This window comes from Gobio gobio (genome assembly GCF_949357685.1).
Source record: "Gobio gobio genome assembly, chromosome: 8".
Taxonomy (NCBI): Eukaryota; Metazoa; Chordata; class Actinopteri; order Cypriniformes; family Gobionidae; genus Gobio; species Gobio gobio.
Window position 1 is genome coordinate 16,711,650 of NC_137114.1, and position 144,179 is coordinate 16,855,828.

General features: G+C 38.9%; 3 protein-coding genes across 5 annotated transcripts; 1 reads left to right on the forward strand and 2 right to left on the reverse strand.

Moving 5' to 3' along the window:
- Nucleotides 1–5,224: 5,224 nt before the first annotated feature.
- On the reverse strand, nt 5,225–21,909 carry stoml3a (stomatin (EPB72)-like 3a; the record flags this gene model as incomplete). The annotated part of the gene is made up of 7 exons (XM_079823279.1): nt 5,225–5,419; nt 8,279–8,413; nt 8,790–8,993; nt 10,050–10,132; nt 13,757–13,829; nt 13,969–14,072; nt 21,849–21,909. 7 exons carry the CDS (start codon nt 21,907–21,909, stop codon nt 5,225–5,227), a joined length of 855 nt encoding a protein of 284 aa, XP_079679405.1.
- A 3,581-nt stretch (nt 21,910–25,490) lies between these two features.
- On the reverse strand, nt 25,491–42,263 carry slc25a15a (solute carrier family 25 member 15a). 3 transcript variants are annotated; one of them, XM_079823168.1, is made up of 7 exons: nt 42,075–42,263; nt 40,426–40,509; nt 39,939–40,197; nt 33,489–33,629; nt 31,604–31,779; nt 28,049–28,207; nt 25,491–26,603 (listed from the first exon to the last, which is right to left on the reverse strand). In XM_079823168.1, the coding sequence occupies exons 2-7, from the start codon at nt 40,478–40,480 to the stop codon at nt 26,479–26,481; spliced, it is 915 nt and encodes a 304-aa protein (XP_079679294.1). In that variant the 5' UTR covers nt 40,481–40,509; nt 42,075–42,263; the 3' UTR covers nt 25,491–26,478. The 3 variants fall into 3 exon arrangements, with proteins under 3 accessions (XP_079679294.1, XP_079679293.1, XP_079679295.1); XM_079823167.1 differs by having other exon boundaries at nt 41,985–42,138; XM_079823169.1 differs by having other exon boundaries at nt 39,939–40,175; nt 41,985–42,137.
- A 977-nt stretch (nt 42,264–43,240) lies between these two features.
- foxo1a (forkhead box O1 a) lies at nt 43,241–113,721 on the forward strand. The gene is made up of 4 exons (XM_079823653.1): nt 43,241–44,064; nt 107,633–107,824; nt 107,926–109,136; nt 110,317–113,721. The coding sequence occupies exons 1-4, from the start codon at nt 43,513–43,515 to the stop codon at nt 110,318–110,320; spliced, it is 1,959 nt and encodes a 652-aa protein (XP_079679779.1). The 5' UTR covers nt 43,241–43,512; the 3' UTR covers nt 110,321–113,721.
- Nucleotides 113,722–144,179: the final 30,458 nt, after the last annotated feature.

Here is a 144,179-nt window from a genome sequence, read left to right on the forward strand (position 1 = left end):
TTGGCTCTTGGTCTTGTGCTGAGGTGAAAAGTCTTCAACCTTTGCCTATGGTCTCAAGCTTTTCCAAAGATTGATCAGGACATCAAGTATACCCGTTTTACTAGGAATATTGCCTTTTTTCAAAGGAAAGCCACCCACCAGCAACCTTCTGTGCAAGCCGAGGCATTACAACACACACACACATGAGGAAAACACAGGAAAACATCTCTACAGGCACGTTTCGGATGGACATGTCTTTCAAATGAGGTAAATACTTTGTCAAAACCGGATACCAACTAATAGTCTAGGGGGTTAAATGTTGATGCAAACGTGATTTTAACATGTCCTTACACTTTTTAAGGTGGTTCATCCACATGTTGTAACCACTACACAAGGATGCTAATATTAGCGTGGACTGACAATGCAGTAGTGTAAACGACTTGCAAAACATCAACCTGCCGTCTTGACCTTCGTCTTCTCACTCATATTTGTGAGGGAAAACGATACTCATGCCTTCATTTCAACTATCCTTGTTTACAGAAATCTCCAGAATGCTTTACGCCGTAAGAACTGCCTGTAAACTTGACGCCATAGGTATCAGTCATGGCTGTTAATGTCTCTCTGTACAGTATGTATCATAAGTCTTCCGGTTGCTCTGACCCATAATATGCTTAAACTGCATTCATGTGGACACTACTGAGGGCATTTGCCCTACTTTGTAGAGACTTGGCTGCATAATATTAAACTGAAAGGTTTGTGAAAATACTACAAAACATAACGTTAGCATTTTAAGTTAGCAATGCGCTATCATGAGTACCTCACTTCTTGAAAGGAAAGCGCAGGCTTCTACAGAGATTTATTGTTTATTATAATACATTCAGGGTCTACAGCATCAAAGCCATGGTCTTAATACAGGAAGTTCTCTAGTGGTAAATAAGACCCAGTTAGTATTCAAACTGCACCTGTGTTTATCTTCCCTGAATGTCCTACAACAACTGTCCTGTATATAAAGCCCTATTCAGGTGGGATTAGTTTAACATGGAGAGGTGGGGTAAAGTAATTGTTACCAGAGCTTCTCAGTGATTTTAGTCCCGTCCGAAAGTGCCATCTCAGTAATTATTACAGATACGGCGACTTTTACCTTCTGTAAAAAGGTCCCGAAAAAATACCTCAGGTAATACTAATCCCGTGAGAATAGACCCGCTGTAAATATGTACGTAAATATTCCGTCATTTCCTGTTTAAACCTAGTTTTCCATGGTTTTTCAAATATTCGAATCGGTGGGACAAAACTTTTCTGCTTAAACCATTCAGATAAAAAAAAGGTTGAAAGCACTTGTCAGAGGCACGAAACTTCTTTTAGCTTTGTAAGTGCCTATTACCAACAGAATCCAATCATTTCGACCAGACCCAACTGTTATATATAGATTATATGTGTTTGCACGTGATATCAGGAAGCAACTTAATACGCACACGACGACAGGGAGGTGAAGGTGTGTAAATCGAGTTACCCCTCCCGTTTCTGCTACTGAGATTTCTTATTCCGTGAGAATTGGCCATTAATATTAAACGTCCTGTGGTAAAATGACATTACTCCAGCTATCCTTGTAAAACTAATCTCGTCCGAATAGGGCTTTAGTAGGATAATTTCTAAGTATGACGCACTTGCATTCTGGCTGACGTTGAGGTAAAAGTCTGGATTCAATCTTTTGGAACAGTTGAAAAAAGTTAGGAAGTCATATTGTTCTTGAATGTTCCATTACTTAATGTCTTTAGAGGAAAATATACACGCTTTATTATGTCCAAGTGTACTTAGTAGTGCAGCTATTGGTGATTTTACATTTTTATGAGTTGCTCAGATTACCATGGTTGATTTTTATAAGGACATAAAATCATAAGTTTACGTTATTTATCCAGCCTTAACATTTGTGCAAACAGAGAGTAAAAATGGCTGATGTTATACCATTGTACTGGTGAATTTATTTCCTGTATCATTACCTCCCGTCTCGGTCAGAGATCTAGCTCAGGTTAGGAAGGTGCGTTACAAATGTCATTTCACAGTACATAATAATGTAAACTAAATGATACATTTAAAGGTTGGTGTGTCAATGTAATATAAAGACTTGTAAATGTATTTCACTCATAAAGCAATTAAACCGAACGCTCTGAATGAAATATTGAAATATCAAACCAACTACCTGTCTGCCGAGGAAAATGCTACTCTGTTACGGTTCCTTGGGCGTCCGCTTGGATTATTTTCATCTCTGCTTTTGGAATATAAATGAAAGGAACTCTTCAATCAACCAGGTTGTGAAATGCACTGATTTTTTTTGGTTCTGTTTTTTTCTTTTCTTTTCTGTGTGTGTCCCATGGACATGATTATGGAATTCCTTAATGTTTCTTCGTATTCTTAAAGGAATAGTTCTGCCGAAAATGAACATTTAGTCACTCTCATTTAGTTCCAAACTCGTGTTTGTCCACAAAAAAGTTACCCTTGTGAAAAAGAAGTGAACTGAATTGTATTGAATGTGTGCTTGTAGGGTACAGCGCGGCTAAAGGCACCCCTTAAGAAACATGTGCTTTTCACTACTCCCATAGTGTATGATTGCAGAAAAAAAAAATGTATTGAACATTGATGGAGCAACAGATTTTGTGTGAATATAAATCATAAATAGTTTTAGTTTGTCAGTACTCTTCAGCTGTATTTCAAAGACAATAGAATTATTCAATTATATGTAGAGATGTACTTAAAGGCACAATATGTAATTTTCTCCACTAGAGGTCGCTTATTCAAAACAAAGGCGTAGCTTTATGACGCCTTGATTTCACGGAATCATGTGAGTTGGCCTTCACCTCTACAGTCGGTGGAAAAGAATCAGACGGGACTCGGGCAGAAATCATATTCATGGATGAGCTCATGTATTAAAGATGTATTAAACGTTACTGTAGTGTGAAGCAGGGTGGAGCAGAACGAGGCCGCTGGAGCGATTGCTAAAGAGAAACGAGACACGGCTCGAGAGCAGTGGAGCTTTTATTATGCCGCAGACGAGCGCTTCTGTTTCTTCAGCTTGTGTGTGTGTGTGTGTGTGTGTGTGTGGGGTAACGCAGCGCTGTTTTATCATATTAGATGCATTTTGAGTGTGTTGAAAGTCATGTTATAATGCTTCTCTGTGCGTTCGCTCTGCGGCTACTATGAGACTTGCACACGCAGTAAGATAGATCGATACTAGGCATGGTAAAACATGCTACTCACAGGAAATCAAGAAAACCAGATTTAAACAATAAGACTAACTGTGTTGAGCTGTATAACAATTATTCGTTTTCTGTCAAAGAATGTATCCAAACCAAGCCTGTTGCACTCCTCTCAGAAACTGAAGCCTCCGCGCCTCGATCGCCCCCTGGTGGCTGGTCCCAGCATAGCTCATAAACCCCACCCCTCCATGTATTAGAATGGACACGAGACACACTAAACAATTACATTACACTTCAAATAATTGATTCCTAAAGATGGACAGTTTTTATTACGATGATTTCATTTCAAGTGTTTGTTTTTAAATCAGTTAGGTTTGAGTTAGTTATTTGATACTATAAAAACGGGGGGTGTGACGTCATGATTGACAGCTGAGATTGACGGCTGCTCTGAGTGAAGTTGTCACTGAGGCACTAACAGACTTTTTTTGGGAGGAGATTGGAGCTTTAGCTTTAATTTCTACATTTCTATAACTGTTTATTTCACACCAGCATAATGAATTGTTCTGCATCTGCGAGAGTGTGGGCGAGCTTTTGATAATCGCGCCTCTACTTCCTGTTCTCTCCTGCGCAACTCCGGTCCCGAGATGTCAGCGCCGTGAGCGGGGCCTACGAAAGCTTCAACTCTGGTCAGCGGAAGTCAATGAAGTTGCGTCGTCCATTTTTTTTTACGGTCTATGATCCAAACAGTTGCTCACCTGTCTAATAAAACACATAATAAAGTGTCTTTGGTGTTTCCATGGTTTCTACAAAATAAAAATAAAAAACGGAAATCGATGGTAACACGGAAAATATATAAAATTGTTCTAGTGGTTTTTGGATATATTTAAATCCAAAAATCTTACATATTGTGCCTTTTAGTCCGACTCAATGTGATTAGCTATAATGTATTTTCATTTAATTGCAAATAACATGCAATGAACTGTCTGAAAACATATTCAGTTCACTTTTAAGTATATTCAAGTACTCTTTTAATGCTAACGTGCTGCTTTTTCACAAGGGAATGTAGCGTTTTTCCATACAACAACAGTTCATAGTGACCATAAGCTGTCACCATAAACATCATAAAAAGTAATATATACGACTAGTGTGCTACGTTCTAAGATTTCTAAATCCACTATGAATGGGATTGTGTGGACGAAAGCGGCTTCTTTTGAGTTCTGCAGGAAAAACAGCACACGAGTCTGATACAAAATAAAGGCCCGTTCACACCAAGAGTAACAATTACAAAGATAGCCATAACTATATCAGCTCTACGCCAGCGGACAATATCGTGCTGTTTATTCCAAGCGTGTGCGGCGGATTTATAACTGCAGAGCTCTTTAAAGCAGGATGGATTCTGATTGGCTGTCAGTGTTTTTATCGTTCATCGGCTGGATAAAATGGTTCTGAAAGCGATTCCAATGAAATAGTTTATGTGCTGTTATGTGAACTGTGCAATTCTTTAATATTGAGACAATTTTTAGAACCATATCTTTATCGTTATCACTATAATTATCGCCCTTGGTGTGAACACGTCTCATGATTTGATGAACTGTTCCTTTAAATGTAATACGAACACAACTGTCAGTTATTAGATTTTTGAGGGAGGATTGTACCATGATTGTTTTTAATTAAATGTCCTCTTGGTTTCTTTCTCTTCTCCTAATTTGTGTTGTACAGCTTGTATGAGCTTTAAAGTGTGATCTCTGTTTCAACACGTTGATGGAAAAGCATGTCTTAACGCTGTGATATTTGTTTGATTCAAACCTTGTTAGTGTAGCTAATCACTGTTGTGATGCATTCAGAAAACTCTTTTGACGATTATGTTGCACTTTATTGCACTTTGGGTTTAAATATTAAAAGATCATGTAAAAGCATCCCGTTTCTACTTTTAAACGTTTGAGGAAAAGTATTTGTCTTTTAAAGAGTCTATTATATTTCACTACCCAGTTAATTTAATGGATAAAGGCTGCATTGTTTCTCACAAGCAGCCTATCTTTAATCTGCAGTTTTCATCAAGCTCTTTTAGATATGAAATGATTAATGATGTCAATGGGCAAGGGGAAGATAATGGTGGAGTTTTTTTCTGCTGCGATGGTGTTTAGAGTCTGAAGGTATCGCAGCTGAAGAGCTGATGGAGACTCCGACATCACCAGAGACGCTTCCTTCAGGGCCCGCGAGGCGTTCATCTCGCCCTCGGCTGCAATCACCTACACACACACACACACACACACATACAAGAATAATACACTTGAGCCACTTGTGTCATATGTTGTGCTGTCTCAGCTTTACAAATTTTATAGGGCTGTAATTTAGATGTTCCTCTAAATCAGGGGTCTCCAAACTCGGTCCTGGAGGGCCACTGTCCTGCAGAGTTTAGCTCCAACCCCAAATAAACACACCTGTCCCAGCTAATCAGTGTCTCACAAGGCCCTAGTAAGACCTTGATTAGCTGGTTCAGGTGTGTTTATTTGGGGTTGGAGCTAAACTCTGCAGGACAGTGCCCTCCAGGACCGAGTTTGGAGACCCCTGCTCTAAATGATCCCAGAAGGCCCTTAGAGCCAGCCTGGTCCTTCCAGACTCTCGTACCCTTAACCTTTAGAAAATGTTGATTGTCAACCTAAATATTATAAAAAATAGATGTTTTATTTTCAGTCACACTTCATATTAGTTGGCCTTAAAGCAACACTATGTAACTTTCTTGTGCTCAAAATGTACTACATTTATTTAATGAGCGAGTACATCATGAATCCATTTTCCAAACCGTGTTTTTGTCTTATCCTGGATCACTGCGCGGCACACATATAATAAGTGTTTATATTCGGACTATTAGTCCGGTTCGGGTCGCACCACTGTGGAGGAGCACAGTACCTGCGTGACTCGACATAGACATAAACAGAGAGAAGTAGCTCCGGCTATACTGTTCTTCCGCAAGACACATGCCATTTTCTTTATTAACCGCCAGAGCGTCAAAAGTTAGCATTACATAACATTACTATGGATTTACTGTGTAACTGCGTTATTTAAAGTCGGCATGAAACTTAAGTTGCGATTGCTTTTTTTCGCCCTATTGTGATGTATATCTGAGAGAAACGGCTTCTGAAATTTGAAAAAAAAAATGTTGATTTCATCCTTAGGTAATTGATTGGACTGTTGGAAGTTGGGCGTTGCTAACAAAAGGGAGGAAACAGACAGCGATAGCCCCGCCCTCACGCCATAGCACATGACAGGAAGAGAAGCGAAGTCGTTTCGAGGGGGGAGGGAAGGTTAACGTTTTTGATTAAAGATTATGAGGACACATGAATTAAAGAAATAATAATGAAGTGCACAGATAAATCATTTATAATCAACATTACAATATTACATAAAAAATAAGAATGGTCAATTTTTGATTTCATGGCGACTTTAACTACAAATTCCCACATTTACTGCTAATGAGCTTGAGGTATGGTTGTGTTTAGGAGTAAGTCTATGGTTAGGCTTATGAGTATAAGGGTTTAGGTTACAATTACGGTTAAGAGTAAATACTTAAAATATGTAATTACAATGTATGCGAGTCAACATCTGCTAAGTGGTAATAATGGAACAAGAGTTTTAAAAAGTGATTTTACACTATCATTTACAACCAAATCTGCATTTTCATGGGTTTAAATAAAATATTTTTGTTATAAGAGATGATAAAAACAACTTTGTGCATCAAAACATCATTTTTTTTCTTGAAAAAAAACCCCTTGTTTTTCAAAAGTCAATGTATTTGTGACCGCTGAATGTAATATTTTTGACACGCCTTGTCAGTCTCTGAGTAACATGTAATCTAAGCCAGTAAGTATAATGAACTAAGTAAAAAAAACATCTCCAGCAAGTTTTATAATTACCCAAAAATCAAACACGCTCACGCATGTCTGTCAAAAAGAGGCTGGCTGTCGGTTGGAATATTAGAACTAGAAACATTCATGGGCGTCACTAACTTCAATGAATAATTGCCGGCTAAGAAACAAATTATTTCCTTACGATCCATTTGTTTTCAAATTCACAACATTTGAATATCACGACATCGATGTCTGTCAAAAAATAACATGCACAATACACGGTAGTATTTACGAGAACCAGAGGTCCAGCGAGTACACACATTTCCTGGAAAACCCACACTAACAAATGTGTTAAATGCGTCGTTGCATGCTGATTTGGAACTTGATGAGTGTTTTTTTTTTATTTTGATCACCATCTTCTCAGTTAATTTTCAAAAAAAAAAAAAAAGATCATGATTTGTTACATTTAATTACCCCATAGCATATTTTGTCTCATGTACCTCATAAGTCAATTCTATCAAGTGGTAAGTGTAGTTAATGGGGGTGGGATTAAAAAAGTTCTTCTTCCCACTCCTTTTTGGGCAAACGGGAAAATAACTTTGCACATTACATGCAAGTTTTTTTGTGTGTTTTTTTGTGGATTAACCGCACAAACTGTCAAAAAAAGATGTTAATTATGTTTCTTTCTGTTAAAATGTTCACTTGCCCAAAATAAATAAATAAATAATAATAATAAAAAAGGCCACCTAATATAATGTGTGACCTTATTTTCTATGCAATTCTCAGTTTTAGCAGCCCCCCTAATCCGTTTTGAGAATTTAACTTAGTATTGAGAATTTTGTTAAACTAACATTCAATAAACATCAAAATTAAAAACATATAAAACCCTATATGCCACAATGGCTAACAGGTTTGCAAATGCAGCTTAAATGAATGCATCACTCAGCAGCAGATGGCTAGTTTGGCACCAATTTTTGGTTTGTAATTACTGAGAAACATGTTTCATAAGAATGTTTTTCTTACATGCATGTCATGAACAATTGCTTGCTTGCACAAATAAGGCCTCAGAACACATTGGTGCTTTTGCCATGCATCGTTGACGAAATATTCACTTTGTGCACAGTACTGTTATATAGCTGATACCTTAGTTTCCCTTATTTGTACCTATAGTCAATGTTGGGCCCTTTATTTGGGCAGTACTGAGCTGACTTTCATAATTAAATACCAGCACTTGAAGCACTGCACTGGTGTTGGTCTCACCTTGGCACGGGCTTCTCGAGTTGCTTCAGCCTCTGCAGCCATGGCTCTCTGGAGCTGGAGCGGCAGTTTAACGTCCTTTATCTCCACCCGCTCCACTTTAATGCCCCACACAACAGTGGCTTCATCCAAGGCAATCTGTCATCAAGACGATACAAAGCTATCAGGATCTGTGAGTATGATATACCCTTCTCAGGGGGCAGATACCTGGGTTTAGCTTTACAGCAGAAGCGTCAGTTTAACAGCAAAGAAATATTCCCGGGCTGTGCCCAAAATTGCCCCCTGTACCCATATACACCGCACTTTGCTAATTTAACATGTAGCGATTTGATATTTTTCAAATTTATTTCAATAGTGTTTCGAACAAGATCATATTTAGGTCGGGACTTGTGGAGTTGTCCATGTGTAATTGACTGGATAGTTGTGATTTGCTACTGATGGATCTCATGTGAGTGACAGGCGACCGCCCTCACGCCAGTAAACACGTCATCATCAGAGCAGAGAGTTGTTGTACCTGCATGCTGCATGAGATGCCCTCTCGGTCAGACAGCAGCTCAGACAGGTTCTTCGTGCCCAGGACATTTCTCAGGGTGGTCTGTGCCAGCAGCCGTGTTGCGTGGTCTCCATTGGACACGTTCACCACGGAACAGATCGGGTCAAAGACGCGAAAGTACACCACACCGTCCACACTCACGGTCACGGAGTCCTTCGTCAGGAACTGTTCTCACATAAACACATATAGATGCTCATCTGAATGTTGATCCAAACCTTTAAATTATATTCAGATTTAGCTTTCCAAATCCTGTTGATTTAACTTTGGTTTGTCATTTGGTCTACATACCTGTAACCAGTGTTGGGGGAAACGTGGGAAAAGTAATGTGAGGTATGTAATCAGATTACTTTTTCAAGTAACTAGTAAAGTAACGCATCACTTTTAAATTTACAATAGCATATCCGAGTTAAAAAATGTAATGTATTGACTGACAGCTCTCCCATCCTCATGTTGAGAGGAATAGTGTGTGCAGAGGTGTTGTGTGCGCTGTGTGTGAACATGATGATTATTGTAGCGCTACACTAAATGTCTACATGCATTTACTCATCTCACTTGCACAAAAACACATTCAGTATTCCTCAAAATGAATACAATCAGCGAGATCATGCAAACTCAGAGTATTATAGAAAGCTGCAATAATTAAATGTTAAATGACACAAATATACTTTATCTCACTTTATTATCTAATGTCTTCGCTGCGCCCTCTAATGTACAGGCGTGATTTGCTTATTCAGTTTTTATTCAAAAAACAAACCAAGCAAAGTCCAGCCCAGGTGAGAAAAAGTAACACACAAAGTAACATTACTTTCCATAAAAAAATGTACACAATTGGCTGCCTTTAAGGGAATAACGCAGTATTGTAATTAAGTTTAAAAGAAACTTTCCCCAACACTGTCTGTAACTATAAGGTTCCCTAAATCAGAATATGTGTGTTGCCATTGTTAACTAAGTATAAAAAAAAATATTCCTTCATCGAAATAAAGCATGATTTCAAATATTAACAGTGCATCTCAGAAATCGCTTATACATCTTTAAAAAAATAAAAATAAAAACCTAACTGAAAATTTGAAATATTGTCTAAAATAACAAAGTTATAAAATTACTAAAATGACTAAATATGTATATTTTTTAAATGATAAAAGTGCATAGCAAAATTACTAAAACTTAAACTAAAATTAAAATGAAAACTACATATATATATATATAGGCCTATATTCCTACCTCTTGAGCAGGAATATCAAATGTCACGGTTCTCAAGTCCACCTTCCTGAATGTATCAGTACATGGCAGCACAAAGAAAATTCCTATGAAAGAAACATATAAACAATAGTCAAATGTTGAAAATTGTATAGGCTATTTAAAAAAATGATGATCAGGGATGCTCGAATGACTTGTTACGTAATATAAATATGTACAGTTGTGTGAAAAAGAAAGTACACCCTCTTTAAATGATATGGTTGTATGTATTAGGACACAATAAAAAAGGTCCTTAGCCGGTCTAAAAATGAGGTAAATACAACCTCAGATGAACAACAACACATGACATATTACACCGTCATTATTTATTTAACACAAATAAAGCCAAAGTGGAGAAGGCATGTGTGATAAACTAAGTACATCCTCTGATTCAATAGCATGTAGAACCACCTTTAGGAATCGTTTTCCTATGATTTTGTCAGTCTCTCACATCGTTGTGGAGGAATATTTGCCCTCTATTCTTTACAACATTGCTTGAGTTCATTGATGTTTGTGGGCATCTGTTTATGCACAGCTCTCTTAAGCTTAAGCCACTGCATTTCAATCGGGTTGAGGTCTGGACTTTTACTGTGCCAGTGCAACACCTTCATCATTTCTTTTTCAGACTTTCTGTTGTAGATTTGCTGGTGTGCTTGGGATTATTATCCTGTTGCGTGATCTAGTTTCGTCCAAGATTTAGCTGTCTGGCAGATGGCCTCACATTTGACTTTAGAATACTTTAGTACAGAGGAGTTCATGGTCGACTCAATGACTGTGAGGTGCTCAGGTCCTGTGGCAGCAAAACAAGCCCAAATCATCATCCCTTCACCACTGTGCTTGTGCCGATATGCTGTGTTTGGTTCTCTCCAAACATGGCGCTGTGCATTATGGTCAAACATCTCCACTGTCCAAATGACATTGTTCCAGAAGGAATCTTGTGGTTTGTTCAGATGCAACTTTGCAAACCAGCTGCCATGTTCTGTTTAGAGAGAACAGGCTTTCTGCTGGCAACCCTTCCAAAACAAGCCATACTTGTCCAGTCTTTTACTAATTGTACTGCCATGAACTTTGACATTTAACATGTTAACTGTTAACAAGTCCTGTAGAGTCTTGAGGTGTAGCTCTTGGTTTTTTTGTTGTTGCAATTTCTCTGACATTGGGGTGAATTTGCTGGGACATCCACTTCTGGTAAGATTGACAACTGTCTTGAATGTTTTGCACTTGTGAATAATCTTCCTCATTAGCCGCGTTTCCACCGCAGGAACTTTCCCCAGGAACTAGGAACTTTGGGCTGGTACTCAGTGTGTTTTTCGACCACAGGAACCAGGGTCTAAATGAAGTTCCGGGTAAATATTTTCCCCTCCAAAAGTCCCTGCTCGCGAGGTAGTACTTTTTCAAAGTTCAGGAATTTTCGGGGGTGGGACTTGAGCGCTGAACATGCTTATTGGTTGACTCCACGCAGCATTTTATTTCAACCGGCATTTTTAAAAGTCTTTTGCGAGGTTCGTTCTGCATTCAGTATATCAGTCTTGCTCTTTCTGTCCGATGGCGCGCGTTCGTCTCCGCAATCTCACGGTCAATGTCTGTAATAGCTGATAATAACATACGTTTTCTTATTTTAAATCTAGCTTTACGAGCTTTCAGAATATGCTTTAGTATCAGTGCTCGTCTCTTTTCCGCAGTTTTGTTAATGACCTCTTTAGTAAACCAATACTTAACCAGCAAAAGCAGCGCTGCTTGAATCTCCTCCATACTTGTTATTGTTGCAGACAGTATCGCACAAAAATTATTACTGTCCGTCGCTGACTGGGAGGAATAGTCGCGCGCAGTCCCACGTCTCTGGACTAATTTGCCTAATCTTCATGGTACTTTAGACCGCAGTGGAAACGCAGACAGTAGCAGGTCTGGGGGGAAAAGGTTCCTGGTACAAATTGTTCCGGGTAATTTCGGTGGAAACGGGGCTATTGTAGAATAATGGACTTTGAAATGTTTGAAATAGCTGTACAACCCTTCCCATATTAATGGGCAGAAACAGTTGCTCCTGGAAGATAATTGTTGACGTCTTTCTTCTTTGGCATTGTTTACACACACCCAAAGGCTCCAAACCAGTCTTTCTTCTTCTTCTTCTTTATGCCGAGTTCACACTGCATGATTTGTAAGATCTCAGTTCTTTTCACACTGCATGACTATCTGGGGTAGCGTTCAGTTGCTGCTGTGTTCACACTGCACGATGTATCGGCGACAGGAGGTTTCACACTGCATGACTTCACAATAGGAAGAATCGCCGACAACTCTGTCACATCCGCAAAGTACGTTTCACAAGCAAACACATGTGAGAAGTGACCAGTAAAACGACGCAAGATCACGTGTGCGTCAGACTGGAGTTCTCTCACGAGACTGGAATTGTTGTTAAAAATGATAGCCCGCAAGAAGCTTGTGATCCAAATTGTCTGTCCGCTGATTCGCTGAGGAAATGGCTGGGGAGATGCGGGGAGCAAGGATTGTGTTCTTGCAAAGAGAGTTGGGGATAAATTAATAATTTTGCAATGTGCTTCTGCTGCGGCTGGTCAAGCAAATGTTTGTGCTTTGTTTCTGTTTGATATAATTGTAAATATATCTATTAAAATACTGATATTCTGGTCTATAACTCCTCCCTGAACCTCCCGCTGCCCTGTATCTCGCTCTCATTGGCTGAAGGTCATCGCCAATGTATTTCTCAGTCAGAACACATTTCACACAGCAGGATTTTGAATCGCAGACAGGTCCAGGTATTTAGCAAGCCAAATATCTCACGGGCTTTCAGATCGCGACTTTGATAATACACACACAGATATGATTTCGGGCATTTGTCTGCGATTTTGCAAAAACTTGTCGGCGTGTCAAAAGCAGGGCTAAAATCAAGCAGTTTGAACTCAGCATTAGCCTGTGGCCCCATCAGGGGCATAGGCAACCAACAAGCATTTTCCAGACGTCTTTTTCTTGAGCCAATCGTTCTAGCTGCCCCCACGTGTGGCTCATCCTCCTCAGATCTGCCTCCAGATCACGGCGTCAGGTGTTTCTTGGTCGTCCTCTCTTCCTCCTCCCTTGGGGGTTTCAGGTGAGGGCTTGCCTTGTGATACTGTCTGCAGGCCTGTGGAGGGTAGGTCCAATCCACCTCCAGTGTCTTTGCAGGATGTCATCTTGCACGTGTTGCTGTTTTGTTTGTTGGTACAGTTCTTCATTGCTGATCTTGTCTAGCCAACGGATCTTGAGGATCCTTCTGAGGCAGGTGTTGATGAAAACCTGGATTTTGATGATTGCTGATGATCAATTAATCAAAAAATGTGATTAACAGCGTCTGAATGTTACTTACCCTCTTCATTCCTATGGAAAAAGTAAGGGTGTAGTTAGTTTGTCACACATTGCTTCTCCAATGGCCAAGTTTTTGTTAAATAAATAATGACAGTGTAAAATGTCATGTGTTGTTGTTCAACTGAGGTTGTATTTACATAATTTTAAGACCAGATTCTTTTTTATTATGTCCTGATACATAAACTATAGAATTCAAAGAGGGTGTACTTTCTTTTTCACACGACTAGTATTTAACAATTTTGATTAAACTTATGTGTTCCTTTGATTAATGGGATCCAGGAGTTAAATGGATTCCAATAAGCTGGTGTTAAATGAGTTGAAAATGAAATCCTTTTTCATACCAGGTCCTTTTGGTTTCTTGTCCACAATACGACCTAATCGAAATATCACTGCCCTTTCATACTCCTTCACAATCTAAGAGATTGAGAGCCAGTGAGTACATTGTATGTACAGTCAGTCATCATTTACACAGATAATAATTATTGTTTTGAACAAGACATTTGATTGTCTATGGAAAATCTACCATAACAGTCTTCTTAAAAACAAACCTTACCTTCATGCACATAAAAATGGTAATGGGAAACAATCCAATGGTGATAAGGATGGCGATAAATATAATGAACCAGCCGAAGCATCCCAGCGAGGGTGTTTTATCATCTGAAAGACATGGAGCCAACATGTTGTGGGACTTTCCATGCATTGTACACCCGTGCACCTCTTTTTTTGTGGGAGATCATTTAGAGATCACCTCAGCTGCAATGATAATGAGCTGAACCATTCTTAAATTGTTCCAATCAACTCTGATACTACTTTTCTCCAATCAATCAATCAATCAATCAATCAATCAATCAATCAATCAATCAATCAATCAATCAATCAATCAATCAATCAATCAATCAATCAATCAATCAATCAATCAATCACATCTTATGTCCAATTGACTAAATAATATCAGGGCTTTATCTCATTGTCTGATTTGCATGTATTACAACCTTTGCAAATAAACTTTCAAAAGGCTTCTTTAATCAAGTTTAAATGTTTCAGTTATACATTTAATTGTATGGCCATTTTAGGACACTTACGTAGGACACAAAAGGAGGTGCTTCGCAGAATCCAGAACACCCCAACCCGAGTTGAGGAGTCTCCATCTGTGGCCCCTCAATGGGAGCCTTCAGGCCTCTCCCAGAGCATCATGAACACTATCTCATACCCCTTTTCCACCAAGGCAGTGCTAGAGCTAATTCAGAGCCAGAGCTAGTCCCAGTTCATAGTTGGTTCGACTGAGGAGCCTTCTAAGAACCGTTTGCTTTTCCACGGGCTGAGAGCCACAACAGAGCCAGGTCTTACGTCACTGTATACGTCTCATCTCTCTCAGCAACGCTAGCGAGGCAGCGGCAATGTTGCCAAGTATGTGGTTTTGCCGCGGGCTGTTTTTTCATGTCCGCGGGATGAAGCGACCCCAATTATGTGATATTTAGCCCCATATTGCGAATTTTAGTAGGCAACCATGCCAAAAAAAACACATATTTACCCCCAAATGTGATTTTTACTGGGGAATCCCCCTCTGGAACACGATTGGGCTTGTTTTGAGTAGCAATTGGGGGGGTTTGTTGTGAAAACCTGGCAACCCTGGGCAGCGGGAAACACACACACACACCAGGCTTGTTCGAGACGCATCGTCACTGCGCAGACCGATCCACGTATGATATAAAAAAAACGCATGAGTGAATCAAAAGCATAAGGAGTCATATGCTCTCGCTGGACTCGTTATCATACGGCGATCGGTCTCTGCACAGCACCGCTGCGAACAAGCCTTCCATCAACAATGCAAACGTTGCGTTACTATTCATTCACATGGCTTTACGATCCTACATCGGCATCAAAACACAACGCAAACACAGCGAATCCAACGCATTCATGTAGTTCGCCGTAATTTGTATAGACGGAGATTACAAACGAACAGCAGCTGTTAGCTCCATTAGCTGCTATTTCAAACATGGCGGATCTCAAGTTTGTGTTCGTCTTGTTGACCCCGCCCCCGGTGCCTGACGTAATTGGTTCTTACTTCTAGCCCTGTTCTAGCCCAGTACTTAAGAACCACTTTTCCTGGCTCGGAGCTAGGGCTTTGTGTGTGGAAACACAAAGAACCGATTTGAAACTAGGCTCTGGCTCCGATCTAGCTCTGGCTCTGCTTTGGTGGAAAAGGGGTATCTGAGGCAAGGGCACCCTCTATAAAAGGTGCCTGTGTACACCCTTAAGTGGTCTTAAGAGAAATTTTCTGACTGGTGCTCGGTCCGGAACATAGAGCCCCCTAGCATCGGTCAAGTAAGTTGATGACCTGCAGACGCTCTCAGTGAACGTGTCTTGTCTTGAGTCAACCCAATGACTGTAAAGTCATAAAATAGTGGGAAAAAAAAAAAAGCGGGGGTAGAGAGAGCATTTTCTTGTGGTGCCCCCCTGAGCACTTGGTGCCCCACGCGCAGCACGTGGTGGGAGCCGCGGCACTGTTCATAATTGTGACCAAACTGTCTGCTTACAACAGCGTCGGGTGTTTCATTAAACATTCAGTGGCTCGACGGCAAGAAAAAACAATCCAAACAATCACGATATTGAAACCTTTTTCATCATTAATCAAAGCTATTATTCGAAATGTAGGCTGTCAAGAAGGAGGCAAGAGGGGCAGTGTCTCTTCAAAAAAACTGAAAGAGACAATATATAATATTACAAAAATAAAACAACGTAAATTATATATATATATAAAAATTACATTAAAGCTACACTATGTAACTTTTCCGTCCACCAGAGGTCGCCTCTTCAAAACAAAGGCGTAGTTTGATGACGCCACGTTTGAGCGCAGAATCTTGGGACATGTGGTCTTTACCTCAAAGCCGGTGGAAAGGAGTCAGGATAGGACTCGGGCAGAAATAATGTTCATGGATGCGATTATTAAAGTTACTGTAGTATGAACCAGAGCAGGACCGAGTGTTGTGGAGCTGAGCAAGGCCGCAGGAGCGATTGAAGACGGGACTGTTATTATGACACGGTCGCCGGCGCCACTTCCTCTTTTCCAGTCATAAGTATGAGGTAACGCAACTCTGTTTATCGTATAAGATATATCTGAGTGTGTTGAAAAGGAAGTTATGACGTTCGCTCGACGGCTGCTATGACACTTGTTCACACTGCAGTGAGAGTAAAGCGTTTCTGCTAAATAAAACCGAGGGTAACGCAGATATGACGCAATCGACAGGCGACTCCATCAAACGCATAGCTCACACGTCCCGGTTCCTTGGTTAAAATAGCAATTTCTCACGCTTTACAAATAGTTGGAAACATTTGGGATATTCTAAGTACTCAACTAAACAAAATATATAACACTGGCCTAGTGGTTTTTGGATATTTTACTGCAAAAATCTAACATAGTTCATCTTTAAAAAGTATAAAAAAAAATTTTTTAATTGTTTTTATAAAGTAACACTGTCCAACAGCGACACCCGCAGGTAAAGTTACAGACCTGCCAAAGTCGTGCAATGATTGGATGTCGGACAGCGTAAGCGTAGCATGGGGACGTAATGACGTACCATTAATCGAGCTAAGTTCTATAACATGTAAAACAGGAACATGAACGGAATATTCTAAAAGCAACAAATTTAAACACCTTAATCAGAATATTGTTTTATTCAGAATAAGGTCAATAATTTGATTACTGCTGTCCATGTAAACATGTGACTAATTTGACTAAGTGATCTTAAATGTGGAACCCTATTGCTAACAACACTGTTATTTTGTGTTTGATTGTTTTGGCCTATTTGAAATTGATGTAAAAAAAATATATATATATTTATTAGGGCTGTGTAAGGTGGAAAATAATCAAAGATATTTGAAATAGAACAAAATCATCTGCTTCGCTGTTAGCAGCCATCGTCGTGATCAAGATTGAAATTGACTCAACCCCCTCCCTCTTAACGCCATCAGGGGGGCCAGTTGGAGTTAGAAGAACAAAAGAATGGCTGGATGGCAAAAAGGTTTTTACAAGTTTTGTCTGATTGGTTATTTTCAAACGTCTTACGGTTTGGTCTGATTGGTCAGTTTTAAAAGAGACCTATTTGAATTTGGTGACATCAGGGAAGAGGATAAAAGAGGATTTCAACTGTAGCTCGCTCTCTTTTAATTCTCTGCTTTCTCTTGAGAGGGCTCTCTTTGGATTCTCTGGTTTTCTCTAGAGAGAGCTGTTCTTTAGCTCTCTCTCTCTTTCTCTCTCTCTCTCTCTCTCTCTCTCTCTCTCTCTCTCTCTCTCTCTCTCTCTCTCTCTCTCTCTCTCACAGGTAACATTCTAGGCAGAGGCTTACTGAGCATAATTAAGGGCTTATGTTTACATCTATTTGAAACTATTTTAAGTGTAACCATAACTAGAATTTGTGTTTCCTTTTAAAAGAGATTTCTGTCTATGATGTAATTGACATTTTACATTTACTTGATTGTTAATAAATTGTTACATTTTGATCCTTTCTGAATTAATCTGTAATTATTAACTATCTCCAATGTGGAACGGTATAATTGCAACAAAGGGTTAAAACGGAACGATTAAATGTATGATTAACTATCAAATATAGAAGACCAAACAATCGGTTGGGATTCTCTTCTAAATGCGACAACTATGATAAATGGAGTCAGATAAAGAATATTATAACCAAATCCATTCTTCTAGCTGAGACACTGAACGCGTGCGGCCTTCACCGCGGTTCGCTACTGATCCTTGGAGCGAATTCATGCGGTCTTACAGTTGGTGACCCCGAATACGTGATGTTGCGAGCAGACGAGCAACGTGTTTTCAGCGAAGTATTGGATTTAAAATCAACAAGAGATTTGAGCTTCTCTTTTTCAGCTGTTCTGTTGATCTTGTGAATGGATTAAAGCTGACCCTCTGACCAGGGAATGGTAAGTAAACCTTCTTTGCCTTTCAGAATTGTTGAGGGAAAGTTTTATTTGCAACTCACACATATAGACACATTTCTAGAACGGGTAGGTATGCCCACTATAGATCGGAACCGTAGAAATCCGATATTGTGTAAGAATTAGACGTGAAACATGACTTTTCAGGGAAATAACAGCAGCAGTGCAGATGAGGAAATTATGGCAATCTTAGGCGTACAATTACAAGATCTCCTCGTTCGATTAAGCGATAAAGGATTGGGCCTGAAATGGAGTAACAATGAAATTATATCTTGGTATACTGCTAAGGGCGCACAACTAAAATCTGAATCAAAATACAAGAAAATCCCTGCTGCAATTGTTTATTTGCTTCGTCGTAACGATCTCAAGACAATGGCCGAGAACGAACGAACGATAGCAAATATCAAAGAGATTGAAAGATTGCGATCTGGCGAATTACAAAAGTTAAGAACAAAAGTCGAAGCGGTCGCATACGAGCAACTAGAGTGGGCTAGGCAGCGTGAAGAAATGGCAACAAAAATTGATCAGTTACAAGGAAAACTTCAAACCAGCAATAATTACATATCTGCTCTCGAAGATTGTTGTGATAATGCAGGATTTCCAGTGGCCGCAGTAAAACAAGCAGCACTGGATGAAATTTCTGAACCAGCAAAGCCAAATGGTAGTGATGACGATGATGTTGCGTTAGGATACAGGCGACAGAGAGAAACTCGTAACCGAGCCCCTGTATTAATGCCTGAACAACCAAAACCACGAAGCCTGATAAAGACTCGCACAAAAGCTAACGACACAGCGAAGAAATCAGTTAAGGTCGCCGTGCTTAAAACTATGACTAATGCGAACGACGAAATCACAACGATCAGCCGTCCGTTAACCTGCGAAGAATGTTCTAGACACAAACAAGTCGTTGGAGTAATGCCAAGAAAAGGGCCGTTTCAACCCTACTGGGAAACATTGATGTTACAGGCCACGGTGTTTAAGCTAGAAGTTAGAGACGTGTGGCAAATAGCACTTCTCACTCTCCCTGAAGAGCTCAGACCGAAACTAACCGAAGGCATGAAATCTGGCAGCATAATAGACCGAATCCGTGACGAAACGGACAAAGCCATATATGAACGACTAAAACAGGCATTATTAGAAATGAGGGGACCGACACACGCAGACTGGAGCAAAATACTAGAAATCAAACAGGAGAGTAATGAAACATTTGAGACATACGCCGAGCGGTTATGGGTAACTTACAGAGAACACTCAGGATTAGAAAATGCAGATCGAGACCATGAAGCGTTATTACAACTTGTAAAAATAATGCTGGCATCCCAATCCAACGGGCTTTGTCAAATGGCGTCGATCCAGTTAAAAACACATTCCAATCCATAGTAGACTGGGGCTCAAGAATAGAAAATAGATGGAAATCTAAGCTAAATGCTGAAAAGTGCATGACTCCCATAATGCTTAACAGCAATGGGATTAAAAAGCATGTTCACTTCGTAGATGAGGTGACTTGCTCTAATGAATCTGATGCATTTAGTTCAGAAAATGCATAAGAAAGTGTGTCTATTTCAGCTCTTAAGGGGATGCAGGATGATTTGCAAGCATCCGAGAGTCATGAATATACTAAAACTCCAGGAGAACATAGCAGACAACCCAATGGCAAAGAGAACAGGTTTTGCAGATCCTGTCAGAAAATCGGTCATGCCGAGGAAAAATGCTGGTCGCTGGGAAAAGGTCGACCTCCGCCTTATTTTGTGAAAAATAAGAAATTACTTTCTAAGGGCAAAGAACAGCGCTCATTTGCAGGTAAAACTCTCAGTGATCTAACTGCAGTGTTCATGCAAGGTCTTCAGCTATTAACTTCATTTGCGAGCGGGCTAGCAGCCTCTTAGCAAGGAGTTTAATAGTAAAACATCCAGATTGCAATGATCCTGTTATTATTTTCAAATTTGTAATTGTATAACACATTTTGCGCATTGATTACACATTATAGTTGTTTGTGCTACAAGATACACATAGACAAGTCAAGTTTATTCTTTAAAACACATGATCGCTTTTAAGTGGTGAAACACTTAGGATAAAGGCTGTAAATGCTGCGCATTCTAGACCATGTATCTTGTGTAAATTGGAATAACTTTAATACTGGAATTGTACAGCAATTTCAAGTTGCATGTGTCGATGTTGAATTTGTTTGTCTCCTATAGTGGAAGCTCTGCTATTTCCCATATAGCTGCAGTAAACCATAAACAGGAACATAGAATCTGGCTATTAGAATAAATTGTTACATTTTGATTCTTTCTGAATTAATCTGTAATTATTAACTATCTCCAATGTGGAACGGTATAATTGCAACAAAGGGTTAAAACGGAGCGATTAAATGTATGATTAACTATCAAATATAAATGATCAAACAAGTTGGCATTCTCTTCTAAATGCGACAACTATGATAAATGGAGTCAGATAAAGAATATTATAACCAAATCCATTCTTCCAGCTGAAACACTGAAGGCGTGCGGCCTTCACCGCGGTTCGCTACCGATCCTTGGAGCGAATTCATGCGGTCTTACAGCTGTCAAAAGATTAATCGCGATTAATCGCATCCAAAATAAAAGTTTGTGTTTACATAATATATGTGTGTTAATTATTAATCTGTTAATTATTATTTATATATAAATACACACACAAGCATGTATATATTTAAGAAAAAAATATTATTTTTATATATAAAACATATTTATATATATTATAGATTATATAAATGTATATACATGCAAATATTTCTTAAATATATACATGAATGTGTGTGTATTTATATATAAATAATAATTAACAAAGTACACACACATATATTATGTAAACACAAACTTTTATTTTGGATGCGATTAATCTTTTGACAGCCCTAATATTTAAATAATAAGAACAAAAAAGTTAATGTAATCTTTCATTTGATCTCCTGAGTTCTGAAGGTGAAGCACCTTCTTTTGTGTCCTACATCAGAGTCCTAAAATGGCCACAAAATTAAATGTATAACTGAAACGCATTTAAACTTGATTAAAGAAGCCTTTTGAAGGTTTATTTGCGAAGGTTGAGATACATGCAAACCAGACAATGAGATAAAGCCCTGATATTGTTTAGTCAATAGGATATTACATTTCTTTTTATCCCAGGATTACATGTCAGGCTGGTAAACGTATCAAATTCCACAGAAACAATCCTGCTGCCTTCCCATGTGACTTACGATCACACATACAATCCCTCACTGAATGCATTAATATCACTGTCTTTAGTCATGTACTTGTCATGTAATTGACGGCGACATTATTGCCATGGTGCATTGTTATTTTACAATAATTCTAAACACTTTTTTACATGTTATTGGCAGTTTTGTGTATTACAATTGCAGTAAAAAAAAAAAAAAACATTTAATTTGAGTAATGTTTAATCATTTTAAGATTTTTTTTTTAGATATAGAAATGTGCACAGGCATACCTTGTATTATATGTCTGCCATTCTCAGTCGCCCGGTCTTGAACCCTGATTACGGTGGTCATCTTGAGGAGCGAAACAACTGTAAGATGTGTTATAGCAGATGGCAGGTAACAGAAGCTGTTAACGTGTGCTCACCTTCTCATGAGGGTGTGTCCTGCCTCCCGCTAGACCACAATACTGGAGGAGGGGAGCATTCTGGCTAATTTGATATCAGATGTGACTGTGCATACCATGAACCTGAATATTGTGTGGTACAAAATAATATTTTATCTGTTCGGGTATATTTATCAGTCTGTCATCCCTGAACATACCATATGCTATGCAATAAATACAAAAGGTAGATAGATTGTGGGTAGGCATAATATATTTTTAATGTAAACTTTCTTTTAGTGCTGTTTTAAACTAGATTATTCACACATTTTTCTGTTTAAAACAAGTTTTTAATATATTTTATAATGTAATAATTTCACAGTAAATCACCAAATTAATGTAGAAAAAACAAAGACAAAGTATATTTTAAATATTTGTTTAATGGCATCTTTTTATGAATGAAGGCCCGTCTCACTGATACTACTACTGATACTGATGTCTCTATGAAATAGACCCTGCCCCATTTTAAACATTAATTATAGCTATTCAACATTACAGTGTAATGGAAGGCTTTTTAACATTTATTAGGCTTCAAACTTCATTAGTAGTTAGTGCTGCTGTGACTTTAAGATCTGCCGCTGCCGAACATGACACGGATCTGGCGTGCTGTCACACGCGTCCCATTTCCTCACAACTCTTTAAGTTCATTAACTCATTTAAAACTGTTCTTCTGAGGATATTTGACAAAACGGACATTTAGGCATAATTCGGTGTGTTATAGTTTGTTCAAGAGCGAAAGAAAACTGGATTCTGGGGCGCTGTCTTTGCTCATGATGCTGGCACGTAACCCACACCACTCAACCTACATGACAATGCGTATCATATGCACGTAAAGCAAAGCAGAGCAAGTTTAAATATCCAGTTTCTAGTCTGTATTTCCATCTTGTAATGCCGCTGTTTTGGGGTATTTTTTTTTTATATAAATTATTTGTAATAGAGCAGACAATGAGTTTCTAATGGGGTATGTTAGAGCCCTGCTTGTTTTTATGAAATATATGTATTGACTGCATGATCATTTCACCGTATTATGTACTGCCATGCGAGCCGCAGATTAAGCTAGTGCCAGCCCCATGAGGCTTGCCAGCCGCGCAATGAGTAACACTGATGTGAAATCACATAACATTGCATCACACATGAAAAATGCTGATATATGACCAGATATGACCTGTGTATTATGTCATGACATGGATTTCTTTATTTGAATATGCTCCTTGAGGTATTATTTGTAAAACGTTGCCTTAGATAACTCCTCAGTCGAAAGATTCTGACGATCTTATCTCGGTTCCCAGAGATAACGGAAATGAGCATTGCATCAGTTTTGCTGAAGCTATGGGGAAACTCAAATGGCATTTCAGCCCAGCAAAATGGGTGTGGACGACTGCCTATACAAGTAGGCGCTGGATGCCATATCGTCAGAATCTTTTGACTGAGGAGTTATCTAAGGGAACTAAGGTTATGCTAGTAACCGAAATGTTCCCTTTCGATGTGTTTCCCTCTCATGGGGAACGCAATCCAATACCACCATGCTACGAGTGCAGAATGGAGGTTGTAAAATCTGGCAAAGGTGGACGGCGAGGACCAGCTGGACGCTGCGCAGATGTCACCATTGGACACTCCACTTGACCTTGCCCAGGAGGAGGCCATTCCCCTGGTGGAGTGGTCCTTCACTCGGATAGGACACTGCAAGCCCAAGGAACTATAGGCCAGTGTTCACTATCCTACAAGATGCAGAGTAGATTTAATGACTACTCATCCTCAGAAGCAGGAAGAGCCGAGAGCGTTATGACCTGAGCTCTGAGCAGCGTGGAGAGTACCTTAGGTACGTAGTCTCGCCTTGGTTTAAGGATGACTTTGGCACATAGGGTCCAAACTAAACAGAGTGCCTGCAGGTCACAGACTGATTGACTGATTCTGGGACTAGCAGCAGGGAACGTCTCAAGTGAAAGGAGTCCGAGTTCAGCCATCAGAAGCGGCTTAAACAGAGGATCTCGAAGCACCCTAAGGACTGCGGTTAGATCCCAGGGTGGAACTGTAAGGGGGGGAGGCGGATTCAGCCTTCTGTGAAGGAACTTGACACTTAGGTTGTTAGGTCGTGAGCATAGATGGGGTTTGTTCGCCATCCAGAAGCTCTGGCAGAAGTGACAGTATTGGTGCAATACCACAAGATGGGGAGGTCTACATTCTTGGCTGAGCACCAATCAGAAAAGACAGGCCACTTAAGGGCGTACAAGTGCCTAGTAGAGGGTGCCCTCGCCTCAGAGATAATGTTTATGATGCTCTAGGAGAGGCATTAAGGCTCACGGGTGGAGGCTCCACAACTTGGGTTGGGGATGCCAGATCATCCCTTCCGCTTGGGAAAGCAGGTCCCTCCTCAGCGGAATTGGCCAGGGGGCTGTTGCCAGCAGCTGCACCATCCCTGGGAACCAACACTGGTTCTGCCAGAGTGGGGCCACTAGTGGGACTGAGCATCTGTCCTATCTGATTTGGCTGATGATCTGAGGGAGCAGAGCTACCGGAGGCAACGCATGCAGGGGTGAATTGGGCCACTCGTGGGCCAACACATCCTGATCCTTCAAGAAGAACTTTGGGCAGTGGGAGGCAAAGAGGTCTACTTCCACTCACCGAAGATACTCCACATCAATTGCACTGTCTGGGGGTAGAGTCTCCATTCCCCTGGAGACAGTCCGTTCCGGGACAGCATGTCCACCCCCTTGTTCAGAGAACCTTGCACATGCCCATAGGAGGAGGCGACTCACCAGCCTGTTCAGTAGGCATGATCCGAGTCCTCCCTGGTGATTTACGAAGGCCACCACTCTCATGTTGTCGAATCAGACCAGGACATGATGTCCCGTCAGACTGGAAGGCTTTGAAGGTCAAAAAGACTCATCTCTAGGCAATTGATGTGCCAGTTCAGCATCGGGCCCATCCAGGAGCCAAACACAGGCCTTCCATCACACAGGGCACCCCGACCCAATTTGGAGGTATCCATCACGACCACCTTCCTTCTGGAAATCGAGCCCAGATTCACACCCGACTGGTACAGACAGGGTGATTTCCAGGTAACCAGGGGCTTGAGGCAACCGTGGGTGCAAGGGGTGGGATGCAGGCTTTTAGCCATTATTGGAGTGGCCATTACAGCATTTATTAATCTTAGTTGATGTTAACATCCACATTTACTAATACAATATTACAATTAAAAGTTGTATTTGTTAACATTTTTTAATTCACTGTGAACTAACATGAACAGTTATATTTTTTTAACAAAGATGAACAAATACTGTAAAAAATGCATTGCTCGTTGTTAGTTGATGTTAGTTAATACATTAACTAATGTTAACAAATTAGACCTTATTGTAAAGTGTTAAATATTTATTAAAAAAAATATTGATATTACGTTGTAAATATCTCCAAATATGTAATAAATAAATACATTTATATTATATTTATAAATATTATATATTATTATATAAATGACAGTGCAGCTTAAGTGTTTGTAAAGTCATTAAATGACGTTTATTTGTGTGGCCAAATTCCCATGAGGCACTGTAACATAAGGAGTGTGATTTATGTCAAAAACATTGCATGCATAACAGTAAAATACAGTATTGTTTGTTCACATTTCTTACACACATGACTAGCCTTCAAAGTTGTTCAGATATGCATAAAGCAAGACCTCATTAAATGGAAACTAGTCAAACAATAAAAGCAGAGCTTTGGGTCTCAGGAGAACTGAGTGTAACATGAAGTCAAGAGCTACTCACCATAGATACAGGCTGTGTGTATGTAAACCACAGATCAACTCAACTGAAACACTGAGCCACCATTACAACATTACGTATATTAATTTGGCCATTATGACATAAGTTGTGTCCTGTACCTTATGGACAATGATATTTTCTGTGCATTCTTAGCTGCCACGTAATTCTGTGTGTACGGTTTATCGGAAGGAATAAAAATTAGACCATTAAGATTTGCCTGAAAGTATTTTTGCACTGTTATTAACTGATATAATAAATATTATATAAACATATTTAAAATAACTATTTAATGCAACATTTTAAAATCAAATCTTTTTATAGCAAACAAACAAGGAAAGTTCTAGCATGAGACGAGCATGGGCACTTGATAGGTCATAAAAATGGCTTTTATTAATATTTTGAATTAGCTTTTTTATATTTTTAGTTATGTTCATTTTAATTTAATTTTATAAATGAAATAAATGTTGGTATGTGCTAGGTCTTGTATTGCTATTTAGGTTTAATTTATTTTTTAATTTCATTTTTAGTTATTTATTTCCAGTTAATAATTTTAGTGCTTCAACTTAAACGGCAAAGCAACATTTCTCATTTCTGTTTAGTTTCATTCGTTTTAAATATTCTTTCTCAAACATAAAATGATCAAGATTTGCATAAATGAACAACAGTTAGGTGGATAAAATGTCCAAGAGACTGAAACATTTGTGAAAAACTCCAGAGACTGCATCAAACCCCATCAAACTGTTGCATCATGAACTTGCGACTGACTTCATAGGCCAAAAAGAGCGCTCCATTGGCAGGAAAAGTTCGGATCATAGTCGGGGTCAAACCAGAATACAGAGGCGCCACTCCTGTAAACAAGACACCAGAATATAACATGCTGTAATCCAAGAATAAATTGTTTTTTCATTCATCATATAAAAATCAGATTCAGTTTGAATCATGACACTCCTGTACTATACATCTCATGACGTACTATAATGATACCGTTAACAAATGTTAACTTTATTTTTTAAAGTTTCATGTTGAACAATAAAGTGAAATCTACCTCCTTTTATTGAATTTTGTCATTAAAAAAGCCATACATGCCTGATGTATCCAATATACAAAAAAAAAACACATATGCAATCTTTTTTTTTATTTTTTAGAAATATGTTCTATTATTTCATTAAGGGTTAAGTGTAAGTTACATTCATTCCTGTTCAAGAAGCCGTTTCACTTGGATATACACTCACTGGCCACTTTATTAGGTACACAGCTAGTGTCGGGGTGGACCCCGTTGTGCCTTCAGAACTGCTTTAATTCTTGGTGGCATAGATTCAACAAGATGCTGGAAACATTCCTCAGACATTCTGGTCCATATTGATGTTACATCACACAACTGCTGCAGATTTGTTGGCTGCACATCCATGATGCAAATCTCCCATTCCAGCACATCCCAAAGGTGCTCTATTGGACTGAGATCTGGTGACTGTAGAGGCCGTTTAAGTTTAGTGAACTCATCACTGTCATGTTCAAGAAACTAGTTTAGATAATTTGAGCTTTGTGACATGCATGTTATCCTGCTGGAAGTAGCCATCAGAAGGTGGTCATAAAGGGAAGGACATGGTCAGAAGCAATACTCAGCTCGACTGTGTTTAAAAGATGTTACTAAGGGGCCAAGAAAATATCCCACACACCATTAAACCACTAACAGATTGAACCATTGATACAAGGCAGGATGGATCCATGCTTTCATGATGTTTACACCCAATTCTGACCCAGAAATTGAGACTCGGACCAGGCAATGTTTTTTCGAAACATCTGTTGTCCAGTACTGGTGAGCCCGTGTGAACTGTAGCCTCAGTTTGCTGTTCTCAGCTGACAGGAGTGTCATCGGAGTGTCTTCTGCTGCTGTAGCTTGTCTGCTTCAAGGTTGGACGTGTTGTGTGTTCAGAGATGCTCTTCTGCAGACCTCGGTTAATACGAGTTACTGTTGCCCATCTCTCAGCACGACCCAGTCTGGGTCAACTCTAACCTCTAGCATCAACAAGCCATTTTTGCCGCTCACTGGATATTTTCTCTCTTTCAGCCATTCTCTGTAAACCCTAGAGATGGTTGTGTGTGAAAATCCTAGTAGACCAGCAGTTTCAGAAATAATCAGACCAGCCCGTCTGACACCAACAACCATGCCAAGTCACTTAAATCGCCTTTCTTCCCCATTCTGAGATCGTCTTGACCATGTCTACATGCCTAATGCATTGAGTTGCTGCCATGTGATCGGCTGATTAGATATTTATAAATACAGAAATCTCACCTTCATTTCGTAATATCCCCATAAGAGTCTTGAGGAAGCCTTCCTGTTTCCCTGCTAACGACAGAACCTGGATGCGAGACTTCACACAGTCTATGGGGTACACAACCAACCACAGACAGGCTCCACCGAAACCGCCGCTGAACATCAATGGCACAACACCTGTCAGAAACACACGGATCATGAGGAGCATTTCCTGTCAAATACAGCCATTGCCAAAAGTTTTGAGAATGACATGAATATTAATTTTCACAAAGTCTACTGCTTCAGTGTTTTTAGATCTTTTTGTCAGATGTTACTGACTGTTACCGAAGTATAATCACAAGCATTTCATAAGTGTCAATGGCTTTTATTGACAATGACATGAAGTTTATGCAAAGAGTCAATATTTGCAGTGTTGACCCTTCTTTTTCAAGGCCTCTGCAATTCGCCCTGCCATGCTGTCAATCAACTTCTGGGCCACATCCTGACTGATGGCAGCCCATTCTTGGGGAATTCTCTTGAGGATTGACCACAAATTCTCAATGGGATTAAGGTCTGGGGAGTTTCCTGGCCATGGACCATGGCCATGTTTTGTTCCCCGAGCCACTTCGTTATCGCTTTTTGCCTTGTGGCAAGGTGCCCCATCATGCTGGAAAAGGCATTGTTCGTCACCAAACTGTTCTTGGATGGTTGGGAGAAGTTGCTCTCGTAGGATGTTTTTGTACCATTCTTTACTCATGGCTGTGTTTTTAGGCAAAATTGTGAGTGAGCCCTCTCCCTCGGCTGAGAAGCAACCCCACACATGAGTGGTCTCAGGATGCTTTACTGTTGGCATGACACAGGACCGATGGTAGTGCTCGCCTTTTTTTCTCCGGACCAGCCTTTTTCCAGATGCCCCAATCAGATTCATCAGAGAAAATGACATTACCCCAGTCCTCAGAAGTCCAATCCCTGTACCTTTTGCAGAATATAAATCTGTCCCTGATGTTTTTTTCCTGGAGAGAAATGGCTTCTATGCTGCCCTTCTTGACACCAGGCCATCCTCCAAAAGTCTTCGCATTCACACCTGCCTGCTGCCATTCCTGAGCAAGCTCTGCACTGGTGGTGCCCTGATCCCGCCGCTGAATCAACTTTAGGAGACGGTCCTGGCGCTTGCTGGACTTTCAGGGGCGCCTTGAAGTCTTCTTCACAACAGTTGAACCTCTCTCTTCTTGAAGGTCTTGATGATCCGATAAATGATTAAGGTGCAATATTACTAGCAGCAATCTCCTTCCCAGTGAATCACTTTTTGTGCAAAGCAATGATGACTGCACGTGTTTCCTTGCAGGTAACCCTAGTTAACAGAGGAAGAACAATAATTTCAAGCAGCACCCTCGTTTAAAAGCTTCCAGACTGTTATTCTAACTCAATCAGCATGACAGAGTGATCTCCTGCCTTGTCCTCACCAACACAAGAGACAAGAGAATCACTGACAGGATGTCAGCTGGTCCTTTTGTAGAAGGGCTGAAAAGCAGTGGACATGTTTTTTTGGGATTAAGTAAATGGACAAATCATGGCAAAGAGGGACTTTGAAATTAATTGCAATTCATCTGATCATTCTTCATAACATTCTGGAGTATATGCACATTGTCATCATAAAAACTGAGGCAGCAGGCTTTGTAAAAATGTATATTTGTGTCATTCCCAAAACTTTTGGCCACAGCTGCACACTGAAAAAAAAAAAGTGAAAAGGCTGTGTCATTTATTTAAAGTGCGTTTTTATATTGTCTAATCGACAACCATGGTTTCTGGTTTAAACCCGTTTCGTTCAGTTTGCCTGAAAGTAAATAACCTCCCCATAACTGCTGGTCCAGGATCAGGTTTTCTCCAAAATAATATAGCATATTGGCTCTTGAGAGCGACAAAAGTTATAGGTTTCTAATTATTTACAGTATTTTTCTGCAGCGTTGAGCAATGTAGCCAATCACAAACATATCAGTTGATTTCTTGAATGCAACGGTCAAGTTTAAAGTCTGTGTAAATGCAATTCAGAGATTTTCTTCTAAAGGTAATGTATTGCAGAAAACACGTTACAAAGACTGTAAACTATGTAGTACTGAATTGTGGAGTTAGCCCGTTAAACAGGTTTTCACCATTTTTGTGTTCAGGGTTCTTGGGCGGACCTGAAATCATGGCTCGATGACGCACTGGAGCCACTGAGCCTGGCCCCTCCGCTAACACCATCATAACTAACACCCTCCCCTAATCTCCTTACCGTAGCCTGATTCACAACTTGTAAGCTTGTAATAATGTGACTGTGTTATAATTTGAGTGGTATTGGTAGATTTACGCGGGAAATTCGAGCATGTCTTTGCGTCTTTACGTCAAGTCTGTACACATAAAGCAGGAGTCCGGCTAGTAGTAGTATCACATGAGAGGATGCTGCAGGTGGCGGATCATTTATAGCCTTTCCTCACAGCAGCTGGAATATGTAAACGTATCATTTTGACAGTGGATTGTAATGCGCATGACGTCACTGTTTTCACAAATTCACATTTTTGTCGTTTACATGAAAGGCCAAAACGGCCCTTAAATTTGAATTCTTTGCTTTCAATTAATGTAATTAATGTGCTAAGTAAAATCTATTAAGGGTCCATTTACATGACAATGATGTATTAAAAAAAATAAAAACGTATTAATTGTCGTACAGTTGACAACATTGTCAAAATGATCCCCATTCACACGGATCTGTGAAAACAACTAAAAGCGCTGTGTTCTGCTGCAGGCCAGTAGGTGGCGATGCCACTTGGTAAAGAAAGAAACATTAGCATTTTATATCTGACGGCTTTATTTAGGCTTCAAAATTTATACATTTTGGATTAATTTGTGAAGATTATCTTGATAGACAAAACGTGTATTTTATCTTATTTTTTGCGATTTTCCAAAAGTCTATGGGGAAAATGCATGGCTTTTCGATCGAGGGAACCATGCGCCGCTAACTTCCGGGTTGGCCTACAAAGTGACGTCATAACTTCGCCACTCTATACACGCCTGTAGAAAAAACACAATACACAACATCACCATTTTCACAAATTTGCAGGGTCTCTTTTTGAGACCCTTTTTGTAGTTTACACGGAGATGGTATTGTTTTCAACAACGTACCCATTTTCAAAAGTTCGCGTTTTCAGGCTATCTAAAAGCTGTTGCAATGAACGGTCAAATATATAAATTGATTAAATTAAATCCTGCCAAGAGGCCTGAAAAGTGTCTTAAATATTTAAAGATGATTTAATTTAGTTACTTCAAAACTCTTTTTCAATGTATCCTTTTACTTTGTATGAATGTTTTTGTCCTTAAATCAAAAGTTAAGGAGAAAAACGAATCAATGAGGTTTTAACAATTAGAGTATTTTTTTAGTTAGTCTAAAGTCTTTTTTTTCTCAGTGTAGAAATGTGTTATTTTCCATACAATAAATGAAACTTGGACATTCTTCAAATATCGCCTTTTGTCTTCTCCCATCTCCCACACATGCAAGAACGTAATAAGAGTTTGGAACGACATGAAGGTGAGTATATGGTGTTCTTCCTGTGGGCTGACCTATGTGCTCTTTGTCTCTGCCCATGTGGTGGGCAAACATGGAGCGGCTGAGTTCATATCCTCCGAAGAAACAGAAGTATCCAGGTATCTCACGGACTATAGTGGTGGTGAGACCCTGATAGAAACCCAGAGGACCGTTTGTCCGCAGCACATTTCTCACAATGGACCACACCGTGCTGAAAGACAGAGAGGAACTTCAACAGGATATGACAACTCTACTGCTGGACAACTGTGATTTTTGAGGTAATTTTGTTCTTAATTTAAATGTTCAAAAACATAAAAAGTACTCCAAACTCAGGAAGAGTAGTTGCCTTCAACTAAATTCAGCCACCTAACTCTCATCTTTCCCTCAGGTAATTTTGACCCGAAACTCATTTTTAATCATTATTATTATTATTTTTTAATTGAGTGTTCATTGTAGTGGTCCAACACCCTAGGTCATGTTGTGATTTTTGTCACATTTGAACCATGAATACATAAAGAAATTGACTGGATTCAAGGAGTTCTCTTTGAAATTTTAAAAAGTAACAAATCCTTCCCTCACGGGTCAATTTGACCCCCATAGGAATTAATTAAATGCAAGGAATGCTTCAGTACACATGGAAAAAAAATAAAAATGCTAAAACTTAACCGAAAAAAGATCTTATAATGTCTACATGTGTATCTGAAAGCATACTTAAGGAAAACTGACTTTTGGACCCAACAGAATAGCTAATTTGCTCCAAATAGAGCTATAAGGCCATCTAGTGGCAGGGGTCATGAGATATATATATAAATAATTTTTTTTTTCACAAGAAGTCAGCAAAGACACCCAATGTAAGATATTTTGAGCTGAATTGGGTTATTCTTGAAATTGAGTTATTTTGAGTTTAAGTTAAAAGAATGTGTTTTTATTATTATTTATTTATTATTTATTAATACAATCTAGTCATTTTAAAAGTAAATAAATAAAAAAATGCATTTAAAATAGAAAAAATATTATCAAAATTAAATGAAATAAGCTTTCTGGACAGAAAAAAATGAAGTATTTGTAACAAAGTGTGAGGGAAGTTGAGGGTTAAATTTTAGTTCATCCAAAAAAGAAGATTCTGGGTAACACTTTACAATAAGGTTTTATTAGTTACAGTTTTGGACAGAATTATTGGCACCCCTGGTAAATATGATCAAAGAAAGCTGTAAAAATAAATCTGCATAAACAATGCAGTTTTACCTTTAATCATATTTACCAGGGGTGCCTGACCACAACTGTAACTACTTTAGTTAACATGAACTAAGAATGAACAATATTTATTAATAAACACCATTTATCTTAATTGATGTTAATTTCAACATTTACTAATACATTACTAAAAACAAAAGTATTCTTGTTGCTGTAATGCAGAAAAAGGTTATGTTGTTTACATACAGTGCAACCGGATCTAATAACATAAATTTTTTTCCCATAAGGAAACTGATTTTTAACAATAACTTAAAAACCTTTAAAGTCTGCCCTACTGTGAGCTACGAGGTATTTGCTTCTGATGAAGTCGATAGTCCGCACTATTTCAGATTTTTTTTTTTTTATAATTGTGTTTAACAGCAGAATTCCTGGTGAAAAACTACATTACCCATGATGCTGTACAGACAATTCCCCCAATCAGAGAGTCGAAAAACAAACACCCTCCAAAAGAGCTCTTTAGCTCCGCCCACTTCCATAAAGCACTGCGAATGATGTAATCCAGTCGATCTCTCTACACTCAAAATACTGTTTGTATATATACAGTAGCATTACTGTACATTACAATATTTGATTTCTTATTTCAACTGAATGATAAAGAAATCATAAAGTTACCACAGGCCTCATTTCTCCCATTCAATTACCAAAACATCCTCTGTCCAAACAGACCTTTTCTGTCCACTGGCGATTTTGCCAGACGCCTCCATTTCATGCATGGCCTGCAGTCGACATTTAACCAGTTCAGTGGGGCATAAAGCCAGAGAGGAGAAGACAGAGGCGACAGAGCCTGAGCAGGCCTTCTGAATATCACTGAAAACACAAATCACACACACTTATCACGGTTCATCAATTCATGTCAAATCAAGTGTAATATGAACGACTGCATATGAATCAAGAACTACCATTTCTGAACAGTGACACCAAACGAAACTAATTTTCTGAAGAAAACTAAATTGTACATCTTTAAATGAAACAATAATACAGTCTCACTAAAGTAATACTGACATACTATATATCATTCGAATGCTTATAGACTCTAGTTTTCATATTGGGTGACGGATTTTCGATAGAATTAATTATACTCGTATTCATCAGGGTAATAAGGCATGATGCACATTAAAAATCAATACAGGGGTGCGTTTCCCGAAAGCATCCTTACTACATCGTACTATGGTAGTTAAGCAGTGGGTTACGTCGTTGTACGTACAGATGTACCCAGATTGGTAGAACGAAACCTTTTAGTTAGTTAGTTTTCATGCCAAGAGTTCAAAAGATAATCTCCATTCTATTTTGTTTTTTTGAAAAAAGGTCTAAAATAATTTTAAATATAGGCCTAATGTACAAACGATAGATTCTCCATTTGTAATGTTGCGCTGGATGTCTGGGTTTTTACCACATATATTTTAGGCAGTGGCTTTTTGCACCAAGTGCAAATAGCAACTATATTTTACTGACACCATGTAAAAGTAGCAGTTCTTTGCAATATGTGCAAATAGTAATTAGATGCTATTTATACTTTATTTTGACAGATGTATACTATTTGCACCTCAGTATTGTTGTACATTAACAGGATGTAATAATAACATAGTGTAAATTATTATATTTATTAAATGGATGCCGCCTTAATGCGACAATAACCTACCCCCCAAAAAAGATTAGCGGTTAAAATCGTTTTGGATGAATGAATCAATGACTCACTTGTTTCATTACTGGATGAATCGACATTTTTAAACAAATCTGTTGAATGAATGAATCAATGACAAATACATTTTATGTACGGAGCGACACATAACGTTAGTTATCAAATGTCAACAGAACTCAACTGCACTGTGTTGCCATGTCCGCGGGTTAAAGCGACCCCAATTATGTGATATACAGACCCAGGAATGCGATTTTTAGATGCCAGCCCTGCCAAAATAACACATATTTTACCCCCCAAATGCCCCTGGAAAGCTATTGGGCTTGTTTTTGGCCAGTTTTGAGGAACGTTAGCAATTGGGCGGGTTTTGTTGTAAAAACTTGGCAACCCAGTCTGCACGCACGCTGGAATAAGTAGCCTAACGTTAGAAGAAGAAGATGAGTGTAAACGATCTTTGCCCGTGTTGTAAAAAAAGAATGTAAGGATACACAGAGTACTTACCAACACCATCATCATTTCTGAGAGAAATAGTGAAGGTGAATTGCATATACGAACAAGTTCTCCGTTTAGGATTAAAACAAACTCAACTCAAGCGCTCTTTTGTGACGTGGATGATTACGTTAATGTTGATCATCTGTCCATCATCGTCTAAAGCCCGCCCTGACAATTTCATTGGTCCGAACAGTTTCTGTTCGGGCATAATTACTTCTCTATGGATCAAGTCCAGACCGAACTGCCCGAGTAAAAATGTTGTGGGCAGGGCTAAGTTCGGCTGGCATCCAGGCTAGCATTCAAGTCCTCCCGCAAAGTTCGTATTTACAAGTTGGGAAGTTGGGAATTTTGTCGAAGCAAGACGCTGGTACCTTCTCTTAATTAACTACACAAAAATACAGCAAGGTTTTTAAACTCTACTTCTAGAAAACAAAGAAAGTGCATGCTTAATTCATGAAGCCACTGTAATATGTATTGTTACATATTATATTGTTATATTACAATGTGATTATTTTGTGCAGGCAATTCGCTTATTTTGTTTGTAAATAAAAGTCTAAGTATTGTGGTATTTCGACACTGACATGCCCCCAGATCGGAGATGAAAGAAATCCAGAGCTTCCCACTCATATTTACGACTTTGTGGCATTCATGTGCAATCAACTCGGAAATACAATTTTTCCAACATGACGTGAATGCACCGAGACACAGCAGAATCGTCGTCGTTTAGGAATAAGATCACGTGGATGTTTGAATCGAAATTGCGATCTTTTAACGATCAATCGTGCAGCTCTACTGTCCATAATACTTCTGATGTCTACTTCATAAATGGTATGTGGAAATAAAAAATAAATAAAATTGTGTAAATATATGGTTCAGATCACTCAAACCCTATAAGGAAATGGATGATACCTCACCTTCATGTCTGGCCTTGATTTTCTTGCAGATTTAGAGTCAGACATGTTTTTTTAAATATATATTTTATGAAAATGTCACTTTTTAATTTAATTAACTTTTTATTTATTTTTTATTTTACTTTTATAACTTCTTACAAATTTGTTTTACTTCTACAATAATCTGCCAAGTGCCTCCTTTTAACTTAAGTTTGTGCTCCAAAGTTTTCAAGATTAATAACAAATGTTTATATTTAAATGTTTATACTCTAGTATTAAAACTTGGAAAACAAGTTTTTAAGTCTATGGTATTTTTTGAAGTACCCATCACAGTATAGTGAATATTGTGATTAAAAATATGGCAATAGACTATATAAAATCGCCATAGTATGACCCATCTGATCACATTACTGTACCTTTACTGTGTTTTCTAAGAGGTGACATGGGGGAAAAAACCTGTATCGACTCTAAACATGTAATGTTATGGAGTCAAGAAAGGCGTTCTGAACCCACAGGCCGTGGGTCACATGACACAGTGCCTGTCCTTGAAGATTGAATTGCATCATGCATATTGAGTGGACTAGTGAAACATAAGCACATAAGAATTAGTGTATGTAGCAAAAGGGACACATACGTACCATATAAATAACTTTTAACACCCCACAAGTTTAATATAGAGCTTCATGATTTCATGCATCATGACAGTTACAGTATTTCAGCGTATGGCAAGCACTAATATGGCTGTTTCTTCAACTATGACAGTTTTGGCCCTGAGTACTTTCTTGAAAATTCCCACCACAGTTTCATTTCCCCCATGTGACTGTGGTGGAAATTACTATGTTGTTGTGCTACGGCTAATTTCACAGCTAGCATGTTATGTTATCCTAAATACATAAAAAATTAAAGGTACACTATGTAACTTTTTTGTTTCTATATTAACAAAATATAAGTAATGAACCAATATACCGCCTGTTATCCGTATTTATATTTTAGACCTGTCGGGATGGGGTTATTTTGGGAAATTGCGTACATAAGTCACTCGCCCGTAAGTGTCTCGTCATATCCGTAAATAGAGAAGTTTCTACGGCTACTTTGATGCGTGTCTTGTGTGTGAGTGGCAGAGGTTAGTCACAATGAGCGAGAAAGTTTGACAAGGAGCAGCTAAAATCTCAAACCTCGAGGGGAATCGCCTGTTTTAAACAAACGCCGAACAGAGAGTCTGCCAGCAAAAAGAGAACAAGAGAGAGAGAGCTCGTAATAAAACAAGCTTCAACATCAGCTTGGCTTTTCTGAGATGGTGAAAACTGAGGGATTTGAAATGTTGTAAAAGCGATGCGGAGATGATGGTGTTTTTATTACTCAACAGGTGAATGAGGTATTTTATTGATCAGATAAATTGTTATATGTAGCTCTCTAACAGAGTTGATTGTAAAGCATTGTTTCTTGTGAAGGCTCATTTTATTCAGAGGTGGTAAGTAACGAACTACATTTACTCGCGTTACTGTAATTGAGTAGTTTTTCTGCGTACTTCTACTTTTTTAAGTAGTTTTAAAAATCTGTAATTTTACTTTTACTTAAGTATGTTTTGTTTGAAGTATTGTACTTCACTACATTTTAAACCACATTCACATCCATTACTGAGTAAAAATAAATAATACAAAGGGGGGGAAATCGCCATCCGGAAACGACTGCATTGAACTGAAGAGCGGGAGAACGAACGCAAAAAAATCACAAAAAGATGGAGACGGACGGACAAGACAGACGTCAGACCCAGCTGAAAGCGAAACGCCGTCATGAACGCCTGGATATTATGGAAAAACTTTGGATATAGACAAAAAATTGCCGGATAGATATAGATATCAAATTAGCAAAAAAATGTTGATGCAAAGGAGGAAACACATAGAACATGTTCGGGAACTCCATCCCTCTGCGCGGATAAAAGTACGTTTATAACTTAAGGCCGAATGTTTTCTGTGATATCAGAGGGAATCCCGGAATTACCTACCTACAGTGTAACGCAGATGTCACGTAAAACACGCAAACTGATGGATGAATGAATACACCGACAGTAGAGCTCTACAATAAATCAAATCGCGACATGGTCTGTGAATATTAAAGCTCAAAACACTGCTATATGAATATATGATCTGCTTGTTCTGTTTCTGTGTGAATGAGCAGTGCCGTTTCGTCTACTAGCCTACAAACTTAAGTAGCCTACGCGATGCTCGTGGTGTTTAACGTCTCAAAAAACATATTTGGGCATGAACATACAGTATGAACATTTCCAGAGCTGATCTGAGACCCCCTAATGAACATTTTCATCATTTTATTTGATTAAAAGCCATTATCAAATACACTCTGAAACAGATCTTCCCTGAAATAGGTCCTCACTAAAACCCGTCAAAATAAACGATTTAACTAGATTAAATTTTAACAGAAATATATTACTATTGTAGGCCTATAGAATACTTGTCAAATAATAATAATAACAACAATAATAATATTACATAATTTAAACATAATTTAACAATATATTTTTAAATCAATGGTTTAATTTAGTAAAACAGCAGCGCTTTGCCCAAAAAAATTAAAGAATAAGTATTTTATTACCACCGTTTTGGTAATGTATTTGTAATAAATATTGTATTAAAGAAAATGTCTTAGGACTCTATTATTCATAAAGTTGTTAATCTAATTCATAATAATTTATTTAGTTCATTAGACATGTTTTATTGAAAAAAAAAAAAATGGTTTCAAGTTTGTTATAATAAAGCATTTGCTCAACCAAAAAAAAAAAAAATCAGTTTTCATTAATTTAATGCCATTTTAACTGGCGATAATAATAACCATAATTGAATAATACAGTTTATTTATTAAATAATTAATATCGTGATGCTGTGAAAATCTCATTCTATTACAACCCTACACGGGAGAGTCCCCCACCCCGCTGTTAAAAAAAGTAACTCAGTAACTTTTACTCTGAGTACATTTTAAATTAACTACTTTTTACTTTTACTTGAGGACATTTTTAGACAAGTACTTTTACTTGTACTTAAGTAAAATTTCATTGAAGTAGTAGTACTTTTACTTTTTACTTTTACTTGAGTAGAATATTTTGTTACTCTTTCCACCTCTGATTTTATTAAGGTTGTTTTGCTGGAATTTATTTTCAAGGAAGTATCGTGTCTATTCATGGGTAAAGCTACACTAGCGTCTTCAGCTAGTCAGCTTGAGATCCTTTCTTTCTATCAAAACTGGTTATATCTCTTTTGAGGAGGGGTAGGATAATCTCTCTCTTTAGTTTAGTTATGAGAAAGAACCATATTCATCTGCACAGTCACGCAGAGCCGAAGCACAACCAAAACAATGTTCTTCTGAAAAATACATGCAGTTTCGTTTTTGAACAGCTAGAAGGTCAAAAGTTACACACTTTCACACCTTTCTCATTATTTGACAAATTATTCTGTTGAAAATTGATATTTACCATGGTTTTTATTTGTTTTCTTCACACAAGCCTTACACCAGAGGTATATAAAACTTTATTAATATGCTAAAAATATAAATTCAAGTTTTTTCGGCCTCTAAATTGTTATTTTTAACAACACACACACGCACACACACACACACACACACACATACATATATATATATATTCCTTTCAATTTTTACTTTAAGTTTTAGTAATTTAGTCTTCATGTATTTTCTAATTATGTTTTATAATATTTGTGTATATATATATATATATATATATATATACATACATATATATACATTCAAATAATAGTTATAGTTCTGGTAATGTAATATATAATATTTATTAATAATAGTTCATAATTAATAGTTAATAGTTCACTCTGGTAATGTTATATAAAACAGGGTGTGTTTGAATATTTTGTAGGACAATGGGGCCCATGGAGTCAAAGAGGTTGAGATTCACTTCACTGATACTGGTTAAACAAGTACACAAACTTTAAAAACTTAGGGGCACAACTTTTAAGGTTATGTTTAATTCACTATTTGCTTAGATTTTCATAGTTGTTAACATCTAATAATTATCATAGTTTAAGTGCTCAAAGTTTAATGTTAAAAACACCTCACCTGAGTTCTGTGCCTCGGTCCAGTCCTAAAACAAAGCGCACGACATTCTGGCAGAAGCCGTAGCTCATGAAGAGCACGGCGTTTTCAGCAATGTTGGCAATGAGGGCAGGCGTGGTGCCCTGATAGAGGCCTCGCAGTCCAACCTGTTTGTAGACGGAGGCGAAGCAGTGGACAAAGCCTCTGTACATGCCGGGGAAAGTCTGCATCTTCACCTTGGCCGTATCGAAGGGCTGCCCGCTAAACACACATGCAATCCCACCTCACAAAAAACAGAGAGGAAACAGAACATGCGGTGCAGAACATGCTTCGATGGTTTTAAATAACCGATTCTATCTAATTCCCATCATCGTGCAACATTTGTGCAAAGCAGACAATACACTACTATGGCAGCTTTTCAAAATGACTTTTTTTTTTATCTAATCAGTTCTGGATCTGACATGCATGTAACACCCCGTAGACACAGGAAATGATAAATAAAGGCTGTTACCACATGCTCCAGCTGACAGATCGATGATGGCTTGAGTGACAGGATGTGGAGCCATGGTTAACGTCTGCTATATTGCATCACTTTCTGCGTAGAAAAAGTTTTACTCAGATTTGCCCTGATTAACACATGATTATACACATCAATATAGGAAAAACTTAGCCTACGCTAACATATTACACACAATTTATAGCATAAATTAATATACATACAGTGTGTGTGTGTGCAGAAATATATATTCCCCAACTATTTTTCAGAAATCATGTAGAATTGATGCAGCAATTCAGTTGGAATCAGAATCAACATTTTAATTTTGGGGTGAACTATCCCTTTATAACTATCCCTTCGCATGACGTTATCATAAGTAATGGGAACGTTAGCAAAACGTTCTTAGAATATATTTTTGTTGTTCATATTCCATGTTAATTTTATGAATGAACCTGTAAAAGCCAGGTAAAGACAATTTTAGTAGTGGAAATACCATGATATATTGCAATGGTAACACATCCAAAAAAAGAGTATAGCAGTGAAATAGGAGTGATTAAACATACACATGTAAAGAGAAACAGGGGGAAACATTTGGACCATTACACGTAGGCAAAGTTGGGGGTAACGCATTACAAGTAACTTTTACGTAATCAGATTACTTTTTAAAGTAACTAGTAAAAGTAACGCATTACTTTTAAATTTACAACTAAATATCGGAGTTACTTTTTCAAATAAGTAACGCAAGTTACTTTGTTTTCCCACGTATTGACTGACAGCTCTTCATGTCCCCAAGACAAATTGTAAGTGCAGTGGCGTTGTGTGCGAACATGATTATTGTAGCTCTAGACTAAATGTGAGCATACATTTACTCATCTCACTAGCACACAAAAAAAGATTCAGTATATAAAAAATGTCAAATGCAAAATAAGAATACTATGCAATATATCATGTTAAATAAAACAAATGTGTATGCATTTAATTTCACTTTATTGACCAATGTTCTTGCTGCCAACCTTCAATGATTCAGTTGAACCATAAGACACAATTACTTTAGAATATTTGTTTTAATTGGTGAAGTAAGTGTTAAACTTTTTCTCCAGCGTCCTATTCTTCTTCAACCCAGAATGGCCGCACAGCTGAAATGTTTGTTAGAGTTTCGCCCTCTACACAAGTGAATTTGCATTTCCTTCGGCCTGAGGCATATTATTTCAATTTTGGTTTGAAAAGGTCTTTACATTTACCCAAAATGTTTACTTTTTTTGTTATAAAAAACAAGCCCAACCCAGTAACGCAACACATTACTTTTCTTCAAAAGTAACGCAATTAGTTACTTTTTAAGGGAGTAACACAATATTGCGATACATTACATTTCAAAGTAAACACTGCACGTAGGTACACCACAGAACATTGCATAAGCATAAGTAAGGATATTTATATCTGACCCGTGAGCTCTCTATTAATAGCCTAGTCTTAATCTTTAATCCCATTTTAGAGGGAATCCCCACATAGCGATCAAGAGTCCCTTTGAACCCAGCACTAACCATCTCCTGTGCCTAAGGTATTCTCACACTCACCCGCCCTTCCTCGAGCAGCCAGACACTTCTACAGACTATTTTGGTGCAAAAGCCTCGGAACGAAGCGTCCTGTGAAAGTAGTATGCTTACTATGTCGCAAAACTGAAACCTGCAAACATCCACCCTTCCTCGAACACCGCCACAGGTGTGTACTGGGCTGGGCGTGGGTGTGTGTTGTGTTCGTCGGGCATGCGGGGGCTTCCTGGAACCACGCGCCCGGGAAATGAGACAAGACGGTCTATCGTGTTGCTGTCATATCCTGCAGAAGTTCTTGACTCAACTTCAAGATTGTGACACAAGGTCACTTCATCAAACGCGATATTCGAGCGAGCAGAACAAATGCCAGCGACACTGATGTGTTTTAACCACGAGATGGCAGGATAGCCTTGAGCATATGCCATGTAGGCTATATAAGCATCTGCACAAACTTGGTACAGATTGAAATGCTGTCCTGAATTCTCACAAACAAACGGATTACAAATTTTGGTAGGCTATTAATGCGAGAATAAAATCCCTCTGGCACACATTATTTTTATTTTATTTTATAAATAGCCTACTTGAAAAAGCAATCACATCAATAGAATAAATTATTCAAACATGTATTATATAAATTATTCCAAATGTCAGTTTTTCATTAATAATCAATAAATCAAATAACGCAACTTAAAACATAACATCTTTTATTCAAACATGTATTTCACAACACAAAGTAGCATTGGTTAAGTATATTTATGAAATAATAGGCTATACTGCAAATACGTGCATTATTCATAATATGACATAATAAATCCACCAAAATAAATGAGATAAACAAAAATATGCCTAATACTCCTTATATTCAAAATCGTCCTAAAAGAGATGAAAACTGCATCATAACGGTTCCTAAAATCCAATCACATCTTAACAATAAGCTTCCTTTATTTATCAAGAGCATTAATATTTTCATAACAACCGAAAACATTGTTTACACATTGTTTATCTTTATTCGCCTCACTAACAATCCGCTTTTGTTACAAAATAATCAAACGAACTGCGTTTCTCTTATGTCCGAGCAATAGCAAGAAGCCATGCGGCCAAACACGAGTGAGTCTTTTCATAATATCCAAACTCCGTGAAAGTTTGTTTACTAGTTTTCAGAGGACGAAAACACGGCTTGTTTCGCTTTCAAAAGCGCGCCTGTGATTGGCTGCCGGCACTTGTCAATCATACACGGGGGCGGTGTCAGGTGACATATGATAGTGAGTTCCAGTAAGCGCACTTAGAGTTTTAGTACACAGACATTCAACAAGCGACAGCCAGAGGACTATCACTTACTACTGGACTGGACTGGATTACAAAACTTCACAACAACACCAATCTGATGCCGCTCTACCCACACGGTGACCTTTAAGTCGTTTCCAAATGTAACTAAGTCAGCGTAAAGTAGGGACTGCATTTCCTTTCTGTTTATTGTTTCGCGTTTCAGGTCATTTTTTTCTTTTGACTATCATATGTGACATTTTAAGAGGCAAACAGTATTGCTGGTACCATGGCTGACGCAGCCCAACACCAGATGGTCGAGATCGACCCGGACTTCGAGCCACTCTCCCGACCCCGCTCCTGCACTTGGCCGCTCCCGCGACCGGAGTTCCCTAACCCCGCCGCCGCAGACTCCAACACATCGTCCCCGGCTCCATCCGTCAAGCAGGAGCCCTCCAGCAACACGGACTTCATCAACAACCTCAGTCTGCTGGAAGAGAATGAGGACTTCCCCGACCAGAAGCCGCTCATGCTGTGCGGCGATTTCCAGTGCCAGGAGAACTGCATCCATCAGCAGCAGATCCCGAGTCACCAGCAACAGGTGCCCGTGCTCTCCTCTCCGGTGGCCGCCGCCGCAGCCGCAGCCGCCGCCGCGCAGCGCAAGAGCAGCTCGTCCCGTCGCAACGCCTGGGGGAATATGTCTTACGCGGACCTGATCACCAAAGCCATCGAGAGCTCCCCCGAGAAACGGCTCACCTTGTCTCAGATCTACGACTGGATGGTGAAAAGCGTCCCTTATTTTAAGGACAAGGGGGATAGTAACAGCTCGGCTGGTTGGAAGGTATTTATGTTTTCATTTTTTGGTCTGTACACTCATGCGTCATTTTGGGGTTTTTACGCGGGCGTCTATTTAAAACAACTTTTACGCGTCTTGGTTACCATGGCTCCCATTCAGGTGCGCTCCCCTCCAGCTGTTTTGAAAACAAAACGCGTCTTGTGTGAACGCCCCCCCACCCACCCCTTCATTCGAACTGCTGGGTATTGATTTGGGCTGTCTCGTGTGGCCTTGTTACTGGGTTTCAGGGCTGATTTTTGTGCATCCTTCACTTATTGTTTTAGGATTGTCATGGGATTGTCAATAGTCTCCTTTCATTGTCGTGGAGGACAGATGATTGCCTCTCATTACAGGCAGCACATGGTGAGGTGGTTCAGTGCAGTCAATAGTTCAAGTGCTGACCCGTGTCACATGACAGGTCCCGAGTAACAAGTGTTATAGATGCCTGGGGACAGCGAGAACTTGTAGGACCTTTCAAGATTTCCAGGTAGAGGTCGTTGGAGTTAGGACAAGTTCAAGACTTGGACCCAGACCAGTCAGACCCCCCTAAGTGCCGGTGTTGTGGGAAATTTTGACCCCCTGGCAAATTATTACCCCCCTCGTTGAAGTCAATACCTGATTGCCTAATCCAAACCCCACCCCCACACCTACTTCTAAACCTACCAATACTAGTGGGGTAATAATCTGGCACGGGGTTGGGGCAACACTTCCCTAAAGTTGAAAATTTCACAGGCAAAAATGCGTATTGTATAAGTACGTTATGCAGCACAATTCACACAAAGAAGTCACTTTCAAACCAGGCGGCTTTCTGTTGGTTCGCATGAACCTGTTGCGGAATCTGCATGTGGAAATCTTTCGTCGTTTCAATTCCTATTAAAATGACTGGATTGTGAACTATTTGACGCACATTTTTAGTGAACTGGTGGCCAATTTTTCGGACGAATTCATACAAAATCGCCACACCGTAACTAAAATAGCCATAGTTGTTTTCTCATGAGATTTGTTTGAATGTATCGCAATAGAGAATTGAGTTTTCACCGTATTTTCAAAAGCTGAAAGTTTAAATTCATACGGAATTCACACACAAAATCGACACTTCTTTTCTAAAATAGTTGTTTTCTCGTGAGATCTGGTTGAATTTCTTTAATCAAGGGAACTGAAAATACAGTGAAAACCTGATTCTCTTCATTAAAGAATGTTGCGATAAATTCAACCAGATCTAGTTATATTAGTTAAAGGTGCAGTGTGTTGTATATACAAGGATCTATTGACAGAAATGCAATATAATATACATAACTATGTTTTCAGTGGTGTATAAAGACCTTACATAATGTACCGAGTCATTTCTATCTCCATACACCGCGGGTCCCCTTACAGTGAAGTCGCCATTTTGCGCCGCCATGTTTCTACAGGAGCCCTAAACGGACAAACTCTGCTCTCTCCGACGACTAGGGTTGGGTATCGCTTTTTTTCTTTTCGATACCGGTGCCAAACCGATACTTTTAAAATGGTACAGGTGCCTAAACGGTGCCTGAACCGATACGAAAAATAAAAAAAGAGCCACAAAACAAAGTGGGTGACATTAAAGAATGGCTTTTTATAAAAAAAATTACAATTATTTAAATTGAACAATTTATTAAAAGTTTAAAGTATACTTAAATATATAAATATAAATAAATACAAAACAAATTCACAGTAAAACCTAAGCCACCTAACCCAACTACAACAGGCCTAATTTAACACTAAATAACAGTTACAGTAATAACAACAGTAGTCTGTATTCTTGATATGCTACAAACCAGCTTCAACGTTCAGCTTTATTTTGCAGAAATATGACCATATTCTCTGGCTAAATATTTTAGAATGCATCGCCTTATTGTTTCCATGGTGACGCGTTATGCTTCTCACATGACACACAGCAGCCGCAATAGTGCTGTATGACAGCTCACCTGTATCGGGTTTATTTCTTTTTGTCTTTTTTATTGAAAATATTCACAAACTTGCTAACTATGTCACAAACTATCTGATATTCTGATTTTCAAATATGTGTAAGTGAATGTGTGTTAGTTGATCTATAATGCGTGATGGGCGGCGCCATGTTAGTTTGCGCCTCAGAGAATCAGATCTGTCGGATTTACAACACGTAACTTATCCACGTCTCACGAAATACATGAAATTAAGTGACCGGAGAACTGGGAGAAGAATAGAGTAAACTATATATAGTTACTACATAATGTGTATCTGATATGAATAAAACACGTAGTCAAATTATAACCGTCTGAAAGGATTGTTTTTGCTGTTTCCATAGACATCAGTGTGTATTTTTTGCTAGTACTTATGAGCATTTAAATGTCTGAAACCTAAAATAAACATGATGTGGTTGAAAACACTGAATTGTTGTGATATGTGACGAGCGCTGAGTGTGTGTGTCTCTGGCTCGGCGCCAGCCAAAGCGCGAAAGCACGTTTGAATTCAAGTGGCACCAAAATCTGCGTTCTGATTCGGTCCGGTTACATACCGGTTATATAGGTACTGGTGCCATATTGGCACCGGGTTTCGGTACACAACCCTACCGACGACAACATTTTTGTCCTGCATTGGCCACCGTAGCTTCCCTACGTGCTCCGAAAGGGAGGGGGGGGGGGTGCAATTCACAACCTCACCGGTAGAGGCCGCTAACAATCACACACTTTACCGTTAAGAATTGTCGATTTTGTATGAATTTAAACTTTCAATTTGTCTTAAAAATAAATTCAACCAGATCTCATAAGAAAACATATTTTCTAGTTATATTAGTTAAGAAGTGTCGATTTCATATGAATTTAGAATTAATTGAAAAATTTAAAATACGGTGAATTTTTTTGCAATAAATTAAACCAGATCTCACAAGGAAAATAACTATTTTAGTTAAGAAGTGAGGATTTCGTAGGAATTCAAACTTTCAAACTGTCAATTTTTCATTTTGGGAAATTGAAAATACAGTGAAAATCTGATTTCCCAAAAAGATAGTTCGAATTCATAAGAAATTCACACGAAATTGCCACTTCTTAACTAAAACATTAACTTAACGTTGTTTTCTCGTGAGATCTAGTTGAATTTATCGCAACATATTTTTTTTTTTTCGTATGAATTCGAATTGTCAATTTATCTTTTTCGGAAATTGAAAATACAGTGAAAACCTGATTTCCCAAAAAGATAGTTCGAATTCATACGAAATTCACACGAAATTGCCACTTCTTAACTAAAACATTAACTTAACGTTGTTTTCTCGTGAGATCTGGTTGAATTTATCGCAACATATATATATTTTTTTCCGTATGAATTCGAATTGTCAATTTATCTTTTTGGGAAATTGAAAATACAGTGAAAACCTGATTTCCCAAAAAGATAGATTGACAGTTCGAATTCATATGAAATTGCCACTTCTTAACTAAAACAGTTATTTTCTCCTGAGATCTGGTTGAATTTATCGCAACATATTTTTTAAATTCCCCAATCTGTACAAATTGTACTCTGAACTATCCTACTGTCATTATCAATAAAAATAACTGCCTTAATAGGATTTTTAGGGTCATGAAAACACAATTTTTTAGTCCCTTTTCATACACTGGACGTCCTGGAACTAGAGTTGGACATAAACAGTGGCACATATATCTATGCAGTTCATGTGTCATCACGATCAAGACTCCAATTCTAGCTTAAGATCCGTGTCACGGTGGATCCCAATAAATACGATCAGATGACATGCTTGTACCACGGGAATGCCTGAACCACCCTGGCAACCGGAGAAACAGGAACACAGCGGTTTTCATATCCATGGAAACCTTGTTGTTAAGTGGGTCCAAAGTTGTGTTGTTAGGTGTAGCGCGCCATCACACCACACGCTATTAATATCCGCCGGATTAACTGTCAATACCCCTCTGATGTGTGCCAGGTATGTCTGCGCGTGCACGGATGCGCCCCACCCTCTGATTTATTATGTGTGTGTGTGCCAGCATTCCACAATTGTCATGCTTTTGTGCGTCGACGTCTGAATGCGTTTACTTCTCTTACCTCTGCTGACGCATGAGTCTTAGTAGCAGCGCTCGTTGACTCATTGGCATTGTTATCGGAAGCACATCTGATACCCAATGTCAAATCTGTGTGTGTCTGTGTTGTGGTTGTAAAACTGATATGATCTGTTGAATCTGTGCCATGATTGGATGCTCGGTACATGTGACTCATAATGGGGCAATGTTTTTTGAGAACCACAGGAAATTTCCCGCAGGAACTGTTCAATTTTATTCTGATCTCATAAACAATGTGGCGCTGGTAATGATCAGTTTAAGGCTCTCGGGGGCTGTTTACACACACACACACACACACACACACACACACACACACACACACACACACACACACACACACACACACACACACACACACACACACACACACACACACACATACACAGCTTTGACCATTACACTGTCACTCCAAAGGAACGAGAGGCTGAGAGCAGATGAGGATCATTGGCTGTTGAGGTGTTTTACGTTATCTGTAAGAGCTAGAGATAGACGTCATTTCTCCTGAGGCCCTTTTTGTTGATGAATGACTGATATCATGACTGTTAATGTGTTTAAGGTTATGCTTAGTTAAGGTTAGTTGTATTGTTTTTGTTGACTGGGCTTAAAGTAACACACTGGCATTATATAGGGACTTTTCCAGGTCATGACCACTGGATAATGCAGCTTTTTCATTGACCCATACCGAACATGCGTGTGTGTGTGTGTGTGTGTGTGTGTGTGTGTGTGTGTGTGTGTGTGTGTGTGTGTGTGTGTGTGTGTGTGTGTGTGTGTGCCAAACAGTAACAGTAGTGTCCTAAATTGTGACATTCTTCACTTCAATTATTTTAAATAATTTGTATAATTTTTTTCTATTTTTCAATACATATGTTTTTCAAAGCATCTTTTACAGAAGTAGCATGTTTCAAATATTACAATCAAGAAACCAGAAGACAAAAATCAGTAATGAGGTATTCATTTGAGATTTTATTACATAATGAAACATGTAATTGAATAATACAAATAAAATAATTTTCAACGTTTAAAAATAAACAATAGAAAATATTAAATACAATTGAACTTCAATCAAAAAATCTATCTTTATTTTTGATAATAATAATGGTAATTAATTTTAGATTTAATTAAACATTTTATTATTGTCATACATTAAAAGAATAACAAGGCTTTAATTGTTTTATGGAATTAGTTGTACTTTTCAAATTAATTTATGACCTTTAAAATGAACTATTGGAACCAAAACATCGATTAAGATTTATGAAAACGTTTCTCTTTTAAAGTTTATAATTGAATATTATTAATTAATTTAATTTATAATTTATATTATATAATTTTAGATTTAATTACAATTTTATTAGAACAATTGTTCCACTGTTCAAATGTTTTTAAAATAATAATAATAAGACTTTGATTAAAATACATGTTTATTTTTTTTTTTTATGAACTAAATGTATACTTGTATAATACATTTGTCAAATTGCATGACTTTTAAGTGAATTAAGTAGAGAAATCAAAACTCTTTTAGGTTCTTAAAAATGGTATTCCTCTAAACGGTAAAGTGTAAAGCAGGCAGTGGCTTCTCTTGGGGAAGACGCAGGCACTTTATCTGCCAGCTTTGTTCTCTCCAGAGAGCTGTATTCACACTGGGAGAAAAGGCAAGGGTGAGAGAGGGGGAGACATTCATCAGCGCTGCTGCTCGCACGCTCTGATCGTGACGAGGGAACTGAATCTTTGACAGCCCCCTAACAACCCTCCCTCCCTCCCTCCCTCCCTCCCTCCCTCCCTCCCTCCCTCCCTCCGGCTGAATCATCTGGATAAACTGTCGCTTCGTGAAGCAGAGAAGAGCTCTACTGCTGCAGTCTGGGCTTCGGTCCAGAGGATAAAGTCACTTTCGTTGGTTAATGTCACACCTCCAAAGGGTACATTCTTGAAGCCAGGTTACCGCACTCTTGTGACCCTTTATCCCGTTCCCACCATCCACTGAAAACCAGTGCCAACTAGTCTTAAACATTGATGTATTTTTGTAACAAGATGTTGGCGAACTTTGGCATGTGAAATTGACAGGGTAACCGAATAAAGACTAACTGAACATGGGTTAAATGGGAAAACAGTTCAAAGTGAATACCAGACGCTAAATACACATTCCTCTGAGATCAATCTGACTCTTAAGCTTCAGTTAAATCAATGGTTTGTCACTGTTGTTCAGTTTGGATGCCTGTTTTAATATTTAATAAATAAAATAAATTAATAAATAAAAGGGAAGCATTATATTATTAAATATATATGAAATTATTTATAAATTAATTATTAAATAAATATTATTTATTAATACAATTTAAATAAAAAAATATTTATTTTATATATTAAATAAAATATAAAAGTATTAAATAAATGATATATAATAATATAAATATAATTTATGTATGTTTATATTAAATTAAAAATTGTATAATATATATTTATGCAAACAGCTATTGTACAACACAAAGGTAGCATGAGATTATTAAATGTATATGAAATTATATATCAATTAGTTAATTAAATACATATTATTTATTAATAAAATTAATAAATATTAATAAATATAATATAAATTATTTACATTAAATAAAATATAAAAGTTTTAAATAACTTATATATAATAATATATATTATATATACATATTATTTATATTAAATAAAAAATGATATAATATATATTTATGCAAACAATTATTTTACAACACAAAGGTAGCATGAGATTATTAAATACATATTTAATTATATATAAATTAATTAATTAATTAATTAAATATTATTTATTAATTAAATTATCAAATATAAATACATATAATATAAAATATTTATATTAAATAAAATATAAAGTATGAAATAAATTATATATAATAATATAAATTTAAATTATACAATATATACATATTATTTATATTAAATTAAAATTTATATATATATATATATATATATATATATATATATATATATATATATATATATATATATATATGCAAACAATTATTTCAGGATACAAAGGTATCATGAGATTAAATTAATTATATATATACAAAATATATAAATGATAATTCATAAATTAATCATAATTAATAATTTAATACAGTATTAATTATTAATAAATGTATTAAAATATTTTTAAAATATTTATATATATATATATATAAAATGCAATGATATGTCTAATACATTTTCATTTAATATAAATAATAATCTGAATAAATAAAATCTACAAAATATAATAATATAAGTAATATTATATAATAATATATATTTTTTAATTTATTGAATTTTTTAATTGTATTAATATTATTTAAATGTGATATAATATACATTTACGTATGAAATAATTAAATTTTCATTGTATATTCCTTTTAAAATTCTGCCTGTGATAACTGTTGTGTTATACCGGACACATTTAGACGTATTGTTTTCCACATGTTTTTAATTCAGCATTTAGTCAATGACAAATGTCCTCTATTAATAGTAGTGAGTCAGTCATCTCTGAGCAGCTCGACATGATCGCTCATCTCTTCTCCGCTGAGAACCTCCACAGCACATCGAGACACATTCGTCTAACATGTTTCAGATTTCTGTGTTTTATTTGCCTGTTTCAGCGTTTTGGCTCTTCTGTTATGAATGAGCTCGTGCACTAGACAGCAGTCCACAAGTTCAGTCTAGTTTGAGTTTCGCTCAGATCTCAACCCATGTTTGGTCGGGCACCAGCTTTGACACTGCACACGTGTGTGAGGGTGAAGCTCATCATGTGTGTGTGTGTGTGTGTGTGTGTGTGGAGTGGTCAGCTCTAGCGCTCCTGCATGTGTTGGGTTTGAAAGGTTACACGTGATATGAGGTCTGAGTGTTTCTAAACAAACATGCCTAGACGGTTGGGGTTGATCTGTGCTGTGTTGTTCCTCCGTCTGCTCTTGCTATATCTGTGAAACATACGTCACTCTGGCAGTGTAAATATTTGATGCAGGCCGCTGTCGCCAATCACTTGAGCGCTCTTTGATGTCCACAATCGATTTTGCTGTCCTGTGGTACGTCACACTATCACTCCTGTGATAAACCCTCCTCCAATCAAATGACAAACCTCTTTCAAAACAAACACCTCAGTTCAGGTGCAATCACCCCGGCGTCTTACAAACACTTTGGCTTAGTGAAATATTTGACAACTTTTTTTTGCGGATGTCAGATTTTGAACTGGCACTTGTAACTATATCAAGTTGTGACTGATATGGGTTTTTCAGGGCTCAGTGGCGATATTATAACAAGAGAGTGGAATGACCGATAGTTTATGAGATTTATAAATACGCTGGAATTAAAGTAACAATTTAAATAATAATAATAATAATAATATTATTATAACTAGAGAGTGGAATGACCGATAGTTTATGAGATTTATAAATACGCTGGAATTAAATGAATCATTTAATTATTATTATTATTATTATTATTATTATTATTATTATTATTATTATTATTATTATTATTATTATAACTAGAGTGGAATGACCGATAGTATATGAGATTTATAAATACGCTGGAATTAAATGAATCATTTAATTATTATTATTATTATTATTATTATTATTATTATTATTATTATTATAACTAGAGTGGAATGGCAGATAGTATATGAGATTTATAAATGCACTTCAATTATATTATTATTATTATTTATTAATATGGCTAAAATGTGTTTACTAAAATATTAAAAAAATAATGTTAAATTATATTATTATTATTAATATTTATTAATATGGCCAAAATGTGTTTACTAAAAATATTTAAAAAATAACGTTAAATTATATTATTTTTTATTATTATTATTATTTATTAATGTGACTAAAATGTGTTTACTAAAATATTTTTAAAATAACGTTAAATTATATTATTATTATTTTTATTATTATTATTTATTAATATGGCTAAAATGTGTTTACTAAAAAAATAACGTCAAATAATATAATAATAATAATAATTATAAAAATAATGATAATGATGATTATTATAATATTATTCATAATAATAATAATAATCATCATTATCATCATCATCATTATTATTATTATTATTATTATTATTATTATTATTATTATTATTATTATTATTTAATATGGCTAAAATGTGTTTACTACAATGTAAAAAAAATAACGTTAAATGATATTATTATTATTATTATTATTATTATTATTTATTAATATGGCTAAAATGTGTTTACTAAAAATATTTAAAAAATAACGTTGAATGATATTATTATTATTATTATCATTATTATCATCATCATCATCATCATCATAATCATCATCATTATTATTATTAATTAATATGGCTAAAATGTGTTTACTAAAAATATAAAAAAAAAAATATATATATATATATATATATTATAATAATGATAAATAAATAAAATATTTGAAAGCAAAAAATTGTGCATTGGTCATTTAATATTTTTTAAATATTAATATTTCAAAGTCAGTGTGTAGTATTCTGTCCATAATAAAGAACACAGTTAGTGGTTTTCTCTTTTTCATGTCGATAGTGTTGTTTAAATAATATTTATGACATAATAAACTAAGTCAGGTATATTAAATACACCTTTTAATTGTTTATTGATTTGAATGAATCTTTAACCGAAAATTAAAGTGTCCATTTAGCTGGAAACCGAAACCAAAAATAAAGTTGACTTAATAATCGATTAATTAATCACATTTATTCAATAATCAACTCTCAAACAACAAAACATTGAGTTGTATATGATATAATATTTATTTATAATTAAATGTATTATTATAAGGCATTTTTTCAGAGACCCCTTTAATCGAGGACATAAGTTGGGTTCCAGCAATCTGCCCATAACCGCTTCCCTGTGATGTTTTCACATCTCGTCCTGTGAGAAAGAGCAGTTCATTCCTTGAAGAGCTGAGAACATTAGCTGTAACATCATTCCAAGAATCACATATTTTGGCCGAAGGAAATCTGTGTCTTGCTTATGAAGCTCCTGCTGGGACAGTGCAGTGCTTCAGTACATAGGATACTGACATCCGTCCAAAATCCCTCCCCTCCGTTCTCACCTCCTTCCTCGCCTGTCTTCCGGTTGTCGTTTGTGCTTACGCATGGGCCGCTACACTTAATCGAATATGACTCTGCAGAAAGTGGGTCGTCGGCTGTTATTCTTTAACAGGGAAAGCTGCGAAGAGCCAAAACGACGGATGGAGCGCTCCTCAGTCATCTCCTCAGGCTCTGGCTGGCTGACACGCGCTTTTGCTGGAGTTCAGATAAGGCGACACTCATTAAAGGTTGCATAATGAAACGTTTACTGGAATCCGAGAGCTTCGGGCCAAAGTCTGGTGCCACTTGTTAGTCAGTGGAACTCCTTCAGCGGAGCGTGAGCGAGTCTCTGCCTCTCTTGTGCACTAATGTAACCTGCCTTTCCCAACGCAGACCCAACAAACTGACGGATAAGGGCCGGTGCACATGTAATTTCCTAGCACATGCTATTTCAGGCTTTAGTCTTTCAATAAACCTCTTTTAACCTTTCCCTTCCTCCTGACAGCTTGAGGTATCGCTGTCCTTTCAGTCTACACCCTGTTATGGTGAATGTTTGAAATGCTGAATCACTGTTCCTGGCATGCGAGTAGTAGTGTGTATGCAAGTGCATACGTGTGTGAAGGTGCTGCGCATGAAGGAGTGTTTAAGGAGCGAAAGCAGGGGAATCCAGTCCTGCTCCTGGATGGCCAGTGTCCTGCAGAGTTTAGCTCCGACACACTTGCCTGGAAGCTTTCTAATGATCCGGAAAACCTTGTTTAGCTGCAGGATAGAGGCCCTGCTTTAAAGAGATAGTTCTACCAAATTTTTTTTATTTCTGATGATTATTTAATCGCCCTCATGTCGTTCCAAACCTGTATGACTTCCTTTCTTTTGTGGAACAAAATAATTCGTTATTTTGAAGAATATCCTGGGGACATGTCAAGTCAAGTCGCCTTTATTTATATAGAGCTTTTTACAATATTGATTGTTTCAACACAGTGATAACAGGAAAATATTAATGCAATTGTTTCGGCTGTACAGCAGATCTGGAAGAAAATAGTGTCATAGTCCAGCTTAAGTAAGTTCAGTGATGGTTGGAGCCATAGACCGTCAAAAAATTTTTTTCCACACTGCCTTCCACTGAAGAAAAGTGAAGCCGCCAACTTCCGAATATGGCGCAGACATCTTTTGGATCTTGCGCAGATTTGGGACCGGAGTTGCGCAGGAGAGCGCAGGAAGTAGAGCCGCGATTATCAAAAGCTCGCCCACACTCTCGCAGATGCAGAACAATTCATTATGTTGATGTGAAATAAACAGTTATGGAAATGTAGAAATTAAAGCTAAAGCTCCAATCTACTCCTGAAAAAGTCTGTTAGTGCCTCAGTGACAATTTCGCTCAGAGAAGCCGTCAATCTCAGCTGTCAATCGTGACGTCACACCCCCCGTTTTTATAGTATCAAATAACTAACTCAAACCAAACTTATTTATTTAAATATTATTATTAAAAATTATTTTAAAAAAAACGAACACTTGAAATGAAATCAGTGTGATAAAAATGACAGAAACTAACTTTGGGAAAAATGTTTTTGAAGTGTAATTTGATTGTTTAGTTTGTCTCGCGTCCATTATGGTGCGTTCACACCAGACGCGAATTAAGCGAATAAATCGCGCTATTAGCGTGTAGTTTGACGCTTGAACATTTTGAGTTTACTCGCTTCATTCACTTCACAACAGACACAAATTCGCGTCATGGGAGGGGCTTCTGCCAGCCGGCTCGTCTCGTTGTGAAATGGCTGACATGGATTGTTTTAAAATACGGCGAATAAGCTCAATTTGCCGGCTTTAACTAGCTTGTAGTCTCAATAGGGTGAATTCAGGGTGATTGAATTCACTTTATCCAAGTCATCTCAATGGCAAAAAGTGTCCCAATCACCCTGAAATCACCCTATGTATATCTCAAATTGAGAAAAGAGCGTTTTTTTACAACTTACCAAATTGTCCGACCTCCTCAGTCATTTTCTTCCAAGCAAGATCCTTTTTATTCCTGTTTCTATAAAGTACGTACAGCTCCGGGAATCCACTTGTGATTTTATCCTCATTGTTGTCACTGCTAGAGCAAGCTCCTGATTGGTTAATGCGGAGCGAATATCCGCCAAAGTTCCGATTTTTCAACTTGCGCGAATCACGCGTCAAATGCTCAATTTGCGCCGCCTCATTCGCGCGAATCGCGCCGCAAAATGTCTATTCGCGTCTTTGTATTGACTTAACATGTAAATCACTTCCGCGAAACGCTTCATTCGCGTCTGATGTGATGAGCTATACTGGGGCCAACCACCAGGGGGGCGATCGAGACGCATCAGCTTCAGTTTTCAACACGAGTGCGGCAGGCTTGGTTGGAGCTTATAAAGCGTTATTTACCGTTATTTCACAAAAGAAAGAGGACGCCTCTGTTTATTTGTAGTCTCAGGACATAGCCTAACCCTACATCGGGTCCTAACTACACACAACACCACAAAACATGACAATGATAATCTCAGGTAGTGTTTATGTGCTTTATTTAATGTTAAAAGCGTGTTATGTGACTTTGAATATCATTTAGTGCTCCCTGCTCTGTAACATAGGTGTACTAAAAACAACAATGGATAATTCACCTCAGATCTTGAAATTAAACAAATGGAAACAAGAATGTTCAAGCTGTGAACAAATCAGTATATTCTTTGACAAAGGTTGTTTTAGTAACTCAATATGTATTTTAGTAATGTTTAAATGGCGTAATATTTGTGAATTTGATTATGTTCTTATCCATTTCCTTGCGAGTGTCGTCAGGATTAATCTCTTTTGCCGTGCACTTGCCGCGAGAGCCCGCCCACACACTGTTCTGATTGGCTGTGGTTTTTTGATCGATTTGTCGCATTTCGTTGTCGCATCGCGCCTGGTGTGGACGGACAAGTTGCTTGTCGCTGGAATCTTATCGTGTCGCGTGTAGTTAGGACACGGTGTTACAAAGCATTTAGAAAGAATGATAATTTTGCCACTGTTGCCTCTGGCTTGGCGTGCTCAGTTGGGGACACAAATTTTTCTAAATTTTTCAACTAAATATCAAAATAAATCTAATTATTAAACTAAATTAATCATATAAACTAAATTACTGATCTAAAGCCCACACTGTCTCTGTATGATAATTGAAATGAACTGATGTCATCACTGTTTTCTCTGTAAAAAATATTTTCCTGTTTAATACTGTAAAGCTGCTTTGAAACAATCTGCATTGTTAAAAGCGCTATATTAATAAAGTAAAAAAATAATAATAATAATAATAAAAAAAACATTTCTACACATTTTCCACCAAAAATATGACCTGAGGAGCTTTAGCTCTCTCTCCAGTGACCGTCCCAATACAGTTATATTTTCAGTCAGAGAAACCGAGGACGCTCCTGATTGCTTTATTTTATGACACATGTGGAGCTAAATATGGATATCAGACAGTCCGGTATAAAGAGACAAGACGTACTGACAGATAAAATAAATACATGATTTTGATAGCATATGATTTGTCTGATTTCTTTAGGCGTCATATTTACCATGTTTACTATGGTAATGGTTATCATACTGCCTTATATGGTGATCAGAATCCACATCGGATCCCAAACAAAGTTATTTCAAACACTCGCTGCTGTCTATGAGTGACTTTTGAGCTAAAATGTTTTTAAAGTCTTTAATGCTGATGTTAGCTGGTATATGAAATCATCCGTGGCGCTGCCGTCTCCAGACTCTGCCTTTGTTCATAAGCACTCCTCAAGCTGAGCTGGCCCGCTTAGGACCAAGGTATTCGGCGGGCCAAAAAACACTGGCCCCAAGGAAGCCCCAACAAGGCCCGGATGTGGCAGAGGAAACACGACGGACTAGCACGCCCACTTTTGGCAATCCTGAAGCAATCCTGAAAACCTTGATTTGCAGGTTCAGGTCTGTTTAATTCAGATTTGAACTAAACTCTGCTGGATATTGGCCCTCCAGGAGCAGGATTGGACACGAAAACAAAACAAAAAAAATGACTTGGCGTGACATATTATTTTCATGGAAGTTGAGATTACCAACCTGACCCTGACCCAATACTCTTGTTTACCTTTTTGACCTCAGAGAGCGCAAGAAGAACCAGAGACAAGAAGCGGAGATTTATGTCGCGCCCTGCTCCAGACTAAACACACCACTGACAGAGAAAAAGGAATTAAAGTAGAGCAATGTTTGATACTCTTCAAGTACCGTGGGATCCAAGGGACATATTAGCAGGCAGTGAATTTTTTTTTGTTGCAGATTTCTGCTCTCCCGCGAGCGCTTTGGTGGTCCAAAGAAATCAGACTCAAGCAATTCATCGTCATTATCGAGTTTGTTCTCAATAGCTGCACGATTTCCAAACGGGAAGAAATTGTCAGCCTGAATTCACCTCAAAGCCTTGTTCTTATTTCGTTTATCAACAATGAGCTTAGGCAATGCAGTATATTTTGAGCTGCGTTACATAGCGATCCGAGTTCCCTCACCTATGATGTAAGAGTGCACTGTGGTAAACCCTTCCAAGTAGGACAGTTACGGCAAGTCCACAACAGACCTTTAAAACCATCTGCTGAATTTAAACTGGTTGACAAGGTGGAGGGGGAAGTATTTTGGGGCTCGACAGAGCCAACGGGGGTTAGCATGCCTCTCCCCACACCCTCCTGTGCCCATCTGCCTGTCCGGGCAGGGTGACAGGGTGGCGTAACTGCCCTCGCTGTGGTCAGAACACGCTGATATCACGGCAGACCGCTGGCCCCAGCCCAGGGACAGAACATCGCATCCTCATGATTCAGTTTAGCAGGGCTGGGGATTGCATGAGGTAACAGGCCGCAGAGCTGCATGTTGGCAGGATTGCTGTTTGGGTTGCAACATGCTCCCCCCCAACCCCATAACATATAAATAAAAGGAGAACGATGGCAAATATTTGGACATGTATGAAGTCGGACAGTTTCACCACTGATTATATGTTCCAGCAGCGATGTAGACATTTGGAGCCTTGGGCTTATTATAAGGTGACCAGATTTCTGAAATGAAACCCTAGTCCAGCAGTCAATATATTGTTCACATTTCTAATGTACTATTAACTAATTAACTATGAATTATAACAAGTGTTGTATGAATGTAGTGTTGTGATGAAGTATGGCATATCACACTCTGCCATGCTACTTTCAATAACATTAATGCATACTCATAAAATGCAAAGACTTTTCAGAGAGGCCCATATCCAAATCTGTCAAGTTTCCTAGTATGTGAAAAGCAATAAGTCAAACGAATTCACAGTATTCATGAAGCCATGACCGGAAAGTACACAGATGACCTACTGCTTCTGCTGAGATTCTGAAGTATGCATCCAAATGAATCTTTACTGTCCCATGAAGCCATGGGAGAGTTGTCATTTATTCGTTAATAGTGAGGAATGACTATTAGTTAATAGTGACATATTATGTCTATGGCCAAAAACCATTTACACACTTTTTGCTAACTGGCAAGCAGCATTAGCAGCTCATCTTCTTCTTTGTCTACTTACTACTTCTTCGTCGTATCAATGTGTGCTCGGCAAGACCGTTCTGTGCTTGAGCGCCACCAAGTTCCTGGCACGTGAACAAAAGCGCCTATCTCATTGGTCGGCCGGTTTTTAACGCGCCGCGTCAAAATAAAAAAAAGAACCCGAGGCGTTTGTTTAAAAATGACGCTTTTACGCCCTGGCGTTTTGCGTGGCGGTGTGCACACTCACAGTGGCGCCCTTTGTTTAGTCACGAGGCGTTAAGCGTCGGCGATAAACGCGAGCGAAAATCGTCCCGGTGTGAACAGGCCTTAATGCTGCGTTCACACCAAACGCGAATAGAGCGTCAAAGTCATGTCTACCGTGTCTAGTTTGATGCTTGAACATTTTGAATCCATTCGCGCGTCCACAGCGAATTGGACACGCGTAAAAATCGAGCGTTTGAAGCGAAATAGATTCGCGTTCAAGGCGCTCCAGGAGAAATATGTCATAAAACACCACTCTGCCTCTTTTCATTTTCATTAAAAATATATATTAAAACATTAATAGCCACACAAATGTGGTCCAGGCAACTTCTACATTATCTTCACTGCATGTATATTTAAATATCCTTAAGAAATAAAGTTATGAAACTTCTCTTTGCCCTCAGTCGAAATGATTTGGCAGACAACAAATTATAGATTCATGAGACCAAAGATCGCCCGTTAGATCCACACAAGACGAACCACTACAGGACATCAGAGCCAGCGGCAAACGGCAGAAGGACTGGCCGAGGAAAGGCTGCTCTCGCCGGGGTTAATGAGCGCTGAGCGCCCGCTGATCGACTGGATCTCACAACTCCAAAAACACAAAACTGTTTTATTTAAATAGGCGCACTCTTTATAAATAGATTTGAGCTTTAAACAACTACATTCTCACCTGAAAAAGTCTTAAAACTACATTTTGTGACAATAGTAGTATTTTTAAATTATGCAGGGTTTCTCATCACGTCACTTTACCACGTGACCGCAGCGAGCAGGCTCCTGATTGGTTAACGCGGTGCGAATTGACTGCAAAGTTCAAATTTTTCAACTCGGGCGTCAGACGCGAATTCGCTTCAAACGCGTGAATGCACAAAAAGCACCACTCGCGTGCAACGTGCGTATCGTGCAAGACGCTCAATTCACGTCCACCGCGCCGCGCGAAACGTGTCTATCACGCCACAGGACCTCCAGACGTGCGTCAACGCGGCTTTCCATTGACTTAACATGGAAATCACTCGCTCCTGACGCTCTATTCGCGTTTGGTGTGAACGCAGCATAAGACTGCTCTTTTGAGAATACTCGGCAAAACGGGCATTTTGGCATAATTCTGTGCTATTGTTCATTCAAGCGCTAAAGAGAACTTTATTCTGGTGCTCTGTCTGTGCGTCTGATACTGGTCTGCGTCTTTTTGTGCGTGTCAGGACATTCACTGACAGTAGGTTCTCTTTTGTTTTGTCGCGCTTGAATGGTTTAAAAGCATTAGCATGAATAAGAGCGTGATTATATAATGTATGGTTAGCCCAAGGATGACAGAAAAAATTGATTCTATGTTAATTGCGTTAAATATTTTACCGCAATAAACTGAAAAAAATTATTTATTCGCATTTTACGCGCTAATTTTGACAGCACCAATTATTATATAAAACGTCTGGTCACCCTTGGCTATTTCCACATAAATAAATGTAGGGTTCTCTGTCAATATTGAGGAAGAAAATGGCCTACAGCTCTTTCATGGTTGCGTGACTTCAATCACGCAATATTCACCTACAGCTCAAAAAACTCCAACTGAAGGAATTTGCACCAACTGGTTTGTTTTTCCTTCTCTTTGCTAGATTTAAGAGCCCATCAGATGGTGAGGGTAGACATGCTGGACCATTTAAAACCAAATAGTCTTGGAGAGTGAGTCAGAGTGAGTCACGCAGTTGTTTGCTATGGCAGTAGGTGAGCACGGCACCAGCATAAGAAACTCATCTACTCCTTCTTTACTGTAAATCAACACTCTGGTGTCACGGGAAACAAGATTTTCCTTGATCTTTTCAAATTAAAGAGTTAGAAGCTACACGTATCATTTTCTAATGTTCCCAGTGCTACGATTCCTCCTCGGTTCACCTGGACCATTTATTGAAAATAATAAATGGTCCAGGTGAATAATAATAATACATGTTTCTTGAGAATCAAACCATCATATTAGACAGATTTCTGAAGGATCATGTGACACTAATGATGCTGAAAATTCAGCTATTAAAAACAGTTATTTTACATTGATATTTCACAATATGACTGTACTAACAAAAGACATTTCTTTCAAAAACAAAAAAATCTTACCAACTCCAAACTTTCAAGTGCACTTCGAATACAAAAACGCATTCTTAAAATGCAGTCCAAGAGGACGTCTTGACATGTAGCTTTTTAAAACAGAAAAAAAATGTAGGACGGTAGCCTGACGTCGTCATACTCAACTCTAGTCAGAATATGAGTCTGATTCTGCTCCGTTGGGCTGTGATTATGGGGCGTGTTTCAACCGAACCAGGAAAGACCTCAATTGGATAGACCTACAACCAATCAGAGCAACGGAGCGACGCATAACGTTAGTTGTCAAATGTCAACAGAACTCAACTGCACTGTGTTGCCATGTCCGTGGGTTGAAGCGACCCCAATTATGTGATATACAGACCCAGGAATGTGATTTTTAGCTGCCAGCCCTGCCAAAATAACACATATTTTACCCCCCAAATGCCTTTTTTCCAGGAGAACCCCCCCTGGAAAGCTATTGGGCTTGTTTTTGGCTAGTTTTGAGGAACGTTAGCAATTGGGCGGGTTTTGTTGTAAAAACTTGGCAACCCTGTCTGCACGCACGCTGGAATAAGTAGCCTAACGTTAGAAGAACAAGATTAGTGTAAACGATCTTTGCCGGTGTTGTAAAAAAATAATTTAAGGAAACACAGAGTACTTACCAACACCATCATCATTTCTGAGAGAAATAGTAAAGGTGAATGCATATATGAACAAGTTCTCCATTAGGATTAGAACAAATTCAACCCAAGCGGCTTTTGATGATGTGGACGATTACGTTACTGTTTATCATCTGTCCATCATCGTCTAAAGCCCGCCCTGACAATTTCATTGGTCCGAACAGTTTCTGTTCGGGCATAATTACTTCTCTATGGATCAAGTCCAGACCGAACTGCCCGAGTAAAAATGTTGTGGGCGGGGCTAAGTTCGGCTGGCATCCAGGCTAGTAGGACGGCACAATATTATGGAAATATAATTGCTGCATAGGTGTGGAAAGCTGAGCCGCGATGAAAAGAAAATCACTTTGTGTACTTTGCCGGCAGAAATGATGTTTGTCATTAAGCAGCGCTCCTTCAGAAGAAGACCGAGCCGTCACGTCACATTTCCTGTTCCAAAGAAGAGGTTCATCTGCCGCTGACTGACAAATGAGGGGGTGAGACCGATAGCAGCGGCGGACAGGGCCACCCAGACGGATCACAGGGGCCACCACTCAGCATGCTACATTTTTCGGGTCATTTTTGTGCATGGAAGTGAAAGAGAGAGAGAAATATGTGACTGAATGCCAGTATTTGTGTGCAAGTATATTGTAGCCGTCACTTTTATGAGCCCGCCGGCTGCCGAGGCCCCAAACCGCAGGCATTACCCTCTCCACTGTTGTGCAACTCTTGCCCTAAAGTGATTATGCGTGGTGCCTGTCAGACTGGCCCCACTATTATGACACATAGACACACAGCGAGCGGCTTCAGCTCTCACATACACACACATATACCTTTCCACACACAATATTCAAACGCCGACCCACTTCCGTGTCGGAACGCGTATCGAGTGTTTCATCTTGATCCTGCGTCGAGATTGCTAGAGAATATGGATGCCTTAGCTTTTTATTTTCATCAGGCTCACACTGTGGGATTTCATCTGACATCATTTACATATCTAATATGATAACTCATTCAGTCACCAATATGAGCATCTTGGTTCTGTTTGACACATTTTACTATATTAAAATCCAGAAATGCAAAAATATGTTACATGGATAGTGACAATCTGTATTGTGTATAGTTCACCCAAAATAAAACGTTTACAGAGTTTTAGTGTCAGTACTTTTACATTAAACTACTTTATATAATGCTGAATATAATGTATAATAATGCAATGGGGGAATATTTGATGTTTAAAAAGTGGCCTACACTATTTTAAATATATCTAGTTATTGACAGAGTGCAGGCATATCTGTCTATAATAATTCAGTTTTTTCAGCTTCAGAATCATGAATATTTTTATTCTGGTGTCACCGTTGTCCTGGGTTACCAGCCTATTAATTTCCACCCCCAATGTAATACAGAATTTAGCATTTTAATCAACAGTACAATTTTGTTAACCTTTTACCATATGTCTTGGAGTATAGCAATAATATCGTATTGTGAGTTCAGTATTGAATTGTGAGTAAATTATCAGGAAATTTGAATTCTGAAGTGAATCCTTTAAAGGATTAGCTCACCTCAAAATGAACATTTCCTGATAATTTACTCACCCCAATGCCATCCAAGATGTCCATGTCTTTCTTTCTTCAGTGGAAAAGAAATAAACATTTTTGAGGAAAACATTTCAGGATTTTTCTCCACACAATGGACTTCAATGGCAACCAAATGTTTTCAAAAAAAAATTCAAATGCATATACTTTTTAACCACAATTGATCGTCTTGTGCTGGTCTGCAACGAGCCAGGCGTTACGTAACGTACGCTGAAAAGGTCACGCCGAACGTGGGCGGAATGGTGCGTTCACACCGGACATGATTCGCGCAAGTGATTTACATGTTAAGTCAATGCAGAGACGCGAAATGGCATTCGGCGGCGCGAAGGACGCGAATTGAGCGTTTTGAACGCGCGATTCGCAGGAATCGCGCAAATCTCTCAAGTTGAAAAATCTGAACTTTGGCGGATATTTCGCGCCGCGTTAACCAATCAGGAGCTTGCTCTAGTAGTGACAACAATGAGGAGAAAATCTGTATATTAATATCTGGTTCAGACAATATGATTATCACTGTGATAACATTAAATGACATGAAACAACCCAGTCTCTTTTTGTTAAATGCAAGTTTATGTATGAACAATAATACAAAAGTATAAGTAATGTATAACAAGCTATACATGAAATAAAGCAAACAATTCAGTCAAATATTCAAAGTCAGTGCTAGTAGGCTAACGTTACAACTGCAACGTATAGTTATAGCCTAAAAATATAAAGTAATGAAACTTCTCTTTGCCTTCAGTCTAAACGATTTGCCAGGGAACAAATTATGGATCCATGAGACCAAAGATCGGCCGTTACAAGACGAATTATAGCTCGAGACACACCACAGAGACATCAGAGCCAGCGGGAGACGGCCGAAGGACTGGCCGAGGAAAGGTTGCCCTCGCCGGCTTTGACGAACACTGAGCGCCGCTGATCCACTGGAGCTCACAACTCCGAAAACGCCAGATAAAATGTGCAAATAGACACTCTCTATATAAACAAACCACAGATTTGAGCTTTAAACAACTACATTATCGACTGAAAAAGTCTTAAAACTACATTTTGTCACACATTAACAGTAGATTTTAACAAAAAAAGGCGTGTAAACACAGCCCATGTCAGCCATTTCTCAACGAGACGAACCGCTGGCAGAAGCTCCTCCTATGAGGCGAATTCGCGTCTGTTGTGCAGCGAATTTCACGCGCGATTGAAGCGAGTAAACTCAAAATGTTCAAGCGTCCACCTTCGCTCGATCAGCGCGAATTATTCCGGTGTGAACGCCACATAATACAGACGCTTTTTTTAACAAAACAGATAAAACAATGATAAATTAAAAAATTAATATGTCATTCAACATACAATAAAATGTGAACGATCCTCCTCCTCCACACTTTTAAACAATGGGGCGGTACTTTCGCCAATGTTCGGCGTGACCTTTTCAACGTACGTTACGTAATGCAGACCAGTACAAGACAATCAATTGTGGTTAAAAAGTATATACATTTGAATTTTTTTTAGAAAATTACGTTTCACTAGATAAGACCCTATTCCTCAGCTGGGATCGCGCAGTGCCATTTGAAGCACTTCTAAACCCTTTGAAACTGCATTGATGTTGAACATTTTGGTTGTCATGGAAGTCCATGGTGTGGAGAAAAATCCTGAAATGTTTTCCTCAAAAAACATCTTTTCCACTGAAGAAAGAAATAAATGGACATCTTGGATGGCATTGGGGTGAGTAAATTATCAGGACATTTTAATTTTGAGGTGAACTAATCCTTTAAAACCGTTCTGAAGGCAAAAGGCGTTCTAGCAATGTGTACCTAATAAAGCATATGTATGTGTATATATATATATATATATATATATATATATATATATATATATATATATATATATATATATATATATATATATATAATTAGACTTTTATTTAGTAAGAATGCAATAAATTGATCAAAAGTGATAGTAAATACAAAAAAGTCTATTTCGAATAAATGCTGTTCTCTCTATTTATCAAAGAATCCTGAACAAATGGTTTTACTCTTTTGAACATTAATAATAATACATGCTTCTTGATCAGCAAATCAATATATTACAAAGATATCTGAAGGATCATGTGACACTGAAGACCGAAGGCGGTAGAGAAGTGGGTCAAAACTTGAATATGTGGAAATGTATCAAGTATTTCACCTTGATTTTGTTTCAAGATTGCTTGATATAATGGACGTGTTAGACTGTGTGATTTGACACCATTTACATATCTGCATCTGCATTTAACATCGACCTGTGGCTGTTACCTGTTTTCTCTGGCTGTTTTGAGCTCTGCGTGTGTGGCGGCTGTTTTTGTGATTGTGAATTCCTGGGTTGAGGCTGAGCCAGTTGGGCAGATTAAACGTGTGCCCACATGTGTGCTCCGTTTTGTTTCAATGAATCATTCATTTCATGTTGGCCTGCCGACTCACTGAGGTCGAACACGAGCTAGTGGAGTGAAAGCAAGTGGCGGGAGTTTTAAGCCTCTTCGCTCTGTTTTGTTTCTGCGTGTTGTTGATGTTTTGGTGAGCAAGGTTTCCATGCGTCAGTCTCTTCCTGTCACAGACGCCGGGGTTTCCGTGACTCATACAAAACTTGGGAGTGAAAAGCTGGATCGACCTCTCAGTGGAATTTGTGTCTGGAGATGTTCATAATGTGGTGACTGTGATTTGCTGAATCCATATATATATATATATATATATATATATATATATATATATATATATATATATATATATATATATATATATATATATATATATATATATATATACATAATTATATGTACATATAATATGTACATAATTTTGGATAACATTTGAATATTTATGGTATATTTAACCGTAACTATTAAATGTATTTTTGCATTACTAATATATTTTCATGTTACATATTCCAAAGATTTACTATAAAATAAATGGATATTAAATACTTAAATAACATTACATTATAATTAGACATTACTAAAATCACATTTTATGTTATATATTTATAATAAAGATATGATCATTTATTATTAAACTATTAATTAATTATTTATTAAAATAATAGAAAATACTTTATTAATAACTCCTAATATATATTAGATTACGTAATGAATTATTATATTAATTATTCTAGATATTTGCTGAATCCATATATATATATATGTATATATATATATATATATATATATATATATATATATATATATATATATATATATATATATATATATATATATATATATATATATATATATATATATATATATATATTCAAATGCAAGTTATTTATGTAAATAATTTTGGATAACATTTGAATATTTATGGTATATTTAACCGTAACTATTAAATGTAATTTTGCATTACTAATATATTTTCATGTTACATATTACAATGATTTACTATAAAATAAATGGATATTAAATACTTAAAAAACATTACTAAAATCACATTTTATGGTATATTTTTATAATTATGATATGATAATTTATTATTAAACTATTAATGAATTCATTATTTATTAAAATAACAGAAAATACTTGATTAATAACTACTAATATATAGATTATGTAATGAATTATGTTAATTATTCTAGATATTATTATTCATTAAAATACTATAATGTCTTTAATAATTACTAAAGGTATATTAAGTAGAATTTCTATCAATAGAGGACACTTATACATCCTGCGTTCGCTTTAGTCACAATATGCCCATCATTTTAAGAAGTTCCCCTTGACTTTGACAGGAAGTCATCATCAGCTGGTGATCACTGAAGGAGGGATGCTGCTGACTTCCTGTTTCCCTGTTTCCTCTAAAATCACCTCCCAAGCCTTCCTTTCATCCTTCCCTTTCTTTCCTCTTCCACATTCCCGTCTCCCACACGGAATCGTCGGATACAGCAGTCGCAGTGGAATCTGCATGATAGGGATTTTGGCTGACGTCTCGTGAAAAAAAGCCAAGAAGGATCGAATTCAACGTGCAATTAGATCTGGCCTCTGATCCGCACACGTCTTAACTTGATCCGAACCAGAACCGCTTACGCTGCTTATGTTACTACAAATCATTGTATTTAGACACTAAAGCCCTTTATTCTGCACTCACAATTACTGAGAGATCAGTCACATCAGAGACAGCTCGTAAACTTTTATTGGATGAACCTCACGAAGACATGACCTGCTTACAATTCACAAGAATTCTTCTTTTTTTTCTGACAGAGAAAAGAAAGCATGTTTTTGCACCTTTTATTTTTCACAAGAATTAAGCACATGTTCCCTGAACTTCCCTCCTTTGTTTTTTTATGCCCATTATTCTCAAAGGAGATTCTCACTACTGTAGCCTAATTTAATTTATTCACTACTGTAACTTATTTATTTTTCTCAATACTGTACAGTTATTTCCTCATTAAAACATTAATGCAATTTAGTGTTTTTTTTTCATTTAAATCAGTGCTATGTTAGTATCATCTACTGTATATACTATTGTAGCATTTAAACTAGAGCAAAATCAAATTGATTAATCGCAATGAATCGCCTACCCTTTGCAGCTATAACAGCTTCACCTGTTCTGGGAAGGCTTTCCACAAGGTTTAGGAGTGTGTTTATGGGGATTTTTGACCATTTTTCTAGAAGCTCATTTGTGAGGTCAGGCACTGATGTTGGACGAGAAGGCCTGGCTCTCAGTCTCCGCTCTAATTCATCCCAAAGGTGATCTATCGGGTTGAGGTCAGGACTCTGTGCAGGCCAGTCGAGTTCCTCCACACCAAACTCGCTCGTCCATGTCTTTATGAACAAGTCATGTTGGAACTGGAAGGGGCCGTCCCCAAACTGTTCCCACAAAGTTGGGAGCATGAAATTGTCCAAAATGTCTTGGTATGCTGAAGCATTAAGAGTTCCTTTCACTGGAACTAAGAGGCCAAGCCCAACCCCTGAAAAACAACCCCGCACCATAATCCCCCCTCCACCAAACTTTATACTTGGCACATAGTGTATATGTATATATTATATAAACACAAACTTTTATGTTAGATGCGATTAATCGTGATTAATCGATTTGACAGCACTAGTTTATACAAATTTTAAATGAGTTGTTTTAAAGCAAATTAGCTGTTCGTTTTTTTACGTTGACTTTTCATTTTAAGTTTATTTTTAGTCATTTTGTTATGTACTTTTGTCATTGTTTCTATTTAGCTTTATTTTTATTATTTCAGTTTTAGTTTTTATTTTAGTTGTGTGTCATTGTAGTACTTAAACTTAAAATATACTTTATGTCAGTCAGTCGACAAGGCAACATTTCTAATTCTCATCTAGGTTTTATAGGTTTTTCAAAACAAAACAAAAATTGTAATAGTAACAATCCTGCATACATTAAAAAGCTTCTATAATGTATAAACACTTCTAATAAAATAATATATCATAATTGATTTTCCCCCACACATCATTTTAGTGGAAATGTACTTAATTGGTGTGGAAAATATCTTTAAGCAAAATGTAATGTCCGAATTCATTCCTTTGATTTTGGGCTGAAATATGACACAGTCAGTTCTTAAAAGTCTGTGTCATTTACTCTATACGTCAGTACACGTAGTGTTTCCCATAAAAATACAAATAATGATGTACAAGGAATTTTACTTCCTAAAAAATCACTAAATTAAATAATGGCTGTAGTCCGATTAACCCGCATCCTCGATTTGACCACTTCCTGCTGCTGAAAATAAGTGTTCTCCTCTCCTCACTCACTGCGCTCAATGCCCTCAGTTCCCCTTTGGTACATATTTCGCATTCTTATACCATGAAGCACATACCATGAACATACATACGTCTGCCTTTGAATTTAAACGCCTCCCGTGAGCTCTGACAGATCCGCTCATACAGAAGGCATCTGGTATGATTTCACAAAGCAAACGGACCTATTCAACACAAACCAAGCGTTGAGTAAACTCTTTTCTCCCCTCTTACACATATAGTGGCATGACAGACTTAAGCAACGGATTGTTAGTCATTTATTTGCGCAACAACGCATTCATTCAATCCTCAGCCGCCTATGTATAGCGCTGACTTGCTTTATATCTCGCCTCTGAAGAGGACTGCATTGTTGGCATTTTTAATTGATTGTACCGAAATAATAAATAATGATGCATTTGTTAAACAGCAGCCTCATATTTGATGGGTGAGTTGAATATCAATTCAGACAAAAACATTCAGAAATGTGCTTTATATGAACCCTGCAGGCAGGCCAACCACTCACAGGTCAAACTTGCGTGACCTCAAGTGAAGTTTAAAGTGAACGTGTGTCAGAGATCAGATCACCACTCGTGATAACATTAGCATTCTTCTCAGCCTTGCTCAGTATTCAAGTCCAGCGAGGATAGGCACTGCTGCCCACAAAAAAAAACAAATTTCATATTTGACAAATTAGTTGAACAGTTAACAAATTACACTCTAAACTGTATTTTTTACTAAAACCTTTCAGTCCAGAAAAAAAGTGAATAAATGAATTAAATAACCAATTATATTGCATACTAGCATGCTGTGCTTGTGCTATTTATACCCATAAGATTTTCGTTCATCTTCAAAACACATATTAAGGTATTTTAATGAAACTTGAGAGAGTTCTGTTCCTCCTCTAAAAGGCCCTTTACCCAAAAACGTATTTTTTTTTAATGTTTTACGTTATTAATCTAATGATGATTAGAAAGATTAATCGTCAATTATTTCACAGATTAATCAGTAGGCTTTGGTCAATTATTAAGCTTTTGCAATTAGTTAAAATATACCAAAAACGTCATATATAGAAAGACGGTGCACTCGTGTTATTATGAATGGGAGAAAGTGCAACGCGCAATATGGCGGAACAAGTCCCGCCTTCTAAATAAGAGCCAATCAGCGATTGGTAAATTAATTGTGTCACTGCAGATGAAGCTCCGGTTGCTATAGAAACAGGCAGTGTTGTGACACATGCACATATTTTATGGTCTACATTCACACTTGAGTATAGTAATGCTCCAATGTCAGTCTTAAATGTTAAGGTACATGTATAAATGTCAGTTTGAGAGATATTTTGTGTTGATAAAATGAATAAATATATAGTTACAAGCAAAATATAATATAATATAATTCACAATTATATACATTTATGGATTGTGACAAAAAACTGCAGGATATTTTGTGGAGAACTTTTAACATAAAGTCCAAAAGGGTGTTGTCTATGCAAAAATGCATTAAAAAAAAGTAGTGCCCAGGTGTGGGAACAAAAATCACTTTCTAGACACTTTTTCCTAGTTCACCTTATGGCCTATTAGGACTGCGCATTAGCTTTGTCCAGGCTGAAAAAAGCAGTTTTTTGTCAATATTCAAGCGTTTAGAAACAACATTTATCAGACAGTTGTTGTCAGATTTCATTGGTGATTTAAAATATGAAATTTAATCATAAACTTGGTGAACAGTTTTGGAGAATTTTATGTTTTCCCATTCAAAGAGATGGGAGCTGCACTTGCATGCCCGAGAGAGGTGTTTCAAAGATGGCCGCCGACTGAAATTACTTGTCTTAAAGGGACTTTGGTCATACCTAATCTAACTAATAAATAAAACAAGGAAATCACTTCAGCTTTTTGAAATGTCTTTCAAAAGTGAACTTCGAGCCAACTGAATGGACCAATCTCCTTCAGGCTTTCTGTCCTCCTCAGAAGTCGTCAATAGTTCAACTGCTTCAATGACTGGTGTGTTCCCTTTCGAGGGAACGAGCACTGCATCGGGACGACGCTTTGGGGATGCTCCCTTAGCATCAGCGAATCTGAAACCAGAATGCCAACTAGGCCAATCCGATTGGCGTGCGTGATGACGTCATTGTGACGGCATACCCGGAAGTATAAAAGGGGAGCTGGAACGTAATGGCGGTAGTTATTGCTCTTCAGCAAGCGCTATCTGTCAAACTGTCTGTCTATTTACTGTTGTATGTCAGTGAAAGTGTGTGATTGAAATGAAGTGTGAAAAAGTGAGAGAGTTCAAGCAGTGTGTGCATCCTTGCCCTCGCTACATGTCGGGCTCGGATACACACCTGCTGTGTGTGCACTGCCTGGGCGTTCAGCATGCTCGAGCGGCTCTCGAGGGAGCCGCTTGTGAGCATTATGAAAGCTGACGCTCAGAGTGCTCCGCTCTCGGCGTGAGCCCCGTGGATCGGTCCCGCATCCGCCGAGGCGGTGCGGCGAGGCTGGTCATGGGGCTCACGGATGGACTGTCAGCGGGACTGGGACTGCTGAGGCATTTTCCCAGTCTTTATCTGACAGTTCAGATGTTCTCCTTCCCCGTGTGGAAGCCCGCGCTGCGGCTTCTTCCCCCGGGGCGGAGGACGCGATGTGTGAGAGGTCTGATTCTGAGGAATTAGACGTACTCAGCATCGAGGCAGTCAAAGTCATAAGCACTTCTTAAATATGCAAGATTCCATCCACGCGATTGCTGGAAAAAAAAGGCAGCGCGCAGGTTATGGGTCTGCAATTAATGTGAACACACGCGATCGGTGTGCATGAGATACTGGTTGGCTTAACGGACGAGTCCGTATAGTAAAATAAATCAGTATTTGTCTGATATGGCTGCATTTAAGTCTGAGGATTTAAATGAGATATTATCTGACTCTGAGGAGTTAGATATTCAGTCATTTCAGACCATGTTTCACTGTATTGTGTGACACTGTTTGGCTTTTTTCTCGAGGGATGAAAGCCAATTGTATTATGACGGCTTGAACCACGTTGCTGAGGCAACGCGGGGTCTATGAGTCCGTATAAATACAAATAAAACAGTGTCGTCTGATTAATTACGGCTACATTTAATTCTAAGGAATTAAAATTAAATATAATCTAACTTTGAGGAGTTAGATATTCAGCCTATCATTCAGACTATGTTTCACCTTATTGTGGCTGCATTTAATTCTGAGGAATTAAATTAAAATATTATCTGACTTTGAGGAGTTAGATATATTTTTTATTCAGCCTATTATTCAGATCAGGTTGCACGGGTTTGGTGATTATGATGGCATTTAATTCCGAGGAATTGAGTGTCATGTTATCCGACTTTGATAAGTTGGATACTTTAATTCTGTCACCCAAGCGTGTTTAACTTGTGAACTGGATATTCATCTAAGATGGAGCCCTCCTGAAGTTGATGTCGTTCTCGCCGCCTTGTGGCCTGCGGGACACATCAGTTTCAGGCAATTGCTAATCGCAGTGTCCGCTCTAGGGTTGTGGCCCTGTTGAGCTGCTCCCTTAGATGAGGCCCCCTGCTGGCCAGCCCCCTCTCCCGGGTAGGAGCGATCGAGGTCGCCTCCCCTGTGGAGTTTTCGGGAATCGATGCTGTGTTCCCGCCGTCTAGTACGCTTCGGGCCACATCGTTTCCCCGTGCACGCGTGCTGCACCAGCCGCCTCTAGCAAGACTTGCGGTGGTCCAGCAAACGCGTACGCACACCGAAAATCTTCCTCGATTTCGCCCTGCCGGTAAGCCGCTTCAGGGGGTCGGGGAGGAGGCTCGGTTGACACCCGAGACCGGCCTCGAGAGGCTGGTTCCCTTAGCAGATTATCTCGGCGCATGGTTATGCCTCCGAATATATCAGCTTGGGGCCTGCGACTGTAGGAAGGGGCATACAGACTGCAGTCCGGTTACCTTCCCCTGAAGTTCAGTGGGGTGGTCTGGACGGCAGTGGTCCCTGGGCAGGTTCGGGTAATGGAACAGGAAGTTCACTCCCTGTTGGTAAGGAGGCCACAGAATGTGCTCCTCCGCCAGACAGGGAGTCCGGGTTCTACAGCCAGTACTTCATAGTTCCTAAGAGGGATGGCGAGTTGCATCCAACTTTAGACCGGAGGTACTTGAATCGTTCTCTGAGGAGATTCAGATTCAAGATGCTTAGCATTTCCTCCATTGTGATTCAGATCCAGTCTGAGGACTGGTCTGTCACGATGGGTCTGAAGAGGACGCATACTTCCCTGTATCCATCCTTCTGTGTCACAGGAAGTTCCTGAGGTTCGCTTTTTGGGGCAAAGCGTACCAATATCGGGTTCTTCCAGGCGGCCTGGTCTCTAAAATGAAGCTAGGCCACAGCATCACTGTGAAGCAGTTTAAGGCTGCTGGGGCTCATTGCGGCTGCGTCCAACAGAATATCTCTTGGCCTGCTGCATGAGACCCTTACAGTGGTAGCTGGGAATCAAGGGGTTTTCCTCGGGGGGGAAAACCATTCTGTATGATCAGGGTAACGCGCAGATGCCTTCGTTCCCTAGTCATATGGAAGAAACCTTGGTTTCTGTCCCAGGGGCCAGTGTTGGGAGCGTTCTGTTGCCGGTAATCCGTTTCAACAGGCGCCTCCCTCACTGGCTGGGACGTGGTTATGGGAAGTAAACCAGGTGGCTTTCCTTGAGGGGAAATCCATTCTGTATGATCAGGGTAACGCGCAGATGCCTTCGTTCCCTAGTCATATGGAAGAAACCTTGGTTTCTGTCCCAAGGGCCAGTGTTGGGAGCGTTCTGTTGCCGGGAATCCGTTTCAACAGATGCCTCCCTCACTGGCTGTGACGTGGCCATGGCGGCCGCTTTGCGAGAGGTCTGTGGGAGACCAGGCATTTCTCCTGGCACATCTACTGCCTGGAAATGCTGGCGGTCTACAAAGCTCTGAGGAGCTTTTTCCCGGACCTCCGCGGCCACCATGTACTGATACGGAGGTAAACCAGGTGGCTTTCCTTGAGGGGAAATCCATTCTGTATGATCAGGGTAACGCGCAGTGGCCTTCGTTCCCTAGTCATATGGAAGAAACCTTGGTTTCTGTCCCAAGGGCCAGTGTTGGGAGCGTCCTGTTGCCGGAAATCCGTTTCAACAGATGCCTCCCTCACTGGTTGGGGCACGGCAGGGGGGTTTGAGGTTGCGCCCTCTTTGCAGACTGGCGCATCACATCCTCCTGTGGTCCCAAGGGAAACTGTTGTCCATCAGGGCAATGTATGTCCCGGGGGTCCAAAATCAGGGAGCAGACATCCTGTCGAGGCAGGGGCTGAGGCCCGGGGAGTGGCGACTCCACCCAGAGGTGGTGGAGGCCATATGCAAGAGGTTCGGCCCAGTGGAAGTGGATCTGTTTGCGTCTCGAGAGACGTCCCACTGTCCACTGTGGTTTTCCCTCACGCATCCAGCTCCGCTGGGGCTGGATGCCATGGTGCAGACGTGGCCGAGGCTGCGTCTGTACGCATTTCCCCCGATTGCTCTGCTCCCGGGAGTCCTGGAAAGGGTCCGTCGACAGGGGGTCAGTCTACTTCTGGTAGCACCCCGTTGGCCGACTCGAGTTTGGTTCTCGGATATCATAGCTCTGCTAGCAGGTCAGCCGTGGGAGATTCCTCTGAGGAGGGATCTCCTATCTCAGGCGGCGGGTACGATATTTTACCCCCGCCCGGAGATTTGGAACCTATGGGTCTGGCCCCTGAGGGGACCAGGTACATAGAGGCTGGCCTATCGGCGGAGGTGATAGAGACCTTACTCAGCTCCAGGGCTCCGTCTACGAGGAGACTGTACAGCCTCAAGTGGAATGTATTTTCCACTTGGTGCAGAGAACGTGAGGTGGACCCAGTTAACTGCCCAGTGGCTTCAGTGCTGGAGTTCCTCCAAGATCGTTTTTCTGCAGGGCTTACCCCGTCCACATTCAAGGTGTACGTGCCTGCCATTTCGGCTTTCCACACTCCTCTGGGTGATGGGCCTCTGGGTAGGCACCAGCTGGTTGTACAATTCCTCCGTGGGGCTCGGAGGATGAGGCCTGCGGCTCGGACCAGAGTTCCAACCTGGGACCTGGCAGTGGTTCTCGAAGGATGGCTGAGGCCCCCTTCGAACCATTGGAGTCGGCTGGACCAAAGGATCGGACTCTTAAGGTGGCTTTTCTCCTTGCCATTACCTCTCTCAGGAGAGTGGGAGATCTCCAGGCCTTGGCGGTAACGCCGACCTGCCTGGAGTTTGCCCCGGGAGGAGTAAAGGCCATCTTACACCCTAGGCCGGGCTACGTGCCTAAGGTGCCATCAAGGGTGGTCAGGTCATTGGTCCTGCAGGCATTTCATCCTCCGCCTCATGTGACGGCGGAAGAGGGGAGACTTCACCTACTCTGCCCGGTTAGGGCGCTCAGAGTTTATTTGGCGAAGTCTGCACAGTGGAGGAGATCACAACAACTGTTGGTGTGTTTTGGCTCACCTAAGAAGGGATTGCCTGCGTCTACTCAGACAATCAGTAATTGGATTGTCCAGGCGATTACCATGGCCTATCAGGTGCGCAGTTTGCCTTCACCTGTGGCTGTGAGGGCTCATTCCACCAGAGGCATGGCCTCTTCGGTGGCCCTTCTTTCTGGGGTCCCCTTGCAGGATATCTGCGAGGCGGCCGGGTGGGCTACCCCACACACTTTTATCAGGTTTTATAGCCTGGATCTCCCTACGACGCCTGGTGCTAGGGTGCTCCAGTCCTAGCTGTGCCCGGTTTCCGGCTTCACACTAGGGCAGGCGCTACCCTTCGGTGTGGCCTAGTGGGTACTCGTTCCCCAAAGCGTCGTCCCGATGCAGTGCGAGTTCCCTCGAAAGGGAACTGCTCGGGTTATGTATATAACCCTTGTTCCCTGAGAAGGGGAACGAGCACTGCATCCCGACGCCACACCTCGGCGCGCCTGGAGCGCATGCTTCAGAGCAATTACTACCGCCATTACGTTCCAGCTCCCCTTTTATACTTCCGGGTATGCCGTCACAATGACGTCATCACGCACGCCAATCGGATTGGCCTAGTTGGCATTCTGGTTTCAGATTCGCTGATGCTAAGGGAGCATCCCCAAAGCGTCGTCCCGATGCAGTGCTCGTTCCCCTTCTCAGGGAACAAGGGTTATATACATAACCCGAGCAGTTTTTCTTGGGGCTGGGCAGTGGCACAAATTTCACAACTCGATTTCTGTTCATAAGCTTGCGATTTAATTCTGATATAGATTAAATTCGATTCAATATTGATTAATTTGGATATAGATATATATATATATATATATATATATATATATATATATATATATATATATATATATATATATATATATATATATATATATATATATACAGTATATACAGTGTATACAGTATATAGCTACAAATACAGTACATGTTAATTTTTCTCAAGGAAAAAAATATCTCAACTAATGCTATAAACTATACAGGGAACCCAGTCAGTTGGTACTTTGCTATAATATCGAAGGTTAAAATTAACAGATTTTTACACAGTTGTATATAATGCAGTTTTATAATAATAGCATTATATTAACTTTTTAATAGGAGTAAACATATGAATATGTAATACAGTGCATATATTTAGCAAAATTCTCTTCTCTAGAGTTCATTTTGCTTGCTAACTATTGAGCTTATGGACACTGAATGGCTTTCCTGAGGTAAATGTTACTTTACATGACATTGTTTATAAGCAGTTTTATTGACGTCTTTCCGTGGTTGAAACACTGATTGAGCGATTACATGAGACATAATACATTTCAGGAATTACTGTATCTTTCAACACACCTTCTGATATTCACTCATGTTGATTTCATGCTATAACTTGTAGTAAAGAGGAAGAGATGTGCCGCTTGAACTGAGGCACTATCCCCTTTAAAGAGCCACAAAACACGTTTATTTTTTGATTTTCGTAGTAAAATTTACAGAATTTAAAAGCTGAGACTTTGTTTCATATCAAAAGTAACCTGCTCTGTCTTGTCTGCCTTTTCATGGATATTACTGCAGCGCCCCCCTGGTCAAAATCGCATTATTGCAAGCTCTTAAAATAAGTCATATGAGATCAAAATACCATTCGACCACAAAAAATAAAAAAGTATTGTCATCAATGACGACTAATCGTGCATGAAGTGTCCAACATTCCACACTTTGTGTTTTCAATAAGCTACATCAACATTACAACATCATACTGATGATACTATAATATTTCATGTACATGTGCTCACCTGTCTAATAAAGCACATGCAAGAACGGTATCTCTGTCAAGTTGAAGTTTGTTGCAAAGCTCTTGCCATCTTGAAAACGGCACGTCGATACTGGTCCTCTTTTGATTTCTCATTTTGTTCCAAAGTCTGCTTGCCATGGTCCATAATGTTTGAACGAAACTACAACAGCGCTAGACGTTACGCAGCTGTCCACGTCTTTTGCCATGGTTTCTATGGCAGTAAAAGTGGAAACCGAGGGTAACGCGGATATGACGCCATTGACAGGCGACTCCCTCACACGTCCCGGTTCCTTGGTTAAAATCACAAATGATTTACAAATAGTTGGAAACATTTGGGATATTGTCAGTACTCATCTGAACAAACAAACACTGGCCTAGTGGTTTTTGGATATTAACAGCAAGAATCCTACATATTGCACCTTTATTCAAATGCTTCATCTGGGTATTTGAAGTGCACTTTTTCTCTTTGTAATTTTCAGTGTGAACACACTATTTATACTACAAAACAACATAGAATAGTGCACAAGTATGCAAACTGGCACTCACCTTATTTCTTACTAAAACCTTTCAGTAAAGCCACCCACAGTTCAAGGTTGCGTGACAGTTAGCGTCTACGGTGCTCAAATAAGGTCTCTTGCGGCCTGGCTGCAATAACAGCCAAGAGGCAGACATCTGTCTGGCTACACTCGTCCACTGTACAGTAGCCTAGCTGTAGCTAACACTCGGACCCACCTATGAAACCCCACCTCACCACAAAGACATGGAATAGTGTGTCGTAACCACACAGAGTCTTTATCCAAGCACAGAAAAAGACACTTTCTCCTGAGCACGCTCTAAAATATCTCCTTCCCTGATGGCCACAGACGTGGCTCTGTCCGTGCACAGTGCCATTCTGTACAACCGTTGGCTATACAGATACTAATACGATACATGCAGCCCAGAGGATGCAATTAAACATCATCTTAAGTCACTTAAGTAGTTTTAATGTTTGTTAATTGTGTCATTTGGGTGTAGAAGCAGTGTGCATGGCAGTTTACAAGTAGTGGAGATATGTAAGATGTGTGCTGTGAACCAAAAGGTTCAAACCATGCAGGAACTAAATAGGATAAACTATCATCATGTTCATATGGAATGTTATTATACTGCAGTATAGACTGTACACTGCCTATTGTTCTTGGGTCAATGACAAAAAAAATACATTAAAGGGTTAGTTCACCCAAAAATGAAAATTCTGTCATTAATTACTTACCCTCATGTCGTTCGACACCCGTAAGACCTCCGTTCATCTTCAGAACACAAATGAAGATATTTTAGTTGAAATCTGATGGCTCTGAAAGGCATCAATGGCTCTCCATTGGCACTATGGCACTTTACACTCTCAAGACCCTTAAAAGGTACTAAAGACGTCGTTACAAAGTCCATCTCACTACAGTGGTTCTACAATAACTTTATGGAGTGACGAGAATAGTTTTTGTGCGAAAAAAACCCTAAATAACGACTTATATAGTGATGACGATTTCAAAACACGGCATCATGAAGCTTCGAAGCGTTATGAATCAGCGAGTCGAATCAGCAGTTTGGATCGCCAAATTTCAGCAGTTTGGCGGTTTGACACGCGATCCGAATCATGATTCGACTCACTGATTCATAACTCTTCGAAGCTTCATGAGGCCGTGTTTTGAAATCGTCATCACTGAAAAGTTAATAACATGCAAAGGAGGCTGCACTAGCAATTTGACAAAACATTTGCTACAGCACAGAGTGCCACAGGGCTTATACCAGATTTATAGTGAAAGGCCTTTATATATATATATATATATATATATATATATATATATATATATATATATATATTTGTCAACCGTTGAGTCACCATGGTTTAGGTAAGCATTTAGGCAAAATTACCTTTGTAATGCTGAATTGCAATTTATTATTTACAAGTTCACTGAATAACTGAATTACTATTAAATTAATATACAACTAATTAATAAATATAACTAATAAATATAATTTATAACTTGGTTTTATTCAGAGACAGAGAGATCAAATGTATTAAGACAATTTCAGAGGTGTTCATTTGAAAAAAAATGTGTTGCAAGAATGGCTTAATTAATACTGTAATATATGTACAGTACAGGACTTTTTTGACATTGCCAACCTGTAAATTAATTTTAGAGCAAGTAATAAACACAAAATGGATTGTTTGAGTTGCGTATTGTGCCTTTTTCCTTTACCACTATTTGTTTAATAATTTTAATGGAACCGGAATCGGAACCGGAATCGTTAGGCGGAACCGGACCCGGAACCGGAAAATTTCTCACGATTCCCAACCCTAGTTGTGATTGGTCTACTCTACTCTGATTGGTCGGATTGCCCAGTCTGTTGTGATTTGTCTACTCTGCTCTGATTGGTCGGATTGCCCAGTCTGTTGTGATTTGTCTACTCTGCTCTGATTGGTCGGGTTGCCCAGTCTGTTGTGATTTGTCTACTGTGCTCTGATTGGTCGGATGGCCCAGTCTGTTGTGATTGGTCGACCGCTTACAGAACGTGTAGGAAGTGAAACGGCCAGCTTCCCACCACTTAAGACACAGTAATAAGACAGTAACAGTAACAATAGCGTCAGCTTTACTGTATCAATTAGAACGCGAGTACTCATCGTTTTGAAAGTAGATTTGCTTTTGCAGTGCAGAAAAGAGTCCTCTCGACATGTTGACAATGCAAACCAAATTCTTCCAGTCATAGCCACAACCAAAAGTGCTGTCATAATTTACTCACTCACTGTCATGTCATTGAATCCAAACACTTAATACTTTTGTTGAACACAAATGGAGATATTTTTAATGATACCTGCGAGATTTCTATATCTTCATTGAAAGTCCTTCCCACCCAAACTTTGAGGCTTCAAAAACAATCAAGCAGTTTAATACAATTCTTCTGAAGAGACACAATCACTTTATATGATGAACAGATTCAATAGGCTTTTAATATAAACACTGATCAACACACATACTATACACACACAGTGCACATCAGATATGCTAAACAGTAGCTCAACCACACTTCCTTGGCACGTAAGAACAAACCTCATTGGTTCTTGCAGAAGCTCAAATGTGGTTGCCTTATGCGAGAACAAACTTCAACGGTGACAGAATTTTTATATTTGTCTGAACTAACCCTTTAAAATAGTACAGTATGTTAGTATAATAGTAAGAGTGGTGTGCTATTCCAAATTCAGCCAAGAAATAAGTCGCACTGCAGAAATAAGCAGTATGGTAGAATAATACATAGATCAAGAAACATAATGAGTGGCTTTTGGATGAAGCATCAGATAAATCACAATGTAGTCGTGAAGCACAGTGACTTTGTAGTTTTAAGGTCATTCCCCCTTTAAATTTTTATTTGCTTAGTCTTTCCATTCAAAAATTAGCAACACAACTTATCTCAATAGAAGTTGGCGGAGGGCCTTCACTGCAGAGTCACCACAGCAAACCACCACTATAAGGTCACGTTGATGCACTTCCTGCCAATGAGTGAGGATCAGCAACCTGCAAAATGTGTGAGAAAAGAAGTGTGAGAGGTGCTATATCTGTTTCCTTCTGAGGCCGCCCACCATGGCCCTGGCAGCTCTCTCGGTTTGATTCATCACCTGCTCTTGATGACGCCAACCTGATTCGCCGGGTAGCCAACCTCACTTGACACCCCATGGCCAAACCACACTTTTCCACCAGCAAACTGCAAACACAAGTAAATATATAGAATTTCATAAAGAGGCCGTGTTGTTTGCGCTGCGAAGAAAGGTCACTTGGATTAGCGATGGAATCTTCTCCATTGACGTCGAGGAGAGTCCTTTGAGACCAAAACCGGGTCCGTATTTATAACGTTAGCGTGTTTCTGTCGGAACAGCTGTACAAATGCTCAAAGGAAATGACTTTTAGATTGAGGCTCTTAAAAGATGGTGTGCACTACAATCATGGAAGTTCATTGTTAGCAATGCTGTTTTTACCTCAGTGTATGCCTTCAGAAATCATTGTCGTTTGTTAGACTTACTCTGTCCTTTTTTCCCTCCCTCTCTCCCACCTTTTCTGATATCGGACGCCTGTGTTTTGATAAGGAAGCGTTAGCTCTCAATCCCGTCCTTTTTGGGGCAGCGTGTGCTACTTGCCCTTGTGAGGTGGACTATGGCTCCAGTGTTTTTGCGCCAAACGGTGATATTAGCTGGATCCGTATCAGCGCTAGCCAGTACTTCCTGCTCTAATACAATGGAAAGGAAGTCAACTAATAGTGCTGCACTCGACTGCTATACTCTTTGAAACCCTATGTTAACCTTTCCGCCATCAATTTGTATGCCACAACAGGGCCATTGGGGGCATAACATACACACGTTGACACTCACGTGTATACAGTATGCAGATATGCTACAGGCCAGGATGGTCAACTACCTGACATTATTACAAAGTGTACTTAAGTGTGTTAAAGGGATAGTTCACCCAAAAATGAAAATTAGTCCATGATTTACTCACCCTCAAGTCATCCTAGGTGTATATGACTTTCTGTTTTCAGACGAATACAATCAGAGTTATATTAAAAAATGTCCTGGCTCTTCCAAGCATTATAATGGCAGTGACTGGGGGGGTTGAGATTTTGGGGTTACTCTTTTGGTGTAAGTTGACTTGCGTAGGACGGAACCTAGTTATTTAGTCTATAAAGATTTAAATATGGATATTTTTCTCACAACAACCTATCGCTTTGCTTCAGAAGGCCTTTATTAACTCCCTGGAGTCATATGGATTACTTTTATGATGGGTGGATGCCCTTTTTTTGGACTTCAAAATCAGGACTCGAAGAGCAATGATATTTTTTGATATGAAGATGACTTGAGGGTGATAAATCATGGGGTAATTTTCATTTTTAGGTGAACTATCCCTTAAAGAAACCATTTAAGTACACTTAAGTTGCCAAGTTTCAGTAATATTATCTCCAAGTACAGATTGTAAACATATTATTTTAATGCTTTGAAGTAGCTACAAGTGCACATTTAATACAATCTCAGAAAGAGTGTTAGCATCTGTAGCTAATTGTCTGTGGTTAGCAAAGTTTACTAGTTGTCCATCAACTTGTCTATTGTGAAAATATGTGGTTTTACACATCATTAGAATCAATCTTTTCCTTGTTCCAACCTGATAAATAGTTCAGATATCTGTAAGACTCGGCCTAGAGTAGCTATTATGTCTTTGCAGGCTAATATCAATCAGGCTAATAGAGGATAAAACTGTAAAACCTGGAACATGAACATGATTTATGCAAAAACGAATTAGCTGCTAGTTTGCATAACACTAAAGGACTGCCTTAGGAAAGCACTGTGGTGTATCCTAGTGGGATTTTGCTCTCAAACACTGAAGAAGTGCCCTTTGGCAAGTGATAAAGTGCTTGGCTAATGCTCAGCTATGCTAGCTGACGGATATTGTCTGGGTTGTGTGTACTTTTTGCAGATGTTATGAAAGAAAATTGCCAGCAACCCTTTCAGCCATGGCAGTCTTTTCGCACAACGTATCAAAGCTCTCTGCCTCCAACAACATCACTTGCGCAAGAGCACATCAAGCAGTGAATAGCCTAATGTAAATGTGCTGTTTTTTATTTCACACACACACACACACACACACACACACACACACACACACACACACACACACACACACACACACACACACACACACACACACACACACACACACACACACACACACACACACACACACACACACACACACACACACACACACACACACACACACACACACACACACACACATACAGGGTTTTTCCTGGGTCAAAAAAGGTCTTCGGTAGTGGCTGACAGACATGGTCAGCCACACACACACACACACACACAGTAAAAAGGAGCCTACCCACGTGATCTGCAAGTGCAATACTGACAATAAATTAAAAATAAAATACCTTGATACCTAAAATTTAATACCTTGATGTTTGTTTTTGTTCCTCATTTTTTACACTATTTACAGATAATTGTTTTGGTATATAATCATATCAGTAAAAAGTAGTATTAAAAAAATTAACAAATAGCCTAATTTTCTGCCATATACAATTTCATAAAATTATCAGCTAGCTAATAACTTTGTTCTGGGTTCACCTCTCTCCAGTCTAAATGATTTTAGGCTATTTATTGTACTGCACATAGTCAACATAAATAAGCTGAAAGACTGTGGATAATTAAATCTAACTCTTACACCCACTCTTGCTAAATCGGGCACACTTGTGTTCTCATTTCAGAGATGTTCTGAGTAAATGATTAAACTGATTTGTGAGTTCAGTGTTGGACAGATCAGTTCTTCAGTCGTTAAATGATTCAGTTCAAAGGAGTCATTAGGTGGCGAATCGGACATTAGCAGATGCGTTGTGTGCGAATCCCGTCTGTTAGAACATCGCGAAAGATGTCAACACACAGAAAACACTTCATAACCGGACAGGATTTGTTTCCCGTTTATTGCAAGTATGCTTTATGTCAGCTGGTCAGAGAAGAGTCAACGTTTTTTGAGTGCAGTTTCAAAGAAAAAAGTGTTTGAATGCGCCACGTGCAACAAGGATTCGGTCTTCCGACTTTTTGATTTTGTTTAACGTAATATGTGAAATATTAGAAAGCTAAGACCGTGCTTATTTTGAAGAGAGTGCGCGCGGGGGAGGAGTTAACATGTTAACATGCGCCCTATCACAAGCGCAGCAATCATCTACATCACTCATAAATCACAATAACTCATCAAATAAGGCTTTGGCGAGATAAAAATGTTTTTTGGCGGCCGCCAAAAAAATTTAATGTAGGAAAACCCTGTGTTTGTATGTTAAAACATGCATTCTATACAGTATGAATGTGTGTAGTATGAATGAAATCCAGACTACATTGTTGGCTATACAGCGCCAGTTGCGTCACTTCACTATTTAATAACTACTACGGTTTAAGACACTTTGCCTACTATAATAGGAAGTTAGTAGGCATATTTTGATGCATGGATTGTGTCATTCGCAACATTACATATGATCCGGTCTCCATCTCCATTTTTACTATATTAATTTTGGAGTCCTGATTGGGAAAATAGTTATGTTGCCATATAAAGTGCATCCGAAATCGCATACTGACTAGGTACTGCATTAGATGTTGTATGTGTGTAGCATGAATGCAATCCATGTACTACATCCTCCATGTTGGCATTGTCATGTTATCTACGACATCAGTGGCGTTGTCTCTACCAACTCCTCTCCCGTGGCCTTATGGGATGGAAGTGTGTCCATCGGATGCACACCCAACAATCGCAATAAAAGTAGTAAATCATCCGCCTCATACTGTGTCATTTGATATCTTTTGATATTAGTATGAATTCAGAAGTACATGGTTTCGGACGCAGGGATAGAATTGTGATTAAAACTATTGGTGTCCTCCATTAAACTTCTGATGGTGAATTTTTATCACTGAGGTAAAAGTTGAGACGACTTTGATTTGAATCGCTCGCATAATTCACATCAGGTCAGATTGTCATACATTTTGTTACAACTTATTATATTGAATTATATTGAAATTCCCAATAAAGTTGGCACCCATTTACTAATTTGGCATCAGAATGTTGGTAATTTAAATGGAAATAGTGGTATTTCAAGGATACCAGCAAAAGTTAGGTTTCTTCCAGGAAAAGTGGAGCAGAGCATTGAGAAAATTGGATTGAGGAGTTGCACACTGGGAGCTCTGTCTAGCAGGTTTCTCCTCGCCCAAAACTCAATTAGTAGGAGCTGACGTCATCGCGTGACACAGGTTTTCTTTTCATGAGCCGATGGTGTGTCAGAGTGGCGTGTTTGAGGGGTGAAAGGACGAAGGAGATCATTCAGAAAAGACAATCCACTTATGCATAGATGGTTACCGTCAAATTAAAAGCAGACTAAAATCATTGCATTGTTGTCAGCCAAATCATTGCAAATAAATAGTGAATATTTAATATATCACCCAAAATTTGCATTTATTTTCAGTTTAACAAAATTCAGGACTGTGGCTTTTGGTGCAGCTCTTGATCCGGTGTCTCAGAGCGGCTCGATACACAGTAAATGCTGCTTCACACGAGCTTAATCTTAAATATAAAATACTAAAAATTAGGGCTGTCAAAAGATTAATCGCGATTAATCGCATCCAAAATAAAAGTTTGTGTTTACATAATATATGTGTGTGTACTCTGTTAATTATTATTTATATATAAATACACACACATTCATGTATATATTTAAGAAATATTTGCATGTATACTGTATATACATTTATATAATCTATAATATATATAAATATAAATGTTTTATATATAAAAATAATATTTTCTTATCTTTTCTTAAATATATACATGCTTGTGTGTGTATTTATATATAAATAATAATTAACAGAGTACACACACATATATTATGTAAACACAAACTTTTATTTTGGATGCGATTAATCGCGATTAATCTTTTGACAGCCCTACTAAAAACATTATAATAAAATGTAATCAGAAGATGTTTCATTACATATATTATTTTTATTTAATTTTAATTATTTGTATAATATATTGTTATTATTAAATTCTTGTTTTTATTTTACAGTACAGTAGTATTATTTAAATACCGGTAGTAATATATTTATTTAGGGACTTAATAGTTGAGAAAAAAATGATTTTTTTCTCTTTTTTGTCCTTACCTTATCACATGCCCGAAATTTGTTTGTGCAATATTCTTTCAGTATATTTTACCAGTCAATACTGCCCAAACCACGAAACCATGCTGGTTGATTTTTACGCCACTTTCTTCAAAGGTCCACCTTCTGTTCAGGGATTTCCTCTTGAACTATCACATTTCCTCAGTTACCTTTCCTTGGCAACACATTGCGGTTGCCAGGTACGTGAGGATTGTAATGACGATTGTCATTTCCGCCTCGGCGGATGGTTTTTAATGAAAGCAGATATGTAAATACAACAGGACGCCAGGCGCGTCACATTTCCCCATCCGCCTCTCCCTCGCAAGCCGTTTAAGAGCTCCTTTATTGACTTTCAAAAGTAGGCCAGCGCGTATTACCGTGATTGTGCCCTGTTGGCTAAGATAGCTTATCAAAGTGCAAACACAGGAAATCAACACAAGCTCGAGGAGACACAACTGTCTCCTGTGCACATTAACACTGGAAGAGGTATTTCTTCTGTCGCAGCTCGGGATTGGCTAAATCACCAAGTGTGGCGGCAAGGAGTGTGGTGAATATATTTCATTTCACCATGCCTTGAAGGCAGGCCGATTCAAGGATAGTTTGTAAAGCGCACTAAATAAGATTAGGCCAACCTGGAGGAAATGGGACGCTAAATCGGTTCTCTTACACCAGCATGATCCAGCGTTATAGAGCGTGATCTTTATTTGGAAGGAAAACGAGCCCACACTGAAGTCTCGTGTTCAGCTATTGACTGGATGTATTGAGTTCAGCTGGAGTCCAATATTTCATTTCCCCGGAGTGGAATCCGAAACAGAGAGACAGACTAGAGGCCTGGCGAGACCTCAGCTGGAGCTGGTTCTGATTTGGGAAACATTCTGATCCCGTGAGTCAGGCGGCCCCACAGACACACATTCAGGCCAGAGTCAGTCACGAAGGACTTGGCAACTATCGCTCCAAGCTGGTTTAGTGTCCTATTCGAAAAAGGCTTTAAACATTTCACCCCTTTCAGAAAAACACCAGCTATCTTTAGAGGAATACTCCAGGTTATTTACAGCTTAACCAACGAGGACGATTTAGTTATTTACTATGCCAGTAAACCTTTTTACTGCAGAATTAATACAAGTGCATTTTTGCTTTTGAACTTTCAAACCCATTTGTCTGCTGAACTTACTTTGAAAGTGCTTAGACTAGGGCTGCGTCTCAATCAGCTCCCTAGTTCAGTTTCAATCCTTCTTGTGCACTGAAACGTTCGCCCCCTAAAATGTCCCACAATGTGTCCCTTAACGGGAGTTCTGAAGCGCGAAAACATAAACTGCGTGAGCCAACTCACCACACATAATGACACAACAAAAACAACAAAAACAGGGCTGGATATTGATACAAATTTCACAATTTGATTCGATTTCCATTCACAAGTTTGCGATGCGTTTAGATTCCGATTCGATTCGATTTTATATACATTTTTTGGGATATATATCAGATACAGTACATGGGAAATTTTCTCAAGGAAAAAATGCTGTATGTGTAAACTATACATGATTTGAATACAAGCATAAATTACACTTGAGGATGATAAGGATAAAAACGTTATAATGCTAACTTTACAATTACATAATTATGTTTCTACTCCAATTCATTTTTCGAAATATAAACATTTAAATAGTGCCTGTCATAAAAACTTGACGGATTTATTGAAACATGCATTAAATATTGAAGAACATTAAAAATGATCATGAATAGGCCATGTAATGTGGTGTATATATCAAAATGCTCCTCTCTAGAGTTCATTTTTCTAGCTGACTAATACGTTTATGGACACTGAATATGTTTTTTTCTGAGGTAAATGTGACGTTACGTGACATATTGTTTACAAGCTACAATTCATCAATTGAAAACAGAATAGACTAATCCAGGGGTTTTCAAACTCTATGATGCCAAGGACCCCCAAATATGATGAATCTTTATGAGGGACCCCCTTCCTAAAATCCATCTAATTTTATGTACGAAAAAACAGTTAAACTGTTAGATAAATCGTAAGTGTGACATTATAAATACAACATTGTTTCCCAACTTAAATTGGCTATTAATGTTGGATGTATAAACCTGAAGAAGAACCTTTTCAAGTAAAAATTATTTGTATAAGCAACTTTCACAATAAATGTATGCAAGCAGTTTACGTACTGTTAAGAATACTGCCTTACAACCCCATTGAGCGAGATAAAGCGGACTATAGAGAGAAAAACAAACTTTAGATACAAAGCAAACATATACAATTCTGTAATCTATACGGCAAGAAAGGAGAGAAACATTTAGAAATGAAACCGCTAGAATATTAGGTCGATCCATTTTTGCTTTGTCTTTTTATTTTCAGAAATTTTCTGGAGATCCCTTAACCTTCTGGAGGACCCTTGGGGGTCCCCGGACCCCAGTTTAAAAACCCCTGGACTAATCGATTCTTGGGATTTAGAATGTCGGAAAAATATCAGTTCTGCTGTTGCTTCAGACCATGCGCTCAGATCGGTAAAATATGGCCCTAGGTGTTTGAATGCAATATTATATCGATATCTGTATTTATTCATTCCTTCTCAACAATTATTTTGTGGGTTGGGGTTGATGCCAAGGACCCCCAAATATGATAATTCTATAAATAGATAATAATATATAAAGACGGCTATGAAAGTATGAGAAAAATGGTAAATATGATGATATAAAGACAAATTTTTTTAAAAATTGTATAATTAACATTTACATTGTTATTGTACTAAAGCCAAAGGAAATTATTAAAATAACTGTAAATATCAGTAAAATATTAGTATTTTTTTCCTTTTTTTCAATAATTGATTGATTGAGTGTTTTATTTGAACATGTAAAAAAAAAAAAAAAAGAATAACAGGAAGAGAATATGTATGTACCTAAATCAGACATTCCTACATACTTACAATATCATTAAAAATACCAAATAAAACAGAATATACACTTCTCTATATAAACTTCCAAAATTATTATAAAGAATTATACTTCAAATAGAAAAAAACAAAACAATTTCCCATGTTCAAAAAGGAGTAGGAAGTTCATAGTTCAAAAAACTTTTCTATTCCTACCCCCCCCCCCCATCTCTATTTTCCCCTTCATTAACACAAATAGAATTTTACATATTTACATAAACATACACTAATATCTACTTCCAGTGCTTATATTCACATATTACACAGATGCATACATTCATAACTACAGTACATATACACATTTCCATCATCTTCTTTTCCTTTTATCTATATTACACCCAATAAAACCCAACCAGACTTTTTATATAATCCCAAAAACATACGGTCAGTATACGATACTAACATCTCAATTCCTTTTCATATCCCTTCAATATTTTCATTTTAAATATTCTCTTAAAATTACTCATTGTTGTACATGTTTTCATCTCTTCACTACAGTTAGTCCATAAATGAACTCCTTTGGTTGTAATGCAGTGATTCTTAACATTTGTTCTTATCATTTTCCTTTGTAATACCAAATGTCCTCTCAGATAGTACTTGCTCTCTCTCTCTCATTGGAAACAACCCTTGGATACTTTTTGATAATTGTTGATTATATATTTTATACATAATTTGTGCAGTTTTAAGTTCTACCAAAAATTAATTCAAGTATTATTCTGTAATGCTTTACCCAAAAAAATATTGATCCAAAGCAACAAAAAAGAAAAGAAAGAAAGACATTTTTTAATGGATCCCTTATATTTCTGGTGTAGCATGTCAGTGTCAACTGTCAATAATAGAAAAAGGACATAAATACTGCGTTTTCATCCTTCTGATTTACACAGAAACCTTTGCCATATAGTATGTATGATATGTATGACCATTGTTTCAAAGAAAATCTAGTGATCCAGAATAATTCCATCGACAAATCACCTTCTCACTTTTGTTTTCATTGTCCAGCCGTACCATATAATAAGGAAGTTGCTATGCAGCCCAATTTCTGATGACTTGATTAAGAAAAGTGGATTGAATTAATAATTTTTTACTCTTTAGCTTCAGCAATCCACTGACAGAATTTACAGGAAGTGCGCGACAGGAAGTGGCGAGGACAGTATGCCTGCATAGTGCAAATCTAAGAGAAGATTGTTTCCTTGTTAGCGCTGAACTTCTGACACTTCTACTGACCTGACTTGGCACGTTAGGAAACATTTGCCCCTGTGTGTGTGTGTGTGTGTGTGTGTGTGTGTGTGTTGAGGATAGAGATAGAAAGAGTTGGATTGGTATTATGTATTTCTGCTCATCTGAATCTCTGTATGTGTATGTATGACAGGAAGAGAGAGTCTGTGTGTTCACTTTAATGTGGTAATAAATCAATGTCTCCTTCTTTGCTGAGTACAGAGATCTACACGTGTGGGCGTCTTATCTGTCCCCGTCTCTTTATAATCTCCCAGTGCGACTGCATACTGGCGCTGTTCAAAGGCAAAACCTGCGCCCCATTTGAACCAGTAATAGGAACCATTGGCATTGAGCGCTTTGCAGGTTTGTCTGAGGAGAGCCGAATAAAAAGCCAAACAGCTGAACGATCATTTTAAAATGGACTGAACTTGGCACGGATATTGTTTTCGAGTTTCCAGACTTGTTGCCAGCTCAGGGAATTCCCTGATGTGCTGCCTGACAGAATGCGCTTGCATAAGAAGCAGAACTGTCAATCGATTAAACATGTTAATCAAATTAATTACATGATATGGGGATTCATTCATCAACTGAATGGCTATTAATATATTAATATTTGCTGAGAAGAACCCCAAATATACACTACCGTTCACAAGTTTGGGCCGGGGTCTGTAAAACTTGGTAATTGTTTTTAAAAGAAATATCTTTTACTCACAAAGCCTGCATTTATTTGATCAAAAATACTGTAAAAACAGCAATATTGTGAAATATTATTATGATTTAAAATATATGTATTGTATTTTAATATATTGTAAAATATAATTTATTCCTGTGATGGCAAAGCATCATTACTCCGGTCTTCAGTGTCACATGATGCTTCAGAAATCACTCTAATATGATGATTTGATGCTCAAGAAAAATGTATTATTATTATTAATTTTAAAATAAGCAAATTTTTAGCTGCTTAATATTTCTGTGGAAACCTTTTCAGGATTCTTTGATGAATAGAAAGTTTAAAAGAACAGCATTTATTTAAAAATGACATTAATATAATATAATAAATAGTTTTAAAAAAGGGATATAAGTGCAATTTTATTTGTGTCTCTCAAAGTAAATCTACCTCAACTAATTATGTCCAAAAAAAAGATGGATGTTTAATGTTTTTTACTAGACTTTATTACAAATGAGCAGTGTTATGTGTACTCAAGAAGCAAGCATTTACAACATGACGAAAACAGTCATCAAATAGTGTCATGTCTGGTTGGGGGAGAAGAATAACAACAGCTGAATATGAAAGTTTGTATGACATCAAGTGCAACACCACCACAGAGCATAACACATCATGTTAGCATATTAGCGGTCATGGGAGACATGACGCCTCCTGAAAGGCACGGGACAATTTTATGTGATGACTCTGTAATTTTTTAAGTCCAATGAAATTACCTTCTATTTGTAAAGTGCTTAATTGGTTATTATCCAAAAGTATGCATTGCCGAATAGGTATTTAATATACAAGCCTTTTTTTTTTCTTCATAAAATTCCCCACTAAAGTGCCTCCATATATTGATGTAACACATGCTGATAATGTCATTTATAGAAGACTCATTTTGCTTTGATATTCTTTCAGCTTTCTTTGGTGTGTAATGTCGCTGTTTGAGCATGAAAAAGATCTGCAAAGTTGCAAAGCGAGTTCGTCTCTATAGCAGTAATCACTGTTTCTGAACTCACTGAAACGCCTCCATTGTAGTCTTGAGTTTTCTTCCGGAACAAACACGTCACAATGTTCCTCATTTATGTCAATATTTTTTATTTTTTCGATTGCGAGATATAAAGTCAGTCTTTCTTCCCCTCAGAATTGGACTCTTACAACTTACAATTCTGACTTTATAACTTGCAATTGCGAGTTTATATCTCGAGATGTAAACTCACAATGTGTTATTCTGTGGCGGAAACAAGCTTCCAAAGAAATGCCCCCCCCCCCCCCCCCACCCCACACTCCAATTTGGTAACAAATTAATACATAAAACATTAATTTTATTTATCTTTTAATTTAATTACAAATTAAACAAAATGTTGTTTGTTTTTGTCAAACAACATGCTGCACAAAATTAAAACATGGAAGAAAAATTGTGATTATTACTTCAAAAATCTTTTTTTTTATAATTTATTATTACATTAGTGTTAGTATTATCGTATCTAAATTCTACTGTACAACAGTAATATACACTCACCTAAAGGATTATTAGGAACACCTGTTCAATTTCTCATTAATGCGATTATCTAATCAACCAATCACATGGCAGTTGCTTCAATGCATTTAGGGGTGTGGTCCTGGTCAAGACAATCTCCTGAACTCCAAACTGAATGTCAGAATGGGAAAGAAAGGGGATTTAAGCAATTTTGAGCGTGGCATGGTTGTTGGTGCCAGACGGGCCGGTCTGAGTATTTCACAATCTGCTCAGTTACTGGGATTTTCACGCACAACCATTTCTAGGGTTTTTCACTTAACAGTGAAATCACTCACTCCTGACGCTCTATTCGCGTTTGTTGTGAACGCAGCATTTAAGCTACTGTGTGTTTATGACATTACGATAGTTGAAATGGTAAAATGCTTGTGAAGTGACTCTCAGGACGGCTCTGGAGATGACATTCATGCATTCTTGTCCTTCCATGAGACGGCAGAGATGGAAATACAGGATTTGTATTTAAATGGTCTTTTTGCGGTTTAATATTCACAGACACTAGTCTATATCACCAGATGTGTTCTCAGGTACCGAAATTTGGCACAGATTTAATGTGAATCGGTACTCTGTAGTATCGACGTAATTCGGTCGGTGCCCTTAAAAGTACCGGGTTCGGTACCCAACCACTTGTGACGTAGGCGGAAGTACCGCCCCAGTGTTAACACAGTGAACGTGTAAAGATTAATCAAACGCCCTTTACAAAAAAAAAACGGACGGAAAATGAGATGGAGTTACCCTACCTTTTTGAACCAGAGTACACAGAAAGACGTCACGTCACACATGACCTTTTCAAGTCGTGGACGCTAGTGCTAAGACGAGCATTTGTGGTTAAAAAGTATAGCATTTATTATTTATTTTTTTTAGAAAATGACTGATTGCAACCACATGCTTTTGGGAAATACACCACAGAGCGTTACTGACAGACTGGGAAGAGAGTTGCTGCAATATCCAACCATGAAGACCTATTCTAGTAGAGCCCAAAAAACGAAATCAAGACTTTGTAAAGGGGCTTAATGGGTCCTCTTTAAGATTTTGGTCATAGACGTCCAGCCTCTTCCCAAAGCTAACCTTTGAAACGTTTGGATTAGTTTCCACCTGACTGCTTCAGTTCAGGCGCTTGGGTTATACTTAGTACGTGTGAGACCTGCTGAGCTAGTGATGAGCTAATGACAGGTCTGGGCGCTCTCTCTGTCTCCTGCTAACCACACTCACACATTCTTGACGTCTGTCAGCAGAAAGCAGCGCTGTCTACACCAGACATGACCCAACACGAGGCCAAGGCTCAAAACGAATGCATAATTAGACCCTCGTATTGTGCTGGACTTTGTGTTTTGAAGACGTGAACGGTGTGAGGTGCATAACTGTTGTGGTCGCTTTGCGGCCTCTGCTTTTCTTCGGCGCAGGCGTCACAACATTCGCTCCCCTGCAGCTGCAAGAAACTGCTTTGAAGTCCTGCAGTGATTAAGTTGAAGATGCTGACTCGTCATCTCCGCAGAATATGCACGCTTCATAACATAATCATAGAATATTTGGTTGTTTAAAAATGGACATTTCAAGATATCGATAGATGCATTTCTCATGTCTGTGAGGAAAGTTCACGCTGAGTCTCGAGATCAAAACATCATAATGAATAAGTAACAGGCTATTTTCTGCCTTGGTTTTGAGGCTCTCTGAAAAACGCTCGCATTGAAGACTTGGAAACACAAGCTCATGCAAAGAAGTTCCAAATTTCAAGTTTGCTGAACTCAAATTTGTTGCACATGAAGATGTGTGACCAATAGAAGATTGCTATATCATGGCATAACTTAAAATAATTAGTGCTGGGCATCGATTAAAAAAATAACTAATTAATCGCACTTTTTTCTGTAATTAATCGCGATTAATCGCAAGTTTTTAATATTTTACGTTTTTAATATTTTGATATTGTAATAATTTCAGTTACTCTCCAAATTAATGTATAAACAATTTAAAGACAGCATATTTTAAATATGTGTTGTATTGTCATATTTTTATGAATGAAGGCCAGTATCACTGATGTCTCTATGAAACATTAATGATGTTACATTACAGTATAACTGAAAGCTCCCAATTTTAAGATTTATTAGGCTTTAAAAGAAACAACTTTTAATTTAAGTGAACTTAAAACAATCTTTACATAAACCCAAAATAATAAATGTTATATTTACCCATGGCCTTCCCTGTTATACATATACAGAAATGTAATAGTTATCTTTCTTAACTGCATAAATAATAAATGAAATATAGATGAATCATCATTAAAGCTAAAATTGTCTCTGTTCCCGTTGTTCTTTGATGAACATTAATGACATCATCATCAGTGCTACTGTCACTTTAAGAACAGCCGCGGATCTCACGCGCTGTCCCGCGCATCTCATTTCCTCACAACTCTTTAAGTTAATTTAAGACGTTATTTAACTAATTTAAGACTCCTAATATGAGAATACTCAAAATCCTCTGTGTTATTGTTTGTTCAAGAGCAAAAGAGAACTCGATGTGAGCAGGAAACTGACGCGAGTCTATCTATGCGTCGAGTGTGTGTGTGTGTGTGTGTGTCCCTTGATTAGCTGACACGAGACGCATCCACACAGGACACTGACACACACACACACACACACACACACACACACACACACACACACACACACACACACACACACACACACAGGACATTGGCATACAGCGCGTTCGCTTGTGTCTTGTCACGCTTGGAAGCATTTACATGAATAAGAGCGTGATGATCATGTAACGCTAGGCAAAATGGATATAAAAACGGACGCTGCATTATTTGCGTTAAATATTTTAATTGCGTTAAGCTGAAAAAATGAATCGCCCGCGTTAACGCGTTAATTTGCCCAGCCCTAAAAATAATACAAACTTTAAAGCCGCAGGTTTGCAGCAAAGTGGAGTAGATATATAGTATATTTTTAAATTTTGGATATATACAAAGTTCTGTCATGAAACTCTAGATGGCGCAGGTCCTTAGCTCAATCTGCTTGCAATCACATCATTCTCTATAGGGCACAGCTGATTGGTTCCTGCTGTATCGAAGTAGCCAATGAGCTCGCTGCTCAACCTTCAAATACTGGTCAGCATTTGCTGTAGCAGTCGCAGTTCGCTTTCAGGAAACCCTCCACCTTCCCCAGCTTCACCTGTATAGATCAAGCCTGCCGCACTTATGTTGAAAACTCTGAAATCTGAAGCCGTCTCGATCGCCCCCAGGTGGTTGGTCCCAGTATAGCTCATAACCCCCACCCCTCCATGTATTCTAATGGACATGTATTCAAATTACACTTCAAATTTATTTTTCTCAAAGATGGTTTCTGTCATTTTAGGCCATTTTTATCACGCTGTTCGTTTTTTAAATAAGTTTGGTTTGAGTGAGTTATTTGATGCTATATAAACGGGGCGTGTGAGGTCATGATTGACAGCTGAGATTGACATCTTCTCTGAGTGAAGATATCACAGAGGCACCATCAGACTTTTTTCAGGATTTTCAGGAGGAGATTGGAGCTTTAACTTAAATTTTTACGTTTCCATAACTGTTTATTTCACACCAAGCCTACCATCTAATCAATTCTGAAAATGTGTTATTTTGCACATCCCTAGTTCTGATTAAGAACTGGTTTTTGATTTCCAATGCTGATGCCTTCAGTAAATCTTGGATGCTTAGAGATGGAATGAGAGGGGGAAGGAGGGGTCGCTGTCATAGAACAGTGTGGCCTTTCAGGCTCCTTGGAGGAAGGGACTGAAGTAAGGAGGGAGAGAAATAGAAATGGAACTCTGTGTCCTTGGCTTGTGGACTGACCCGCACACATGACCTCCATCTGCCTGTGCAGCTTACAGTGACACACACTCAAACACACACACGCACTAATGTATGTTAGTGTGTCACAAAATGACTTGCATGCTTACGTACAATCAAAAAGACACAAATGACCGGTCACTTAAGCCAGAACTATACTCTTCGCAAGTATGCAGACAGGAATGCTTGGCCAGCGTATTGCAAGTGTGCGTACTTTGGCAGAAACCAACCTCAATACTCAATAGAGTTATCTTGAAATGTCTGCACTGAAATTAATGTGTTATTTTTCAGGTAGCTAGCTTTAAACATGTCGACTGTTTAACTGACGGCAGCTAACTTGCTCAGACTGTTGGTGGGTCCACTATGTTCCTTGAAAGATCACTTTAACATACACACTTATGGTTATGACTAAAATCAGATTGAAGATTGATATCAAATCAAAGTTGAATCGAAATATTGAAATGCATTTTCTCTGTTCTATTGTTGGCTAATGACAAATAGCAGTGTCTACACCGGACAGGAACCATTGTTCTAAATCCATTTGTACTGTTGTCGGAAGTCACGTAAGCACATAAAGTACATCAAACGTACAATGCGGCATCATTTTCGCTCCACATCACACCACATCCAGTGTAGAGAGTATCATCTATCTGGCTATAATGGGTTCTCTGTTATTTTGTTGTGTTGCGTCGTGCTGCTCAAGTCCGGTGTAGCAGCACAACGCAATATTTTTTAGGTTAATTTCATGAAATTATGTTTTTGCTGAGTCACATCACATGATGTAAGTACAGTTGTATCACTGTGACATTTCTGTTTTGTGTGTTAATCATAGAATAGGTGTGTAGGAATTGCATTTTTTATGTATTTTTGAATAAATAAAAAAATCAATGTCACATCATTGACCCAATTACTGCCTTTGTAGTGCAGAGTAAAATAATATGTTTTTTTAAGCTAATGCCTACTATAGTGCCACTTGTGGTGACACTGAGAATGCAGTTTCCAAATGTAATAACTCTTGTACTTAAAGTAGAGGTCTTCCTAAAATCTGTACCTGATCCGAATCGACCCAAATCACTTCTTACTCGACGAGCATTAAATAAATCTTTTTAAAAGAAAAATCCACCCCGAGACAGACCCGATAAAATTAGACCTGAGTCTGACCGATGCGCCATTTTTGTGTGTATCCCTTTAAATGCAAATGAGCTGCTGCTCCCGGCCCCCTTTGCATTGAAAATGTCAGAAACTGTTCAGCTTTTTATGTTCAAACCGGAATCGGACAATGACGGAGAGACTCAAGAAGAAGTGACAACATGTAGAATGCAACAGGATGTTTCTGAATGGTTAGTTGATGAATTTATGTAGCTGATATAAAGTTAACTAACTTCAAGTCATCGATTAACATATTCTGTCATGATAAATCGCTCGTGTGGGAACTGTTGTAAGATGCTTACAGAGTGTCTCGTGTCCATTCGGAAAAAGCACATTTATTTTAAATTACCCAAGACCCGAGGCCACTAATACAGAATTCAACCCGTGTTCAACGTCAAAGTTTTTTTGTCTTGGTTGTACCTAGGGTTTTCGGATCCAAGTGTATATCTAACCTGAAGCATTTGAGTTGACGTACTTGAGTAGAGTATGCATATTTAAGAAACATCCCGGGTTATTTTCACCCTAATGTTTTTGTATCACGTGTGGCATGCTAATCAACAGTATGCTACACATGCGGTACTTAGACATTAGGCTAAAAATAACCTAGAATATTAATTTAAAGCTGTTCTCTGTAAGATTTATACTTATCAGGCCATAGGGCTTGAATGGCTGTGATTTATAGAGACATTTTAAGGCATATTTAAAGTCTAGATGTCCATTATTTAAGGGGGCAATGGAGTGGGCAGTAGTTGAGCTCTTGGGTTTGTATCTGTGGTCTGTAGCGCTTTGTTTATTCTCTCTGGAGTGAGAATGACTGTGGCTGGATCTGGTGCCAAACAGAAGTCTGCCAGAGGAGGAGTGCAGTAGGGCAGCTCTCGCTCGCTCTCTCTCTCTCTCTCTCTCTCTCTCTCTCTCTCTCTCTCTCTCTCTCTCTCTCTCTCTCTCTCTCTCTCTCTCTCTCTCTCTCTCCACCTCCAGTTCGGCTCTGTGGCCTGGCATTCCAGTCCGCTCTGCACACACTCACATGCTCAAATACACAACCACTGCTTCCTGAAAGACAGGAAGTGAGGCCGGCTTCCTGTGACAGTCCTCTTTCATGTGGTCACTTCCTGGCTCTTGCTGTTGACTTTCTTCATTGTTCCTGCAGCAGGGGCTTCAAATAGTGTGTATGTGAAATTAGTACTTTGAATATGTAATAGCAGTTCATGCAAGGGCGCGATCTATGATGCCATGTTTGTCAAGGTTCCCACGGTGAAGGACATCCTGGAAATATCAAGGAGTTTGACAATTTCATTTTTGAAGACTTTTCCAGGTATAATCTAGTAATCTAACTAATAAAATTGTCAAAAGTCAAGGACATTTTTATACTCAGCTTGGCAAGAAAGTGCTCATTGTCGACACATTGTCTTGCTCAAAAGTGTGCACACCACTTGCAGAATCTGTGAAAACAAGTTTAACAAAATAAGAGAGATCATTAAAAATGCATGTTTTATTTAGTACTGTCCTGAATAAGACATTTTACATATATATGTATACATATAGTCCACAAGACAAAAAAATAGCTGAATTTATAAAAATGACCCCGTTCAAAAGTTTATGAACCATTGATTGGCAATAAAAGGAATAAAAGATACCATATACAACAAACATATACAAACACAGACACCACAAATCACATTGTTAACTGTTATACGCTGTCAACGCTAAATGAGCTTTCAGCAAGGTCTTAAATTCTGATAGAGATTTTGCCAATCTAATAGGTAGAGGCAGCTCATTCCATAAGGCGTGATCACCTTTTTCCCATCAATTTGTCCTTGGTAGTACCAGAAGTGTTTGATTTCCTGAACGTAGTGCTCGAGATATGTGGGGGCCTGATTATTTAGGGATTTGCAGACAAAAATGAAAATCTTGTAATTGACTCTAGATTGAACGAGGAGCCACTGCAAGTTTGCTAAAATCGGTGTGATAGATTCATATCTCTGACCCTCTTTAGGAGCCTCGCCGCAGCATTTTGCACTGATTGTAGTCATGCCATAGCCTGACAAGCCAGGCCCACATCAAGATGTTGGGTCTGGGAACACACCATTGGCAGGGCTCAATCCGAGGGGCGGGATAAATGGCTGTCTTTCAAATTCCCTCTGCACGCAATAGGATAGCGCTACAACCAACCAGAGCAGCGAAGAAGGTGAAGCGGAGCGAGTTGATAGATTAAACTTTCGCCGTATCCGATCGGCAAAACTCCGAACACATCTTCCTTTCTTAAGAATTACTTCAGTGCCTTTCTTTGTTCTTTTCTCAAAGAAAAGAGTCAAGTCTTCCAGAGTCGTGGCCAAAGCCGTTTCGAAAGGCCGCTGTTCGCCAGCTTCTTTGTTTTCATGTAGCACGTGGAACCGCCACAACTCTGCCATCATTATGTTAAGCCCGCCCACCGACTCTACACACGATGTGATTGGCCTGACCAGAGTTTGGTTTTTCCAGCTCACAAACCAACGGGTTGCTCTCCATATTTAAGTTTTCATCAATTTGGATGCCTAGATTTCGTACCGATGTTTTACGATATGCTGCCAGTGGGTTCCATTTTTTATGTCATTTAGGCAGGCAAGGAGAGAATCAAGGGATTTTTTCGGGTGCCTAAGGTGCAAATATAATTGCGTGTCGTCGGCAAAACAGTGGAAAGATACTCCCTAAAACATTACCCTCCCGTACTAACTCAAAATACTACCTAGCGGGAGCAAATACAAAGAGAAAAGTGTTGGAGAAAGACCCTTGCGACACACCCCACGGAAGGTGTCTTTTTCGCGTTTCCATAGTTGACTGAAACATTTATTATTTAGGATAGTTCTAAATAAAAAAATAACATGCCTTTTGTATTAATCTTTTCACAGATTCTGCAAGGGGTGTGTAAACCTTTGAGCAAGACTGAATATAAAATCACAGTACAAAAAGTCATGGAAATGTCAGTGATCAAAAGGTTTGACGACCCTAGTTTGATCATTTGTTCACTTCCAAAACTGAGCATTTTTGTAATAATTTTATATTTTTAAAAGGTAATGACCTAAAAAAAAATGTAATGCATAATTGTAACTGAATTTGACAGCCAGTGATCATCAAGCATTTTCGTTGTATGAGAAAGAGAAGATTAGACATTTTTGTAATAATTTTAATAATAAGTTTGCGTTCCATGTGAACAATTCTTCACAAGTTGCGACTCAATTGGACTGACCAAATATTATTATTATTTATAAGCTGCATTGAAAATATACATATACATACTGCTCAGAAAAATGTATATAAAAATTGAACATTAATATAAAATGACTAATTATTTTCTTTTCGTACAGTGCACAGCTTGTGTGGTGTGCTTCATGTAAATGAAAACCTGCATTTCCAATAAAATTTGGAAGAGTACAATTGTTCGCCACTTGAAGTCAAACTTCCAGATACAGATGTATGACCTCAGGCAAACATGGCGGCACCCACAAAAGTGTTCACAGTTCAAATCAGTTCCTTTTTAAAACATAATGTAGGCACTTTGACACATACGCGCCTTTTATATGATCATAAAACTTTATGAAAAAGTTCAGCAAACATTTGCAGAGGTCAATGTGTTAAACACGGTAAACGAACTTCTCTGTTGGCAATCACACACCTGTAAAACAAATGCATTGCCATTTTATTTCTTTAAACATCATAAATCAGTGATATAAAGTACGAATATTACACTTCGAACGAAATACTGCATAACTTCAAATTACTACAAATGTATTTTAGTATAACTACCGTATTGTGGACACCATAACATATTTTAAATATGTATTTATTTTTAATTAATGAATTTATATATTTTTTTGGCATTTTTGCCATTTTATTCAGATAGTACAGTTGGAAAGAGGATATGAAATGATTGAAAAGTGGTCGTTTTTCAGCGCAGCACAATATGCTGACAATAAAATTTCCACTGTAGGTCAACATAATGATATGATTGATTTGCATAGATGACACATTGTGTTCATACTCGATCATAACATTCCAGAAATTGCTCCGTTTTTATATCATGTCGTCTCATTGTGTGTACTGTTGTGGTATCTGTGGAATGGCAGTATAGTTGTGAACCCAAGATTATAGGATCTTCACACAACAAGAGTGATGGTTGGGGTTTAGTATCCACAGACAGGAATGTGGATTGGGACACTGTAGTTCCAGAAGAGATAGGGTATTAGCGGGCTAGCTGTGATTACGTTTGAACTTTGAACACAGTGATTAGCTGGAATGTCGAAGTTCCTGTGTTCTGCCGCCACTAATACATCAACTATTGTCAAAACAGGCTAAAAATGTGTCAATCGGGAAGGAAGCCGCAGACCTGCACACAGGATGAGCGCGCTTTGATATCGTTTGGGTTCTCAGAGTGTTTTCGTCCACACACTAGTGTTTCCAAAAAGTTCCTCATCCACACGGAAACATCGGAAAACGCTAAAATCATCTAACTGCGCATGCGTAAAGTGTAATAAAAGCTCACTGAGTAGTTCACTGAATAGTTCTCACGCTATTCTTCTGGCACAACCATTTTATTAGCAAAATATCTCATCACTTACAGGTGCGTCAAGGTCGCACTCAATTGCCATTCTATGTATGGTCTCAATGTTTGCACATTGCGAATTCATTTTCTGTCATCTTTGCAGGAATGTAATATAAATATTGTAACATTTATCTTCAGCAACACTGGTATAAACATAGATATTGGTACAGTATGTGTCACATGACTAAACATGCGCCATCGTTTTCAGATGCCTCCATTTTTACAGTTTACACTACAATGCAAAAAACTGCATTTTTAAATGTTAGAGTGTCTTTAAAAAAGCTTGCAGGACCAAAATGCTGTCTCAGTGTGGACGGAAGGGCAGATTAATGTGGATGCAGCCTCAGAGTGCCACGTTCTGTCCTGATATTCCCCAGACCTCCCCCCCATTCTTCCAAACCTCTCCATATATCCATCAGTGAATCGTCTTCTAATGTGGTTGTGGTTAAATTTGTCACGCTATACACGATTGCGCACTGGCCAAGAGGCATTTCACACAACATGCAAAGTTGTGTTTTAAAGCAGTGATGCTGTGTTTTTAGTTCTGCCATGTGTGGAAAAAATTTAAGCCAGATGGACAATGTTATGGTTAGTGTGTTCAGTTGGTACTCTTCTGCTTTGGATTCATGTTGTGCGTAGCTCTGAATTGTTGTTGGTTTTCAGGTTTTGCGTCCCTCTGTTAATGATGGCACATATAGTGTAAGTCTTCATATGATATTATCTGTCATTGTGATAATTCCCTGCTCATGGACCATGTGATGCAACGGCTTCACACAAATTCTGGGAGTCTTGAAAAAAACATGTATACCAACATTTTGATTGAATAATGACTCAAGTGGTGTAACCATCTCCTTTTTAACTCCATTTTAAGGTTTTAAAAACTTACTGACACAGTCATAAGGGTGTACAGAATTCCTTTGTGATATCATTTCCTGTTTTATGGGTTTTTTTTACAAACACATGACAACAAAATGGATACACCACACTGACTTTGGTTGTTTCTTAGTCAGATGGCTGTATTCTAGGCTGCATATCTCGGCTGCCACGTCACCAAGCTCCATCGAAGGCCGTCTCAATTTGAAAGATTCATTCGGCTTATTTTGAAGGATGCATCAAGTGTATCATCTGTGTCCTCCAATCACCCACAATCCTTTGCACAAATTCCAATAAAAAAAAGAATTGGCAGAAAATGAGCCGCTGTTGAGCTTGTCCAATTTCAGTAATGCGAGACAAAAAATTGAGATGAAGACATTATGTAAAATAATCATGTAAGATAATATAAATAATTGTAATATAAAGTATTTTTTCCAAATTAATTTGTAATAGTATTTTCTGTATTAAATACATTTTATCTGCATGTTACAATAGCTGCGTTTCCATTAACCTTCAAATTACGCAGATTGAAAATAAAACACAATTTCGCATATATCGCAAAAAGGTTTTTACGCTCGCATGAGGTGGTTTTTCAGGCAATTCGAAAAAGGAATATTTCACAAAACTGCTATGGAACATTTTTCGCATTTAAAGTTCACCTGCCGTACATAAAAGTCGATCATTCTTTAAAGATGGCGACGTATGTTTGGACAGAAGAGGAGACCTGGTTCTTTATTAAACTCATAAAAGACAAAAGAATTACGTGAATACTGGAACAACAAAGAAATGCCACAATTTATCAAGACCTTGAAGCAGATATGATGGGAGGCCACTTCCAAGTATAAGGGGCTTTCCTTAACATGAATGCCTGGATAACACGCCTACATCTCCTTCGGCTTTGATATGCGTAAACCTCCGAACATCTGTCGCCATGATTTTTGGAATTACTTATCACGAGAGGAAAAAATTACATACAGCCGAAAAAGTTTTGTGCAAATCTGTAATGGAAACCTGGATAATGACCATATGTGAAACTTTACAGACACTATAGGATTAATGGGTCAGATATATAAAAAAAAAAAGTGGAGAAAAAAAATCATGTCTCTAGTCTGCATGTGCTTCATGAAGCCTTTTAGTTCACAAACAACCGCAAAGACCATCTTAAGCTGCCATCACATCCTGTAACTATCCATTAACAACTCTAAATTAGACATAGGAAGCATTAGGCCTGCATTTCAAAAATACCCCATTTTCCACCTCTCTAGGGAAAATGGTTCTAATGATTGAGATCACCATGACAACGTAGGTAATGTGTCTATGCCAGGCTGAATGTTTGCCAGACATTACGGTATGTGAACTCGTCAGAATGATAGAAAAGTTCATAATTATACTGGACTTAATTCGCCCTAGTGCCACAACTATTCATTGGCAAGAGTAGAATAGCAAGCATAGAAATGGCTGCTTTGGTTGGTCATTAAGATTTAAGTGATTTGTTGCCAATTAAGTCAACAATATTTTTTTTTATAATTTTTGCTTTCCTGTAAACGTACAGATAAAGACACAAAACATTTTTTTGGAACATACATGTGACTGTTTCGAATGTTTTTTTTTAAAGGTCCCATAGCATGAAATTTTCATTTTATGAGGTATTTCAACATTAATATGAGTTCCCCTAGCCTGAATATTGTCCCCAAGTGGATAGAAATGTTGATCGGTGTAAAACCGAGTTCTGGCTATCTTTCTCTGCCTTTGAGAAAATGACAGGCCAGACGAGCCAATCCTGAAGTCTCCTGGTTTGACGTCCAAGCAGGAACAGTTACCTCCCTTTCCTCCACCCAGAGAATCTGGCACGCCCATGCAAACGCTCCAGAGAATAGAGATCATTGCTTGTGAACGAGTGAATGCTGGCAGTTTCTCAGTGTTTGGATGTACAAATGAAAACAGAAGTCATTTTTCAGTTCCTTCTGATCTGTGATCAGTGATTTCTTATGTGTAGCTAATTATTTATTATTCGTGCACACACTGCGGCTTCTCTCTCCAGACAGAACGGTGTTTTCGTGTTTTCTATCTTGTGAGTCAGTGTTTTTGTACGTCCTCGTCGCGTCTATCTGTTCTAAAATGTGCATACAGTCGGGAGTTTCTGCTTAACATTGGCAGAGCCACATCTTTAGAGATAAACCTCACGCACGCCGAAGCTCGGCCTTCAACATCCCCGACCCCCAGTACTGCATCTGGCCCACAGCGGAGGCACCAAACGCGGCGTGAGATTAAGCAGAAGGGGGGTAAGCGTGAGGGTATCCGGCTAGGCTAGCCAGCTTTCCCCACAATAAACTGGATAACATTCGATTACTGCTGTTGTGTCTTTGTTTGCGCTGTGTAAGTTACTCAATGCGCGTCACTGACGCTTTTCATATGATTGGAACATATCTAGAAATAATGCTTTAATCAAACTTACTAACTCGTTCATCTCGCTGTAATGGTACATTGCATGTGTTACAAAGTTGGTAGAATAATGATGAAGACGGACTCGGCGTGACTGGGACTCGTGTTTTTTCCGAACTCTCAGACCCAAACACAATAAACTCGCGCTGACAGACAGCGCTCTCACAACTCAGTAGTTACTATAAATAACTTTGTTAGCAATCGCTCCGTCTCCCTGATGTCCGGTTCGAGAACGAATCATTCTTTTGAATCGGTTCTTTTTAGTGAACCGAACCAGTTCACCAAATCGGACTGAATCGTTCTAAACGGTTCGCGTCTCGAGTCAGCGCTGATCCATAATTTACTAAAGTTACTTACTTTCTGACATGAGTGACAGCCCCCCCGACTAGAAATAAACTAATAACCTGAAGTATATTCTAGTAACTGCAACAGTTCACCCTGGACTGAGACATGCTGAGAGAACTGATGAGAAGTGAACTCAGGTCCATCCGTCTCTCTGGCAGCAGCTCGTGCGTCGTAGACCTCGTTAAACCACGCCCCCTCCGCTCATTTCAAATGCAAAGATGTCAGCCAATCACAACAGTGGCCGTTTTTACTGAAGTCTCACAGCAGACACGCCTCTTGAAACAGGGCAGTCAGCCACAGGGCAAACAGCAGTATAGACAAAATGCCTTTTATTTCTAAATTATGACATTTTATGATGTAAAAATCATACTAACAATATAAGTACACCTCAGGAAACACTATAAAATAATAGAAAAATGCCATGCCATGGGACCTTTAAACAATCCCTGTCTTCCATTGTTCAGATGAGCAGGCCAAGCCACACAAACAAGCAAAGCAATCTTTTGAAATGCCAGTGTTTATGCTCTTATGCGAAATCAACTTTTGAATGGCTTACTTATAGTTTGCATATAAAACTGAGAGGGTACATGCCACCTTTAATACTTTCAAATCAATTGATCGGAGGATAAAGGTCAGCATTTCAAAGAGGATTTGATTTGAACTTGAGGATTGTACTTCAAATAGGAATGTCCATCCTCACTTAAAATAGAATTAGGCTTATGTTTTTATGATTCACAGCAAAACATTGAAGGGAACCACCGTTCTATTTGAATGCACCACTGAGAGCAATTTGTAAATATTTGCAAGAATATGTTTAAAAGAATGGCCGATGTTCAAGGAAAACTGTCTCCTTTGAATGACAGAAAATGATACATATAGGTAAAGGAAAGGGTGAGTGGACGAAAGCGGAGGTGAAGAGAAAAGAGAGTTTAATAGAAAACAGCTGCTGTGAGGATTTGCACTCTGCTGATTTACCGTCTGAGGGGAATTTACGGGAACGAGGCAAACTACGAACATAACACTCATGCTTTTTCTCCTTCTCTTCCACAGAACTCAATCAGACACAACCTGTCCCTACATAGTCGGTTTATCCGTGTGCAGAATGAGGGGACGGGTAAAAGCTCTTGGTGGATGCTCAACCCTGAAGGCGGTAAAAGCGGCAAGTCGCCTCGACGCCGGGCCGCCTCCATGGACAACAACAGCAAGTTTGCCAAGAGCAGAGGACGAGCAGCAAAGAAAAAGGTAAAAGCTGCACGCCAAACCTTGCTTTGATCTCTGATAAACAGTACGCACTAGCCATGAATAGAGTTATTTTTCTCACGAGTGGTTCTGTTTATCTCTAGCTGGCTCTTCAAGGTGGTCCCGAAGGGGGTGCAGACAGTCCAGGCTCTCAGTACGGCAAGTGGCCCGGCAGTCCAAACTCCCACAGCAACGACGACTTTGAGGCCTGGACAGCTTTCCGTCCCCGCACCAGCTCCAATGCCAGCACTCTGAGCGGTCGCCTCTCGCCATTTATTGACGACGAACTTGGCGACTCTGATGTCCACATGGTCTACCCAGGCCCAGGGTCAGGGGCCAAAATGACCTCCACCCTCCCCAGCTTGTCTGAAATGGCTGGTTCACTGGGTCACAGTGGCTCTGAGAATGTGATGGAAAACCTTCTGGATAACCTCAACTTGCTCTCACCTAAGAACCAATCAGTGGGGCCCACAGGAGGCCCGGGGTCAGGATCCAACCAGTCCTCACCCTCCTCGCTCATGCAGGCCAGCCCTGGTTACTCCCCCTACAGTCCCCCAGGTCTGGCTGCAGTCAACCAGCAGACTCAACAAGACTATCGTAAGTGTCTCTACAGCCAGGCAGGAATGGGCAGCATGTCCCCCATGCCGATGCAGTCTCTGCCAGAAAACAAGCCCAGTTTTGGTCCCGGTCCAGGATCTATGGGCCAGTTTAACTGCACAGCAGGGCTGCTGAAGGAACTTCTTACATCTGATGGGGAGCCTGGAGAGCTCCTGCCCTCAGTGGATACCGTTGTCTCCCAGTCAGCTGGAGGTGGTGGATGTATGTTGCCCCCCTACAGCAGTGGGCGGAATGAACTTATGGGAGGTGGAGCATCTCATAGCCATGCCCTCTCTCATCCACACAATATGCACGGACAAGCCCCACCCACATCTGTGGCATTGAACGGACGATCGCTGCACCCTCTCCTTGGCCACAGCGGTGCCGGTGGACGCCTGGGAAGCGTCAAGACGGCCATGCAGATGCAGTACGGAGGCTCTGGTCATCTTGGAGGTGGGATTCCTTACTGCAGCCTCAACAGCAATGGGTATGGCCGTAGCCCAGGCATGATGCCCCACCAGCAACATCAACACCTAGAGAAGCTGCCCAGTGATCTGGACGGTATGCCTGTGGAGCGTTTCGAATGTGACGTGGAGTCCATCTTGCATGATACGCTCATGGATGGAGAATCGCTGGACTTCAACTTCGACCCCATGGCCACCCAACAGGGGTTCCCGCCTCACAGTGTAAAGACCACCACTCACAGCTGGGTGTCTGGGTAAGTTTTATCTAGTTGACAACTTATCAGTATCTAGAGACCTGAAACTTGACTTCTTGAGTAGTTTTATGCTGCGTTCACACCAAACGCGAATAGAGCGTCTGGCGCGAGTGATTTCAATGTTAAGTCACGCGCGTCTGGAGGTCCCGCGGCGCGGAAGACGCGTTTTGCGTGGCGCGAAGGACGCAAATCCGCCTCATTCGCGCGTCCAGTTTGCGCGAATGACGCAAATTGAGCATCTTGCGCGATGCGCACGTTACACGCTAGTGGTGCTTTTGTGCATTCACGTGTTTGAAGCGAATTCGCATCTGACATCCGAGTTTAAACATTTGAACTTTGGCGTCAATTCGCGCCGCGTTAACCAATCAGGAGCCTGCTCGCTGCTGTCACGTGGTAAAATGACGTGATGAGAAACCCTGCATAATTTAAAAATACTACTATTGTGTCACAAAATGTAGTTTTAAGACTTTTTCAGGTGAGAATGTAGTTGTTTAAAGCTCAAATCTGTGGCTTATTTATAAAGAGAGCGCCTATTTAAAAAAAAAAATCTTGTATTTTTGGAGTTGTGAGATCCAGGCGATCACCGGGCACTCAGCGCTCATAACCCCGGCGAGAGCAGCCTTTCCTCGGCCAGTCCTTCTGCCGTTTGCCGCTGGCTCTGATGTCCTGTAGTGGTTTGTCTTGTGTAGATCTAACGGCCGATCTTTGGTGTCATAAATCTATAATTTGTTGTCTGCCAAATCGTTTTGACTGAGGGCAAAGAGAAGTTTCATAACTTTATTTTTTAAGGATATTTAATTAAACATGCAGTGAAGATAATCTAGGAGTTGCCTGGACCACATTTGTGTGGATATTAATGCTTAATATATATTTTTAATGAAAATGAAAAGAGGCAGAGTGGTGTTTTATGACATATTTCTCCTGGAACGCCATGAACGTGCGTCTATTTTGCTTCAAACGCTCGATTTATACGCGCATCCAATTCACCACGGACGCGCGAATGGATTCAAAATGTTCACACGTCAAACTAGACGCGGTAGACGAGATTTTGACGCTCTATTCACGTTTGGTGTGAACGCAGCATTATAAAACACCTTTTGACACTATACAGATGACTTTGATATGTGAGGTGGCCTCTTGGGCAGTAAAAGAAATTGACTTCTTTTTTGTTTTTTTACAGGTAAAAACTCTCAACTGGAGTACAGCAACACTGAGTGGCTGTCCACATGCATCCAAAACTCTCGTCAACCCCTCGTCAGGGAACGTAGCCCCTGTTATTCTTTCGCTTTCTTCAGCAGAGGCGGCTGAGATGAAACCTCACACTGCCAAGCACATTGGCTCAGTGTGGAGCTAAATTGCAAAGACGTTTTCCTCAGACATTGGGACTCACGTTCAAACCAAGTGCCAAACCAGGTGCCTGTGCTCCATAGCCAAATTGACAAGCTTTATTGTACTGCCTTCTTCTTGCTGTTGAGAATCCGTGCTCAAATCAGGGCAACGAAAACCTGATGCCCTTACATCTGCTGCAGCACACACTTACCAATGTCCACACCAATTTACATGAATGGTTTTAGTCACATTTTCCATTGAGGGCAAACTGTGATAAGGTGTAACCACCAAATCCAAGACCAGGCAGCACACCTCAAGTACATTTGATACACCCAAGTTAATAGCTCTTTTACTCATTGCGTTGTCAGTTCAAAACCTTGCCCGGCAGTTATTGTTGCGGGTAATACATGCATGCTGTGCTTCATAGAGACTCCATGATTGGCCTTATTGGGAAGAAGAACTGGAACAGGAATGACTGTAAATAGATTTATTTAGAAATGGTCCTGCAGAAACAAGACCTTGAAAACGTTAGGGAAATTGTTGCAGACTAGTTGAACTACGTCGCATTCAGCACATCACAACACTTTCATTTCTGTCTCGTCAGCATATTTGACGTAGAGCAGATGTACAGTACTACATTTATAAAGAGTATGTTACTATAAACTGGTGTACAGAGAGTTTACACAATGATATCAACAATCAGGGCAACATATTTCATGTTGTTTTGTAAACCTGAGAGAAACTGGATTTGACATTTTACGTTTTGGTGGGCTTACATGGAAGAATGTTTCTCATCTGAATTGTATACATCTTTCCACATTTCTTGTAAATACATGAAATATATATTTCAAAAACATATAAAGTAGAAACATTTCGGGTTTTTTTTTCCTTTTGTATTATCATAATTATTCGTATTGCTGTTTATTATTGACTTCAGAGTTATTATTTGGTTTGAGATTTTTGTTATTTAAAGGAATATTTCGCCCAATAATGAAAAACCTATTTACTCGTGTCATTCCCAAACCCATTTATTTATTCTGTGGAACACAAAAGGTGACTTTTTGAACAATGCCCTGGCTTCTCTAAATTGGGAATAAGTCATTATCATTTAATGGCAAACACCAGTGGTTCATTCGAATTCATCCTTTGTGTGTCATGGAAGAAAGAGTGTCACACAAGTTTGGGATGACAATAGGGTGTGTAAATGATCCCAGAATTTAAATTTTTGGATGAATTGCTCATCTAAGCTGTGTATAGTGTGTTTCTTCAGAGGTTTAGGGTCCTCAAATCTAGAAACAAAAGATTGTCTGTGCATTCCTGCATAAAAAAAAACAAAAAGATCAGACCCATATAAGAGCTAAATGATAGATTCCCATGGTAAGAAAATTGGATTTGCTCTTAAGAATTTTTCATTGGGCCCTGGACACCACCAACGCCTTTTACAGTGGTGCAAGTAGCTTAGAGCTACAGCGCTAGCAGACTCCTATGCCTTCGCCACCGTATTGAATCTGTACCTGTAGTAATGCTGCAGTTTTCTGCCTTTAAGAAAGTGTAGACAGTTTTTGAATTAACATTATTTATTTGGCTGAAGGAGAAGTGGTGGGAGTGTATCATGTCATGGTGTATCATTTACACGTGTATTATATTTCTGTTTGATTTCACATCTCTCTCAAATTGTAGGCACTGTGATGTATACGTTCTACAAGTTTGTGGTGATTTTCCAAGTCTGTGGTGCCTCAACCTTTGTTTTTCATTTCCTTTTCATTGCTCTTTCTCTTTACCGAAAATGTCAACAGTTTTGTTTCCTTGCACTACTACAGGTAGACCTTAAAAATGCTTAAACTGGCAAGCGAAAATTAAAAGCAGGGTGCCGATATATCAGATAATTCATTGAAGACTTAAAAAAAATGACTTCTTGAGTAGTGTTATGAAACAAATGCTGTAGACTATGATATATTAGGGTTCTCACTGTTGGCCAACTTTTAAATATTAAATGCTTAATGTTATTAGAGGTGTTCTTTCTAACGCGAGGACACTAATACTGTTTCTTAACCAGAATGTGATAGAGCAACAATCTGCAAGTTTTGGTTTCTATTCCTGTGGCTTTGTTCTCTCAAGCCCTGGCCATTGTGAAATCTAATTGGTCCAAAATTCCACTCTACATAACTCTATATGTAACATAAAATATGATCATTTTCACTTTCAGTATGAACAGACAAATTTCTTGTCGCGCCTGGTTGGGATACAGTGAGATTCAGTCATGGGACGAAAGTCAGATATCTGTCAACTTCACAAATAACTCACACCACAGAAATATTATCATTATTATTATTAACCTCTGACCCACACTGCCTCACTCAGCACGGGGAAAAGATCAGATGCTTTTTGACTAATATCACTGTGCCCACCATCATCATGAACATGCATTTGCTTTGTGAATTTAGCAGGTGGCCCCACCTATGCACATCTATGTACTTTAACGATTATTATGATTATTGTCATCTCCAGTATGTTTTTATCGATGACGAGATATTTGATATTTCATGTTTGATAGAGCTGTGGAGTCATGTTAATGTCAAAGATGTTAGTTCATAGTTCTGAAGAATATGAAGTATATTTAGAGAGTAGAAGATAATTTACATGCAAAGCTTTTTGTACACTGACACTGTTATTCTTGTATTTAGCAGCAGTTTGTAGAAAACATGGACAAATGAAAAGGCAAAAAAAAAAACGAATAATAATAATAATTAAAAACTAATTTGGAAGAAAAATTAGCTGTTTTTCTTCAGATTGTGGAGTTTGGACCAATTTTTAATGGGGAAAAAAAACCTTTAAATTAAAATATTGCACTTTGTCTATAGATGTAATGAGTTCTCCTAGAGAGACGAAAAAGTGAAGATTATCTATTTTGAAACAAACTGTTACATTTCTTAACTTATGTACAGAAATGATTTGATTCGCAATCAAAAGATGATATAACTAAAGGTGCAATTTGTTTATGTAGTTGAGAAAGTAATAATCTGTAAGAGAGAAATTATATTAAGCTGACATGCCAATACTGACATATGTATATTATATCTTCATTCTTTACGTTCATCAGCAGAGAGCAAACAGTTTGTGAAATGTGAGGCTACAGAGCTCTGGTTTTTGCTCTTGATGCCGATGTTGTGCTTGTATTTCTGTACAAGAAACATGCTGCCGCTGTAAAAAGCCATGTGTATATAAATTATGTTATATAAAGAAGAATCCAATGTGACTTTCTCTCTTTATTCATCCGCAAGGGTACTTTAAGGGAAAATCTTAAAATCAATGTCCAAAAGGTACAGTAAAGGAATGTGAACACTGAAAAAAATGATTATGATTACGAAAAATGTAACACATTCATAAGTGTTGTACTCTCAGGGATATCAGCACATCTTTAATGGTTTTGAAAGTTTTACACACATGCTTCCTCTAAATCAGTAGCCAGACTGTCTTCTGTCAGACAAGGTCAGTTGAACCTTCAAATAATCATTTGAGTTTTGTTTCGTTGAGTACCTAAGCATTGAATCAAACTGCATTATAAGCTTGACCTTTAATAACATGAGTATAGCCTATAGTCATGTGTTTATATTCCCTATGATGCTTAGGAAAGCCATTTAAATTATAATTATTGATGTGCAAAGTCATACACATACACAAACTTATACATTTTTAATTTTCTAATTAACTTTCTAATTTTTAAGAAGGACTTTTTAAAGAGAGATAATGACATTTAAAGCTTTTTTTTGGTTAAAAATGATCCAAAATCATTTTTTGAGAAAGTACATAACCAGCCAGTGTTCAAAATGATTATTCCCAACGGTATGCTTGCAATAATGTGTTATAATTTGAGTGGTATTTGTGGATTTCTGTGGGAAATACGAGCATGTCTTTGCGTCATTGCGTCAAGTCTGTACACATAAAGCAGGAGTCCGGCTAGTAGTAGTATCACATGTGAGGATGCTGCAGGTGGCGGATCATTTATAGCCTTTTCTCACAGCAGCTGGAATAATTAAACGTATCATTTTGATGGTGGATTGTAATCCAGAAAGGTCCAAATGACAATCATCAGTGACAACTGGAGATTCACCCGTAGTCAAAAGCAAAATATTAGACTGTACGGAAATTGAAATCTGCAGTCAATGCTGGTGTTACTAACATTAATAATTTAAGAACAAAGTATAATAATAATAATTTGCACGTTTGATGTGATATGAGCAAAGCGATCGTTATTTAATCCCCATTGGTAGCGTGATTTATTGTAATGCTTTTTTCCTCAGTTGGTCAGAACAAAGTGGCAGACATGTTACTTACTTGTTTAGATTATATTTTTGCAGGGAAAAATCTTTTTTTTTTGTCACTCGTAGATGTAGAATCTGTGATTCTGAATTACAGTATCCACACCGGTGCGGTGAATGAATGACAGCCACACATACACCTCAAAACATTAGATTCATCTGCGCAGGAGTAAAACCCACGTAAAGATGATAATTCCGCAAATAACTGGAGGTTTCAAACAGAGATGCCGACAACGAGGCAAAACTTACGGACTGCAGTTTTAAATGAACTCAATTGTATTAGGGGCCAAGCACCGAACACTGAAAAAAATGATTATGGCCCGATTAAATTAAAGATGAACTATGTAGGATTTTTGCAGTAAAATATCCAGAAACCACTAGGCCAGTGTTATATATTTTGTTCAGTTGAGTACTTAGAATATCCCAAATGTTTCCAACTATTTGCAAAACATACTTTTGTTTCGAACTCCTTTTAGGCCCATTTTCACGAAAATTTAACCAGATCATCTTCAGACCATGGCGACAAAAAGTTATGGAATTAAAGTCAATTCTTCAAACCATTCTCGAATAACACGCAAACAAATTTGACAAAGTCCCCTTCAAAATGAACGTGAGGCTATATCTATGCAACGCTTTAGTGTATTCTGACCAAACTTGGGCGGAATCCGAAATCGCCCCCTAAACCCTCATTCACTATTCCCTACGTTAGTCCACTAATACAGTTCACTTGAAGGAGTGAATGAAGACGAGTGAGTGAAGTCGGTCAGCCGTTGAGTGTACATCAGCTGTACATTTGTTATTGCAGTGCAATGTGGGATTGAATGAGCGCACTCAAAAACGTCCACTATGGTTTCGGACACCACTACATATGGCTGTCCTTGGTGTGTGTTATGACAACCATGACCTGAGGCTACCTGCAGCGTTTTGGCGCAGTGCCACCAAGTGGTCAGGAGATATGAAAAAAAAATATATTTTTGCTTATAACTTCTGAACGCTTTGGCCAACAATCACAAAACGGGTCTCTTTAGATTTGGTGCAGTATGCCGAGTTGAACAACACCCATTTTGGGTGTGTCGTAAAATGCAATATTTTATGAAGGCATTGGCGTATCGTTATGAAACTCGGTATGTGTCTTCAGCACCATGCTCAGTGTTTTGAGGCAGACCCACCTTGTGGTCAAAAGTTATAATGAAATTTGCAAAAATGCGAATAACGTTTAATTATATTAGCCTATTGTAATGACTTACAATTACTATTGTTTTGATAGATTATTTGGGTCATGCCGAGAATATATCGTTTTCATATGCCAAAATGACTCTGAGGCTGTATCTCTGCAATACTTTGACATATTGACACCAGACTTTGCATGTGTCATTGTCTCCACACACTCTGACTACACCAGATCAATTTTGTAACAGTGATAAACCATTAAATAATTTTACTGGTGTCTGTATTTATGATTTTTCAGCCATTGTGCCTAAAATCACCTTAAAATATATTTAATTGCTCATTGTTGCAGTTGGTCTGATGCTACCAACCATGTTGGCATGTAACATGGTAATTGCTGCTTTATTTATTTTTACCTTTTAATTTTATACACACATTAGCTTTCAATTGATACTTTTCAGATACCTATCATTGTCTTTCATGGCCTTTTAAAAAATATATAGTATGACTTGGATCACATGTACATACGTATGTTGTATAGACACTATTTTACAAACAGTGGAAATCAAAATTAGAGAACAATTTCCTAAATTTCAAAGTCCCTGTTTAGTCTTATTTAAACAGGAGTAGAATGGCAGTCTTTTAAGCATATTTCATAAGTAAAATATATTCTGAAACAGTATAACAAATTTGAAAAAGAACTTTGATCAAAATTGGAGAATACTTTCAGAAACCTCCCAGTTATTGGTGTTAATCTGGCACCAGGTGCTAATCTCCTTAATTATCTGACAAATCCTGTTTAATTGCCACTTTCCAAGTTTCCCTAACTTCACGGCGAGCCACTCTAAGGTGATGGAAACCCTGCGACAGCAGGTTGTCCAGATGAACGGGATGACCCTTTCAGCCATCGCAAGAGAAGTTGGTTGTTCCAAATCTGTGCTTTCTAGAATACCACAGCTACAATAACACTAATTCATTCAAGCCCCCCAAAAGGCTGGTCTTCCATGTAAGAAAGACAAATGCATGAGAGGACAGGATAATGCGGGGACTCAACACTGGAGTCGGTTTAATGCCACAGCTGGAATTGCTCGCCAGTTCAGTGCTGAACAGGGTAAGGATCTGTCTCGGCATACAGTGCCTCGCCGTTTAAGAGAATTCGGGCTGAAAGCCCACTCTGCAGTGACCAAACCATGAATCAAAAGGCTTAACTAGCATTTGCTGAGGAGCATGTTGTGTGGTCAGTGGAGAACTGGTCCAAAGTTCACTTTTGTGATGAGAGCAAGTTGAATCCATTTGGGTCCAAATCCAATGGGAAACATTATAAACTGGCGTCAGTGAAAAATGGAGGAAGTGTCAAGGTTATATCATGGATATATACTGTATATAACACACGAGGACAATCAGAGTACAGGCAATAGAACATGGGTTAGGATCTGAAAAAATTACTATAAAAACAAACCATCTTCTTCCATACACTCTGAAACGATCAAAAGGTCATTAACTTCATCCAGACTCTCCACGAACAGGCTCATCTGGAGCCATATTTGGTGTTATCTTTTCGGTCATAGTTCTTCTCCTTCACAGTCCACACATTCTCCTCAAATGAGTCTTTCTTGAGCCATTTAAATGTAATGCTTTTTTGGCAGCTGACATAAATATTATATTCGCAGGCATATTTGTCACCCATTGTACATTTATTCCACAGCGTATACAATAATGAGGGGCTGCCAAGATAAAGTGAGTGGTATTCGTCCGGTCATGTGATCTGAAAGATAGGACCAGCTTTATGTAGACAGTAGTGTAATGTATTCCTCCAGTGTTCAGTGTCACATGATCCTTCAGAAAACAGTTGAATATGATGAGTTGATGCTCAAGACACATTTCTGATTACTATCAATGTTGAAAACCGTGGATAACAGCATTAATTTGAAATAAAAATATTTTGTGAAAAAAAAAAGAAAACCAATATTAGTCATTTCTTATGGTGTAAAGTGGTTGTCATCTAAAACGGACTTTAAAGGAGCATTGACTGCTCTCCCTGAAATAGCCCTTACATTGAGCCAGAATGAACTCAGTGAACCCACTTCAGGCTTCGGGTTCTTTCTGGCTCCTCCTCAGCACTGAGATGTGATCGGCTTGGGGGTTTCTGGAGCCAGAGGGTCCTGTGGAAAGCAATCGTGTGAAAAGCAGTGGGGATCTTTGTCCTGGCTTTGATAGTAAAGGACGCCAGGAAAAAAAGTGCTTAGCTGGCACTTTTTTCTCCTTGCACTTCTCTCCAGGTCTGGGTGTTGTATTTCTATTATGGTTCAGGCTTCCAGCTGGTCCTCGTCACTAGAATGATCTTGACATCATGCCCTGATCTCTCTGCTTTTGGACAACACCCAGCCAAGAGAGTTATCTGGATCCAATATACAGTCGGTTTATCCCATATACATCTCTTAAGATCCAGCAAATGAGGGTTGAAAGTGGCTTTGAGTGGGTCAACCAAGGACTTACGTTGGGTTCTGAGAGATGAACAGGTGGTAAAGCTCAGTGCAATATGAGAACTGACATTTACTACTTTTTCTCACAACTCTCCTGAGTTTTGCCTTGCTCTCCATCTCGCTCCTTTCCTTAGCAGTGTGGTCCAGCATTCGCTTTAAGCGGCATGTGCTGACAGAGAGAAGGAGGAAGTATGGGGAGGAGGGATCTCCACCCCGCTGAAGGCCCCTCATGAGCAGCTCCTGTGGAATGCAGTGCGTGTGAGTTTTCCGTGTGCGTGTGTGTGCGTAAGATCGGTGTGGACGGCCGCCAACTGTATATATGGCCCGTACATTACAGAGGGCACAAGGCAAGACAGGTTATGCAAGGACACACAGATGTGACGCTGGTACAGTTTGGAGTCTTTAAAGGTGGTTTTTCAGGTTCTTTTTAACAACCTCCTGTATTATTGAGTGAACAAAAAGGGTTTCTTCTATTTTGAAATATTTTTTCTCTCCTTGGAGTGTCCCACTTAATTCAACTTACAAATTTAAGTTATAGTTGTCAGCATATTAAACTGGAATAGGCAAAATCGTTTCAGCATTAAAGGGTTAGTTCACCCAAAAATGAAAATGCTGTCATTAATTACTCACCCTCATGTCGTTCGACACCCGTAAGACCTCCGTTCATATTCGGAACAGAAATGAAGATATTTTTGTTGAAATCTGATGGCTGAGAAAGGCTTCAGATAGGCCTCCATTGGCATTCAGTACATTCACACTTCCAAGACCCATAAAAGGCACTAAAAACGTCGTTACAAAGTCCATCTCACCACAGTGACTCTACAATAATTTTACGATGCGACGACAATAGTTTTTGTGCGCAAAAAAAAAATCTAAATAACACCTTTATCCAACTTGTTCTTGTCTTCCGTGTGTGCCTCCACGACGCATGCGCGAGAATATGACGCAGATCCGGCGTTCGGACACATGACCCAGAAGCGATTTGTTTACGAGCAGAGGAAGACGCGCGTGTCTAAGCTGTTGGATTCTACATTGATCGTGCTTTAGGTCTCGGCGTAGTGCTCAAAATGGGGCTTAAGTGTGCATTTCATGGATTCCCGAACGCCGGCGCTACGTCATATTCTCGCGCATGCGTCGTGGAGGCACACACGGAAGACAAGAACAAGTTGGATAAAGGTGTTATTTTGATTTTTTTTTTCGCACAAAAACTATTGTCGTCGCATCGTAAAATTATTGTAGAGTCACTGTGGTGAGATGGACTTTGTAACGACAGTTTTAAGTGCCTTTTATGGGTCTTGTGAGTGTAAATGTACTGAATGCCAATGGAGGCCTATCTGAAGCCTTTCTCAGCCATCAGATTTCAACAAAAATATCTTCATTTCTGTTCTGAATATGAACGGAGGTCTTACGGGTGTCGAACGACATGAGGGTGAGTAATTAATGACAGCATTTTCATTTTTGGGTGAACTAACCCTTTAATGCTGAAACGATTTTGCCTATTCCAGTTTAATATGCTGACAACTATAAGCATTCAACCCGTTCTCACTCCCAAGGCGCCAAAATCTGAAGCATGGTCAAGTGCCTTCCGCGTCACAATGAAGACGCTAAAGGTATCCCTAGGCGTCACTATATCGACACACAACCATTGATTTCAGTTGTTTGCCCAATGCGTCAGATCAAGATGCATTTAATTCTTTGCATTTGTAAAAACAGACTTGATTTTATGAATATTTATTGGCTACTTTTATATTTTGGAGCAACTAACCCCACTCCTACCCTAAACCTACCCACTTTTCAACAATATAAAACACGTAACAGGCAAATAAAAGTACAGTCACAGGTTTTTATTGCAAAAACTGACCAAAAACAGTATAAAACTATTAACTCATGTTGCATTCCAAGTCTTCTGAAGTTATACAATATCTTCATGTAAAGAACAGAGTTGATCTTAATGTTTTAATCGCTGAAATGATGATCCCGCCGCTCAGTGAACACACACACGCACACACTCAGTGAAATCCCATTCAAATGATACACAACTCTTTAGCATGACGCAGTCGGTAATGAGACATACTAGAGCCAATGCATTTTCACTATGAAATCTGACATAACGTTTCTTCGGGCGGCAATTTTTGACATTTGAATGTGTTCATGATCTTTGACGGATGGAGACGCTGATAAATTGTGCATGCAGTTTTATCTGCCTGTTATATCTTGTTTTTTATATCATATAATACACAAATGGGTAGGTTTAGGGATAGGATGGGATGGAATGGGGTTGGGTTACATGTTCAAACATGTCTAAATAGCGTAAATAAAATAAATGTAAATAAAATTATGCTGGCTGATTGAATTGAGAATCACATTCCAACATGTCATAATGGCAAAATCCTAACCCAATACATTATTTTATCATGGCGATAACGTTTCTAATTTGCCTAATCTTCTCGGTACTTTAGACCACAGTGGAAACGCAGACAGTAGCAGGTCTGGAGGGAAAAAAAGTTCCTGGTACAAATTGTTTCGGGTAATTTCAGTGGAAACGGGGCATTAGTTTCTTTGTTTGTTTGAACTTCCCGACCAGCCCAACATAGCAACACTGGCTCGACCAATGGCGCGAGTTTTAAATTTGCTTACTGGCCAGATTAAAAAAGCCCACCCTCAAGTCATGGCTTGGGCCACCTGTAAATACATGGGATTTTATCTTTCGGTTTTATCATTTGTCAGTCCAATTCACTTTACACAATCTATGGTCACATAATTGTAGTCTGCCACCTTTTAATATATAGGGAAGACCGGAGGCAACTGTAACACCCTCAATTCCTCCAATCAGAAAGCTAGAGTGATGACACTTAATCTGCACATGCTCAGTAGGATTTATCTCTCTGCATGTGGAAAAGGAGCATGATCATTTACCTCAGCAGAAGTTTTCAACAAAATACTGATTATGAGTGATGAAAGTAACTTTTTGGATGTAGTATTTTTCTTCTGCTGTCTAAAGTTTGGATTACAGTGAATTTAAACTTACATACATTTTATCTCAAGGTTATTGTTAAAAAAATAACATGAGCAACCTATGCTAATATAGGTGTGGCTAGCTAGCATACGAGATTTTAAAATGGCTGCAACATCGGGGGCAATTGTAACATTGTGTTGCAATTGCCCCCGAGCCACATGGCCCAATGTAAGCACTTTGTCTGTGTTGACATGTACTTATCTGTTAGAAAATGAACATATTTCACTAATTTTAAATGTAAAAGAAAGAAAGTATGAATATTATCATCAGCCGATTAATGTATTTGAGTAAAAATATATATTTTAATCATTAAAATCTAGTTACCATTAGAATAGTTGCCTAGTCTTCAGCAAAAATAGAAATAGACTTTTGCTTTTTGAATGCATATGAAGCCTAACATCTAAAATAATTTGAACCATATACAAAAATAAATCTTAAGTAACATTATTATATACTACAGCAGTTAAGTGATTACTTTGAAGTAGGCTTTTATTTGAGATGCAGTGGGTTAATATGACTTATTTTTCAGTGTTACAACCACCCCACCAAAGGGGCAATTGTACTCTGACTTCTTGCATATTCTTGTCCTTATTAGTGAAAATATCAATTGTATTATTAATGAGTGCACCTATATTTGTTTCAAAAGATTATTTCAAGTAGTCTGTGAGTTAAGGAAAATGTAAACAAATGTTACAATCGCCCCTGATCTCCCCTAATTTCATGTCCTTTAAAGTAGAAAAAAAGCTAAAATGTTAAAAAGGTACGAATGATGACATTACATTACATAAGTATTTGTACAACATTAATTCAGAAGACTATATAGATTAAACTAAACCACCATCTTCATCATGCTCTTCACATTTTTGTTTCTTTGGCATTGGCGTTGCAGTAAAAGAACCACCATGTGATTCAGGGGGGGATATTTCAATATACAAGAAAACCAAAAGCTTGGGAAATCCGACTTCTATTTATGACAAGGTCCAAAATACCCATTCAATGTATAAAATGCCTCTAAAGTCAAGCTATTCCAAAAGAGGGGTTTGAAAGTCACCATATGATTTGCGTTGCCATCTAAGCAGCAGCCTGGTCCAGTGTGGTATATATGATGGTAGTCTTTGCATGGAAGTCAGTCTGGTGGCTGGAGACGAAGCGCTGGAGTGTCTCACCCTGCTTCTCCATATGGAGCCAGTTAGAGACTCTGAAAACGCATTCAGCCCCTAAATTACACACGCTCTGCCAAGAGCAAACGTAACTAGTGCATTCATCAACCCACTTGGAGAGAGAAAAGGATGAGGAAAAAAAGAGAAGCAGATGCAGCGGACGGTTCTGTGAAGAGAGATGAGGTGTCTCAGACTGCTGTCCTCAATTGACTCCCCACTGGTGTGATGATCACCCGACTGGGTGGGAAAGAACTTTTGCAGTCTTGGAGATTGACATGTTTCCAATTATTCCAAATGAATAGTTCATTCAAAAATTAAAATAACGTCATCATTCTCTGTCTTAATGTCATTCCAAACGTATCTTTCTTCCGTGAAACACAAAAGTAGTTATTTGGCAGAATGTCCAAGCTGCTCTTTTTCATTCAATTTAAGTGAATAGTCAAGCCACGAAAAAAGACAATAATAGTCCATAATGAGACCAAAATGTGCACAGATTAAAATATTGCAGGATCACTCACGTAACATGCGAGAACTAATGATATTCAAAACCACATCAAACCTGAGGCAACATGTTTGAATTTGCTCATGTACAAATGAGATTTGAAAGCTATACAGTGGTGAATTTACAGAGACTTACCTTTCAACCTGTTCCTCCCACATGCCTATCATATAGCTTTATAGTGCTTATAAGCACTCCTTTTTTTTATATTTTATAGCAATGGTTCTCACATTTCACATTTTCTCATGGTCATTAAAGGGGGGGTGAAATGCTGTTTCATGTTTTTTTTACACTGTTAAAGACATGGATTCCCAATGCTAAACATGGACAAAGTTAAAAAAAAAAAAGTTGGATGTTTTAAGGAGTATTTCTGTGCCAAAAATACTCCTTCTGGTTTCTCATAAGTTTCGGAAAGTCTTTTTCGAGTATGGGTCTATCTGACGTCAGATAGGGCGGATGGTCCTTGTACGGGCCGTACGGGCTCTTCTCCTGGAAGGGCGTGCACGCAACCAGAACAAGAGAGCAAATGAACACCCATTAACGCGCTTTGCTCGGCTTTAGGGAAACGGCTGAGCTGCAGTCACAGGACTTCACGAAATCAACAATGTCACCAAAGATGTGTTTTTGTTTGTCAGGGCAAGACAACCCTGCACAGCTTCCCAATGAACCCAGCGTTAATGGGACAGTGGATGGAGTTTGTTTTTCCGGAGCAGCAACGGCGTTGTGCAAGTGTTTTTGTTCGTTCCCTGCATTTCGGCAATGATCGTTTTATAAACAAGGCCCAGTTCAACTCCGCATTTGTAGTTCGTCTAATGCTGAAAGATGGAGTGGTCCCAGCGATGAGTAAAACTGCTTCAAATGTCTCTGATTTGTTAGCTATCGGCGTTTAAGTGCACCTCAAGTAAACATGACGTGCAAAACCGTTCCGCTTGCTACTGCTAACTTTAAGTCCTTATAAATCTGGTTTATGTCATCATAAACCACGAGTAAACACACAAAAATGTTGTAAAACTCGCGCATGACAAGCCGCTAAGCAAATACGGTTACAGTTACAGTACACACCGTCCCGCTGTAGTCGTCGTTGCTGCTCCTGTTCAATTTCAGCCTCTGGATCAGATTCTGGATCATTTATGTATGGCTAAATGTTATTGATCTACATGGTTTATTTAGGATAACGTTTTTTCCACGTTTAAGGATGTCAGAGCTTTCAGACGCTCTCAACACAATAGCTGCGTGCACTCGTGATTCTTTAGCTCCGTTCACACGACACGTCTCCAGCCGCTCATTTTTTTTCGGAAAGATTCGGTACAGCGTATCTTTCTTTTATAGATATGATCAAACTAAAGACTTTTCTGAGATATGACGGATGCAATACTACTCTATAGGTACTTAAGATTGACACGAGATTGACTGAAACTGAGTGTTTCACCCCCCTTTTAAGCCGCATCCCACATTTTTAGGAATTTGAATTAAAGTAGCTACCGTCCCACTTTACTCAACATAGGCCTACACGTAAATTGTGAGAATATCACCAGCACTGATGAATAAACAGTATATATTAAATAGCAGTCCCAAACTAGTACAATACATTTAGCTGTCACAGTCATCAAAAATATAGAAAATGAAACAAAGTGAAAATCCAGTAAGTGGTAGTTTGTGTTAAGGTTATGGGAACTACAGTTACCATGCTAAATTAACAATTAAGTGTTAATAAATGTACTGATCCTGTTGAAAAAGAATGATACCTGCATGAAAATCCTTCCCAGCTAACACACGATGTACCAGTTACGTAATGCATTGGTACTTTTTTGTAATGACTTACGTTACGTTGCATGCTGGTAATTTATCGTAATGGCCTCCGCTTTTATGCGTACAATTGCGAGCACAATATAATGGCTGACATGAGAGGAAAGTGTTGATTTTCTGAGGTGAGAGACTTTGTTTCATAGCAAGTTACAAATATAACGTTGGAATAATGACACTAGCATATGTAGCTTCACAACATTTCCTCTGACAGCATATACTGAATCAATCAGGACATTACGTTGTTGTTTCTTTGACTGGACACTCTGCGACCCACCAGTTGAGAAGGGTTTTTTCGGGGAACTTGACAACCCAAGTCCCCATTCACTTCACTGCCTGGAAAAGTGAAGCTTTGACATTCTGCAAAACACTGTGATTCGTGGAAGAAAGAAAGTCGGCCGGGTTTGGAAAGACATGAGGGTGAGTAAATGATGACAGTATTAACATTTTTAGATGATCTTTCCCTTGCTGGTGAGAAAGCAGTTTTGCAGTAACCCATTCCAAATCACCTCCCACTGTTTCAGCTCCTCAGGGGGACTATTTGGCTGTTTGCAACTTGTCAAAGTGAGAGCTAAACAGAATAAGATATCTAATATCACACATCACAAAGCTACCCATCAGCACTGTTTGAGCTTATACGGGGAGGTCTAAATGGTCCGTCATAGTGTGCTGTGGGAATAACTTATTCTTGAAGGCCAAAACCCAGTTCCATCGTCCTGATGTCAACAGGTTTTTTTTATTTGGTTTTGGTTAAATGCCTGAAATAAGGTCTGTGGTTAACACAAGCTCAAAATATTTTCATGTGTTATTCTATGACATAAAATACATCAGTAATGCCCCATTGCTAAAATCTTTTTTCTTTTTTTCTTGCCTTTACCAACACTCTAAGGTTGCATCCGAAATCACTGCCCTACTATATAGTAGGTGAGAAGCAATGTGTGAGAACAGCAATATGTCCGAATTCTCAGTAGATGAAAAGTACCTGGATGAACTACTTCTTCTTTCTTCAGATTCTGAAGTGTGCATACGATGGACACTTTACTATCCCATGAGGCCACGGGAGAGGATTTGTGATGAATGGCAGTGAAATGACGCAACTGGCAATGGTAGGTCACGTGATAATGAGAACATGGCTAATGTAGTATTTTACGTCCAGAATACATTCATACAATATAACAGGGCCGTAACCACCATAGGCACTGAGGGGGACAAGTCCCCCCATTAATTGAAAATGGCCAAATTGTCCCCCCCAAATATATATTTCTTAAAGGTGTCATGAACTGGCTTTTTAAAAAATGTTATACTGTTGTCTGAGGTCCACTTGTGATGTCCGCGTGATTTTTACATTCAAAAACATCATAATGAATAAGTAATAGACTATTTTCTGCCCTGGTTTTGAGCCTCTCTCAAGACACGGTTGGTTTTAATGGGCGTGCCGCACTGAAGACTTGGAAGTAAATGCCCACAGCTATGATTGGATAAGCATATTTAATGAGCTTCGGCTCCCCCATGAGTACACAAGGCATTGTTTTGAAAGCGTACGGGGAAACAGCAACCGGAATGATTCGTCCCTCAGGGCTCGCAAAATGTATTTTTCAAACAAACACAATGATTTATCTCTCATCCACCCGAAATTAATTTGAATTACTTGGCCCGCCTGATCAGTGGATATTTGAGCGCGCCAAGTACGTTGCAGACTGCATGATCAAAACTTCCCCGATTGTATTTTTCCTTCAAATATCAAGTCAAGAGAGTGAACAACGCACATCAAGAAAGGAATATTATTTCACTATTTGATATGATACGTATTGGTAGCCCGTCTGGAAAACACATAGCCCCGGGACGTTGGGCTTTGCGAGCCCTGTGACAGTGGTAAGTTATGTTTAGTTAGACATGTACACGATATAACATAGTATTGCATTGTTACAGATCAAATACAATCACATATAAAACATGTTTTACTCACATAAGGGATTAGCTTTGTGCATTCATGTAATCTCATCCTGTCTGCAAATCTAGTCTCTTGTTTACAAACGAATCTATGGTTAAATGAAAATGCGTGTAATGTCTTCCCCCGCGTGAGCTGGATATTCACTAAAAATAAAGTTCAACCACACATTCCCAATAATATCTTGCTATCTTTGGCATGTTTATTGCTCGGTAGCGTGTCGGAGTCGGAGGGCGGGGCTACAGAAGCAGGCGTACATTTTTATCTGTTGAAGCAGCGTTTCAGCATTCAATGACGTCAAGGGTCGACATATTCTGAGATCGAGCGTTTGCTGGGACTGGTGTCAATAAAAGCTTTTCTTTGACTAACAAGGAAGATTTCAGCTCCGAAACTTACAGGAAATTCTTATATCACGATGAACTTTTATATATCAAAGGCTCATTGATGAAGTCATTCATAACTGAATGTGACGAGACAAGAAACTATTTTTTTTTACATAGTTGACAAATTAGACATAAAAACAAGAGTGAATGTGAGCATAATTTTAAATAAAATTTTATTAAACTTTTTTAATTCTTATTTATTATTTAACTTTTTTCATCCCTTAAATCAATTGTAATCCTTTAATGGCTTAAAGTAAGTACTTATTCAACAGAAGTACCTAGTATGTGATTTCAGACAAATCCTAGTATCATGTTTTGCATGAGGGAGTGTTCTTTTTTACATAAATACTGTATATACTGGTTTAAATATTAAACAGTTGTCATAAATTGGTCATATTTTATGTCGTAAAAAAATGTGCAGTCAACTTTGCACCTTCTTGAGTCATCTTTTAATATGCATTCAAATGGTAATATGTAACAGGTCAGATGAGCATAAACAATCATATATCAATCAAAAACGTGCAAACTGGTGTTTTGTGTGGGAGATTTTTTTTTTTTTTTCAGTTTGGAAAAACTCTTTCTATCTACCTGACTCTTTCAGTCCATGTGTTGGTGATGGTGTGGCATGGGTCTTTGGTTCTCTTACGGGAAGTGCATGAGGCTGTGCAGACAGAGTCTCATGGTTGGTCATAACATGGTATTTTGGAAGTGCCGCAGCGCTATAACTTAATCTGTTTCCTCTTTTGAAGACTGCGTGGTTAGGAGACTCCTGTCGAATTTCCAGTCAGCACCTCATGTTGCATGAACACAACAGCAAAACTAACGACAGCAAATGTTTTATTTTTTGAACTGCACTACTTAAAAAACAATAAACCTTAAAATAGGTGACAAAATATCTGAACTCATTTTCGGGAACCTATGCGTGTGTGCATCACACTGCTTCGTGTGCCGCTGATATTTCATCACTTTGAAATGATGCAGCATTTCTGCATTATCTAAAGAAGACCAGTTCCAAAGAAGGTCACGGAGTTTACACTGGGGAAGTGAAAGATATCTGGCCACATAACGCTAATAACCAATGAAACCATGTCACAAAAACTGCACAGGTGGCTCGTCTGTATGACTGTAGCTGAGAATTATTTCACCTTATCGGCAACCGTTTTAGAGAATATTGTTTTTAGCTCAATTTAAAGGTAAAATATTAGTGTTATGATTGGATGCTTTGATCTCAATCTCAGATACACTATGTGTTTTATGAAAAGTTAAATGGATTTGGTCAATCTTTTGGTTGTGACTCTGAAAACTGGTCTAATAAAATAAATCAATATTCATTCTAAATAATACAATTAAGACACACATTAATTTAGTGTGATATATAAAAACACAATAAAATTGATTAACCATGTTCATAAATTCTGTTATAATGGATTTTCCAACCATCAGAGTAATTTAAACCTGAAGTACATTTTTTTACCACAGCCAGTGAAGCCCACCTGCTTAAAAAAAGAAAAAAGAAAAAGTAAACATTAATATAAATAAATTAACTAAAATAAATCATGTAAAAGTAAATAATTAATTAAATGGTAGTAATGGTACATCATATAAAATAATAATAATAATAATAATATTAATATAATAAATACAATTATATACATATACAGTGGTGGGCAAAATTATTAGAACACTTGGCATCTGGGAGTCGTCTTATTGGGCCTGGATTTATTTTACAAGAGGACAATGACCCGAAACATTCTTCTAACTATTGCCGGAACGACGGAAGGAATCTGCTGGAACATTGAAAATGATGCATATATATTATCTGTTCTCTAATATATCTGTAGGCTCGGCACCTAGAGAGGATGGATGGGCGGCATGCAATAACACACACGAAAATGACCAAAAATATCTAAAAACTCTGCTAATTTAAGTTGTTTCTGTCTCACAAAGACAGTAATTGTTGCTCCAAAGTTGCATTTTAATATGACGGCGAGCTGCACACAATTAGGAGGTAGAGGAGGAAGTGGGTTTTGCACGGGTGCCACAAACTGAGGATTACACGTGAGGAAGGAACGGGACTGACGGGTGGTGCTGTGCTGATACCCAGTGCCTGTCTCATGACTCGCTTCCCTGTATTTTTCAGCAAAGCACATTGGTACACTCATGCTGCCCATGTTGCATAGTCGCTTTGCCATACTTCTGCCATTGCTTTATTAGATTTGTGGATTTTATTTTAGTCGTCAAGTCACCTTTATGTATATAGAGCTTGCTACGATACAGATTGTTTCAAAGCAGCTTTACAGGGAGATGATTTAATGATGCAAACCGAGTTCATTTCAGCTGTACAGCAGCTCTAAAAGAAAACAGTGTCATTGATCAGCTCAAGTCAGTTCCGTGTTGAATCAGTTCTGTTGTAAAGATCGCCAATTATTCAAATAGTTCAATTAATGTATTCTGCAGTTCTGCAGAAAAACAGTGATGTTGTCGTCCAGCTCAGTTCAGTTCTCATCCAATAGTGTCTTTGGGGGTACATTTATCGAATGTTCCATAACATTTGCAAGCCAGCAAGTTCATTTCTTGAAACAATTGGTACAGACAACATCACATAATGGGCTACCTGCAAAAGCCTGCAACTTGCTCAAAATACTTAGTTCATCTCTCAAAAGTATTTATGTTAATGAACATATCAGTGCCATGAAAATGACAAGTCCTTGTGTCGTTGTTTACAAACAAGATTGTCAAAATGTTTAGCCAGATTGCAGTGTAAACTGTCAGTAGGTAAACTATGGCTACGATTTTGATGACAATGAGTGAAAATGTTTCTGTATGGCATATATCAATTTTAACTGTACAAATCGACACGTTACTGTATATGGGATATTGATTTTATGTGTCTGGACGGGATTCACAGGATTTACACATTTAATGTTGGTCTGTCAACAAATTACAGCACAATGTTATTGCGATATATAAAAGAAAAAGACAAGACTACATATATATATACACTGTATATATGTATACATGTGTATGTGTGATATAGTATATCTGTGTAACGTGTATTTACTATATACTGTAAAATGCAAGTATAATATGCTACTGTTTATTTTGACGGGGTTGACAGGCAAAGAGCCCCCTGTCCTGCGCCTGGAGACTGCGGTCCTGCTGCCAATGGACGCAATAGGGCCTGTCCCTCTAGACAAAATGAAGACGGGGTTTTACAGCCCTTCCTTCATCATACCAAAGAAGACGGCCGATCTTGGATCCGCAAGTTTTGAACCGGGCCCTTCACAAGCTTCTGTTCAAAATGCTACTGCAGAAACGCATTCACACGTTCATTTGTCCCCAAGATTGGTTCACAGCAATGGACCTGAAGGATGCGTACTTTCACATCACGATTCTGCCTCGCATAGTTTGCTTTTGAGGGTCGGGCATATCAGTACAAGGTCCTCCCCTTTTGGCTGTCCCTGTCTACCTGCATATTTACCAAAGTTCTGGAGGCTGTTTTTCCTGCTAAGTGATGTGGGCATTTGCATTCTCAACTATCTCAATGACAAACTATCTCAAAGATCTGTTGTGCGAACATAGGGACCAGGGGCCTCATTTATAAACGTTGCGTACGCACAAAAGAAGGCGTACGCCGCTCTCTACGCAATAATTGGTATTTATAAAAAGCAAACTTGACGGGAAAATGTTCGGTCCTTCACGTAAGCTCTGACCCAGGCGTACCCACAAAAACGGGTGAAATGAGAAATGGCGACACCGTCGGCAGATGGAAGAAACACGTGAAAGTGTGTGAAACTGTAGACCGTTGTGTAAAAGAAATGGCTATTGAAATGGTAATGGTAGAAATGGTACTGCCTCTCATAAATAACATGAAGACTTCACAAAGCAAGTCTTACAATTAACAGCCTACACGAACACCCGTTTGATCGATCTGCAGTGTAAAACAAAGAAAATCAAACAGAAATTACAACAGAAATGCAAATGAACACATTTGCAAAAAGAAAAGTGAAATATGTTCTGCAATGTTGGCATGTTATGCAAGCATCCTCATAAATAATATGGGAAACAGAACAAAATAATGTACAAAACTGATATTCTCGTCAATGTGTCCGTCTGGCAGAGCAGATATAGATGCAATAGATCGATAGATAGATAGATAGATAGATAGATAGATAGATAGATAGATAGATAGATAGATAGATAGATAGATAGATAGATAGATAGATAGATAGATAGATAGATAGATAGATAGATAGATAGATAGATAGATAGATAGATAGATAGATAGATAGATAGATAGATAGATAGATAGATAGATAGATAGATAGATAGATAGATAGATAGATAGATAGATAGATAGATAGATAGATAGATAGATAGATAGATGTATTAATTGTCCACTGGGGAAAGTTGTTTTCATAGTAAAAATGTCTTTATCAGCTACGGAATCATGGTATTCATGCCTTTAGTTTGTTTTATTTTTACGATGGAGCGCTAGATGCTTTTTTGCCTCGACTTTGATGTCCCACCATTTCTTTTTTATTTCGGCCATTCTCCGAGGTTGTGAGGCTACAGCATCTACAGCGTCTGCAACCTTTTGCCACTCAAGTGCCTTTTTGGCATTAGTAATGCCCACACTGTGCCCTCCAAAAAACATTTTTCTCCTCTTTTTCACCTCGCCAACGATAACTTCTACTTCACATTGAGTGAAGTTACGTTTTTTTGATTTCCTCTCTGTGTTTGCCATGATTTCGCAATCGATGAATATTAACTTGTGGGCGTTTCACGGACTATTTATGGGCAACTATGGGCGTGACATGAAGCCGCAAAAGCTGCGCTACATTTAGAATTGATTGTGATTTATTAAGCGAAAACTGCGTAGGATGTGTGTGCGCACGGTTTTATAAATCCGAATATTTCTGTGCGTACGCACGTCCTATGTTTCATCCGTACGCCACTTCCGACGCAAATCCTACGCAAAGTTTTATAAATGAGGCACCTCAGTCATCTGGGGCTTCGGGTCAACTGGGCAAGTTCTCCCCTGTTCAGAGCATCTCTTTTCTCGGTATGGAGTTGGACTTATGATGGTACATATGGCGGCGTGTCTTACCAACAAGCGAGCACAGTCAGTGCTGAACTGCCAGAATTTTCAGAGGCTTCTGGGGCATTTGGCATCTGCAGCCACGGTCAAGCCACTCGGATTGACGCATATGAGACTGCTTCAGAACTGGCTACACACCCAAGTCCAGAGATGGGCATCTATTGCTGAATTTTCAGCCCTTGGTCAGACCTTGTTTTTCTACGGGCTGGAGTGCCCTTAGAACAAGTGTCCAGGCACGTTGATGTTCGGACAACACTGCGACAGTTGCATATATCAACCACCAAATCAGTGTACGCTCGTGTCACATGTCTCAACTCGTCCGCCATCTCCTCCTCTGGAGTCAGCAGCGGCTCAGGTTGCTCCATGCCATTTACATTCCGGGCGAGCTCAATCGTGGGGCTGAGAGGCTCTCACGACAGCTCACACTCCTGGGAGAATGGACACTCCATCTCCAGGTGGATCAGCTGATATGAAGTTGATTAGGGGATGCACAGGTAGACCTGTTTGCCTCCCAGGAGTCCTCCCACTACAGCAGGCCCCAGGGTATACTCAAGTACTCATTTCCCCCAGTCAGCCTACTTGCACAGACAATGGACAGGACTGAAGTGGCCTACCAACAGTAGACACTATCCCTCAAGCCAGAGCTCCCTCTACTAGGCGAGCTTATGCTTTAAAGTAGAGTCTGTTCGCTGAGTTGTGCTCTTCCCATCTGGAAGACCCCCAGAGAATTCTGATTGTTTCTGTGCTTTCCTTCCTGCAAGAAGGGTTGGAGCGGAGGCTGTCCCCCTCCACCTTGAAGGTGTATGTTGTGGCACATCACGTTGCAGTTGACTGTAAGTCACTAGGAAAGCATGACCTGCTTGTCAGGTACCTGAGAGGTGCCAGGAGCTCAAATCCTACCAGGCCACGCCTCATCCTCTCCAGGGATCTCTATGTGGCTCTTTCTGGTCTGCAGAAGGCTCCATTTGAGCCATTTGAGTTAGTTGAGCTTAAGATCCTGTCTCCAAAGACAGCGCTCCTGACGGCATTCACTTCCATCAAAAGCGTGGGGGCCCTGCAGGCATTTTCAGTCAGCGAATCATGCCTTGAGTATGGGCTGGCTTCTTCTCATATCATCCTGAGACCCTTTGGAGGTCAGCAAAAGGGAAAGATTGCATCCAAACAGAGGTTGGCACACTGGATAGTGTATCCAATGCTCACTCCACTCAGAGTGTTGGCTCTTCCTGGGCATTGGCGCGCAGCTCCTCTTTAGCAGACATCTGCAGAGCAGAGGGCTGGGCGACACCTAATACCTTCGCTAGTTTCTACAATCTCTGGGTGGAGCCGGTATCTTCCTGTGTTGGGTACAAACAGTACTGTGCAGGAAGGCTGGCTTGATGTCTTGCTTGCAGCACCATTCCAAAATGTCTAAGAATCATCAACGTTTGTTGGTATCAGAGCTTATTTTCTGCAATAATCCAAAAGCCAATGGAAAAATCTTATTGAGGAAACAGGGTGATGCTAATAGCTGGGTTGTGCTACAAAAACGTCATCGCTGCAGTGCTCTATTGCAATGACAATTAAGCACATTTAAAAAAAAAAACGTATTAATAGGTGATATAGTATTTATTTACTGCTTATAAATTAATGTTAACTAAAACTCTCAGTCAATTTGAGTGGCAAATAATTGTCATGAAATAATGTCACCAAAAAACTGTAATACTCCTAAAATAGGATTTATTTACTTTATGTTAAAAAAATTACGGTGACAGCCGTATTTTCAATTCACAATTTCAATTTGCGTCATTTGAAGGTTCATGGAAACGCAGCTGTTGTGACATCTAAGGTGCGTAACAGTATATCCATTTACACATTCATAATATAAACTTTTATCCAAACCGACTTAAATTGCATTCAAGCTGTACATCTTTTTAGGTCATGCATTCCCTGGGAATCGAACCCGTTGCGAGCACCATTGTACTGTCTAAGCTACAGGAATGATTTTGCCATGCTCGTCATTTCCAACAATAAAAAGAGCAAAATACAGTTGTCTATAAACAGTGGAAACAAAATGTTTATTGTATATATAATTAGCTCAAAAGATATATCAATTTATCATGCTCTCATCTGCCAATGGGAAAGAAAGACAAAAACATCCAAGAATACACATCAATACGGGAAAAAAGATATCAACACAGTAGTATTGTAAATTAAACAACCAATGCTGATGGCGCAAACATTATTTTCCCATCTGGAGAGTTTGCCATCTTTGACCACCAATGTTTGTGATCGTGGCACGGCGTTCTCAATGGCAGGACCCATGGTTACACGCATCCATCAGCCCATGAGGCCAGTCAAAAGTCATGTAGATATTAATGAGTGTAATGGCGTCTGTTCTGCCTGCTGACCTCCAGTGTTTGTTTTTGTATTAATCGGGAACACATGGCGTTACCTGAACCCTCTCCTCACACTCCAACATGCCACGTGGGTGGTAAAGGATTGAAAACAACACCTCGTAGCACAGCGAAAACAACCGTGTGTGTGTGAGCGTGTTTCCTTCCCCTGTTTTGTTACTTTACTTACTCCAGCACGCTCATTCAGTAAGGCTTTTGAGCCACACTTTTGAAATGCAATAACAACACTGACCAATAACAAGTGTGTTTGCTAATAACAATTTTATTTGCCATACTGTAAAGGATATAACTTTCACCACGCCACTCTGCTCTCACGAAAGCCTTTGTCGACAGCCAAACATGTTATTTCCAGTTGTGCGTTAATGCTAAATATTTGCATTCTAAGCCAATGAACAAACTTGGAAAACTACCATAAGGTTCAACAACTGTTTTTAATCAGTGTTACACATTTATCAGAGCTTTTTTATCCAGCTTTTTGCATGTATATGCACCATAATATACTGAAATTAGTCAATGCTAGCTCTTTGTGCCCAACGTGGAGAGTAAGGTCTTTGTTTTGTATGTTATTTGCTATTTTGGATTTTGATATTCAGAGGACAATCTTGTTTTTGTTATTTAGTCTTAAAATATAGATGGGCATTTTCAAAGACAAAACATGTGCACTACAAACACTATTCTATGTTAAAATACATCATTTAGAGCCATGGCTGGCTGACTGGAAGCATCAGTTGAGTATTTTTGGCAGAAAAGTCCAAATCAATTTAGTGAATCATTCGTTTGGACGGCTTGTATAAACGGTTTATTTGAGTCATCGCGCAGTAGTGTTCCCAGATGTCCGACATTTTTACGTATATTCATTCATTTATTTGTGTAGTGAAATTAAGATTTAGTTGACTAGCTGAAGACGCTAGTGTAGCTTTACCCATGAATCGACACGATACTTCCTTGAAAATAAATTCCAGCACAACAGCCGTAATGAAATGAGCCTTCACAAGAGATAATGCTTTGCAATCAACTCTGTTAGAGAGCTACATATAACAATTTATCTGATCAATAAAATACCTCATTCACCTGTTGAGCAATAAAAACACCATCATCTCCGCATTGCTTTTACATTTCAAATCCCTCAGTTCACACCATCTCAGAAAAGCCAAGCCGATGTTGATTCTTGTTTTATTACGAGCTCTCTCTCGTTCTCTTTTGCCAGCAGACTCTCCTCTGTTCAGCATTTGTTTAAAACGGGTGATTCCACTCAAGGTGATACCAGTGTGTCACCGACATCTTAAAGCGTTGTGAATCAGTTCTGGTGTGTGTAACCAAACATGGCATTTGAATTCTGGGAACTAATGTAAAAAGAAGTGTGCTTAAATGTATTAAATGTGCACTTGAAGTGTACTTTAAATTTGAAAAGTATATATTTTTTAACAACTGTACTTGCAGATAATATATTAATAAAATAAAATGCAACTTAAGTATTCTTTGTCACATTGTGCTCAGGCAAGAAGAGGAAGACAGATTAATTCAATCCAAAATACTTCAAGTTTTAAAGGACTAAAGATCAGAATAAAGGCAGGGTGAACACAATATACCATAACGGCGATCAGACAGAGACTGAAGGAACGGGAGGAACTTAAAGAGTGAACACAATGAGGATAATGATGACACACAGCTGGCACAGATGAACTATACGATGGTAACGGGGGAGACTGACGAGTGGCGGGAAACAGAACGAAGGGAAATGTGAGATACAAACAAACTGAAAGTCCAATCAAACTGAAACTAAACGTGACTGTGGCACTCTTTTAAAAAGTACACTTTGTAATGTCATTTAAAGTTAAGCTTTAAACTATTTTTAATAATCTTTTGTCATGCTTTAATCAAATAAACTTATTTTGATGTGTTTACTAACATACTAAAGCACATATAAAGTATATTTCATTATCATTTTAACTGTAGTGTATTTAATATTACATTTAAAGTTAAAATATTTCAAAGGTACCTGCATTTTCATCATTACAAATGTGTAATTATATATATTTTGTATTATATATATAAGTTGGTAATACCAGTTTCTATAGTTTTAATTAATTAATTTTATTTATTTTAATTAATTAATTTTAATTAATTAATTTTAGTTTACCATAAATGCTTATATATTCGGCTCTTTAAGCTTATTTCAGAAGATGCCACAGAATAATAATAATAATTTTTTAAAGGTAATTGCAACTTTTTATCTCGCTATTCTGACTTTTTTTTCAGAATTGGGAGAAATAAAATCTATTCTGTTTTTTCTTTCTCAATTGCAACTTTATATGTCACAGTTCTGACTTTTTTGTCAGAATTGTGAGATGTAAACTTGCAATTGCAATAAAAATTCAGAATTGTGAGATAAAAAGTTGCGATTACCTTTTTAAAAAATTTTATTCTGTGGTGGAAATAAGCTTTTGTATGTACTTAAATCCCTCTTATATGTGAACATTACTTTTTTATGTGGGTCAAAAAAGCACTCTAAAGTTCGGCTTTTAACTATAAATTTTAACTATAATTATAATATAATATTTATTTTTATTTACTTAATATTAACATGCAATTGAGAGTCTGAAAAGACTACATTCAGTTCACATAAAAAAAAAACGTATCCCTTAAAACATGATTTTGAAACAATATGTTCTTGCAGGTTTGGGTTCTTGCAGGTTTTCAGTCAGGCTGTTTCAAATACAGCAAAGGAGTTGTAAACAAATACATGATCACCAATGAGAATTTCAGTTTTTCTAATGCACAAGAAAAGGAGGGAAAGACAGAGCACAGGGCCAAACAATTAATCCTGGAGAAATATGTTATGTTGGCTCCATCTCAGCCCATCTGCTGTGAGTCTCTGCCTCATCAGCAGATTTCTTCAGCGAAGAGAAATAAGCTTTGAGTCGCCCACTACTGAGACACACACAGGTGCTTCTAGACTAGAGCTTGAGAAACTGTACCAGCACTCAACCAAACCTGAACATCTTTTTCAGCACTACAATTACTCAAAAAAATCTATCAGAGAAGCAAAGGCCATGATCCTGTCACAGCAGTTAAAGGCCTATCAGATACTTTCATTTCGTTTGAATAGAAATGTAAAAATGTTTGAGCTGTGTTACACAACATTGTGTGCTGATGTAACACCCGAAATTAAAGGGGTCATTTGTAATTTGCCTTGATCTGTTGACATATAAGAGGTCTTTGTTCAGGTGTGGTGTTATGGGTAGGTTTAAGAGTAAAGTTAGGGACAGGTGTGGTGTATGGGTAAGTTTAAGAGTAAAGTTAGGGACAGGTGTGGTGGTGTAGGTAAGTTTAAGGGTAAAGTTAAGGTCAGGTGTGGTGGGATGGGTAAGTTTAAGGGTAAAGTTAGGGACAGGTATGGTGGTATGGGTAAGTTTAAGGGTAAAGTTAAGGTCAGGTGTGGTGGGATGGGTAAGTTTAAGGGTAAAGTTAGGGACAGGTGTGGTGGTATGGGTAAGTTTAAGGGTAAAGTTAGGGACAGGTGTGGTGGTATGGGTAAGTTTAAGGGTAAAGTTAAGGTCAGGTGTGGTGGGATGGGTAAGTTTAAGGGTAAAGTTAGGGACAGGTGTGGTGGTATGGGTAAGTTTAAGGGTAAAGTTAAGGTCAGGTGTGGTGGGATGGGTAAGTTTAAGGGTAAAGTTAGGGACAGGTGTGGTGGTATGGGTAAGTTTAAGGGTAAAGTTAGGGACAGGTGTGGTGGTATGGGTAAGTTTAAGAGTAAAGTTAGGGACAGGTGTGGTGGTGTAGGTAAGTTTAAGGGTAAAGTTAAGGTCAGGTGTGGTGGGATGGGTAAGTTTAAGGGTAAAGTTAGGGACAGGTGTGGTGGTATGGGTAAGTTTAAGGGTAAAGTTAGGGACAGGTGTGGTGGTATGGGTAAGTTTAAGGGGAAAGTTAGGTACAGGTGTCGTGGTGTGGGTAAGTTTAAGGGTAAAGTTAGGGACAGGTGTGGTGGTATGGGTAAGTTTAAGGGTAAAGTTAGGGACAGGTGTGGTGGTATGGGTAAGTTTAAGGGTAAAGTTAGGGACAGGTGTGGTGGTGTGGGTAAGTTTAAGGGTAAAGTTAAGGTCAGGTGTGGTGGGATGGGTAAGTTTAAGGGTAAAGTTAGGGACAGGTGTGGTGGTATGGGTAAGTTTAAGGGTAAAGTTAGGTACAGGTGTGGTGGTGTGGGTAAGTTTAAGGGTAAAGTTAGGGACAGGTGTGGTGGTATGGGTAAGTTTAAGGGTAAAGTTAGGGACAGGTGTGGTGGTATGGGTAAGTTTAAGGGTAAAGTTAGGGACAGGTGTGGTGGGATGGGTAAGTTTAAGGGTAAAGTTAGGGACAGGCGTGGTGGGATGGGTAAGTTTAAGGGTAAAGTTAGGGACAGGTGTGGTGGGATGGATAAGTTTAAGGGTAAAGTTAGGGACAGGTGTGGTGGGATGGATAAGTTTAAGGGTAAAGTTAGGGACAGGTGTGGTGGGATGGGTAAGTTTAAGGGTAAAGTTAGGGACAGGTGTGGTGGGATGGGTAAGTTTAAGGGTAAAGTTAGGGACAGGTGTGGTGGGATGGGTAAGTTTAAGGGTAAAGTTAGGGACAGGTGTGGTGGGATGGGTAAGTTTAAGGGTAAAGTTAGGGACAGGCGTGGTGGGATGGGTAAGTTTAAGGGTAAAGTTAGGGACAGGTGTGGTGGGATGGGTCAGTTTAAGGGTAAAGTTAGGGACAGGTGTGGTGGGATGGATAAGTTTAAGGGTAAAGTTAGGGACAGGTGTGGTGGGATGGATAAGTTTAAGGGTAAAGTTAGGGACAGGTGTGGTGGGATGGGTAAGTTTAAGGGTAAAGTTAGGGACAGGTGTGGTGGGATGGGTAAGTTTAAGGGTAAAGTTAGGGACAGGTGTGATGGTGTTGGTAAGTTTAAGGGTAAAGTTAGGGACAGGTGTGGTGGGATGGGTCAGTTTAAGGGTAAAGTTAGGGACAGGTGTGGTGGGATGGATAAGTTTAAGGGTAAAGTTAGGGACAGGTGTGGTGGGATGGGTGAGTTTAAGGGTAAAGTTAGGGACAGGTGTGGTGGGATGGGTAAGTTTAAGGGTAAAGTTAGGGACAGGTGTGGTGGGATGGGTCAGTTTAAGGGTAAAGTTAGGGACAGGTGTGGTAGTGTGGGAAAGTTTAAGGGTAAAGTTAGGGACAGGTGTGGTGGGATGGATAAGTTTAAGGGTAAAGTTAGGGACAGGTGTGGTGGGATGGGTCAGTTTAAGGGTAAAGTTAGGGACAGGTGTGGTGGGATGGGTCAGTTTAAGGGTAAAGTTAGGGACAGGTGTGGTGGTGTAGGAAAGTTTAAGGGTAAAGTTAGGGACAGGTGTGGTGGGATGGATAAGTTTAAGGGTAAAGTTAGGGACAGGTGTGGTGGGATGGGTAAGTTTAAGGGTAAAGTTAGGGACAGGTGTGGTGGGATGGGTCAGTTTAAGGGTAAAGTTAGGGACAGGTGTGGTGGTATGGGTAAGTTTAAGGGTAAAGTTAGGGACAGGTGTGGTGGTGTGGGTAAGTTTAAGGGTAAAGTTAGGGACAGGTGTGGTGGTGTGGGTAAGTTTAAGGGTAAAGTTAGGGACAGGTGTGGTGGTATGGTTAAGTTTAAGGGTAAAGTTAGGGACAGGTGTGGTGGTGTGGGTAAGTTTAAGGGTAAAGTTAGGGACAGGTGTGGTGGTGTGGGAAAGTTTAAGGGTAAAGTTAGGGACAGGTGTGGTGGTGTGGGTAAGTTTAAGGGTAAAGTTAGGGACAGGTGTGGTGGTGTGGGAAAGTTTAAGGGTAAAGTTAGGGACAGGTGTGGTGGTGTGGTTAAGTTTAAGGGTAAAGTTAGGGACAGGTGTGGTGTATGGGTAAGTTTAAGGGTAAAGTTAGGGACAGGTGTGGTGGTGTGGGAAAGTTTAAGGGTAAAGTTAGGGACAGGTGTGGTGGTGTGGGTAAGTTTAAGGGTAAAGTTAGGGACAGGTGTGGTGGTGTGGGAAAGTTTAAGGGTAAAGTTAGGGACAGGTGTGGTGGTGTGGGTAAGTTTAAGGGTAAAGTTAGGGACAGGTGTGATGGTGTTGGTAAGTTTAAGGGTAGGGTAAGTGGTGTAAGGAAAGGGTCAGCAGTGCAATTTTAAATGTAACTATACAGAAATTAATTACAGATGTTACATGCAGCTAATTTAAAAAATGTAAGTACAATGAAAAAACAACAACTACAACACTGCTCCATTTTTAAAAAGGCCAACAAATTTATTATTAAATAAGCTACATCTCACAACAAGAAATTGTTGTGATTGTTAAGAGTTAGTGAGTCATGGCTCCACGGATCAGGTCTCTCTGACCTGATATTCTCTTCTGGGCTTCTCATGTTCCCAGAGAAACATCTGGAGAGCAAACGGTCATCACGAGATGGAGATTACATCTGCACAGGAACAAATGTCCGAAATTCTCTGATACATGTTTGCTGTGTCGGAAAGCTGAAAAATGCCACTTTCGGAGGCTTCAATCCAAGGTAGGAAAGCATCAAGGCACATCCGAATCAATGTCAGCTTCACTTCCTGTCTCCTGAGAGACCTTCATCTGATGGATTTTTGATGGCAGCAGATGTATCCTTCTCTGCCTTTGAAATCCCACAATCCTGTGCTTTCCATTCTGTGACAGTTGAGCTAAAAAACAAAGATGGCGTATGAAAGTTGCGGTTGGTTGTTTACACGTACATGAAATCAAATATAGTAATTTATGTGTATTGGGCGTGCTGGCTGGTGGAAGGCTCCGAGCTCGGGATTTGGCCCGAAACCCAGAGTACTCCCCCTCCTTGACTGGGATAGAAACAGCCAAGAGTGATGGGGTGGTGGAGGGATGCACTGAAACTTGTCATGGGACAGAGGTGAAAGACGGCTATATACACTGGCTTCCTCTTGCGTGATTGGTTGATTACCTGAACGTGCTCCTCCCAAACTTTGTTAAATAAAACATTTTCCACTTTTAAGGTCATTTCTAGAGAGAAATTATTACTGAAGTAATTAAATATTTGCTTAGCTATCGCCAAAGCTCGTTCTATTCGGTTGTAGATCTTTACACCGTTACTCTGCCTCAGAAGTCTGCCCGAAATCAGTTTTGTGAAGTACATTCATGCGTAAACGCTGCAAAGTCAATGCCAGCTGCCTAAGCTTTCGGACGCAGCCATTGTCTTATATTGTATAATGTGACATATTTCCAAGTAAACAGGATATTCAAACCATGCCTGACCTAAAGGTTATACTGACATGATCTGAATTACCTATTTTGCCTCAACTTTCACATGGTTAACCCGAAGGTGTTTATCTCAGGTTGTGTCTCATTGATCTCATGCTCGTTCCGTGTTGTTCTCCGAGCTGCAGTGTCTCTGTGTGAGCGCCGCGGGGCCGGGCAGAGCGGGATGCACAGCGGGAAGCGTTGAGCTGTAATTCAGGGGACAGATGAAGGCCTGCTGCTGCTGAATTAGAGATCCAGACTGCTGGAGACACTCTAATTTGCCCTGCCATGTGCAAAGGCATGCGTGGCTCAGAGCGCTGGCCTGATCGCATGATTAGCGGGTTTGGCTCCGTTTTAAAGGGGAGGATGAGTCTATTAGAAAACATATGAAGGGGGATTTAAAAAATGGTTTAGCTGAACAAACAGTATATTGGTTGGCGGGACTGGGGAGCTTGTGAAAATACAGTGAAAATGATTAACTCTTTCCTTGTCACTGACAAGATTTTCCAACATTGATGACAACGCCATTGACAAGTTTTTCCAGCAATCCCTGTTTTCACTGTTATACGGTAGGGGGCGCTGTTACGGATCTTCTGAAATAGTACAGGATCTCCAGATCCAAAAACAAGCTAAGCAGAAGATCTGTAAAAAACAGAAAGAGCGGATGGATGTAATCTAACGCGATCATCAAACATTAAACAGAATATATAAGTCAAATCTGTAAAACGTTACCAAATGATATGTCAGCCAGGGCCGTGACCACCATAGGCATTGAAGCAATATTTGATATTTCTTAAAGAGTTAAATGGTAAATGGACTGAAAATTCTATCATTAATTACTTACCCTCATGTCGTTCGACACCCGTCAGACCTCCGTTCATCTTCAGAACACAAATGAAGTTATTTTAGTTGAAATCTGATGGCTCTGAAAGGCCTCCATTGGCACAATGCACTTTACACTCTCAAGACCCTTAAAAGGTACTAAAGACGTCGTTACAAAGTCCATCTCACTACAGTGGTTCTACAATAACTTTATGGAGTGACGAGAATAGTTTTTGTGCGCAAAAAAACCCTAAAAACACGGCATCATGAAGCTTCGAAGCGTTATGAATCAGTGAGTCGAATCATGATTCGGATCACGTGTCAAACCGCCAAACTGCTGAAATTTGGCGATTCAAACCGCTGAATCGACTCACTGATTCATAACGCTTCGAAGCTTCATGATGCCGTGTTTTGAAATCGTCATCCCTATATAAGTCGTTATTTAGGGGTTTTTCTGCGCACAAAAACTATTCTCATCACTCCATAAAGTTATTTTAGAACTTATCTGGATGTAGTCTTTGACAAAACATGTTTTTCTCAGCTTTTTACTTAAAATTTAGCTTTTCTATGAGACGTACAATTCCACACATGTATGACATGGCATATTTTTTCAAAGCAGAGGCTCAACAACATTTTCTATGGGCCAAGAAGGTTTTGTGAATATGATCAAAAATGCTTGCACTGGCTGGCAACTAATGCGGTTAATGAGCTAAAATGTAAAGCATAATCTGACAGAATAGTCCGTAGCCAAATATAACCTGTCTGAGACTCTGCTGGCATTGTTTTCCCACAAAAAAAAAACGATAAAATGAATATCTCCTATGATATTTGACTCTTTAAACAAAGGTTTCTAATCTAAACATTAATGGATGGAAATTACAGCCTTCTGAAATGTAAACTTTCTTCCCCCAAAAATGTCTAAAGTGCTGCTGAGTTTCGCTGCTGATGCATCGAGAACCAAGAAGTTGAAGTTGACTGAGTGCAGAAATAGCAAAACAGCAGAGAACAATCCTTCCTCCAGGAAATGACATGTAATTAATCAAAGCAAGACAATTAATCTTGAGCTGTGGTCCTCTTGAAAGATTTTTGATTATTACTTCCACAAAACGAGTGCCATTGGAGAAAGAGGAATTCAGACTGACGCAAATCAAATCACGCAGACACTCCTAAAAAAAGAAAGGTTTTAAGCAAGGGTTTTCCAGCCTGAAGAACCTTTTGTTCCCATAAGAGATCATTTTAACTTCATCAGATGCCTTGTAATCAAGGTTCTTTATTGGCTTCTATGGTTCCATGAAGAACCTTTAACATCCATGGAACCTTTCAATGCAAATTCAACCTGTGTGTGTGTGTGTGTGTGTGTGTGTGTGTGT

What these genes read in the sequence shown, in the direction of transcription:
- slc25a15a (XM_079823168.1), bottom strand. Translation starts at nt 40,480, where the DNA reads ATGGCTCCACATCCTGTCACTCAAGCCATCATCGATCTGTCAGCTGGA. An exon ending in GACCGAGGCACAGAACTCAG is followed by an intron (nt 33,630 to 39,938) that starts GTGAGGTGTTTT and finishes TTGTGTTTTCAG; the next exon opens with TGATATTCAGAAGGCCTGCT. An exon ending in GGGGATATTACGAAATGAAG is followed by an intron (nt 26,604 to 28,048) that starts GTGAGATTTCTG and finishes TCTTGTTTACAG; the next exon opens with GAGTGGCGCCTCTGTATTCT.
- foxo1a (XM_079823653.1), top strand. Translation starts at nt 43,513, where the DNA reads ATGGCTGACGCAGCCCAACACCAGATGGTCGAGATCGACCCGGACTTC. An exon ending in ACAGCTCGGCTGGTTGGAAG is followed by an intron (nt 44,065 to 107,632) that starts GTATTTATGTTT and finishes TCTCTTCCACAG; the next exon opens with AACTCAATCAGACACAACCT. An exon ending in GACGAGCAGCAAAGAAAAAG is followed by an intron (nt 107,825 to 107,925) that starts GTAAAAGCTGCA and finishes GTTTATCTCTAG; the next exon opens with CTGGCTCTTCAAGGTGGTCC.